Genomic DNA, 144179 nt, shown 5'->3' on the forward strand with positions numbered 1-144179 from the left:
CGTACTCCTTTTCCTATTTGGAACCAGTCTGTTGTTCCATGGCCAGTTCTAACTGTTGCTTCCTGACCTGCATACAGATTTCTCAGGAGGCAGGTAAGGTGGTCTGGTATTCCCATCTCTTTCAGAATGTTCCACAGTTTATTGTGATCGACACAGTCAAAGGCTTTGGCATAGTCAATGAAGCAGAAAGAGATGTTTTTCTGGAACTCTCTTGCTTTCTCCATGATCCAGTGGATGCTGGCAATTTGATCTCTGGTGCCTCTGCCTTTTCTAAAACCCGCTTGAACATCTGGGAGTTCACGGTTCACATATTGCTGAAGCCTGGCTTGGAGAATTTTGAGCATGACTTTACTAGCATGTGAGATGAGTGCAATTGTGCGGTAGTTTGAGCATTATTTGGCATTGCCTTTTTTGGGATTGGAATGAAGACTGACCTTTTCCAGTCCTGTGGCCACTGCTGAGGTTTTCAAATTTGCTGGCATATTGAGTGCAACACTTTCACAGCATCGTCTTTCAGGATTTGAAATAGCTCAACTGGAATTCCATCACCTCCATTAGCTTTGTTCGTAGTGATGCTTTCTAAGGCCCACTTGACTTCACATTCCAAGATGTCTGGCTCTAGGTCAGTGATCACGTTATTGTGACTATCTTGGTCATGACTATCTTGCTCGTGAAGATCTTTTTTGTACAGTTCTTCTGTGTATTCTTGCCACCTCTTCTTAATATCGTCTGCTTCTGTTAGGTCCATATCATTTCTGTCCTTTATCGAGCCCATCTTTGCATGAAATGTTCCCTTGGAATCTCTAATTTTCTTGAAGAGATCTTTTGTTTTTCCTATTCTGTTGTTTTCCTCTATTTCTTTGCATTGATCACTGAGGAAGGCTTTCTTATCTGTCCTAGCTATTCTTTGGAACTCTGCATTCAGATGGGTATATCTTTCCTTTTCTCCTTTGCTTTTCGCTTCTCTTCTTTTCACAGCTATTTGTAAGGCCTCCTCAGACAGTCATTTTGCTTTTTTGCATTTCTTTTCCATGGGGTGTTCTTGGTCCCTGTCTCCTGTACAATGTCATGAACCTCCGTCCAGAGTTCATCAGGAACTCTATCTATCAGATCTAGTCCCTTAAATCTATTTCTCACTTCCACTGTATAATCATAAGGGATTTGATTTAGGTCATATCTGAATGGTCTAGTGGTTTTCCCTACTTTCTTCAATTTAAGTCTAAATTTGCCAATAAGGAGTTCATGATCTGAGTCACAGTCAGCTCCTGGTCTTGTTTTTGCTCATCATGAGAAATCGCCGGGTACACCGTACACAGCTAAACTCAGGCTCATTGGAAATGTCCCAGGTGGCACTAGTGGTAAAGATTCTGCCTGTCAATGCAGGAGGCACAGGAAACTTGGATTTGATCCCGGGTTGGGAAGATTCCCTGGAGAAGGAATTGGCAACCCACTTCAGTATTCTTGCCTGGAGAATTCCATGGACGGAGGATCCTGGTAGGCTACAGTTCGTGCGGTTGCAAAGAGTCCTGAGCAACTGAGCCTAGGGAGCTTCAAATGCCTGGCCACCTCCTGGTCATGGCTTGGACCCCATTGTAGGATGAGCACCAGGATTGGGTGTTGAGATGAACATCACTGTGGGGCCAGGTCTGGGTTCAAGCACCCTTGGGTGGGTTCCAAACCTGTTTCCTCTTCTGTAAACTATGCCTGATAGTTACCGGATAAACAGGGTTGTGACAAGCTGTCCTAGAGCTTCAGTCATGGCAGGGATTATTACTTAGAGGTCCTCCAATAGCACCCTCATTAGAATCATCATTATGAGCACTAGCATCGCACCAGCACAGGTATGCAGGCCTATTGATCAGAGTCTTAGGAAAGTTTCTTGAACTCTTTAAAGCTGTGCTGGCCAGTAACCTCAGGTGACCACCGAGCCCTATAAATGTGATGTGCTGTGGCTGTACAATACACACTAGATTTTGAAGACTTAGTACGAAAATGAGGATTTAAAGCATCTCATGGATTAAATGTTTGCATCATTACAAGTTGAAATGATAATAATTTGAAAACATTTACTTAATAAAATATATAATTAGGGTTATTTTTACCTTTTTTTTTTTACTCATTTTTGAATGTAGTTGCTAGAAATTGAAAATTTTAGTGGTGGCTCCCATCTGTGCTAGTATTATGTTTCTATCAGACATAGCTTCTCTAGGGATCCAAGTTATTGGATTGGACAAAAAGTTTGTTCCAATGGTACAGGGATACCTGAATGAAATTTTTGGTCAACCCAATAAAAACCTAAAAGGAAATGTAACTCAGCTAAACCCTTTCCTTTTTTGTTCCAGTCCTCACATCCTTTATCTCTGTGTTCTGGCAGGTTTTGTCCTGCACGATATATTTCAAATATACATATATAAAGAGGGTGAAAGAGGAGAGTGTAAAAGCTGTCCTAAATCTCAACATTCAAAAAATGAAGATGATGCATCTGGTTCCATCACTTCATGGCAAATAGATGGGAAAATAATGGAAGCAGTGAAAGACTTTGTTTTTTGGGGCTCCAAAATCACTGCAGATAGTGACTACAGCCACAGAATTAAAAGATGCTTGCTCCTTGGAAGAAAAGCTATGACGAACCTAGACAGCATATTAAAAAGCAGAGACATCAATTTGCTAACTAAGGTTTGTATAATCAAAGCTATGATTTCTCCAGGAGTCATGCATGGATGTGAGAACTGGACCATAAAGAAGGTTGAGCACTAAGGAATTGATGCTTTCGAACTGTGGTGCTGGAGAAGACTCCTGAGAGTCCTTTGGACTGCAAAGAGATCAAGCCAGTCAATACTAAAAGAAATCAACTCTGAATAATCATTGGAAGGGCTGAGGCTGAGGCTGAATCTCCAATACTTTGGCCACCTGATACAAAGGGCTGACTCATTGGGAAAGACCTTGATGCTAGAAAAGATTGAGAGCAAGAGGAGAATGGGGCAGACAGAAGATGAGATGGTTGGATGGCATCACTAACTCAATGGACATGAGTTTGAGCAAGCCCCGGGAGATAGTGAAGGACAGGGAAGCCTGGCATGCTGCAGTTCATGGGGCTGCAAAGAGTCAGAAATGACTTAGTGACTGAATTCAAACAATACATATTTTAAAATACATACATATTTTCTCTACTAAATGGGATAAAACAGAGCTAACAAGGATGGAATATGTAAGACACTTGAAAAACAAATGTTGTGAACACAATTTCATCCATTAAGAGATGATTGATACTTTGAAATATTTTTAAAGCCTGTAACCAGGTTAAAGATTTACATCTGGATGTATTTTTTGCTTCTGACACATCAAGAAACCTTCAGTGTAAAAGACAAATTGCAAAGGGTACCAAGTAGGATGATACCACCTGGACATTTACTGAAAATGTTGCAGCGTTTTAGTATTGGTTTGTCTACTGAAAATTCATAGAGGAATAATCGAATAGCATATGGGTGATTGTATGACAGAATTTAAAAATTCAGTCTGTATTTGTGAGCCAGGATTCCACACTCTTTTCAAATTTTAAAGTGGAGAAAACGTAGAAATATCCACCCCTAACTCTACACTGTAAATAAACATTAACATTTGTCTTTACTTCCTAGGAATGTGAAATTCTGGTGAAGCATTTTTTGTGTGTGTGATAAACAGAAATGCTACAATTATTTTTCTGCTTCACCTCTTTGCTCTGTGCAACGCTGTTGAACTTGCCCTTTTAAAGATTAATCAAAATCTGCATTTACAATCAGTTGAAGGCTGTCTCTATAATTTTGAGCTCACGTAATATGATAGGAGTTAATTTGATTAAAACAAAATTAAAGCATGCATAGTCCACAAAAACAGAACACATTCGCAGGCTTCTTAGTGCCAGGGCTGGTGCTGAAAGACTTGCCAAGGGAATGGTTTTGAACTAGAAAGATCTTGCCTCTTAGTAGATGTGAATGATAAGTGGATGTGACTGGGTGTTTTACTGTAACATTTGATACTCCCAGAATGATCACCTTTTATTAGGAATTGTGAAGAAATAAAAGGGGTAACGTAGTTTAGAGAAACCCGTTGTTTTTTCACTCCCCAGCATTGCAGTTCTTGGAGTGGGTGCTGATCTGCTACCCATGCCCCTCTCCCTCACTTCTCTGGTTTGGTTGGACCATATGAGTTTGGGATGGAGTCAGGGAATGAGACGGCTTCCCGGGTGACTTAGTGGTAAAGAGTCTGTTTGCCAATGCAGGAGATGATTGGATGTTTGATTGGAGACGAATGCAATGTTCGATCCCTGGGTCAGGAAGATCCCCTAGAGCAGGAAATGACAACCCACTCCAGTATTCTTGCCTGGAGAATACCATAGACAGAGGAGCCTGGTGGGCTACAGTGCATGGGGTTGCAAAGAGTTGAACATGATTTAGTAACTAAGCAAGAATAGCAGGGAATGAGAGTGTTTTCTTATATACATGCTGTCCACTAGGGTTGAGGAGTTAGCTTGGTCTTTCTCACTTGGTCTTATTTCTGGTGTTAATGGTTTCTTCTGCCCATGTGCTGGCCCCTGAATAGATGGTGTGCGTGCGTGCTTTCTCAGTCAAATCTGACTCCTTTCTGACCCCACGGACTGTAATCGTCAGGCTCCTCTGTCCATGGGATTTCCCAGGAAAGAGTACTGGAGTGGCTTGCCCTTTCTTCCTCCAGGTTATCTTCTCAACTCAGGAACTGAACCCACATCTCTTGTGTCTTCTGCCGTGGCAGGCAGATCCTTTACTGCTGAGCCACCTGCACAGAGGATGTGAAGTCTGTATAGGGTGGCACTCAGCTGAGGACTCCTCCAAAAACAGGCAGTCCCTGGGGTCCCTCCAGTGGTCCATGGTCCCAGCTTTATCTCTGGGAAGGGAGTCCCCTCTTCAATGCTGAGCGCCTTCTGTGGATCTGTGTCCTCTTTTCCTGCCTCTGGGGGCCAGGGAACTAGGGAAGTATTTATGTCAGGTCTACTCTGCTGCCATAGGCTCCCCCAACAGTCCTCTCCCATCCCCTCCCACCCCAAAATTACCAGACCAGTTGTAGATATCAGTTCTGGCATTTTCTCTGCCAATTTCAGCCAGGTTATATAACCACCTATATATAAGCGCATATATACTTATATAAACATGCACGTGACAGTGTACGCCAAACATGTGAACTAACTTACGTGATCAGACATGTGAACACACATTCTCATCTCTGGAAGTTTGTGACTTGAAGGTTCGTATGTGGGGCCATCAGTAGAGCTCTGATCGCTTATGTGTGGAATTGCCTTGAGTCACAATCTCCTCCCCTTTAAAAAGTGATGAAAACCATTGCATGGCTATATTTTTCAAAGCCCACTGGAGAGAAGGAAGTTGTACTCTGTTCACCTGTGTTCTACATTCTCAGGTAGGGTCTACAGGGTTCGATGGGCACCAGGTCAGGTGGTTCACACCCAAGGTCTCAACTTACCTGCTAGTTGAGCCAAATGTCTGGTGGAAACCATCCACTCTTTCATTTTGCCAGACTCCTAAGGGGAAACTTTCAGTAAAACATTCTAGATTTTTAAACATGGGTGTTACACTCTAGATATAAAATCATGAATCACATACTTGTGAAATATTCTGAATACTGGCAGTTTAAACAGAAGGTGGCTCTGAGTAAAAACTACCTACAACTCAGTAATTAGGGTCTGATGAGTCCTGCCCCGTAGAACTAAATCTGGGAGAATCTCAGGTCTCAAACTGGTACTTAAGTGCCCATGGGCTAAAAGTTTCAAAATGGAATGGGCAAGTAAGGACAGTCATTAACGTTTAAGTAGATGAAAATTGGATAATTGCAAGCTGCTTTTTATCCTGACACACATTGTATTAAGAGTTACTGTGTAGAACCATCTTCTTGAGAAATAAAGAGAAGAGATGGTTAAACAAGTGACTATTTCTGAATCATATCAGGGAGAGGGACACATTTGAGACACAGTCTTACAGATCATTCCATGCTCAATTCAGGGTCCCACATGTAACCAGTGCTCCATAAATATTTGTGGAGTTTATTAATGTAGGAATGTAAACAAATATCTTATCTTTCCATTAAAACTGACAATTGAAGAAATTAAAAAATGTAACCCAGAATCAAACACAAATCATCACAATTTAGCCCTTAGCTAGCATGAAGAGTCCATTGTTGTCAGTTTCCAAGATTTGTGTAGCGATCATGAGATAGTTGGGTATCTTTGTAATGTGTTCTCCAGGTTTAGTTAATGAGAAAATAATATTCTTCCCCACTGCATTCATATACTTGCATATTTTCTGTGAAGTGCTAAAAATACCATTTTGGGGTACATTTTAGAGAGGCTAAGGAAAATATCTGAACTATAAAATTCAAATTGCGATCTCCTTTTCTGCTTTAAGCTGCAGAAAGTAGTTCCACATTGAATATATATGTCCTCTCAAATCTTCCAGGGCTTGGCTGTGTTGGAGATTGTTGATGTAATGTATGCAGTTTTGTGTTCAATGCAGGCTTTCTGACTGACAGATTGAAGAAGGGAAGGTTGCAAGGTGGTGTGCCTATTCATCTAATTGTCAAGATAATCTGTAGTAGTTAGAAAAACTTCCCATTGCTGATGGGGGTGAAACTGGGTAATCACAGCTTTCAAGAACTTGAATTTCCAGTTAAAAAAAAATTCCTCAGAAAGAGAAGATGACTAGCCAAGGGAGAACCTCTAGGGTGACCAAGGAATTCAACCAAAAAATTGGAGAGGACCTAGAGTTCATTCACTGTAGTTGCTGCTCTTCAAGGAGAAGCTCCTCTTTTTTTCATATATATATATCTCTCCACGTTTTCTTGAGTGTTCCCTCACTCAGTCATGTCTGACTGTTTGTGAACCCACGGACTGGAGCTCTCCAGGCTCCCCTGTCCATGGGATTTCTCTAGATTTAGAATTTTAGGGAGTATCAAATTCCAAAGCGGTAATTACTGAACATTCACTACCATTCTCTGTTTTCATTTTCTCATACAACGCACTTAGACGTTGAAATATACTTATGCACTTAAATAAGATTTTCCTCTGACTAAATTGCCAATCTCCTGAGAAAAATCTGATAAACTAAATTTTAATTAATCTCTGTTATACTCTTCTCATCTTCCCTCGAATGAATTAATTTTTGTCCCATAGCAACTTAATACCTAATTCACTCAAACACTGTTTTACTTTAGAATTCTTGCTTACGTTTTTCTCTGCTTGTATTTTTTTCCCCAAAGGTCACAGTTTTTAAACACAGGTGTTTTTTTCCCCTAAGATTCAGGGAATGTTTTATTTTATTGTCTAGTTTTTACATTTAATTTATTCACTGAAAAAATATGTACTAAGCATCCTTCATCACCTTCCCTCTTAGATGTGATGAGTGACCTAGCATCACTGACCTGTACGTAGCAAGGCTGGAATATGAACTCATGCCACATGGCTATAGGGTCTGCCATGTGTCTGTCTATATATGGGTCTGGACTAGAAAGAGACATAAGTAAGGTGTTTCTTTAGCACCATTTGCCATCTGGTAGTACAAGGAGAAAAGGCAAATGGATTGATGGTGTGAGCAAAGGTGATACACTTCTTGGGTGAGATCTCAGTGTTAAATGTCTGGTTCAAAAGATGCAGAGTGTAGAGGAAGACCATGAGTCAAAAGCCAAGAGTTAGCTGTCATTTAAACAATCAAGCTATAACACATCTAGATAGTGTATTAAAAAGCAGAGATATCACTTTGCCAACAAAGGTCCCTATAGTCAGAGCTATGGTTTTTCTAGTAGTCACGTACAGATGTGAGAGATGGACCATAAAGAAAGCTGAGCGCCGAAAAATAGATGCTTTCGAACTGTGGTGCCAGAGAAGACTCTTGAGAGTCGCTTGGATTGCAAGGAGATCAAACCAGTCAGTTCTAAAGGAAATCAGTCCTGAATATTCATTGGAAGGACTGATGCTGAAGCTGAAGCTCCCACACTTTGGTCACCTGGTGCAAAGAGCCGACTCATTGGAAAAGACCCTGATGCTGGCAAAGATTGAAGGCAGGAGGAGAAGGGGATGACAGAGGATGAGATGGTGGATGGCATCACTGACTCACTGGACATGAGTTTGAGCAAACTCTGGGAGATAGTGAAGGATAGTGAAGCCTGTTGTGCTGCAGTCCAAGGGGTCACAAAGAAGCAGACACAACTTAGAGACTAAACAACAACATTAATCAAACCCCCAATCAAATGAAAGTAAACAATTACTGATCCCCTGCCAAGTACCAGATACAGTTGTTAGCCCCAGGGCTACAAGCATTCAGAAAACATGGTCCCATCCTCAGAATGTGGAACGTTGAATCAGAGTCCTGAGTCACACAGGTGACAAATAGTGACATGTGTGACCTACCAAAGGCAGGAGGGCAGCCTACCCGAATCTGCCAGGTCAGAGAGGCTTCCTGTACAAAAAGCCGCCAAGATCGCTCCAGAAGAATGCATAGGACGTGTGACTTTGAACCTCTTGGAATTCAGATGTCTCAGTTTTGAAAGGAGGATCAAAAGAGCCTGACACTGATTGTTTGAGAATCAGCTGAGGCAATTCAGTGTGAGCATTCCCACTTGGGGATTTTTCATAGTTGTAAGAGACATTTCTTAAGATGTTAAACATTTTCTAGTCCCACCTATGTCAGTAAGCATTTCTCTAATTCTTCAACCTTCTTTCTAGAAGCCTATGGCTGTTGTTTAGATTTCATAAACAGCGATAATCTTATTTACTAACCAGTTCTGAAAAATCAACTTCATATTAGAAAATTGTAGAAGCTGAGTGTGACACCAGGGACTTCCCTGGTGGCTCAGATGGTAAAGAATCTGCTTGCAATGCAGGAGACCTGGGTTTGATCCCTGGGTTGGGAAGATCTGCTGGAGGAGGGCATGGCAACCCACTCCAGTATTCTTGTCTGGAGAATTCCATGGACAGAGGAGTTCGGCGGGCTACAGTTCATGGGGTCACAAAAAGTCAGACAAGATTGAATGACTAACACAAACACAGCATGACACTGAATTATTAATTGCAGTGAGCTCAGGAGCAAAAGAAACATTGGGTGCAAATATGACAATAAAATCCTATGTGATTTTTATTTAAATGTAATATTTTCCCCCAATCTGGTTATTTCATTGAGTAGCATCTTCAGACTCAAATATGTATTCGAATCTAAGACCGTGTCTTTCCTTGAGAAAGGAAAGTCATCTTCAGGAAGAAGCCCTGCCTTTGCAAGTAGAAATAATTGACTGAAAAGGCATAATGTGATTCCCTTTTAAAGAATGTTCTTCACCACGACACTTCAGTAGTAATAGTAACGATCTTTCTTATTTTATGCTCCACTAGGGCATATGTGGCCAATTGTATCGCCAGTGTAAGTCTGGATGACTTTCTATTACTTTCTATTGATAGTTTTTAATAACTGAAGACATTTGGAACTGGAAGGCAGTCAGCGGTGCTTGCAACAAAGCAGGGGCAATTAAGATGGGTAAGGGTTCTACACCCTGCGTTGGTCTGTGCACACTGGGAGAGGCAAAGTCAGCCATTAAAAAAATTAAACCATTTGGGGCTGGGGTTAAGGTCTGTGAACTGTTTAATGTCGTAATTGCCTGCTGCCTCAGTCATCAAACTGAATGAACTTCTAAGTTGAAATGTCATAAATGCTCAGCGTAAAGATTTATATAACCCAGGTATCCGACCTACCGCCACGCTGTGCCTGTGGCAGGAAGTGTTTGTTATGTCTTACTCAACCTTTGGGGGAAAAAAAAATAAATCCGGAAATATGCTTGCTCTGGCAATGATCAAAACATTAAGAACTGATTCTGTTATCTGTGATAAACATAGCCATTCCCTATAAAAAATAATTTAGATCCAGATTCCTTTCATAGATACATGTGTTTACTATAGCAAATGAAAATGGTCAGTGTCATGTTTTCCCACTGTGCATGTTGCTAAAATGTGAGAGGAACATTTCCAGTTAAAGCTGTTTTATGAAGCTGTTTAATGATTCTGTTTTATGAAGAAGTGAAATATTCTGTGCTTATCAATTCCATTTTGAGCCTTCCTAGAAAAGCCCCCAAATCTTGTCAGGTGTATATGATAAAATGCATGTTAAATGTAAAAGAGTAATTTGTAGTTAAATATTATTTGGAATTTCCCCCTTTTTGAAGATTTTTTGGATGTGGATCATTTTATAAGTCTTTATTGAATTTGTTACAATACTTTCTCCGTTTTCTATTTTGACATTTTGATTGCCAGGAATTGTGGACTCTTAGCTTAGCCAACAGGGATCAAACCTGCACCTGCTGCATTAGAAGGTGACGTCTTAACCACTGGACCGCCTGGGAAGCCCTTCCCCTTTCTATAAAATGTAGGATTATTTTCAAGTCGGAGATTTATGTAACTCAAAATGATGGCACATCTCACTCAAAAATTTAAAATCAATGAACTTCAGAGTCATTGTGACAAAAGTTCTCATGAAGTTCTATCAAATTTAATGCAATGCCAACCTATGAATTATATTTCTCAAATTATCAAAATTGTTACACTCTTACAAATCAATAATGAAAATTAAAAAATAAACTAAAATGGGCAAAAGACCTGACTGAATCCTTGATAAAAGAAGTTGAGTGTGTGCTCAGTTGCTCACTTGTGTCCAACTTTTTGCAACCCCATGGACTGTAGCCCACCAGGCTCCTCTGTACGTAGGATTATTCTGGCAAGAGTACTGGAGTGGTTTGCTGTTTCTTACTCTAGGGGATCTTCCCAACCCAGGGATTGAACATACATCTCCTGTGGCTCCTGAATTGGCAGGTGGATTCTTTACCACTGAGCTACCTGGGAAGCCCTGTCTAATATATACCAAGCCCTAAATTAGAGACAAACAAAAGTGAGGAAGTATTGATGTAACAGGGTGGCCCTGCCTGTGAGATGGCTGGTCTGGTGAGGGAGCTGGTCAGGTGGGCAAGTGATCACCACCCTGGATCAAATGTAGGGATGCAAGAGACACTCTAGGAGCCCATGGGGAGGCGTGTGCATGCCTGTGCGTGCTAAGCCGCTTCAGTAATATCTGACTCTGTGCAACTCCATGGACTGTAGCCCACCAGGGCACTCTGTCAATGGGGTTCTCCACGCAAGATTACTGGAGTGGGTTGCCTTGCCCTCCTCCAGGGCATCTTCCGGAACCAAGAACCTCAACCAAATAGGGCAGGGAGTAGAAGAGACAGGAGATTTTAGGTGGTTTATCAACTTAGCCAGAGAAGACCAGATGTGAGCCAGGGAAAGAAAGAAACAGAAGGATAAATATTAAGTCAGAAGAAGAGCAGACATGAAGTGTAGATCTATGAAAGATGACGGCTGACTTGGGATACTTCTGGTAACAGTAGAATCAGAGAAAGGAGAAATAGTAGGAATGTGACCACAGAGAAAGGTAAAATCCACCCATTTGAAGGACCAGTACAATTTCATGCTAAAATATTCGGTCTTCATCTTCAAAGCTATGCAAATCCCATAAAGGCTTTAAGTGCCGTGATCAAATTTGGTTTTTGCAGTAACTGCTCTTTCAGCAGCATTAAACATGGGCTGGGTGTAGGTAAGACTGAAGACAAGGTGATTAATGACTAAAACCCATTTATAACTCACCACCCATGAGCAGTGTAGACTTACCTCCATCAGTGATCCAGATCTTGGTATCTGAAGGTTTTGCCCAAACATGTGTGTGTGTTCTTTCAGGATTTTTTTTTCTCTTCCTAAAAGTGCTGAATGCTCCTCAGCAATGTTGCTAAAGAAAGCTTAGGCAGATGATGACAACAGTCTTTTTCCAAGAGATGATCACATTCCAAACAATGTTTCATCACAGAGAGACCCCCGGAAGCCAAGGCTCAGGCAGCCTGTTCTTGGCTCTGATGCCCTCCAGCTTAGCTCAGTGGGACCCTGAAACCCAGTGAGGCTGTAGAGTCAGACCAGTCCCAAGGCTTCCTCTGTCAAGATTAAATGTTGTCTCTAAACAGTTGGGGCTTCCCTTGTGGCTCAGATGGTAAAGAATCTACCTGCAATGTGGGAGATCCAGGTTCGGTCCCTGGGTCAGGAAGATCCCCTGGAGAAGGGCATGGCTACCCACTCCCGTATACTTTCCTTAAAAATTCCATGAACAGAGGAACCTAACAGGCTACAGTCCATGGAGTAGTGAAGAGTCAGACAAAACTGGGTGACTAACACTTTCACTTTTTTCTGAAGAGCTTGGAACAGGTAGCCTGTCCCAGAAGTACCCACTGAGAAGAGGTTCCTGGGCTGGTCACAGGGTTTGCGCAGGGGATTTTGGGAAAAGAGCCCCTGCCAAGGTGACTTGTTATGGGAGTCAAACACAAAAGCAGACTACAGAGATGCTGGAAGAGGCTAAAAGAGAGAGAAGTGGGACAATCTGGAAGTCAATAGCTGCAAAAAGTGGCTGCCCACCCAAGGACTGGAGGGGCCAGGGTAAGTGGGGTTGGAGACTTGGAGGGCAAGTCTTCTTTGTTGACAGACTTCTAGGAGAGAGGAAGCTGCTGCTGGAGAAGCCTTTGGAAATAGAAGTGGGGTGGAAATACTATGGGCTTCCCAGGTGGTACGAGTGCTAAAGAACCTACCTGCCAATGCAGGAGGGGCAAGAGATGCAGGTTTGATCCCTGGGTTGGGAAGATCACCGGGAGAAGGAAATGGCAACCCGCTCTAGGATTCTTGCCTGGGAAATCTCTTTGCTGGACAAAGAAGCCTGGTAGGCTACAGTTCATGGGGTCGAAAAGAGTTCGACACGACTTGGGGACCAAACAACAACATTCAGGAAAAGTAGTAATTTGGGGGTAAACACGAGTTTCTTGTACTGAGTTTGTGTGTGGATCCTGGGTTCTTCAGCACAGGAGCAGGACTTGAATGGGAGACAGGATTCTGGGCAGCATCAGCATGCAGGTAACCTTGGGGAGGGGTCAACTCAGATGAGGGTGAGTGAAGGTGACCGAGGGCCAAAGACAGAAATTTACGGACGATCATGCTTTTGATTCAGGCAGAGAAAGAGGAAGGAGCAGAAAATGACAGTGAAGAAGTTCAGAGAAACAGAAGCACTGAGAGAGCTCAGTGTGTATGAGCCAAGAGAGGATACATTTAAAAAGAGGAAATGGAGCAGTGGACTGGATTTAGCCACTGAGGGACTACTGGTGACTTCTGACAGCAACTTCAGGGGAAGATGGGAAATGGAGTCAATTGCAGGGGCTGGTGGTGGAATAAGGAAGTTTATGAAGTCTGTGTAAGTAGAAAAGTGTTGCCACTGGGAAAACTTGCTTGAGAAATCAAGCAGAGTAAGGTGTGGGGGCATTCCACTCTTCTTGAATGTAAGGGTACCATGATTGTTGGGGGCAGTGTAGACGTGTCCACTGGGCCATGGAATTTGTGCAAAGAACCTGGGGGCTGAGGCTGGGGAAACCACATCAAAGCTTAGATAGCAAAGCTGATTATAAATAATTCCATACACCACCCCACCAAGATCCCAAAGTATTTCAGTCTGTCCTAAGAGTTCCAATACCCAAACCACAAAATAGCCCAGGGACGTAATGGCAATCTGAGACCACATACAAATGAGATTAGCCCAAGTGCCACTCTATTCCTGCTCCTGCTGGCTGACCCCAGGTCTCTCCAGTAACATCAAATCCTTGTAATATCAGTGAAGTAAGTTCCATCTGGGAATGTTTAGATGCTTTAGTGATGGCCTTAGGCTGAGATAGATGGTAATATCCACCGAAATGAGATTCACCGTCGCAGGAAATTCCAAGGCCAAGTTTTCATGGGCCCCGCATTTTCAAGATGGAACAAGCATGTGATAACTCCGTTAACAAATTAGGCACGTCACCCCAGTGATATCGAGACAGTCAAGATCGTGTTGGTCCTTGTCCAACCTGAACCTCCACTTTCGGCATCCTGCTTGGTCAGACCCTTTGGTGAATCACAGTTCATGGTCTACTGATCTGCTATTAATACAATTTCTGTTGCCCTTTGAGCTTTTAGCCCCACATGTGTAATTCCTCCGAGAAATTCAGTATGTTATCTGAAAGGTCTCTCAATGGCACTGCATCAATGCAAACCAGACCACACTGAGATGAACAAAGGGAATTTAACTTTCATAAGTTGGTTTTAAAAATGCATTTACTTTGACTGCACTGAAAGAATCTAAAAAAAGATGAAAAGCATCTTTAGCATGCCAAAAACATCTGGTTTCATATTTTCAGACCAAAAGGAAATTGCATGAAGACTCAAATCTTATGTTTTGATTTATATTATTATTGGAGGGCTGAGAAGCTGCCAGTCACTGAGTAACATTTTATGATGATAAATAAATAAGGAAAACAATCTGACAAAACATGTTGGGGTACAAAGCTGCGTTTCAAGTTTAATTAACTGATAACAATGTTTATGATGGAAGAACTGTGCCACCAATTATACAGTTAGTAAATGTAGGCTCCCAGCAAGAAGACGAGCCCATAAAACCATACAATGGGCTTTTTCCTCAACATGTTCTTCCTCTCAGCATATCCAAGCAAAGTTTTCCACCGTTCAGAAAATTGGGCATCAACCAAGACCCTCTCTGAACATATACATGAGGTAGTCTTTTAGAGGTAGTGCCTCTTAGAGGTGAGCACATTTTTTAAAATTTATTTTTGTTGATTTATTTGGCTGCATCAGGTCTTAGTTGTGGCATGCAGGATCTTTTGTTGCAGCATGCGGGCTTCTTTCAGAGCGGCATGTGGGCTCCAGAGGGTCTGAGCTCCAGAGCACGGAGGCTCAATAGTTGCAGCTCCCGGATTAGTTTTTCCCCACAGCATGTGGGATCTTTGTTCCTCCACCAGGGATTGAACCCCCCATTGCCTGCATTGCAGGACAGATTCTCAGCCACTGGACTGCCAGGGAGGTCTCTAAGTAGCACATTTTAAATTGAACAGTAGTGAGAGTGATAATAAGCTGAGTAATGGTGTCTCCTGCAAGTGACAGGCACTGATAAAGCGGAAATGTAGCAGTCAGGGAAGAAAGGGAAAAAAAAAAAAAACACAGCAAAAAAGAAAGGAGACCGTTTTCATCTTTTTAACCCTATGCTCTTCCCTCCTCCCTCAAAACCTCAGACAAAATTCTAACAAAGTGCTCCTGTAAGAAGGCGTTCCTAGAGCCTGCTGACCAGCAGTAAGCTGGAGGTAGAAGTTTTCCTTAATCATATATGGTAGAACATGCTGTTTGCTGCTCTGAATCTTGCTTTTAAAAGCATTTCATACTCCATTGTTGCAAATCAAAGAATTAGGATCACAGCCATTGTTTGTTCCTAGAATAGGCTGTTTGCTTTCAGTTTACCATTGAGACAATCTCATGCCATGTTTCAGCATTTATTATATTTCTAGAGGGGAAACTTTTCTTAGCAGATCTTATAAGCTGATTTACTCATGACACTGAAAGACAGAAACCAAGGCAGATACCTCTAAGATTTTGTGTCTAATTTTCCTCAGATTTTGGAACTCTGGACTCTTACAAGATTTAGGAAATACTGAACTCCCCTGACTTTTGGCCCATTAACCATTCTGCTCACACCCCTCATAGCAACATTTCTACAGCAAAAACTCTCCCTGAGCTTTTGGTCTTTCTGATGCTGACTGCCCACCCCACCACCAAATAAGATCAGTTAGTATACCGAACAGTGCATTCTGAATATTAGGTACTTTCTTGATGGATGCCTGATGGAATTTAAAATACATATATATCTGATATCAAGGGGCATAGTATTCAGTCAAATGTTTTTGTTGATAAAACTCAGTCTTCTGTAGTCAGACAGAAGACCCACAGAACGCCGAACAGTTGCGTAATATTCTTCCTGGAACCTGAAACTCAGGTACCATGGCCATCAAAAACATTCTGAACATTTGTGGATTCGTAAGGATGTGCAAAGCATTTGGAATTTTTACTTTCCTAGAACTCATTAAAATTTGTGCATGGCCATTTCCTGTGTGAGTTTTATTTTCTTTCTTCCAGTTGTGTTCATTCATGAGTCCATTTCATGCATTTAGTCACTTCTTATTAAAATAATTAGCAATCCTAGGACTTCCCTGGTGACTCAGTGATAAAGAATCTGCCTGCCAATGTAGGAGACACAGGTTCGATCCCTGGTTCGGGAAGATCCGACATGCCTCAGGGCAAATAAACCCATGTGCCACAACTACTGAGCCTGTGCTCTTGAGCCTTAACTACTGAAGTCCACGTGCCCTAGAGCCGGTGCTTCACTACAAGTGAAGCCACCACAATGAGAAGACAGTATACACAGTGAGAGAGTAGCCCCCACTCAGCACTACTAAAAAAATTCCCATGCAACAATGAAGACGCATCACAGCCAAAATTAATAATGGAAGCAACCTAGATGTCCATCTGCAGATGAATGGGTAAGAAAGCTTTGGTACATATACACAATGGAGTATTACTCAGCCATTAAAAAGAATGCATTTGAGTCAGTTCTAATGAGATGGATGAAACTGGAGCCTATTATACAGGGTGAAGTAAGCCAGAAAGAAAAACACTAATACAGAATACTAACGCATATATATGGAATTTAGAAAGATGGTAATGATAACCCTGTATACGAGACAGCAAAAGAGACACAGGTGTATTGAACAGAGGGTGGGATGATTTGGGAGAATGGCATTGAAACATGTATATTATCATATGTGAAACAAATCACCAGTCAGGTTCGACGCATGATACAGGATGCTTGGGGCTGGTGCACGGGGATGACCCAGAGGGAGGATAAGGGGAGGAGGGAGGTGGGAGGGGGGTTCAGGAAGGGGAACTCATGTACACTCAGGGCGGATTCATGTCAATGTATGGCAAAACCAATCAATATAATAAAAATAAATAAATAAATAAAAAATAAAGAAATAAAATTTAAAATAATTATTAGCAATTATCCAACGGTTTGGTTGGCTCTTTTTAAAAGATGTTTCCCTTCTTCAGGTATGTATGTGATTGTCATCTTTCCTTGATGAAATGAACCTTTCTCCACTCTGGGAAGCACACTGGTTCATTTCGTGTCTGGCTGCAAGCTTCTCTGTGAGTTGAAAAGCTAACATCCTGTCTTTGTGGCTGTTGGGAATTACTCCTGGCATGTTTTGACTCATTATCTTGAATCCTAATCAGCTGATGAAAAAAATGTAGTTCCATCCGCCGATGAAGGCTCAGGGTAATGAGTGAAAACATCCGGATGGAGCTTCTCTGCAGCCAGAAATGGGACTGGAATATTCCACCTGACACAGCTCTCCCGAAGTGCTGCCCAACACATGCTGTCTCCAGTCTGGTTATCAGAATGTCACGGCCTCAGTATAGCATAGGAAGTGACTGGCAAATCATGAACTCTGTCTTCTTCTAGGAAGATGCCTTCTACTTTTGTATGCTTTTATGGTGGTGAGCATACAGAACCCAAGATGGCTTTCCAGGTGGCACTGGTGGTAAAGAACCCACCTACCAATGCAGGAGACAGATCCCAGGAATGGGGAGAATTCCTGGAGAAGGGCATAGCAAACCACTTCAGTATTCTTGCCTGGAGAATCCCATGGACAGAGGAGCCTGATGGGCTACAATCGACGGGGTCACAAAGAGTAGGATGTGGCCGAGCAACTTAGCACACACAGAACCCAAGAGGGCCATGTTGACTGTTCTTAAGTGTGTAATTCAGCAGCATTAAGCACACCACTGTGCAACCCTCACTCTGTCTCCAATATCTTTCAATCTCCCCAAGTTGAAATTCTGCCCCAGTGAACAATAACTCTCCATTTTTCCCAACCCTGGGAGACCACTTTTTGGCTTTCTGTGAACTTGACTGTTTCAAGTCTCTCCCATAAGTAGAGTCATAGAGTATTTGTCCTTTGGTGACTGGCCTGTTTCACATAGCAGAAGGCTCATCCACATTGTAACGTGTCAGAATGTCCTCCCTTTTCAAAGCTGCCTCGGATTCTGTGGTATGCACAGAACACATTTTGTTTATGTATTTGTCTGTTGGTGAGCACTGGGTTGCTTCTTACTTTTGGCTACTGTGAATAATGCTGCTGTGAACGTGGGAGTACACGTGTCTGTTTGACACCCTGCTTTCAATTCTTTGGGTTATGTACCCAGAAGTGGCTTTGCTGAATCACACTCTCTTTAAAAAAAAAAAAAATTAAGATTTTTTTGATGTGTACCATTTTAAAAGTCTTTATTGAAATTGTTACAGTGCTGCTTCTGTTTTGGTTTTTTTGGCCATGAAGTATGTGGGATGGAACATGTACCCCCTGCATTGGAAGGTGAAATCTTAGCCACTGGGTCATAGGGAAGTCCCTTTAAAATATTTTAGTGGAGCACAGTTCATGTACAATGTTGTGTGAGCTTCAGGTGTACAGCAAAATGAATTAGTTATACATATCCTTGTATCCACTCATTTTTTTAAGATTCTTTTCCCACATAGGTAATTACATAGTATTGAATAGAGTTAATCATGTTGTTGTTGCTCAGTTGTCGTTAAGTCATGTCCGACTCTTTGTGACTCCGTGGACACCAGTTTCCTCTGTCCATGGGATTCTCTAGGCAAGAAAACTGGAGTGGATTGCCATTTCCTCCCCAGGGGATCTTCCCAACCCAGGCATCGAATCAGCATCTCGTGTGTGTCCTGCTTTGGGAGGCGGGTTCCTTACAACCAGGACCACCTGGGAAGACGTATGCTGTACATTAAACCCCACAAACCTATTTCTTTTCTTGGCTAGAAGTTCGTACTCTTTGACCAACATCTGCTCATTTCTCTCCCCACTCTCAAGCCTCTGTTGGCCACCCTTTTACTCTCTACTTCTATAAGATTAGTATTTTCTGATTATACACAGAAGTAAGAACATACATATTTTTCCTTCCCTAACTTCGTTTAACATAGTGCCCCCAGGTCCATCCATGTATGAGCTTTAAAGTGAGACACTGGGGCATCTCACCACTAGGTGTTTTCCTTGAGGGCAGTTCAGTTAGAACAGACACTGAACAACAATTTTCCTCCAACACTGCGTTTGCTCACTATTATTTGTGAGTGTCACTATCGTTCCCTTTTCCTCATGTTTCTTTTCCAAACAGGCACTTTATTTAGGTCAGATTTCCTTGATGCAGTCATACAACCAGAAACCCACTCAAAAGAAAGATGAGATAAATGAGAACACAGGAGGACTTCACTGACACAGTGAGGCGAGTCGTAGGAACGAGCAGTGGATGAAAAATAAAAGCAGTCATCAGTCTGAAGCGGAGAGATGTCAGCCAGGTCTTAGGAAATTTGAAATCGTGAATGCCAAGCTGATGTTGGGGGTGGGGATGGCTGTCTATAACTTTAAGCTACAGATACCTCTTCTTGAAATGTCTTTGATAGAGTGTCATGGATGTTTCAGGCTGAAAAACTTCTGAACCTAAGGAGCAGTCGGGAACACCAGGGCCCCGCTCTGTGGAGCTGGGGTTAGGATTATGGCTAGGGTTAGGTTCCCCTAACCCTAACAGTTGGGGACCCGGACACCTTGTGGTTCACAGAGTTGTTAAGGGCAGAGCTGGAGCTTGGAGGTGGCGAGAGTGTCAGAACGTTCACCCAGAGAACAGACTGACTGCTTTTCGTTCATCTGTACATGACTAGAAATGAGATTTGCAGGCTTCTCATGGTTTATTCTGCTTCCTCTCACTTAAATAGGTCCCCAGGTAAGTCTCAATGTTTCCTCTGCTCCTACAGCTCCTTTCAAGTGAGATGCCCACTCCATACTTGAAACTTTCATCATCCTACCCATCACAGGGCACCTGCAAGGTACCATTTTGGTTCTTCCTGGTTGACTATTTTCTTTCTCTGGTGCATTTCTGTGGCTCTTGGCTTTATGTCATTGCACTAATATGTCACTCAAATTATTTGGACCCTTACCTCTCCCCAATACTTGTCCTTCTCCTGTGGGACCACAGTTTGAAACTCACTTATCTTTATAGCTCCTAACAGGTCTAATAGTTGCTTAGTGGGCAGTGGAGAAATGGAAAGTATTTTAAAAAGAAGCCAAGGACAACACCTATGAGAATCATAACTATCCCTTGATCTTCTAGTGTGATTGAAGTAAAAAACAAAACTCCTGCCAGATTATACTAATGTATCACTAAATTAGATTTTATGAAAGAAAAGTTTATTTTTATTTTTTAAAATTAATTAATTTTTATTTTTTTTTATTGGAGGCTAATTACTTTACAATATTATATCAGTTGGTTTTGCCATTCACTGACATGAATCCGCCCCGGGTGTACATGTGTGCCCCTTCTTGAACTCCCCTCCCACCTCCCTCCTCCCCATATCCTCCCTCTGGGTCATCCCCGTGCACCAGCCCCGAGCATCCTGTATCATGCATTGAACCTGGACTGGCGATTCGTTTCACATATGATAATATACATGTTTCAATGCCATTCTCCCAAATCATCCCACCCTCACCCTCTCCCACAGAGTCCAAAAGACTGTTCTATACATCTGTGTCTCTTTTGCTGTCTCGTATACAGGGTTATTGTTATCATCTTTCTAAATTCCATATATATGCGTTAGTATACTATATCAGTGTTCTTCTTTTTGGCTTACTTAACTCTGGAAAGAGACACATGTACTCCAATGTTCATCGCAGCACTGTTTATAATAGCCAGGACATGGAAGCAACCTAGATGTCCATCTGCAGACGAATGGATAAAAAAGCTTTGGTACATATACACAATGGAGTATTACTCAGCCATTAAAAAGAATACATTTGAATCAGTTCTAATGAGGTAGAAAAAAGAAAAGTTTAATTTTGACAATAAAGCGTACATTCCTGGACTGCATTCCTGATCACCTTTCCAGCTCCATACACACCTTTTAATTCACTATGTCATTAAGCAGACAGAGGACCCTAAGGATTGGGGTCCTCTTTTGCTGGTAGACCCCAAAGATCCATCTTTGGACAAGAAGGAACTCATTAAGCAAGTGAGCAGCTTTATAAACACACTGCAGGTACCACTTTTCTCTTGATGTTTCCCTTGGAATAACACACAGACATTTTCACAGCTCTCATGTCACTGCTTACGGCTCATCAGGATGTGCCAACAAGACTTGGTTCTCGTGCCAAGGCTGCATGGTCAACTTCAAACATTTTTAGGCCTGAAATTAAGGTTTGGAACTGAAACAGTGATAGCATTTTGAGCAATGTGCGAAGTTCTTAGAGGTAAGATTCAAGTCGTAAAGCATTGTCCTTGTCTCCAAAGGTGAGGCATGGTGCTGTTGGCAACGTTTTCATAAGACTGAAGTCATTCAAGCCTGATCAGTGTGTGTATGTATATGTGTGTGCTTGTGTGTGTGCGCGCGTGCCTGCCCGCATGTCCATACAAGCACAAACCCATTCCTCTCCACAACCATTAGCATCCAGCTATTGAGTCTCTCATCTTCTAGTACTATGTAACTGTTGCATTGTTCAGTCCCTCAGTCATGTCCGACTCTTTGTGACCCCATGGACTGCAACAAACCAGGTTCTCCTGTCTTTCACTGTCTCCCAGAGTTTGTTCAGATTTATGTTCATTGAGTTGGTGATGCCATCTGACCATCTCATCCTCTGCTACCCACTTCTTTGCCTTCAATTTTTCCCAGCATCAGGGTCTTTTCCAATGAGTTGGCTCTTTGCATCAGGTGACCAAAGCATCAGAGCTTCAACATCAGTCCTTCCAATGAATTTTCAGTTTGTAAGTATTGGGTTGGCCGAAAATTTCATTTAAGATTTTCCATAAGATCTTGCAGAAAAACCCAAATTAACTTTTTGGGCAACCCAATGTATTTTGGGAAGCACCAAACAAAGAATGCATCATCTTTATTGGTGAACCCAGTTCAGTATCTGGAAACCTGGGGGAATGGGGGCCTTGACCGTGAAAGGCACATCAAATAAATAAATAGTCATGACTGTCTGCATCAGCAATCAGAAGTAAAGCTGAGCTTTTCAAATTGAAAGGAGAATCAGAGTTCTAGGGTTTGCATAGAATTTGTTGGCTAGTTTGACCACTACTTTATTTAATGGTTCATTCTATGTTTTAAAAAAAGAGTTATAAAATTTGTTTCCTTTTGCTGAATTCATTCTCCCAGAATCATATATTTCAATTCAGTCACATAGCCTTCAATCTTTGGCAAAAGCCTTTACATTTTCTGTTCTTTTTCTAATGGTGTCAGGGGAAAAAGCACTACCTTAATTGCCATGATGTGTTTTTCTTTTCAAATCTTCCTCTGCTTTTTCAAGAAAACTCTCAACTTTGAAGCTCTCTGAGATTATTTTGGCATAATCGCTATTCTTGACTCCAATTTATTTTTCTGTGTTTATTATTCTTCTCAGGTAATGAAAAATGATACATTCTTTTTTATTTTGAAGAAAAAAATGAAAATCTGTCCATAGAGGCTAGAATACCTGGGATGTGACAATAATCCATGTTTGTTCAATTAAATGAATAAGGAGGATGATTCTAATACTATGCTGCCAATGTTGTGTGTTTGAAGAAGTACAAAACAACCTGTATGATATCTCTTCTTTTTCCTTAAAAACATTTGACAATCCCTTCTCCACAAACACAAAGTGAGGCCTAGTAATACTGTGCAAAGAGTTAGCAGTTTGAAAGTACTCTGTTGTTCTTTATCTTACTTGTAAGACATCATTACTACGGAGTCTGAGAGATAAAGATGAAAGTATGTGTAGACACTTTTGACTCTTCCTCTTCCCCAGGTGGCATTGGGCTTCCCTCGTGGCTCAGCTGGTAAAGAATTTGGCTGCTGAATTGAACCCAGGGGGACCTGGGTTCGATCCCTGGGCTGGGATGATCCCCTGGAGAAGGGAAAGGTGACCCATTCCAATATTCTTTTCTGGAGAATTCCATGTTGCAAAGAGTCAGACATGACTGAGCAACTTTCACTTCCCCAGGTGGCATTAGTGGTAAAGTATCTGCCTGCCAAAGCAGGAGATGCAAGAGACAAGGGCTCAATCCCTGGGTCAGGAAGATCTTCTGGGGTAGGAAATGGCAATCCACTCCAGCATTCATGCCAGGGAAGTCCCATGGACAGAGAAGCTTGACACACTACAGTCCATGGAGTCACAAAGCACCTGACACCACACACACACACACACACACACACACACTTCCTCTCTTAGTTCGTTACAAACCCATTAAAATTTCCACTCACACTTTAATATAGCCCAGCCACAGTGTTGATAATGTGAACTTTGATTTATGACAGAAAAATTTTGTATTGTGTAAGATGTTGTGGGCCCTATTCAACACTGTTGAAACTGGCCTTTCTTTTTAATTAAAATAGTTTATGATGGCTCTTCAAACATCTTAGTTTATTGAACACTTTGAATAAACACTGATCTCATAATCTCATTTTGAGATTTCTAAATCTTTATTGCTTAAATAATTTGCTTTTGACTTTGCACAACTTGGTAAGCTGATTTGGGAAATCACACATTGAAACTTTTCCAATTGTAAATCAAGTATAGTTTAATAATTAATAACTAAACAGACAGACATTTCTCCAAAGAAGACATACAGATGGCTAACAAACACATGAAAAAATGCTCAACATCCCTCATAATCAGAGAAATGCAAATCAAAACCACAATGAGATACCATTTCACACCAGTCAGAATGGCTGCTATCCAAAAGTCTACATGCAATAAAAGCTGGAGAGGGTGTGGAGAGAAAGGAACCCTCTTACACTGTTGGTGGGAATGCAAACTAGTACAGCCACTATGGAGAACAGTGTGGAGATTCCTTAAAAAACTGGAAATAGAACAGCCATATGATCCAGCAATCACACTCCTGGGCATACACACTGAGGAAACCAGAATTGAAAGAGACACATATACTCCAGTGTTCATTGCAGCACTGTTTATAATAGCCAGGACATGCGCAGACGAATGGATAAGAAAGCTTTGGTACATATACACAATGGAGTATTACTCAGCCATTAAAAAGAATACATTTGAACCAGTTCTAATGAGGTGGATGAAACTGGAGCCTATTATACAGAGTGAAGTAAGCCAGAAAGAAAAACACCAATACAGTATGCTAACGCATATGTATGGAATTTAGAAAGATGGAAATGATAACCCTGTATGTGAGACAGCAAAAGAGACACAGATGTATAAAGCAGTCTTTGGCACTCTATGGGAGAGGGTGAGGGTGGGATGATTTGGGAGAATGGCATTGAAACATGTATATTATCATATGTGAAAAGAATCGCCAGTTCAGGGTCAATGCATGATACAGGATGCTCGGTGCTGGTGTGCAGGGATGACCCAGAGGGAGGATAAGGAGAGGAAGGAGGTGGGAGGGGGTTTCAGAAAGGGGAACTCATGTATACCCGGGGCAGATTCATGTCAATGTATGGCAAAACCAACCAATATAATATTGTAAAATAATTAGCCTCCAATAAAAAAAAATAAAGAAAAAAAATAATAAAAAGACATATGTCATCTTTAACTTTCCTGGTGATTTCTAACAACATTAAAGACACTATAATATAGGCAAAATTTTACTTGTCATTGATTCTTCTTTTATGGGGGGGAGGTGAAAGAGTGGCTTTATTCCTTTGCCGGACAGAGGGGTCGTGGTAGGCTAGCACCTCAAAAACTGTGACCCCCTTATCCTGTCATCTAAACCAGAAATTCCTTTTCCTAAAAAGTAATTTTGAACAAACTCAAAGAGAAAACAAAGGACAGGGAAGCCTGGCATGCTTCAGTCTATGGGATTGCAAAGAGTCAGACATGACTTAGCGACTGAACAACTGAATAGCAATTTCAAGATAAATCTACTTTTCTCATCATGACTTAATTCAGCAGACAATAATTTGTCTGAAATATTTATATCATAAAAAATAACATTGTCTCCACAGTTACAATGTTTCAAATGAATTTTACTCGTTTCGTTTTCTGAAAAGTTCCAAAGCTGTTTTCTAATCAGAAATGCCTTATGCAATCTCATGCGACGAGTTGACTCACTAGAAAAGACTCTGATGCTGGGAAAGGTTGGGGGCGGGAGGAGAAGGGGACGACAGAGAATGAGATGGCTGGATGGCATCACCGACTCGATGGACATGAGTTTGAGTGAACTCCGGGAGTTGGTGATGGGCAGGGAGGCCTGGCGTGCTGTGATTCATGGGGTCGCAGAGAGTCAGACACGACTGAGCAACTGAACTGAACTGAACTGACTGAACCCTTTTCTACATATGTTTTTTGGGGTAAGAATCTGCCTGGTAACAGCACATAAAATCTTTTATGTAACGTTTTAAACCAATCACAAAGTCAGAAATAGCAGAATTCTTTGAAACTTCAAAAAGCAAAAAGAACATTTAAGAGATTTGCCTTAAACTTTCTTACTTCAAAATTACATTTTCCTGGACCTAAATTCTTATGAAATTCTATATGCATGTCCATAATCCAAATTATGCACAGGATATACTCCATTCTCTAATTATATTTCCATATCACATAGGTTAGTTATTATGATTATAAAATGCTGTTGTTTCTACACTACTTTCATTACCCACATATCTTGACTCTCCTGGTAAATTATTAGAAATATTTGTGGAAAAATGAGATGATATACACTTTTGTTCGAAAAAAGTTTTCAAATAATAGAAATAGGAAAATCATAAACCTCAGATAATCAAGTCTGAAGTATGGGTCAAATGGAGGTGATTACAAGATAAGGAGGTTTGCAAGTACCAACATCAATGGAAATGTATGTGGATGAGGTTGAACCAGAAATCGACTAAGAAGAAATGATAAAGTTGGAGAGTACTCATGAGCCCAGTTTTACTTAAGCTCTCACAGTTTTCCTTTGCTTTCCATCTCTGTTTGTATGAAACATGTGTATTTTGGTAGCTTCAGAAGAAAAAAAATAGAAACATGATACATTTCAATATTTATATGGAAAACTTCACATGGTTTTTACCACTTAAATATGTTTCTAGTCTCTGAGAAGTTGGCGATGTTCCTGCCTCTCCTACGCAGGGCCCACGTGGACCATACACTCCCGCCATGTATGAAATAATGCCTCTGGATCTTGGCTCTCTGCCTTTCTTCACCTAGATGTCAGCCATCACCCCCTCCAGAGAGATTTCCTGGGTCTCCATCTGCCCAACTCCGGGAAAACACACTCAGAACAGGGGAAGGGGGAAGGGCACTGATTGCCTCCCAACTCCATGACCTATCCTGGAACAAGTCCAGACTTTCAGGGACCCACAGTGAGTGGGGGTGCTTTGTGCAAGATGGTATATTCAGACTTTTAAACTGACTTGCTGTATGACCCAGCAATCCCACTCTGGGACATATACCTGGAGAAACTATAATTCAAAAAGACACATGTACCCCAGTGTTCATAACAGCACTATCTACAATAGCCAGTACATGGAAGCAACCTAGGTGTCCATCAACAGAAGAATGGATAAAGAGATGTGGTACATGGATACAATGGAATACTACTCAGCCAAAAAAAGGGAAAAATTGTGCCATTTGCAGAGATGTGGATGGACCTAGAGACTGTCATACAGAGTGAAATAGGTCAGAAAGAGAAAAACAAATATATATTAACACATATCTGTGGAATCTAGAAAAAAATGGTATAGAAGAACTTGCTTGCAAAGCAAAAACAGAGACACAGATGTAGAGAATAAATGTATGGATACCAATGAGGGAAGGTGAAGTGCGGTGGATTGGGAGGGTGAAATTTACATATGTATACTGTTGATACTATGTATATGATAGATGGGTCTTCCCAGGTGGTGCTACTGGTAAAGAACCCACCTGCCAAAGCAGGAGATTTGAGACTCAGGTTTGATCCTTGGGTTGGGAAGATTCCCTGCCAGAAGGCATGGCAACCCACTCCAATATTCTTGCCTGGAGAATCCCATGGACAGAGGAGTCTGGTGGGCTATGGTCCATAGGGTCACACAGAGTCGGACACGACTGAAGCAACTCAGCATGCATGCATAAAACAGATAACTAATGAGAACCTACTGTATAGCACAGCAAGCTCTACTCCACACTCTGTGGTGACCTAAATGGGAAGGAAATCCAAAAAAGAAGGGATATGTATCATACATAAATCAGTTCAGTTCAGTTCAGTTCAGTCGCTCAGTCGTGTCCGACTCTCTGCGACCCCATGAATCACAGCACGCCAGGCCTCCCTGTCCATCACCAACTCCCGGAGTTCACTCAAACTCATGTCCATCGAGTCGGTGATGCCATCCAGCCATCTCATTCTCTGTCGTCCCCTTCTCCTCCCGCCCCCAACCTTTCCCAGCATCAGAGTCTTTTCCAGTGAGTCAACTTGTCGCATGAGGTGGCCAAAGTATTGGAGTTTCAGCTTTAGCATCAGTCCTTCCAATGAACACCTAGGATTGATCTCCTTTAGAATGGACTGGTTGGATCTCCTTGTAGTACAAGGGACTCTCAAGAGTCTTCTCCAACTATATGTGTATGATATATTTATCATATGCATATGTATATATATAAATATATGCATATAGCTGATATATATATACATAGATATATATCTGTATATATATACATATAGCTGATTCACTTTGCTGTACAGCAGGAAACTAACATGACATTCTAAAGCAACTATACTCCAATTAAAACACAAAAGACTGTCCTGATTTGGACTCAAGTTCAATAGCATGACCAGAACATTACAGAATCCAAAAGGAGAATTTGGCAGAGTCTGGATGAAGCAGGATTGACAATCATGCAATAGTTTCTTATTTCTGTGTGGAGAATCCACAGGGAATAAGATGCTTATCATAAAGTTTATGCAAATTGTACTTGGTTCTAAGTTAGATATGTATGTGTTCTGTGGAGTGAGGTTAGGCTGGAGAGGTTGATATTGTGCTGTAACCCGAGGCCCTTGGCCCTTGAAGTTTGGGGTGCTTGAGTCCAGAGTCAATCAGTAGGACTTATGAGATCTACCTCTATCTATCTGGAAGGACTGATGCTGAAGCTGAAGGTCTAATATTTTGACCACTTGATATGAAGAGTTGACTCATTGGAAAAGACTGATGCTGGGAAAGATTGAGGGCAGGAGGAGAAGGAGGTCAGCAGAGGATGAGACGGATAGATAGTATCACCGACTCAACACCCTTGAGCAAACTCCAGGAGAATGTGGAGGGCAGAGGAGCTTGTGTGCTGTAGTCCATGGGGTCGCATGGGGTCACAAAGAGTCAGACATAACTTATTGGCTGAGCAGTAACATTTGTGTGTGTGTGTGGTTCTGTGCTATTCAAGGCTGAATTTTTGTTTTATTCATCAGGCCCCCAGGCCTCAGGATGACAGGAGTTTAAGATGTCTCAAAGATGTCAGATGGTCTGACCCTTGTCATAGATTTCTGTTCCTCGCTTTTGATGAACCGCCCTCCCCCTAAGCCATCTAGGCACACACAGAGACCTGTACCCAGGGAAGAGATGGCCCCACAAATTATAGTTTGTAATACTAAATTGTGCCATAGTAATTTTTCCAACCAGGGTCTCAGAGACTGACCTAGTTTTTGTGAATGTTTGTGTTTTCTGTAATCATTTTCCATTAAAAACGTTACTACCTCAGTTACCAGTTATGGTTGACTAACTCAGAGATAATATTTATCTCCTCCCACCCCACCCACAGGATAATTTCTTTATGAGAAAGCAAACATTGTATTTTTTGGTATGATAATTGATAATTATATGGTTTCTTTCTTCTGCTTTTTTCTCCAGCTTTCAACACAACACTTGAGGACTGAGCAGTGAGTTTAGAGGCAGGAGCTCAAAACTGTTGATTGACAGTTTTCCAGGAACAAACACGTTTGGCTGACAATGCCACTTTCCTTCTCCATCTAGGCACCAAGCCTCTGCTCCATGTTTCAAATTTCAGAGGCTCTGTACACGGCAACATGTTCCTGACCATAAGACTTTTTAAAAAATTCAAGTCTAGTTGATTTACAATGTCATGTTAGTTTCTGCTGTACAGCAAAGTGATTCCGTTATACATATAGATACATTCTTTCTCATAGTCTTTTCCATTATGGTTTATCACAGGAACAAACATTCATTTTATCAAATGAAACATTCATTTTATCATATGAAACTATGGAGCTTCCCTAGTGGCTCAGACAGTAAAGAATCTGCTGGCAATGCAGAAGACCCATGTTCGATCCCTGAATCAGGAAAATCCCCTGGAGAAGGGAGTGGCTATCCAACCCAGGATTCTTGCCTGGAGAATTCCAAGGATAGATAAACCTGGAGGGTTGCAATCCATGGGGTTATAGGACCTTGTTGTTTATCCAGCTATAGATAATAATTTGCACCTGCTAATCGCAAACTCCCAGCCCATCCCTCCTGCTCTTCCCTCCCCCTTGGCAACCACAAGTCTGTTCTCTATGTGAGTGTTTCTGTTTCATAGATAAGTTCATTTGCAACGTGTTTCAAATTCCACATCTGTGATATCACATGATATTATCTGTCTCTTTCTGACTCACTTCACTTAGTATGATCATCTCTAGGTCAGTCCATGCTGATGTAAATGGCATTATTTTGTTCTTTTTCAGGGCTGAATAATATTCCATTGCACATAGGCATCATATCTTCTTATGCATTCATTTGTTGATGGACATTTGGATTGTTTCCATGTCTTGGCTATTGTGAATAGTGCTGCTATGAACATAGGAATGCACGTATCTTTTTAAAGTATGGTTTTATGCTGATATATGCTCTGGAGTGGGATTGCTGGATCATATGGCAAATCTATTTTTAGTTTCTCAAGGAAGCTACTGTTCTCCATAGTGGCTGCATCAACTTAACATTCCCACCAACAGTGTAGGAAGGTTACCTCTCCTCCACGTTCTCTCCAGCATTTAATGTTTGTAGATTTTTTTGATGATGGCCATTATGACTAGTGTGAGGTGATACCTCTTATAGTTTTGATTTTCAGTTCTCTGATAATTAGTGATGTTGAGCACCTCTTTGTGTGCTCACTGGCCATCTGTATCTGACTGTAAAGTTTTCATCAGACTACCCTCTCCTTAGCTGTGGGGCTTGATTTTATTTTAAAATGAATACTATGGGTCAGTTGGTAACTAAATAAAGGTGAGAGCTGTAGGTTTAGGGAATGCTTGCCTGAGCTTCAGTGACCCAGAGAAGCTTAATCATAAGGTTCTGATGAATCCAGGGTCAGACTAGGATTTGGGGAGGGGCTCAGATAAGCCGAGGTGTGGTCAGTTAAAATGTTCTTTTCTCTCCACAAGAAAGTTTATCCCCAGGGCAGAGGGATGCTCCTACCTGCACACTGTCCCACCCTGTGCTGCCCTCTGGCCATAATTTCTGCTGGATTCCCTTCCCGGACTCCTTGTCTCCTTGCTTCAACAGAGTCTCACTTGGTCAAATCCAGCACCAACATAGAGTAGTTACTAGGTCACTAGGTCATAATGTCTTTCCATCCTACTGATGGACATGATCACCCCAAGTTATTCTGCTCGCTCAGGCTGTGCAGAATGACCCTTGCACATTATAGAGGTTGCAACTGCATGCTGGTCCAAAGGAAGAGTGGCTTTGATTCCAGGAGATGTGTGCCTGGGAAACTGGGAGGTTGGGGAGAAGGGGAGGCAGTCTTAGTGACTGTTGAACTCCTAGTGGATTCTCTTTGGACCAAGCTCGGCCCAACAATTCAGAAGGACGGAGTGTGGCCAGAATGAAGAAAATAACTTCTGGGAAGCAAAGGTCAGTTATCTGATCCCTGGGCCTGGACAGAGTAAGGCCGAGAAGGGGAGTTCAGATGTGCAGTGGCTCTCAGAGCAAGACCCAAGAGGAAGCTGTTCTGTGGCCAGTGCTGCCCAGTGGAGGGCTGGGGGGACAGGCAGCCTGAAGGCTCACCACTGTTGTTTAGCCGCTAAGTCACGTCAAACTCTTTGCAACCCCATGGACTGTTGCACACCAGGCTTCCCTGTCCTCTGCTGTCTCCCAGAGTTTGATCAAACTCATGTCCATGGAGTCGGTGATGCCATCCGGCCATCTCACCCTCTGTTGCCCCATTCTTCTCCTGCCCTCAATCTTTCCCAGCATCAGGGTCTTTTCCAGTGAGTCAGCTCAATTCCATCAGGTGGCCAAATTATTGAAAATTCAGTTTCACTCCTTTCAATGAATATTCAGGGTTGATTCCCCTTAGGAATGACTGACTTGATCTCTTTGCAGTCCAAGGGACTCTCAAGGGTCTTCTCCAACACCACAGTTTGAGAGCATCAATTGTTCAGTGTTCAGCCTTCTTTATGGTCCAACTCTCATGTTCATACACGACTACTGGAAAAATCACAGCTTTCACTATAGGAACCTTTGTCAGCAAAATGATTCTCTGCTTTTTAATATGCTTCTAGGTTTGTCATAGTTTTTCTTCCAAGGAGCAAGCGTCTTTTAATTTCATTTTGAAAATGAAAATTTGTTTCTTCCATGTTTTGTAACTCGGTGTTTCTGAAGGTGGCCTATACTAACAGGCCTCAACTAGACTACAAGTCCAGAAAGCTGGGTTTGGTTCTGTTGATTTTCTTTCGGTTAGGGTGATTTTTCTAGATTTCAAATGCCTAATCCCTAAAATGTCAATAATATTAATATCTGCCCAATTACACTTATGGGGGCTGCTGGAGAGCTAAGTAAGAGGAAAGACGCAACACATGTTAAAAAAGAAAGTTTCTATGAAGCTGCATGAGTTCAGTCGTACTTAAAAAAGTATGTTTCAGGTCGACATTTGCACAGGATAAAAAGGAATTTGAAAATTGGTGTAAGTGCACAATGAAGACAAATCATCTGAGAAGAAACAGAAGGAGGAGCTGGGATTGGACTATTTATATGTTACTGTAACTCTGTATTATATTTTGCTGACTATGAATTAAACTCAGCATTTAAGATGAGAAATGACAGGGAGGTCTCTTCTTTTTTTTTTTTTCTATTATTTTAGTCAGAGGAGCAAATTGGAAATTTTTGAAATGGTCAGTTAGATATTTTTGATGACAAAATCTCTATGATTTATAATAAGTTTTTTAGTCATCTGTGATGTTTTTACATTTCAGTTTTAATTTTAAGAAAAAGTTTTCAGTTGTCACAGGAAGCTGAAAAGTTTACCTACTAGAGTAGTTAAAATTGTAATTTAGGCTAAAAAGCAAACATGCTTCAGCTGTAGAAAAAAGCAATTTATTTGCAAAACTGTATTGATAAATCTCTTGTTTTACAAATGATCATTGACTTCAGAGATTTTTTTTTGTTGTTTTTTTGTTTTAGGGCCTAAAACAAAATGTTTCCTTAGAGAAATATTACAATCACTAGTTTCCAATACACATATAATTTATCTGAAGAAAATTCTACCCTACCTAAAATTACTGATAGTAAAACAGCTGGATGGATATTAAAGTATCTAAATTATGGTTTCATTGGAATCACTGTCAACAAAATTTAAATCCACATACCTCATAGGAATTAAATTGATAACAATTAAAAGATGTATCACATTTTGGTAAGCACAAGTTGATTTCTGCGTTTTCTTAAATTAGGATAATTATGACTACTTTTCTCAGAAGAATATGCTTCTGTGTATCTTCTCTCATTTGTTACTATAATGTCCCTGCAGGGGACAGATGTAACAGTCTTCAATTTACAGATGTGGAAAGAGAGATACAGATGGCCAACTTTGCCTAAAGTCAACTTGGGCCACCATGCTGTCTTCCTCAGAAACTTTTATGATTTTGGTTAAATTCTTTGCTGCAATGGGAGGGTAGGGTGTATAGAATACAAAAAACAATGGAAATTGTTGCTCAGCCCACAGCTTCTTTATTTCCTTCAGAAACCAAGAGCAGCAAGTCACCATTTACCAGTCTATCCACGACATGGAGGCAAATCTGATCTATCTTACAGTACAATTTTGGATGGGTGGGTTTGGAACAGAACACCCTTGACAGTAAAACATAATCCAAGTCAGACTAAATTGTCAAAGACTCTGACATAGGTTTGCCATCTTTTGCAAAAACTTGTCTCTCTCAATTTGCCCCATTAGATAGGAGATAGAGTCACAGATGTAGAAAATAAACTTCTGGTTATGAGCAGGGGGAAAGGGGGAGGAGAGGGATAAATTGGGAGATTGGTGTTGACATGTATGTATAATGTTGTTGCTGTTTAGTCGTTAAATCATGTCCGAGTCTTTGTGACCCCGTGGAATGTAACCCATCAGGCTCCTCGGTCCATGGGGATTCTCCAGGCAAGAGTACTGGAGAGGGTTGCCATGCCCTCCTTCAGGGGATCTTCCCAACTCAGGGATCAAAGCCAATTCTCATTCATCTCCTGCACTGGCAGGTGGATTCCTCACCACTGAGCCACCTGGGAAGCCCCACTCTCTATATAATATATGTATAACACCCATGTTAATAACTAGTAAGAACCTGCTGCATCGCACAGGGAATTCTATTCAGTACTCTGTAATGACGTTTACGGGAAAAAATCTTAAAGAGCGGATTCATGTATTAAAAAAAGAGAGAGAAAATGTCATCTAATTTAGGGATTAGAAAGAATTATAAATCTATATGTCTTTAGATCTATTATTCCTATGATTGGAAGGAGTGGACCAGAGCCCTGGTTGAGAAGGATTCTGAAATCTGGTGGAACTCAAATTGACAGGAGGGCTGTGACATCAGGACCCCGTGTGGGACCCAGGACCACAAAGGCAGCAAGGAGGGACAAGAGGTGGTAAGACGTATGTGTATCAGTTATAAGAACTGCTCTGGAACTCCGTGGCTTCAAACACAACCGTTGATTTGCTTCTGATCTGTACTTTGGTTTGGGTTGAGCTGGGCAGTTCTGGCCTTGGCCTGGGGCTACTTATCAACTGCCTTCAACTGGTGTCTCAGCCAGGGCTGGGCGATTCAAGACGGGCCTCGTTCGCACGCTGGCAGTTAGTGCAGGTCACCTCTAGAACAACTTGCTTGTCTTCTTGAGGCTTCTTCAGTTGGATGGCATGGATTATCATTTTTTTTTAAAACCGATACAGGCAGTGCTCCAAGAAAGCAAGCCTCATTTACAAAGGCTTATCAAGCTCTTGCTGGTATCTCCTTTTCTGAGGCCCCATTGATGATGGCAACTCACAAGGCCAAGCTCAGAGTCAATGTCAGTGGTGGAGGCTGTTCAAAAGCATGGTGACTGGGAGAGACGAGCCACCGGGTAGCACTTCTGTAATAACAACCCCGCCCCACCGCCCCCCAGCACACAGTGCAGCTGTGATTTCTGATACCTGGGGGAAAAACACGGTCCAGGTGTTTGTAAAGCTGGGTTCAGTCTCTCTCACACTATACACACACATACACACACACACACACACACACACACGTTTTCTTTTTTGGCACACAGGCTTCGTTGTTCTGTGGAATGTGGGATCTTCCCAGACTGGGGATCAAACCCATGTCTCCTGTACTGGCAGGCAGATTCCTCACCACTGAGCCACCAGGGAAGCCCTGGGTTCAGTCTTGGCACTGACCTAAATTACCTTAGGTTTCAATTTCCCTCCCAGGTGAAGGGACATGATCACATTGCTCCTCTTAAATTTGTAAGATTTGTTGTCCCGAAATTTCTCAGAAATCTTTATGAAAAGGTGAAACTTCATTAAAATGGTTCAGTTCCCTGAATACATATTAATCCTGAAGTATTTTATAGAAAATTCTAAAACACAAGTGTCAAATTCTGGCCTTTTGGGAAATGAACAGTAGCAACACACCAAAACCTACAGCACAAGGGGGACTTCTGTAAATATTTTATGAGTTTTATAGACAATGGATGCTTATAGGACTTCATAAGAAGGAACATCTACTTTGGGGATATCAGAAAACATTTTGTGACGCTCACATGTAAAGAAGGCCTGGAAAGATGTATCAGATAAAGCCATTTTTTTAAATTACAAAAGTAATTTATTTCAACTTTAGAAAACTTAGAGAAAAGGGAAGAATGTGCAAAAGATTTTCATTTTTACCATGCTTGTATACCTAGACATGCATATTTTTAAGATATATTTATGAGCACTGATTTGTTAATAACTAATATTATGAATGTATTCTACAGAATTAAATAGGTTTATTACTTTCCACTTAAATGGTTGCATTCAGTTCAGTTCAGTTCAGTTCAGTCGCTCAGTCGTGTCCGACTCTCTGTGACCCCATGAATCACAGCACGCCAGGCCTCCCTGTCCATCACCAACTCCCGGAGCTCACTCAAACGTATGTCCACAGAGTCGGTGATGCCATCCAGCCATCTCATTCTCTGCCGTCCACTTCTCCTCCTGCTGTCCATCTTTCCCAGCATCAGGGTCTTTTCCAATGAGTCAGCTCTTCACACCAGGTGGCCAAAATATTGAAGCTTTAGCTTCAGCATCAGTTCAGTTCAGTTCAATTGCTCAGGTCATGTCTGACCCTTTGTGACCCCATGGACTGAAGTATGCCAGGCTTCCCTGTCCATCACCAACTCCCGAAACTTGCTCAAACTCATGTCCGTTGAATTGGTGATGCCATCCAACCATCTCATCCTCTGTCGTCCCCTTCTCCTCCTGCCTTTAATCTTTCCCAGCATCAGGTTTTTTTTCCAATGAGTCAGTTCTTCCCATCAAGTGGCCAAAGTACTGGAGTTTCAGCTTCAGCATTAGTCCTTCCAATGAACACCCAGGACTGATCTCCTTTAGGATGGACTGGTTGGATCTCCTTGCAGTCCAAGGGACTCTCAAGAGTCTTCTCCAACACCACAGTTCGAAAGCATCAATTCTTCAGTGCTCAGGCTTCTTTATGGTTCAACTCTCACATGCATACATGACTACTGGAAAAACCTTAGCTTTGACTATGCAGACCTTTGCTGGCAAAGTGATATCTCTGCTTTTTAATATGCTATCTAGTTTTTTCCTTCCAAGGAGCAAGTGTCTTTTATAATTTTGTAACTGCAGTCGCCATCTGCAGTGGTTTTGGAGCCCAAGAATATAAAACCTGTCACTGCTTTCACTTTTCCCCCTTCTATTTGCCATGAAGTGATGGACTGCATGCCATAGTCTTTGTTTTTTTAATGTTAAGGTTTAGGCCAGATTTTTTCACCCTTTTCTTTCATCCTCATCAAAAGGCTCTTTAGTTCCTCTTCACTTTCTGCCATTAGAGCAATATCATCTGCATATCTGAGGTTGTTGATATTTCTGCTGGCATATTTAGAGTCAAAGCTTAATACTTTCTTTTGGCTCTCCTCAACCCTGGAGGATTCTCTCTCCCTGCATCTGCCTCTCCCTCCCATGAAGCTCCTGCTGATGCCCCATATTTAAGTTGTCCCAGTTAGGTAGCTTCTGCCCCATTGCAGTAGACTTCTTTCTGGTCTGTTCAGTAGCTTTCTGGCTATTCTGTTCTATTCTACACATATTCATCAGATTACCACTCTCCCACCTCTGATCCTCCCTTTCTCCTGACCAGAACCCTCTACTGTCTTCCTATGAAACTACTGCTAAAAGTCTTTAAGCAACTTGTGTTAAGATTTTACCCTTCTTTGGGCTTTCCTGATGGCTCAGTGGGTAAAGAACCCACCTTCAAAGCAGAAGACCAAGGAGACTCGAATTTGACACCTGGGTTGAGAAGATCTCTCTGGAGAAGGAAATGGCAACACACTCCAGTATTCTTGCCTGGAGAATCCAAAGACAGAGAAGCCTGGCGGGCTTCAGTGCAAATGGTGGCAAAGAATTGGACACATGTAGGCACGAACCATCTCACCCCCTTCTCCAGCCTCCTCTTTCACCATTACCCAAAGTGGGTCCAATACAGCACTCATCCCATCCCCCCTTTCCCCACCATTTCTTCTGAACTTGCCCTCTACCCATTCAAGTTACCCTGCCCCAATGGTACTGACCTCAGGAAGCCTTTTCCTGAAGCAAGGGCAGCTGTCTTTGACCACCCACATCCTTTGTTTGTATTCAAACCTTTTGTGTATTGTTTATGCTTCACACTCTGCAAGGGCAGACCTAGCGTTCGTTTGGTTTAAACACTTAGAGCAATGATCTAAGTTTGATCTTGCAATGATCAAACCAGCAAAACAATTGCTGGTGGAAGAAGAGCCCCTGACCCTTTTTTGTTTAATGTAACAGGTCTACAGACCTGGGATAAATCTAGATTCTTAAATCTTGATTTTTTTTGTGTGTGCTCTTTTGTTGTTTAGGACATGGTCTCTGATTTTGGAATCTGGTGGATTTGTGCAGCTTTCTTTTCTCCTGCAGTTAAGTTAGTTGTTACTGTTGTTGGCAGGGATGCTATGGTCCTTATCCTATAGAAGTGTGATCATCTCCGGTATTGGTAAAGGAGAATAGTTTGAGTGTGAACCTTGGAGTCTCAGTTATTACCTGAAGTGCTTTTGTCATACTTACTTTCTCTAAATGCCAACTATTTTTCCTTTAGTCTTTAAAACTGTAATCCTACAGGGTACATCTTTTTTTTACAGCAATACACATGCTAGGTTGACTTTTATTTCTGGCTTTTAATGTTTAAAAGGTAGGAGGAAGGATGGAGAGAAAGGATACTTTGGGAGTTTGGAATCACATGTACACACTGCTATATTTAAAATGAATGGCCAAAAAGGACCTACTGCTGCATGGCACAGAGAACTCTGCTCAGTGTTATGCGGCAGCCTGGATGGGAGGGGAGTTTGGGTGGGAGCGGATACATGTATAAGCATAGCCGAGTTCTTTTGCTGTGTACCTGAATCTATGGAAACATTGTTAATTGGTTATGCTGCTGCTGCTGCTGCTAAGTCACTTCAGTCGTGTTCGACTCTATGCGACCCCATAGACGGCAGCCAACCAGGCTCCCCCGTCCCTGGGATTCTCCAGGCAGGAACACTGGAGTGGGTTGCCATTTCTTTCTCCAATGTGTGAAAAGTGAAAGTGAAGTCGCTCAGTCGTGTCCGACCCTTAGCGACCCCACGGACTGCAGCCCACCAGGCTCCCCCGTCCCTGGGATTCTCCAGGCAAGAGTACTGAAGTGGGCTGCCATTGCCTTCTCCACTTATACATATAGTTGGTACAAAGTAGTACTTGTTAAATTCAGTCACTGGACAAATAATTCTTCAGTCACAGTTTCAGGAAGACTTGTTTCATTCTCCCATCCGTGAAGATTTCCTGTTTACTAGTTGGAGACAGATAAGTAAACAAGGGATCATTTATAACAGACTTGGCAATAAAGCCTCTACCAAGAGCACTTGATGGATTGGATTCCAAACCTCATGACCTACTTAATAGAGAAGAAGTTTAAAAAAAAAAAAAAAGAACTGACTTTTAAATAATCAGTAGGAGTTTAAACGTTGGAAAAGGTAGAAGAAAATGTGCTCCTAGAGGAAAACATACAGCAAAGCATAAAGATGTGGAAATACACATGTTTATTTACTAATTCATTTAACTAAATGTTGAATTGCACGCTGTGACTCAGAGCCCTGAGTATTCATTTAATTCCTTTCTAGAGGAACAGGAGGCTATGGAAGAAACAGAAAAGGAGTAGCCTGAGGGGCAGAGGAAGCAAGGAGGTTGAGGCTCTTTGGAATCCAGGGAAGACAAGACTTCAGTCTGGAGAAAATGCAGCTCATTTTGCAGGCTTCCCAGACGGTGCCAGTGGTAAGGAACCCACCTACAATGCAGGAGACATAAGAGATTCAAGTTTGATCCCTGGGTCAGGAAGATCCCCTGGAGAAAATAATGGCAACCCACTCCAGTATTCTTGCCTGGAGAATTCCATGGACAGTAGAGCCTGATGGGCTATAGCTTATAGGATTGCCAAGAACTGGATATGACATGCAGGCGCAGTTCCTTTCACCAGGTGGGAAACAGACTTGCATACCAGGCAGTGATTGAGGAGACTGAAGTTGGTTTCTTTCTGGAGATATATGTTGAAACAGTTTTTTAAAGAAAAAGTGTTTGTTATCTCGCTGCGCTGGGTCCTAATTGTGGCGCTGGGGATCTAAGATCTTCACTGTAGCGTGTGAGAACTTTAGTTGTGATGTGTGGGATCTATTGCCTTGACCAGGGATCAAACTTGTGCCCCCTGCAGTGGGAGCTTGGAGTCTTAGGCACTGGACCACCAGGAAATTCTCAAAATAGCTTAGATTTTAGGTTCTAACATCAGTGGTTCTCAGCCAGGATGAACACTTAGTCTGTGAAGCTTTTAGACGATGCCCTCTGATTTAAATTTGGTAGCTCTGGAGCAGAAAATTTGCAATTTTAGAAATCCCCAGAAATGAGTCTGTCACATATCCCAGTCTAGGGACCAGGGAGGTGGAGAGGAGTCATTACCTAGGTTTGTGCCAGTGACAAACAAGATCATACTGCATTTGGGAAGATTATTTTCCCCTAGAGATTACTTTTTCTCAAACGTGGCTGCACAGTGGAACCCTCTGGAGTTTTTTAAACACACAGATGCCCTGGACTCACTGAGGCTAACTTAGATGAGAACCTCCTTTGGTGGAGGCTGAGCTTCCGTATTCCTTGAAAGCTCCTCTAAAGATTTTTGTAACTGTCATTGATGTAGAATAGAATGGAATTGATACTTGGAGCAGAGAAACCACTGAGGGTGGGTTGTTGACAGAAGCTTCACGTCTCCTAATAAATTCAGATCCATGAACATACAGTTCAAGGGATTTCGTGATGGACAGTTCAAGGAGTACTCGCTCTGTATTTAAAAAACCTTTGAGGGATGGTTTCATTTGGAGAGTTCTACTAAGGATAAATCCTGTCACTTCCAGTAATTTCCTGGATCTAACACCTGTGTTCTGTTTCCCTTTTCCCCGATTTCTTGTGTAAATGTGTGATGGTCTTCCTCCTGGGCACAACCATTAGAGAAAGATCTAAAGAGTCTGACATAAATTCAAAGAAATCTGCCCAATTAACATGTGAAGCCCAGAATAAAATAATAGATTTCTCTGTGCTTCAAAGTTAGAAAAACGGGAAATTAATTTAGAAGAATTAACATTTGTAGCTTGCCCCCAGGGTTCCAGCCACTAATTGTTGGTCTCTCAGTCATGTCTAACTCTTTGCCATCCCATGGACTATAGCCCTCCAGACCCTCTGTCCATGGGATTCTCCAGGCAAGAATACTGGAGTGGGTTGCCCTTTCATCCTCCAGGGGATCTTCCTGACCCAGGGATCGAACCCGAGTTTCTTATGTCTCCTGCATTGGCAGTCAGGTTCTTTTCTACTAGCACCACCTGGGAAGCCCCTGTATAGTCAAAAGTAAACAATATCAAGTCTATAGCACTGTAAAATCAGTAGTTTGACTATGGTCTTGTTGTCCAGCCTTGTATGACATCAATCCGTATGAGGCTTGACTGAATTTATGGGACAAGAGAGAGAAAAAAATCAAAGGTCACACTAAGGTGTCTGCTCTAGTTGGTGGGGGGAACAATGACAAATTCATTTATGATCATTTAAAATTTTGCATTGTTTTTATATTTGTAAAAAGTTTGTACATTATACATGGTGTTCGAAATAATATTATAAGTAGCATGCATTCTAAATCATAAAGCATAGATTAAAATCCTTATCAAGAATATACTAGCAGTGTGAGAAAAAACAAAATGATGAATTTATGGAGACAGGAAACCAAGAATTATAACCCAACAGAGAGATCATTGCTCCAATCAACATAAAGGTGATCTTTGATTGAAGCAATAGTTCAGTTCAGTTCAGTTCAGTCAGTTCAGTCGCTCAGTCGTGTCCGACTCTCTGTGACCCCATGAATCACAGCACACCAGGCCTCCCTGTCCATCACCAACTCCCGGAGTTCACTCAAACACATGTCCAGAGTCGGTGATGCCATCCAGCCATCTCATTCTCTGTCGTCCCCTTCTCCTCCCGCCCCCAACCTTTCCCAGCATCAGAGTCTTTTCCAGTGAGTCAACTCGTCGCGTGAGGTGGCCAAAGTATTGCAGTTTCAGCTTTAGCATCAGTCCTTCCAATGAACACCCAGGACTGATCTCCTTTAGAAGGGACTGGTTGGATCTCCTTGCAGTCCAAGGGACTCTCAAGAGTCTTCTCCAGCACCACAGTTCAAAAACATCAATTCTTCGGCAATCAGCGTTCTTCACAGTCCAACTCTCACATCCATACATGACCACAGGAAAAACCATAGCCTTGACTACATGGACCTTGGTTGGCAAAGTAATGTCTCTGCTTTTTAAGATACTATCAAGGTTGGTCATAACTTTCCTTCCAAGGAGTAAGCGTCTTTTAACTTCATGGTTGCAATCAGCATCCGCAGTGATTTTGGAGCCCCAAAAAATAAAGTCTGACACTGTTTCCACTGTTATTCCATCTATTTCCCATGAAGTGATGGGGCTAGATGCCATAATCTTTGTTTTCTGAATGTTGAGCTTCAAGCCAACCGTTTCACTCTCCTCTTTCACTTTCATCAAGAGGCTTTTGAGTTCCTCTTCACTTTCTGCCATAAGGGTGGTGTCATCTGCATATCTGAGGTTATTGATATTTCTCCCGGCAATCTTGATTCCAGCCTGTGCTTCTTCCAGCCCAGCGTTCCTCATGATGTACTCTGCGTAGAAGTTAAATAAGCAAGGTGACAAGATACAGCCTTGATGTACTCCTTTTCCTATTTGGAACCAGTCTGTTGTTCCATGTCCAGTTCTCACTGTTGCTTCCTGACCTGCATACAGGTTTCTCAAGAGGCAGGTCAGGTGGTCTGGTATTCCCATCTCTTTCAGAATGTTCCACAGTTTATTGTGATCCACACAGTCAAAGACTTTGGCATAGTCAATGAAGCAGAAAGAGATGTTTTTCTGGAACTCTCTTGCTTTCTCCATGATCCAGCAGATGTTGGTAATTTGATCTCTGGTGCCTCTGCCTTTTCTTAAACCTGCTTGAACATCTGGGAGTTCACCGTTCACATATTGCTGAAGCCTGGCTTGGAGAATTTTGAGCATGACTTTATTAGCATGTGAGATGAGTGCAATTGTGCGGTAGTTTGAGCATTCTTTGGCATTGCCTTTCTTTGGGATTGGAATGAAGACTGACCTTTTCCAGTCCTGTGGCCACTGCTGAGTTTTCCAAATTTGCTGGCATATTGAGTGCAGCACTTTCACAGCATCATCTTTCAAAGTTACCTTAATGCAATTCTCAAATACCAACAATATTGTCTACTTGCACTTCAGTCATGACTCATGCCTAACCTAACAGTGTTTATAACTGTGCTACATTCTGGGAGAAAAAGTCACATTGATTACAACTCAATATAAATTAATAATTGCATTTCTTATTCATTATACCATTGCTCTAGGGATCATTTTAATCCAATGCTATGGCCAATATCAACTTTTGTGAATGCATCTGTAGTGTAGTGACAGTGATTTAAAATGGGAAGGGAGACATTGATGAATGCTTCTTGAAGGGAAACTCATGAATGAATGAATGCACAAATATCTATTTCTCCATTAGAACCTGACGTGAGAAGAAAAGTGAAGCTCACCTGCAGTCTGGACTGAAATCAGATCATCACATCACTTTTGCTTACTCTCTGAAATAATCTTCCATGTTAGTACATAGTTGACATAGAGACCATGAAATCAAAGGATAGAAAAATAAAACGATAAACATCACCTTCTGGCTATTATGTGTGTATCTCATTTAAACTCATTGGAGCACTATTAAATTTATTAGATGAAGACCAGCATGGGACTTAAAAGAAAAGACTCTAAGTAGCCAACTTTGCAATTCCTGTGAACAATAAAATCATGAGTGTGCATTTTTTAAAATAAATAGATAATGAGATGTGAAATCACTACAAAAATGTCTTCCTAAGTAAAAACAGCCAACTTGCTGACATCCAAGTTGTGCCATCCATAGATTAAAACAGAGCTGATGCTTTTCCGAAAGCCCATCCCTCTGCTGTCACATTCTTTTGCCTCTTTAAAAGGAAGGATTTATTCCACCTCTTAAAAATAATTATAGGCTGAGAAGTCACCTGTGGTCTCCTACCTACTTTGCCTCTAAAACTCTGGTTCCCCACAACTTCATTGGCAGAGACCAGCCCACTGATGTGGAGAAGAATGTGGCTCCAAGGACGAAAGCCCAGCTGAGGTGGTGGTGTTCTGGGTTGGGAAGGTCCCTGAGTGACCCAGCAGTTAAGGTAGCATCCTCTTGTGGTTACCTTTTGGGCAGAATTTTAGGTCCAGTTATGCTCAGTGCTCAAAGCATGTATGATCTTTGGTTTACCAATCCACAGCTTTTTTTTTTTTTCTTTCTTTCTGTAAAGCCTGAGGTTTAGGTACAAGAAAAGAAACAGAGAAGGTGAAGGAAGGTCCTAAGTGAAACCTCTTGCATCACTGTCATTCCCAAACCAACCACAAGTAGCCACTCATTGCAGAAAAATCACTGCTAACCAACTGGGCAAACCTCTCCTCTAGTCCCAGAGTGACTCCTGACCTAACTCAAACTTCATCATTCCCAGTCCTTGTTCACCAACCATCCACCGGGGACCACTGCTGCAGCTGGAAACAAAGAATGAACAATATAGAACGTACAGTGATAGAAATGTACAGGGCAGACGGGAGATGCCCGAGTTTCACTGCCCCGAAGACAGCCCTCAATCAGTCAGGAATGGAAATCAACGGATAAGTACCCCAGCTTCCTCAGCCCTCATTCTACACCGTGGCTCCTGCAAAGGTCCCCAGGAGGGACAAGGATGGTAGGATGGGCAGAAGAAGGACCCTTAAAGATATCCACATCTTCTCTTTCAGACAAATTTTGTTTGCTTGTTGTTTTTGACTTTCTGATGTGGGCCATTTTTAATGTCTGTCGAATTTGTTACGATATTGCTTCTGTTTTTTCATTTTGGTTTTTTGGCCCCAAGGCATGTTTGCTCTTAACTCCCCATCAGGGTTCAAACCCATACTCCCTGCACTGGGAGGTGAAGTCTTAGCCACTAGACCTCCAGGGAAGACCCCATATCCACATCTTAATTCTTCAGAGCCTGTGAATCAGAGCCTTATGAGGCAGAAGGGACTTAATCAGATATGAATAAGCTAAGGATCTTGAGATGGAGAGGTTTATCCTGTATTATCCAGGTGGACCAATGGAATCATAAGGGTCCTTGTAAGGGACAAAGGAAGCAGGAGGGTCAGAGTCAGTGATTTGAAGGTGTGGCACTGCTGGCTTTGAGGACAGAGGAAGGAGCCATGAGCTAAAGGATGCAACTGCCTTGAGAAGCTGCAAGGAATAAATTCCCCACTAGAGACTACAGAGAGGAACGCAGCCTGGCTGACAACTTGAGTTTCCAGGGCTTCATTGCTTCTCACCTGAATCACTAAAATCACCTCACTGGTCTCCTCATTCACCATGTCTCTCTGTTCTAATTCAGCCTGCACGGAGCTAATAGGCCACTCCGAAAGACACATGGATAAAACCCACAATGGCCCTTGTGATGCATATGTCACTTAAGGTGTAAGATATATAGCTAACAAGAATCTTGTGTAGAGCACAGGAAGCTCCACCCAATGTTCTGTGGTGACCTGAATGGGAAGGAAATCCAAGAAAAAGAGAGGAGATATATGTATACAAAGGCTTCTTTGGTGACTCAGATGGTAAAGAATCTGCCTGCAATATGGGAGACTTAGATTCGAACCCTGACTTGGGAAGATTGACTGAAGCAATTTAGCACACATGCACGCACGCCCGTACGCCCGTGTTGTTGCTGTTCAGTTGCTGAGATGTGTCACACATAGTAGTGTGTATGTTAACCCCAAACACCTCATTAATCCTTCCCCCATACATTTCCCTGTTGATAACCATAAGTTTGTTTTCTGTGCCTCTGAGTCTACTTCTGTTTTTGTAAATGAGTTGATTTGTATCTTTTTTTAGATATAAATGTTATGCTATTTATCTGTAGAAAGGTATCATAGCTCTTGAGCATGGGCTTACTGGGAAGGCAGATAAATGTGCTAGAAGTGGATGGCTCAGCTCTGTCTTTGCTTCTTTGCCTGTAATTGATTCAACATTTTATTGTAATCAGAACTTAAAATTTCAGTACTTTTAAGTTTACTGTGAGTATTGAACTTTAAAAAAACATGAAAGTACATTACATACTGTCATTTCAAAGAACCAATTTTTATGCAGGCAGTCAATCATTTTGAGAGAATGTTATATAAACATCCTTTGGGTTTGCAGCCTAGACAGAGGGATAAGACGTATCCTGCCTAAGACTGATCCCAGAGAAGAGTTGACCTCTTGCAGATCTCCATGCAATCTGGCTCCAGTCTGGTGCATATGGCAACCAACCCTAGTCTGCTGCAAGGTTTGGACTTGGGCTCTTCCCTCCATGCCTGATCACTGCACGCAATGCCAGAGAAGGAGTTCCCGCTGCTCCTCACTCCAGCCACGGAGCTGGCAGTGGGAGGCAGGTGACAAGGTTCTGTCATGTCCTATTACTTTTGGATCCTGGTCCCTGGTTGTATCATGACCGTGGTGCCACTTTCCTGATTCCACACCATAAAAGCTACACAGTCTGGGTTAAGTGCCTTTCTCAGTGATGACATTAGTTCTGCTGGATCTCTGGGCTGTCCTTGCACAAATGGGCGATGAAAAATCTCACCTGCTGCTGGTCCTGTCCACACGAATCTCCCCAGCATCTGCTGCCCCGGCAGGTCTTGGTTGCCTGTTTCTGGGCAATGTAATGCATTTGGTTTCCTAACAACTGCCACCACAGGCAGCTTTACAAAGACAAGCCCTTATTAATGTGGAAACTAAACCAGGCTCTGAAACCTACTGGAGCTTCTTGTCTCAGGGGACCAGGAGCTCAGTGGTGCTGGCCACACTCTGAGACAGGACAGAAACCCTGCTGGGGAACGTCTACAGCCACTGAAAAGGTAGCCCCCGCATCCAGCCTAATTGTTGGCCTACATCTTTGCTTGATCAACAGAAAGGGCTCTCTGAAGTATCCTAACTGTTCTTTGCATTGCACTCTTTTAAACAAAACTTGGCTGTTATTTCTTTTTGGCTGTGCTGGGCCTTTGTTGCTGCATGTGGTTTTTCCCTAGTGGCGGTGAGCGGGGCACTCTCTAGCTGTGGTGTGAGGCATGTCACTGCGGTGGTAGCAGAGCGCAGGCTCGGTATGCACAGGCTCAGTCGTTGTGGCTCATGGGTTTAGTTGCCCTGCAGCATGTGGGGATTTTCCCAGATCAGCGATTGAACCTGTGTCTCCTGCACTGTTACAAGGCAGATTCCTAACCCCTGGACCACATTCTTAATGTTTCAGAACCTGACCTATGAAACAGCAAAATGATTTCATTATCTTCCCATTTGAGGGCCAGGCCAACCTATACGTAATGAGCACAAAGGAACTAGTGTGCCTTGTCAGCTGGACTTTCAAATGTTATGGGATGACCTGTCTGCTCTGCATCACCTCAAACACCTCAGCTTTCTGACTCTGCAGAATGAGAAACATACTTAGTGTTAGATACTCATTTCTGTGGTCTTGGCATCTGATAGCACTGAATCCTTCTTGGGCCTGGAGGGCCTCCTGAAACGCGATGACTTACTTAGTAGTCCCTGGGGAACTGCGTGTTGGAAGACTCATCCGGCCACAGGAATGGTTTCATTTGTAATGATGAAGAGCTGGTTGTGCTTAGAGCAAAGAGCAAAATCACAGAAGCACTAACTTAGTCCTAGGTTTACAGGGCTTTACAAGTGGATTGATGAGGCACGTTGTGTTGCTGTTGTGTTGTTGTTTAGTCGCTAAGTTGTGTCTGACATTTTGTGACCCTATAAACTGTAGCCCGCCAGGCTCCTCTGTCCACGGGATTCTCCAGGCAAGAATACTGGAGTGGGTTGCCATTTCCTCATCTAGGGGATCCTCCTGACCCAAGGATCAAATCCACTTCTCCTGCATTGGCAGTTGGGTTCTTATACTGCTGAGCCACTAGGGAAGCCCTAAAGAAGCAAGACTTGTAAACAAGAGAATCAAAGAATGATGTGCATATTTCCAATCTAACATTAGATTGAGGACAAGTGAACCACAGCCATCAGAGGAGTTCTGTCTCGAAAGAAAAAAAATGATTCACTCTGCCTTCAATGCGAAGAGAGGCACTAGCCAGCGTGACATTGAAGCCTGTAATCAAACTATTACAGATTTCCATGTATACTATTAAACAGATATTGACTTTCATGAGGTTATATCAAGATTTATTGGCCCGAGAGGTAAATATTGACTGATAAGATGTTGAGGTCAATAATTACCTCCAGGGACAATAAATCTTTATATTCACGGACACACAAATTCAATAGTCAGTGTGGTTTGTTAGATTAAACACAAATTCCAAGTCGTTAGAAGTATCTGGAAATCCCTTTTTATAACCATGAATTCTGACAGTTTATAATTCATCTTAAAACAGCATATTTTAAATCAGATCTGATATAACTCTAGAAGAGAAAGTTAGTTTTATTTTTAATAATAGCCTTATGGAAAAAAAAATCATTGTATATGTGACTTCAGCTTGACCAATTCTATTCCAGCAGCTAAGCTGGCAATCTTTATATGGTAGGTACTCAATATACATTTTAAAAAATGAAATTCATTTCATGCAATTTGATATTTAAATTCTTAATCAACAACAAAAGCCAATTAAAAAGTATATGCTGTATAGTAATTATCAATGTTTTAAATTCACTCTTTTATTATAAAAATATTTGGATCTTAATTTAGAGTAAAGGGCTTATCAGGAAAAATATTTATGACATTGATGACATTAAAAGACTTTGCATTATTTTTATGAGTTCCCCTGGAGGAGGGCATGACAACCCACTGCAGCATTCTTGCCTGGAGAATTTCATGGACAGAGAAGCCAGGTGGGCTACAGTCTGTGGGGTCACAAACAGCTGGACTTGACTAAAAGACAGAGCAAGCATGCACATATGAGTTCTTCACTGGAAATCTATTCAGAATTTTATTTTAATCGGAAATTAAAATTTGAGTACTTTTGAGTTTGTTGTAATTGAGTATTTAAGTTTGAAATGAAGTAAAGTGAACGTTGCTCAGTCGTGTCCGACTCTTTGACCCCATGGACTGTAGCCTGCCAGGATCCTCTGTTCATGGAATTCTCCAGGCAAGAATACTGCAGTGGGGTGCAGGCCCTCCTCCAGGGGATCTTCCCAACACAAGGATCAAACCCAGGTCTCCCTCTTTGCAGGCAGATTCTTTACTGTCTGAGCAACCAAGGAAGCTGGTGAAAATACACTACACAGTGTCATTTCAACTTTTTATGCAGGCAGCCTATTTTGAGAGAATGTATCTAAACTTGGATTACAATTGGGTGAGCCAGGATTGCCTTGTACCAGAGAGATGGTAAAGGGGACCATCAGACGGTTTAGGGCTGGTTTCTGGGACTGCAAGCAGCACAGAGCTGGTGATGCAAATGCCTTGCTGCAAAAGTGCAAAGCAAGAGCCCTTTCTTAAGTGTGTAACATGGGCTGGCCTTTGTCTACATCCAGTGGTAAAGAATCAGCCTGCCAATGCAGGAGATGCAAGAGAAGCAGGTTCAATCCCTGGTCAGGAAGATCCCCTGGAGAAGGAAAAGGCAACCACTCCAGTATTCTTGCCTGGGAAATTGCACAGGCAGAGGAGCCTGGCTGGCTATACAGTCCGCGGGGTTGAAAGAGTTGGACATAACTTCATGAATGACCAGCAGCCGCAGCTCTACTGCCCTCATTATGCTCTACTCATCATTGTATTCTGGCCCAAATGACCACGTCACAGCCCCATGTTCTCAGTTTGCCCACATTCTCCTGTAGCAGGAGCTGAAGATCCATCCTAAGGTTGCCCGTAGGCTGCTGTGCTGCCCTGGACTTTGGGGGCTGTGTGGGAGATTTCTGATCAAACTATACCCTTGGGAGCTGCTTCTCCTCCTGCAGAGGTTGCTAGAGCCTGTCCAAGGTCAAGGCGGTTCAGGATGCATCAGAAAAAGTGCAAAGATAATGCAGATTTCCCATATATTTTACATCCAGATCCCCCTGTTATTAACATCTTGGATGACTATGGCTCATTCCTTACACTCAGTGAGCCTATACTGATGCATTCCTATTAAGAACAGTCAATTGTTGAATTCCATTCCTTTAATTTTTACCTGGGCTTCCCACAGTGGTAAAGAATCTGCCTTCAGTGCAGAAGATGCAGGTTTGATCCCTGGGTCGGAAATTTCCCCTGAAACAGGAAATGTCTACCCACTCCAGTATTCTTTCCTGGGAAATCCGAAGGACAGAGGAGCCTGGTGGGCTACAGGTCATGGGTTTGGTGGAGGAAGATCGCAGAGGCGGAGCACCACTCTTGTCACATCTTATCGGGGCACCTTGATCGCCTGGCAGATGTGTTGGATTCCTCCTGTGTAAGTTACCCTTCCCCCCTCCCTTTCTGCATTATCCTGTCTGGAAGGAAGTTCCCATGGGTTGTCCACACTTAAGGAGTGGGGCAAGTCACCCTCTATCATTTTTTTAAAATAATTTTTAAATGGATAGATTGCATTTATTTGTTTTTAATATGTATTTATTTATTTTAACTGCACCACACAGCATGTGGAATCTTAGTCCCTCAACCAGGGGTAGAACCCAAGCACCCTGCATTGGAAGCTCAGAGTCTTAACCCCTGGACCACCAGGGAAGTCCATCATTTATCTTTTTGAAGGTGGGGAATCTACAAATGATTTGAAATTCTTCTACAGATGATATTTGTCTCGTCTCCATTTTTAAATTTATGTATTATTTATTCAGTCATTTTTATATCAGTATGGACTTGATATTTATTTGGCACTTTGGGTTATAATCCAGTAATACTTTATTTTGTTGCTCCAGCTGTTCCAGCTTTGGTCCTAGGTTGTTTTTACAGTTGGCTCTCATGTGCCTTGGACATAATCCCCATTGGAGGTTTTTGTCATAGTTGCTATTGTGGGCATTTCCTGACTTTCTGAAAATAGAGATTGCTGCAGACTCATTTTGTACACTGTTCACACTACTCACTGGATGTGAGAATTGAACCAAAAAGAAGACTGAGTGCCGAAGAGCTGATGCTTTCAAATTGTGGTGCTGGAGAAGACTCCCGAGAGTCCCTTGGACGGCAAGCAGATCAAATCAGTTTACCCTAAAGGAAATCAACCTGGAATATTCACTGGGAGGACTGATGCTGAAGTTGGAGCTCCAATACTTCAGCCACCTGATGAGAAGAGCCAACTCATTGAAAAAGACCCTGATGATGTGAAAGACTGAGAGCAGGAGGAAAAGAGGGATGGCAGAGGATGAAATGATTAAATAGCTTCACAGACTCAATGGACATGAGTTTGAGCAAACTCTGGGAGACAGTGAAGGACAGGGAAGGCTGGTGTGCTGCAGTTCACAGCCTCACAAAGAGTTGGACACAACTGAGTGACTGAACAACAACATCTTGTATATTTCCTGTCCCGGGCCTAGAATACTGACTCTCCTTTAATAATTATTTTAAGTGTATTTGGAGTGTGATACAGTGTGTGTGTCACCAAGTCAATGGTCATGAGTTTGGGTAAACTCTAGGAGTTGGTGATGGACAGGGAGGCCCAGCGTGCTGCAGTCCGTGGGATTGCAAAGAGTCGGACATGACTGAGCGACTGAACTGAACTGAGATTAAAACCACTGTCTGGATGACTTCCACTTCTCCTTCAGGTTCAGCCTCCACCCTTGTTCACCTGCTCTGTGTCCAGGGAGGCCCGCCTATATGGAATGATCAATGGGCCCTTGCCCTCTGGTGTACATCTGAGCCTTGGCGATGGGGTGTCTCCAGCAGGAGACAAGGAGGGCACTGGTACTGAGTCTGACTATTTGTTCTTTGTTCTTCCTCTCTAGTGGGGATTCCTTGGTCCTCAAGCCCCACTGAGAGTCTCGGCTCAGTTAGCTGGTTCTCTCCCCACGGTCTCCTCTGTTTCCAGTATACCCCGTCTGCCCTCCTTCACTCCCTTTCCAATACCCCCCGTTGGCCCCTTCACTAGCCCAGGGTGCTGCCCTAAATTTGCAGTTTCCTTCCATCTTGCCCATGCTTTCATGAAGAGACCTTTAACATTAAACTCTTCAAATGTCATAATTTGGTTGTACCATTTCTTTCTTGTTGGGACACTCTTCAGCATCTTTTTGGGATAAGGAAAGAGAATGTTTGAGGAAGAACTGGCAGAGGAAAGGTGTGAGGAGTCAGAGAAATAGAAGTGAGACCAAAAGAGAGAAGAGTTTAAGAAAGTTTGGGATGGACATGTTTTCTCAGTCGCGTCTGACTCTGTGCGACCCCATGGACTATAGCCTGCCAGACTCCTCTGTCCGTGGGGTTTTCCAGGCAAGAATATTGGGTGGGTTGCATTTCTTTCTCCAGAGGGTCTTCCTAACCCGGGAAGGGAATCTGGGTCTCCTGCACTGCAGGCAGACTCTTTACTGTCTGAGCTACCAGGGAAGTCCATGTACACACTGCTATATTTAAAATAGAGAACAAACAAGGACCTACTGTATAGCACAGGGAATGTTGCTCAAGATTCTGTAACAACCTAGATGGGAAAAGAACTTTAATAAAGGATACATGTAAATATATAATTGAATTACTTTGCTGTACACCTGAAGCTAACACAGCATTGTTAACCTACTATGTTCCAATATAAAATAAAAATTAAAAATATAAAAGAAAAATGATCAGAACATACAAGAATGTCTTGCACCAACTTGAAGGAACATGCTTGTACCAATGGACAGGTTTTAACTTAAAGTCAGTCTTTACAGTATTATTCCTTTCACACTAAAGAATAATTTTAGATCTATCTGGAGATAGGCACTTTTGTTTTAGAATTTTACTTTAGAGCTAATAATCTTAATAGGTGGAGTTATTATTAAGTCGTCTTACAGTATCTTGACAATGTGTTAGACACCGAATTCTCAAGGAGATTAAGAGTAAACATTTCTTATTTGTAGAAAACAACTATGCAAGTTCCATATTTATGCATTTATGAGGTTTCATAATTCCATTTGATTACACTGGATATCTTCTTAATGAAGAAAAAAAACCTTATCATAGCTTTTTAGATTTTGCAATAAATACAATGAACTCGGGTAAAAGAATTTTGAATCTCCAGGTTGTTGAGCATGCTTGCTGCATTATAAAATTTCCAACAAACACTGAAATACATAGCTAACCACTTAGAACAATCTAAAGGTACATCTTTTATTGCATACTAACTATGTAGCTAGGCACTTAATATATATTACTTAACTCTCAAAGCAATCCATTCGGTTAGAATTGTGAGTTTTATAGATGAGAAAATTAGATTGAGAGACTAAGGCACTTGCCAAAAAACACAGAAAGACCGCAAAAACAGAAATCACACCACTGGGATTAGAACACTAGTCTTCCTAACTATAAACCCTGTGCTTTTACAATTACACTATTAGTTAATGTTACCATTTACTCTTCAGGGGCAATTAATTTATAAGTATACAGTACACTAAAATATGAAAATGCATTCCTTGGACGGTTTCATTTTATGCTGTGCACTAAATTTTTGGTTAATGTTGAAAATGCTTTTACTGTGTGTCTTGTGTTTTAAATAAAATCCAACTTTTTCTTTTCTCAAAAGCGCTTAAAACAGTCTATTACCGATGTTCACGTACAACTGAATCACACAGAACAACAGGCTCAGACATGTTTTCATGGTTTGGATTACAACTTGGTATCTGGGTATTTAATTGTGGTTTTATTTCAGACAAATAGTCAGAATTATATTTGTGGGAGTAAGAAGTAAAAGTGACATCTTTTTCTGAAGTTTTGAACTGTGGTCATTCACTTAGTCTGATCGAACTTTTGCTTGGTGAAAGAGCTTGGAGACACATTGTTTTAATCCAAGGAAAAGTAGCGAATTTGCATACTTTCAGTGTGAGTTCACACGGGGCTGTTAACATCAGTGTTTAAGAAGACTGTGTCTTGGACAACTCTTCTGACTGTAATTTAAACAAAGTTTCATTCATGGAGCTGTGATGCAGTTCCTTCATTTTTCATTCATTCCAGAAATACTTTTTTGACTGAAATATAGTTGATTGGGGCTTCCCTGGTGACTTAGACGGTAAAGAATCTGCCTGCAGTGCATGAGACATGGGTTTGATTCCTGGGTCAGAAAGATGTTCTTGAGAAGGGAATGGCTGCCCACTCCAGTATTCTTGCCTGGAGAACTCCATGACCAGAGGAGCCTTGAGGGCTATAGTCCATGGGGTCACAAAGAGTCAGACTGACTGAGCGGCTAACACTTTCACTTTCATAGTTGTTTAACAATGTTGCGTTAGTTTCAGTATACAGCAAAGTGATTCACTTTTTCATATATATATGAATATATATAAGAATCCTCTTTATATTCTTTTATTTTACAGGTTTTCACCGAACTGAGTATATTTCCTGTGCTATAGAGTAGGTCCTTGTTGTTTTTATATATATAGTGGTGTGCATCTGTTAATTCCAAACTCCTAATTTATCCCTAACCCTCCTTACCCTACCAGGCTCCTCAGTCCATAGAATTCCAGGCAAGAATACTGGAGTGGATTGCCATTCCTTTCTCCAGGGGATCTTCCCAACCCAGGGATCAAACCCAGGTATCTGGCGTTGCAGGCAGATTCTTTACCATCTGAGCTACCAGGGAAGCCCTATAGATATAGATGTAGATACAGATATAGATGGTATAGATACACGACATATCATATATATATATAATAGTATGTATCTACTAATCCCAAACTCTTAATTTATTCCTTTTCCACTCTTTCCCCTTTGGCAAGCATGTTTGTTTTCTATTGAAAAATAAATGGATAAGGAAGATATGATGTGTGCATATGTACATACATATACAATGGAATATTACTCAGCCATAAAAAAGAATGAAATGATGCCATTTGCTGCACCATGGGTGGACCTAAAGACTATCATACTATGTACAGTAAGCCAAAGACAAATATGATATCACTAGCCTGTGGAATCTAAAAAATGACACAAATGAATTTCTTTTCTACAAATATTTTTTGAATACTATATTTCAACAGATATTTTCATGTATTAGGTGTCCTATCAGGTGTCTCAATGACCATGCTATATGTAAACTCAACCTTTTCTTAGTATAGGTTTTTATTGACTCTATACACACCTTTTAACTATGTTACAAACTTAAAATGTTTGGGACTGGAAGTTGAGGATAGCTCTCAGAACATTAGACGATCAGGCTGAGAAGATGCTCAGAGACTGGAGACCTTCTGGAACAATGCCTTCTCTATGTGTTCCAGGAGCCTGGACATCGGGGAGATGGGGTTTTCTCAAAGTCACAGAGTGGGACTTCCCTAGTGGTCCAGTGGTTAAGACTTCACTGTCCAATGCATGGAGGGTGGGTTCCATCCCTGGATGGGAGGCTAAGGTCCTACATGCCTTGAGGCCAAAAACATTAAAACATAAAACAGAAGCGATATTGCAACAAATTCAATAAAGACTTTAAAAATGATCTCATCTACATCAAAGTCATGGAGCAACAGCAGGGAAGCTTGTAATCCATTCACCAGTAGGAAGCTGGCTGCAAGGGGATACCCAGCCACTCATTCATTCTTCATCTGTTGGCTCACTCAGCTAATACATATTCACTGAGCATCTTCTCCAAGCAGGCAGAGCACTGGGCTAAGGGGTGAGTGTTAGTGTGGACGGAACAGGTGGGGATCTCACATGATGACACTTCTATCTGGTTAAGGTAAGGTCCTCCCTTCTCTCACTCAATGAGAAGATAATAAGTAACTCTCATATGATTTAATTCCAATACTTGGCTGCTCAGATGGTAAAGAATTTGCCTGCAAGTAGGAGACCCAGGTTTAATCCCTGGGCTGGGAAGATCCCCTGGAGAAGGGAATGGCAACCCACTCCAGTATTCTTGCCTGGAGAATTCAATGAACAGAGAAGTCTAGTGAGCTACAGTCCATGGGGTTGCAAAGAGTCACACATGACTGAGCAACTAACACATTCATTTCACTTTCAATATGATTTATTAAATGAGTGGATTCCACTATGAGTACAGGAGACACTGTAGAAAGCTGATAATTAGAGACTAGAATGGAAAGGCAGGATAGAGAACAAGGAAGATTGTCTGAGGTTTTGGGAAGGAGTCACCCTGCTTATTTAACTTATATGCAGAGTACATCATGAGGAACGCTGGGCTGGAAGAAGCACAAGCTGGAATCAAGACTGCCGGGAGAAGTATCAATAACCTCAGATATGCAGATGACACCACCCTTATGGCAGAAAGTGAAGAGGAACTCAAAAGCCTCTCGATGAAAGTGAAAGAGGAGAGTGAAAAAGTTGACTTGAAGCTCGACATTCATAAAACAAAGATCATGGCATCTGGTCCCATCACTTCATGGGAAATAGATGGAAAAACAGAGTCAGACTTTATTTTTTGGGCTCCAAAATCGCTGAGGATGCTGATTGCAGCCATGAAATTAAAAGACGCTTACTCCTTGGAAGGAAAGTTATGACCAACCTAGATAGCATATTAAAAAGCAGAGACATTACTTTGCCAACCAAGGTCCGTCTAGTCAAGGCTATGGTTTTTCCCGTGGTCATGTATGGATGTGAGAGTTGGACTGTGAAGAAAGCTGATCGCCGAAGAATTGATGCTTTTGAACTGTGGTGTTGGAGAAGACTCTTGAGAGTCCCTTAGACTGCAAGGAGATCCAACCAGTCCATCCTAAAGGAGATCAGTCCTGGGTGTTCATTGGAAGGACTGATGCTAAAGCTGAAACTCCAATACTTTGGCCACCTCATGCGACGAGTTGACTCACTAGAAAAGACTCTGATGCTGGGAAGGATTGGGGGCAGGAGGAGAAGGGGACGACAGAGGATGAGATGGCTGGATGGCATCACTGACTCGATGGACATGAGTTTGAGTGAACTCTGGGAGTTGGTGATGGACAGGGAAGCCTGTTGTGCTGTGATTCATGGGGTCGCAAAGAGTCAGTCACGACTGAGCGACTTAATTGAAATGAACTGAACTGAAGCTGGGTTAGGATTCCTTGTGGACGTGAAGCTCAGTTGTAAACTGAAGGTGGAAGGTGGGCTGCCAAGGAAACAGCGAGGTGGAGGTGGATGAGTCTGTTCCCTGCACCAGCCACAGAATCTGCAGAGAAAGAATTTGCTAACGGAAATTCATAAATTTATGAAGAAATAATGATCGTATTCATACTGTGCTGTTCTAAACGCTTAGACTTAGTCTGCTGATTTATTAATCTTCACACTAGTACTCGGAGACAGAGGAGTATTATTCCCATATGATGACAGAGGAAGACACTGAAAATTACGAAGGTTAAAAATCTCAAGCAAAATCATACAGGAGGGATGGATCAAACGAAATTCCACTGAGGATGTGCGGGTCAGTGTCCCTGCCCTGGGTCAAGATCCTTCTTTCTGGGTGTAAAAGCAGGTAGCATTTTATGCCTTCTTAATCCTCTACAATTGGAGTTCAGTTTCTACAGTTGGGAAAAATTACCGAAACCCCCAAACAATTTGAATTTATGCCTTGTCATACTGCATTTGCTTAATGAATGCAAGCTTCTATATTTCCTTTCATTTGTGGGTTTATGAACATCAGCCTCATACTTTATAGGTGGTTTGATTTTTTTTTTTTTTTTAAGATGTCTAACTTGCCATAATTGAAGGGACCAGCTTGGGACAAAAACACTTCTCTCCTACTTGTAACAATCCAGCACCAAACATACCATACCAAAAAAAAAAAAAAAAAAAATACACAACCCATGAGCTCAGACAAGCAGTACTTTATACTTTGAAATGCTCCTGCTATTTAATATATGTACCTTGCCCAGTTTCTGGTCTGGTTCTCTTCCCCTAGGTTTTCCTCTGTATCATTTTTGTGGCTGCTTCATTTCTGTTTAATATTTGCTTATTTTCGTTGAAATCCCCAGTGCAGAAACCCACAAACCAAACGAATACTAACGGAAAACACTGAGCGGCTCAAATGTCCTTGGAGACACTCAATTTTTTTTTTTTTGTTTTGTTATTTGTTTGCCACCATTTGTCATCCTCTGCTCAGAGAGATCAACAGTTTTTAGCACACAGATCAATATTCTCTTAACCCAGACCTAATCTGAGGAGAGTCTCCCAGTGTTTCACCTTGGACTACACTTCTCTTCCAGAGTGGCCTTCCAGCCCTCCCCTCCCGCCCCCCCAACCCCCCAGCAATAATTTTGTCTGAGTAAGACAGCAATTTTTCATCCTTTGGTCAAAACTGGTGACAAAAGAGGGAATAATGGTTGCTGACATACGAAATGATAGATTTGACACATGGCGTGCTGAGCTGGGAGCTTTCATGTGCCAACGTAGAAAGACAGATAAGCCGGCTGATGGTTCTCCTGACACTGCCGGCGCTCCCCACCCCCGCCTCTAGCACCAAAACAACCGCCTGGATCTTCACTTTCTTTCGGTCTTGCTCGTGCCCAAGTTTTGTCTCGGACTCTGGACAGGAAGTAAGCCGCTGCACGGCACTCCCCGGCTGCGTCTGCATTTCCTTGTCCCGCAAAAATGATCAGTCGGTGCCCTTTCCTGTAGCACTGCGAGGGCAATCCAGCATGATGCTTGAGGAAATACGAACGAACATAGCCAGTGAGAGAGAAACAGATGGGGCGAAAAATGGAACCAGCAGATTTCTGGACCGTAGTCAATGAGCGGAGTTCTCTAATACTGCAACAGAACTGCTCTTTAATGTTTGTGAGCATCCAGAGTGGAGAAACACCTCGACCTCCACCGAGGGGCACAAAAGGGGTCCCTTTCTTAATCCTTCTGGCAGAAGTGAATTAAGGCTCACAGAAGCCCATGCCAGGAGGGAGGGCAGAGACGTGCACCCGGCCGGAGATCTAGTTCCCTGGGACAGACACTGTGACCCAGATGCCACGGGGCAGGGCTCCAGCCCGAGATCCCGTTACATCTTGACACACAAAAGCTTCTTTCAGAATCGAAACGAACCAAACAGAAACAATTTTTACTCCTGCCTGGGCTCCACCGGAGCATATGTTCACGTTTAAAACCCAAACCCTGCCCCATGCACCGTTTGTCTACATCCAGACGTGTATTCTTTGATTTCCGCAGACCAACAGCCACCACGACTGCTCTGGGTCACCAGGAGCCCATAAACAACACCACATACAATTTACTTGTAAAATAAACCCACCTCCTGAGTCCTGCCCCCATCCTTCCCCTGGCTGACTGCAGTATTTGCTTGGAGAGCTATGGCTTTCTCCCCATTGCACATTTGCCAGGAACATTTCAATATGACCCCTCCATCCTCAAGGAGAAAATGTATAAATATTCTAAGGTGATGCTGTTTACAAAGCCACAAAACACCGACTTTGAACTCTCTTTTCAAAGACAGTTTTAGAAATAATTTTTCAACCTACCTCAGAAAAAGAGATCCTGTTTTTTTTTTTTCTTTTAAACTGCCAAGCGTCCCAAGTCCATACATGCTAAATGCATACGGAAAAAATTATAGATATATGATCGCATGCATGTTTCAATGCTCAGAGCCAGTTTTCTTTCTTTTTCCTTTTTTTTTTTTCTCCAATTTTGGGCTGTGTGTGTATATGTCTGTGTGTATGTGTTGATGAAAAACATTTTTCTTGTGATACATTATTCGGCACATCCTATGGTATTTTTCACAGTTTCTACATGTTTGACATTTTAGCCAAACCTGTTAGGAGGGGGAGTCAAATTGGAGAACTACAATATTTAGCTTTCAATAACCACTGCCAATATAATAGTTGAAGGAACGTGAATTTCCCAGGGGGATGATTTTTAATAAAATATTTTAAGAACACAAAGGTTTACTACAAATAGTTCATGAGATATAATACAACGACTATTAAAAGACAATATAAATATTTTGAGATGTGTGTGTTGTGAGGAGGAAAAGAGGAGGGGAATTTAAATAGGGGAAAGATCTGGCAGATAGCAAAACTTTCCCATAATGAGAAATACTCTGTAGAAAACAGGTCTAGAGTGAGCTGCTATTTTTAAAATTCTCTTCGTTATGAACTAGGTCTCTCACAGAACCTTGAATTACCTGAAACTTTTGTTTGTGTGTGTTTGAAATTAATCTTAAGGTCATGAGTTAGGGTGCATGCCCTAAGCCTAGCAGTCCCTAAGTGAGGGGTGTGGGTAGTCTTCTGGCATTTTCTTTTTAATAGCAATTTCAAGTACAGGATTGCTGAAATGTAGAGCCATTTCTGAACACACACCCTGAGGCCACAGGACAATGAAGAACATTTTGAGGGAGTAGATAAAATAAAAGTGAAAGCAGCAGCCACATTCTTTGGACAGCAATGCTACTGGTCTGGATGGCCTCGCCTTTCACCTTGTCTGTTTTCTCAACCAGCCAGCAATTCCTGTTGAAGTTGAGGGACTCAGAACCATCCCAGAGCCCTGAATCTCACTTGGTGTCTTTCCTGCAGAAAAAAAAAGGTCCTTCCATGTCAGATAACTTGTGGACATTTCCTTCCAAGGGAGTGTTTACATCGTCATTTTGCCCTGAAAGTATCCTCTGATGGACAAGATGCTGTCAAACAACCCAACTGTTTCCCAAAGCCCTCCTCCTTGCAGACCACAAGGAGTTAAAAGGATGTTTCTTGTTGTAGAATTAATCAGATTCATATTAGCAGTAGTAAATGTCATGCTGGCACCTTCTCCTTCTCACACATTACAGTTTTGAGTCTTTGCTATGAGGGAATAATGAAGTCAAGATATGCAGTGCCATATACTGAGCATCTTTTTTGTCAGTCTGCATAAGAAATGAATTGTATCTGCTACTAAGGGGGTCAAAGGAGCAGTGAGTTAAGAAGACTGCTTTTAGAAATGACATGTCAAAGGAAACCAAAACTTCTTTTATTTTATTTTTGTAGCATTTCCTAGGTGGATTGCTTTATTGGAAAGAAAATGTCCACAAATGCCTTTGTGTGATCAAGTCAGGTTATTTTTTAAAAATGTAGTTATTTATTCATTTTTGACTGTGCTGAGTCTGCAGCATAGGCTTTTCTCTATTTGCAGCGAGCAGGAGCTACTCTTGAGCTGCGATGTGCAGGCTTTTCATTTTGCTGGCTTTTCTTGTTGTGGAGCATGGGCTCTAGGGCTCACGGGTGTCAGTAGTTGTGGTTCCCAGGCTCAAAAGCACAGGCTCAGTATTTGTGGTGCAGGGCTTAGTTGCTCTGTGGCATATCCCTGCGACCGGGGATCAAAACCCTGTCCCCTGACCCAGGTGGAATCTTAACTACTGGACCACCAGGGAAGTCGAAGTCTGGTTACTTTTAATGGCTATTGACCAAGGAGAGTTCAAGTTCTTTGAACTTACTGAGATCAATAAAACAAAAAGTAACCTCCTCCAAGGCAGACCTGAACACCACCAGGATTGGGACAGCCTGCCCTCTGTTCTATACAGGGACAGCATGGCAGGGTAGCTACAAGTTCAGCATAGCTATCACATTGCTTGAAGGTGAATCCCTCAGTTATGCCTGAGACCAAGAGTTACCTGGACCAAGTGATTCAACTTTGTCCAGCTCTTTTCACTGTAAATGAGGACAATAATTGTACTTATCTAGAGAATTCTTGCAAAGACCACGGTTGTTAAATCACATGAAGATACCTCATAGAGAGATTGGTGGGTGCTCGGTGGCTCAGTCATGTCCGACTCTTTGCCATCCCCTGGAGTATAGCCCTCTAGGCTCTTCTGTCCTTGGAATTCTCCAGGCAAGACATGGAGTGGGTAACCACGCCCTTCCCCAGGGGATCTTCCTGACCCAGGGATCACTGAACCCTCATCTCCTGCATTGCAGGCAGATTCTTTACCACTGAGTCACCTGGGAAGCCTCCTCATAGAGGGAATATCTCCATAATTGTTAGCGCTTAATACAGATTCATTAATTCTCTAATTTACTCACTGACTATTCATTCATTACTTCTGTGGCTGAGTATCTAGGAGATTCAAGAGAAGAACTGACTTGGGTCAGATGGATTGAGATGGGTAATGTTCTAAGAGGTCATACTATGTAAAATTGCTCAAGGTAGTAGAGAGGAGTGCAGTAGCTCATAACTGTAAAACAGGCAAAATAATATTCACATATAAACTCCTGCAGAGTTGGGTGGTAGTATCAGAAGGGACCCAGGAGCAAACTGAGTAACTCCACAAAGAAGAAAGCAGTTAGACCCCTCTCTTACATTCTTGCATAAATTAAGGCGAAATGGATTTAGAATGTAAATGTGAGATTCAAAAGTGTAAAAGCTACTGGAAGAAAACATTGGAAAAGAGTTCCTTGACCCTGGTCTTGGTGAAGCTTCTTTGGATGGTATGCCAAAAGCACAAGCAACAGAAATGAGCGCCAGCAAATGGGACCGCATTGAACTAAAGAGCTTTGCATGGCAGAAGAAATCTTCAACAAACGAACAGACAACCTACAGAATGAGAGGAGACATTTGTAAATCCAGCATCTGATAAGGGGTTAAGATCCAAAACATAAGGGCTTTCCTTGTAGCTCAGAATATGCCTACAATGCAGGAGACCCAGGTTTGATCCCTGGGTTGGGAAGATCCCCTGGAGAAGGAAATGGCTACTGACTCCAGTATTCTTCCCTGGGAAATCCCATGGACAGAGGAACCTGATGGGCTACAGTCCATGGGGTTGCAAAAGAGTTGAACACAACTTAGCAACTAAACAACATTATATACTTGAAAGTTCTCAAATGTTATCATTCCTCCAAAATGATAATTATGTGAGGGGATGGAGGTGTTCACTAACCTTACTATGTTGTCATTTTGCACTATATATATGTATATGCATATATACATATACATATGTGTGTATCAAATCATCACTTTGCAGAACTTTACTAATGTGTGCTGTGTGTCAATAATATCTCAATAAAGCTGGAAGAAAAGAAGTGGTCCAGGAGTCATTTTCAGTATTTCTTTAGCATTTTTCACTTTATGTAGGTGGTTTCTTTCCTCCTGCTGCTGCTAAGTCACTTCAGTTGTGTCCAACTCTGTGTGACCCCGTAGACGGAAGCCCACCAGGCTCCCCTGTCCCTGGGATTCTCCAGGCAAGAACACTGGAGTGGGTTGCCATTTTCTTCTCCAATGTGTGAAAGTGAAGTCGCTCAGTCGTGTCCGACCCTTAGCGACCCCACGGACTGCAGCCTACCAGGCTCCTCCATCCATGGGATTTTCTAGGCAAGAGTACTGGAGTGGCTTGCCATTGCCTTCTCCGTTCTTTCCTCCTAGGTAATAATTTAAGCTGAAACAGTTGCTTCTTCTGAGATGAAAACATCATTTTGTGACTTCTGCCAGTATCACATTGTTTGGGAGCATATGGGAAAGCAAGTACAACTTAGGGTAATAAAGGCTTCTATCAAAAAGGTGTAAAACTATATTATCATATATAACATACCAGTAAACACTTCCTAATGCCAAAGTCTGGGCTTTCCAGGTGGCTCAGTGATAAAGAGTCTACCTACCAAGCAGGGGCTGAGGGTTCAATCCCTGTGTGGGGAAGGTCTCCTGGAGGAGGAAATGGCTACCTACTTCAGTATTCTTGCCTGGGGAATTCCATGGACAGAGGAGCCTGGTGGGTTGCAGTCAATGGGGTTGCAAAGAGTTAGACATGACTTAGCAACTAAACAGCAACAATAACAATAGCAATACCAAAGTCTGTTGCCATAATTTTTAAATCAGATTTATTGATTTATAATTTACATATAGTAAACTTTACCCATTTAAAGTGCACAGTTTTATGAGTTTTGTCTGTAATATATGCCATGAAACCATCACTGCAACTAAGATACAGAACATGCTGGTCACCCTGAAAAGTTGGTGCCCCTTTGCAGCTAGTCTCCTCCCCTACTTCTGACCCCCAACAGTCCCTGATCTGCTTCTTGTTAGCATAGTATGATGCAGGGAGCTCAAACCTGGTGCTCTGTGACAACCTAAAGGATTGGGATGGAGTGGGAGGTGCGAGGGAGGTTCAACAGGGAGGGGACATGTGCATACCAATGGCTGATTCATGTAGTTGTATGGCAGAAGCCAACACAATATTGTAAAACAATAATCCTCCAAGTAAAAATAAATAAATTTGAAAACCAAGCAATCATTTCTATATCCAGCCTTGTTTAATTTACTTTACTTTTGCCAGCCAATTAAACAGCCTTTAAAGCTGTTTCCTCATGGAATTGTTATGAGGTTCAAGTGAGAAAATACAGGTGAAAATTCTGTGGAAAAAAATCAGCAAAAGCTACCAAAACACAGAATTAACTAACTTGTACTTTTCTATCATACTTATAGTTATCCCTTTGAAATACCCTGTTTACTAGTAGATTCTGAATCAGTACGTCTGGAATGTGGCCTGAGATGATGTGTTTATTTCAACACTCAGGTGAAGACGATGCCACTGGAGCAAGGCTAGGGGCTGTCATTTGGGTAGGGCTTATATTTTATTCAGGTTTTGCCGACAGCCTTGGCTTTCTCCATCAGTTTTGACCACCAGGACTAGAGATTCTTCCCAATAAACCACTGTAACCTTGAGCGACCCAACCTCCCATGTTGTTTGGTCCAGCAACCAAGTATGCTGGTTTATGGATTCTCGGAATGGAATAGATTTTTAATGTCCCCTCAACCACTAGAATTAACTCATTAGACTCTTGGACACCTCGTCTCTCATGCAACAGTCTCCTTTTGATTGAATCTCACCAACAGTGCATCCTCTATTCGTTCACTGTGTCTGACTCATCATTGTGGTAAAATGCTCAATATGCTTCAGGGCCTTATGTTTGCCAAATACACTTCTTTTCCCCAAACCAAGAAGCTCAAGACATTATCATTGGACATGAAATGTATTCAACTGTTCAAAAGGTGAAAGAATAAAACAATATGCTTTCAATGTATACATGACAAATCAAAGACTAGTTTTCAAAATAAACGAATAATTATAAATTATTAGCAAAAATAAAACTTCCAATAGGGCAGAATTAAGAAGAAGAAAATATAGATCAGGAACTTGCAAGTAAAGAGGAAGCAGCCACAACCTTATTGATACCAGATAAAGAAGAGTGTGGGGATTTCTTGTAGCTCAGATCATAAAGAACCCACTTGCAATGCAGGAGACCCGAGTTCAATCCTTTTTATGGCTTATAATCTGCCCAGTGTAACATTGTTTGGAGGCTCCAGCAAATATCTGGATGCGTACATGTGTGTTAAGTTACTTCAGTCATGTCTGACTCTTTAGCGACCCCATGTACTGCAGCCCACCAGGCTCCTCTGTCCATGGGATTCTCCAGACAAGAATGCGCAAGTGGGTTGCCGTGCCCTCCTCCAGGGGAATTTCCCCACCCAGGGATCCAACCTGGGTCTGTTAAGTCTCCTGCATTGGCAATCGAAGCCAAAATATCTGGATCAGTTCAGTTCAGTTCATTTCAGTCGCTCAGTCATGTCCGACTCTTTGCGACCCCATGAATCGCAGCACGCCAGGCTTCCCTGTCCATCACCAACTCCTGGAGTTCACTCAAACTCATGTCCATCGAGTTGGTGATGCCATCCAGCCATCTCATTCTCTGTCATCCCTGTCTCCTCCCACCCCCAATCCCTCCTAGCATCAGAGTCTTTTCTAGTGAGTCAACTCGTCGCATGAGGTGGCCAAAGTATTGGAGTTTCAGCTTTAGCATCAGTCCTTTCAATGAATACCCAGGATTGATCTCCTTTAGAATGGACTGGTTGGATCTCCTTGCAGTCCAAGGGACTCTCAAGAGTCTTCTCCAGTACCATAGTTCAAAAGCATCAATTCTTCAGCAATCAGCCTTCTTCACAGTCCAACTCTCACATCCATACATGACCAGTGGAAAAACCATAGCCTTGACTAGACGGACCTTGGTTGGCAAAGTAATGTCTCTGCTTTTGAATATGCTATCTAGGTTGGTCATAACTTTCCTTCCAAGGAGTAAGCGTCTTTTAATTTCATGGCTGCAATCAGCATCTGCAGTGATTTTAGAGCCCAAAAAAATAAAGTCTGACACTGTTTCCACTGTTTCCCCATCTACTTGCCATGAAGTAATGGGACCAGATGCCATGATCTTCATTTTCTGAATGTTGAGCTTCAAGCCAAACTTTTCACTCTCCTCTTTCACTTTCATCAAGAGGCTTTTGAGTTCCTCTTCACTTTCTGCCATAAGGATGGTGTCATCTGCATATCTGTTCAGTTCAGTTCAGTTCAGTTCAGTCGCTCAGTCGAGTCCGACTCTCTGCGACCCCATGAATCATAGCACGCCAGGCCTCCCTGTCCATAACCAACTCCCGGAGTACACTCAAACTCATGTCCACAGAGTCGGTGATGCCATCCAGCCATCTCATTCTCGGTCGTCCCCTTCTCCTCCCGCCCCCAACCTTTCCCAGCATCAGAGTCTTTTCCAGTGAGTCAACTCGTCGCATGAGGTTATTGATATTTCTCCCGGCAATCTTGATTCCAGCTTGTGCTTCTTCCAGCCTCCTTCTCAAATCTCAAACACTCTCTGTCCGATCTCAGAGAGAGAAATATGTACTCAAGACAGCTTTCCCAGGTTATATGCATAATTCAGGAACTCGACAGTTTTCCTTAAACTATTTTTCACTAAATAGGTATTACAACAGGAAATCTCAGCATTCAAGGTAATTTTTTTATTAGACTCCTTGAAAATAAATGTTATTCCAAGTCTTGTTGGAATACCCCACATTTACACATGATGTGTGTGTGTGGGAATGTGTGTGCGTGGGGGAAATGTGTGTGTGTGGGGGTATATCCTGATTTATCCAGAATCTCCATGCCAGGGACATCTGGATTATTTTCTTTAGGAAGAAACCTGAACTTAAATTCATTTTCTTTATAACTGAGATTTCAATGAGTTTAAATCTCCTGAGCCTTTCAGTTCAGTTCAGTTCAGTCGCTCAGTTGTGTCTGACTCTTTGCAACCCCATGAATCACCGCACGCCAGGCCTCCCTGTCCATCACCAACTCCCTCCAGTTATATTCCAGAAAATACTTATGAAACCGAAATCAGATATTTTCAAATGTCTTCTTACTTTGTAAGAAGTAAGAAATGTACTTCTTATTTCTTTATTTAGGGTATACTGCCTGCCTGCTTGGTGTCTGTCACTTAGGTAATAGTTACCTGTCATGAGCCAGGTGTCACATTGAGGGTGGGATACACAGGAGAAAAGCATTTGAAAAAACAGATTTTCTGATCTTTCCTTTTACTAGAGTTGCATCTATTTCTGTTTTACTTCAGTTTCCTCTTTTGCAAAATAACAACATTTGGACCTTACTGTGCTATTGCATCTTTGCTGACGTCCTAAGAGGCAGTTCTCTATGTCTTTGCAGTTGTCAGCCTATAGTCCACCCAGGTCTCTGCATAAGGAATGTAGAGTGTTGTGGTTAAAGCATGAATTATAGCTTCGGTTGCTTCCATGTCCTGGCTATTAATAAATAGTGCTGCAACTAACATTTGGATGCATGCATATTTTGGAACTATGGTTTCTCAGGGTGCGTGTCTAGCAGTGGGACTGCTGTGTCATGTGGTATTTTTAGTTTTTTAAGGAACCTCCACACTGTTCTCCATTTGGCTGTAAGCTGCTATGAGCACAGGGAGCTCAGCCCAGTGCTCTGGAGGGGTGGGATGAGGGATATGGCAGGGAGAGAGGTCCAAGGGGGAGGAGATGTATGGATACATATGGCTGATTCACACTGTTGCACAGCAGAGACCAACATAACATTGTAAAGCAACTCTGTGTGTGCGTGCTAAGTCACTACAGCCCTGTCTGACTCTATGTGATTCCATGGAGTGCAGCATGCCAGGCTTCCCTGTCCTTCACTATTTCCGAGTTTGCTCAAACTCATGTTCATTGAGTTGGTGATGTTATTCTGCCATCTCATCCTCTGCTGCCCCCTTCTCCTCCTGCCCTCAACCTTTCCCAGAATCAGGGTCTTTTCCAATGATTCGGCTCTTTGCCTCAGGTTGCCAAAGTATTGGAGCTTCAGTCCCAATAAAAAATAGTGGCTGCTATTCAATCATCAATGGTAGACACTGATAAATACTATTGGAAGAAATTCCTCAACATCCCTTTGAGACATGAACTTCAAGATCTGGGATAAATTAGTGTGCTTATTTGTGTTGGCACGTTCTCCTGATTACTGTTGTTTTAGATTGTCTTGAAGTCATGTAGTGGCAGGATGCCAACTTGATTCTTCTCCTTCAATATGGTGTTGGCTATTTTGGGTCTTTTGACTCTTCATCCAAACTTTAGAATCAGCTTGTCAATATCTACAAAGTATCTTTCTGGGATTTTGATTGGCTTTGCATTGAAGCTATAGATCAAGTTGGAAAGTCCTGCCATCTGGGCAATATTGAGTGCTCCTATTATGTACTTTAATATTAATATATTAGTTTTTCTTTGCTTTCTTTCATTAGGGTTTTGTATTTTTCCTCATATCAGTCTTGTATATATTTTGTTAGAGTTATACCTAAGTATGTTATTTTAGGAGGGTATGCATGTAAATGGCATTGTGGTTTTAGTTTCAAATTTCACTGTTTGATTATATGGGAAAGTTATTGACTTTTGTATATTAACCTTGTCTCCTGCAACATTCCTATCACTGCAGGAATTTTTTTTGGTTTTCTACACATGAGATTATACCATCTGTGAACAGATGCTGTTTTATCTTTTCCTTCCCAATCTGTATGCCTTTTATTCTTTTTTTGTCTTAAGATATTAATCAAACTCAGCAGGATGTGAAAAAGAGTGGTGAGAGGGGGCACCTTTGCCTTTTTCTTCATCTATGTGCAGACATTGTGTGGCGCTCTGGGTTACACAGAAATACTAAAAGGAAATGGCAGCCCACTCGAGTATTCTTGCCTGGAAAATCCCATGGATAGAGAGGAGCCTTGTGGGCTACAACTCATGGGGTTGCAAAGAATTGGACATGACTGAGCTACTGAGCACACTAGATTTAAGGATCTCTGAGCTTTAGGGAAGCAACATACAAGGACATGGAAGAACTCTAACTCAGAAAAGTCATGTATGCTCTGGTGTTCAGAGAGGGAGCAGGGGAAGTGGCATGTGAACTGTAGTTTGAAAAGTGAAATGGAAACTGTTTAAAATAAATGGAACTTTTGGGGATACCTTGGTGGTCCACTGGTTTAAGACTCCATTTTCAATGCAGGAGATGTGGGTTCAATCACCTGTTGGGGAACTAAGATCCCATATGCTGCACAGCCAAAAAAAGAAAAGAAAAAAGAAGTGGAAATTTCCATGAGGACTTTTCATTAATTCAGACTCACTCCTGGAAAATTACAAAGGAAACTAAGCTGGCTTGTGGTTTCTTCTTTCTTTCCCCCTTACTTGGCCCCCTTCCCACACCTCCATTTCCGACTACTGACTGGCTCAGGGCCCCCAGTATCTTTGTCACATAAGGGCCCTGGGACTCAGGAAAATGTTCCCCAGGACAACTTTGCTGAGGTTGTCTTTCCAGACTTGTGCTTTATACTTATAGTCATCATCCTTGTGAAGTTCACCTGTCCCGGTGTTCATTTCCTCAGAGGCAAGTTGACTGGATCTTAGGAAGGGTCTGCTTCATGTCTGCTTGTCTGTATATATCCATGAACTGAAGAGAGATGGGAAAATGGGAAGTCTTCTCCTCTCCCAACTTTTAGGAGGAAATATGCTTGCCTGTAATCAGGGGTAACATTAAAAACATTTAACAACCATTAAGAAGGAAATGCAACCCACTCCAGTGTTCTTGCCTGGAGAATCCCAGGGACGGGGGAGCCTGGTGGACTGCCGTCTATGGGGTCGCACAGAGTCGGACATGACTGAAGTGACTTAGCAGCACTTAGCAGCAAGACAGGATCACTGAATGTTAAGGAGAGAAGCCAGCCATTAGGTTGAAGCAGAGTCCCAAATTGTTAGTCACTCAGTCGTGTCCGACTCTGTGACTCCAGGAACTGTAACCTGCCAGGCTCCTCTGTCCATGGAATTCTCCAGGCAAGAACACTGGAGTGGGTTGCCATTTCCTTGTCCACAAATTCATACTATGAACCATTAAAAAAATATTTTGGCTGTACCTCGCAACATGCAGGATCTTAATGTCATGACCAGGGATCAAACTCACACCCTCCAGTAGAAGCACAGAATCTTAACCACTGGACCATCAGGAAAGTCTCTGGGATAGGTATGCCACTAGCTACATGTGTCCAGCTGAGTATCAACCACATCTTTATGGTAAATAACTAATTTTATGTATTAATAAGAGAATAGAGGACTTGCTATTTGGTTCCAATGATGGGGATTTTAGGGGAGTTGGAAAGGGAAAATCATGTCATAAAAGGCTGGTCGAGGCAACACGCTGGAGCCTGTTCTCTGCTTCTCCTTCTCCTGCCCCCTCTTCTTCCCATCCTCAGACTCAGACAACAACACATTGGCAGATGGTATGACCCACATCCCTGCAGGAGTAACCTTGTTTTTAGGTATTAAGTCAGTGAGGCTGCTCAGTTATGAAAACATTGTTTATGTTACAAAGAGGCCTTGAATTTGCCCCTTGGTACTTTGCTCAGGCTTTATTTACTTCGATTAAAAACCTTAAGTTTATTTGACATTTTATTGTACATAAGCTGGGAACATTAAAGGTAAAACTAAGTATTTCTTTTGGAAAGGTGGCTCTGTGTGAACTTCTGCAGATTTCTGATTCACAATCTATATTGCCATTGCATGGAGCTTGTATAAACAGTTTTCAATATTAGTATGAAACACAGAAAGATGAGTGTTTAATAAAGGAACATTTAAGAGATTAGCCTCTGTAAGCAATACAAAAAAGCAGAAAGATGTACTTCAAGTTGCAAATAGAGAGTTTACATTGAACTGTGTTTGGTTGGAATGCAAGTCAAGTAAATGACTCTTTAATGCCCTTTCCGAAAGACAAGTTGGGCATGAACCACTGCGATATTTCTCCAGTGACTAATCTAAAATAAATGATCTTAAATTACAAGGCAGCTTTAGCAACTAGTAAAACTTCTTCTGACTTAACAATTACTAGAGAGTTTCTGGATGTATTTATTTTTTATAGCACTGGATGCTGCATTCTCTATGTGTGTTTATAAATAAGCAGGAAATTAGCTCCAGAAGAGAAGTGATAGGAAAGCTTTTCCAACCAGTCAGAGTTTTTGCTCCATGTCCATCTGGAGGATATGGTTGTTTTGGTTGGTTTCATCTGTCATTTTCCTGAAACCACTGCTATAGTCACTTAGCATGGTCAGCCGGTCGGCTGTGAGAGGTATTTCTGTAAGCTCCTAGTGCATCCTTGTACTTGAGACATTTGTACAGATTGAGGCTTTAACAACGGGTGAAGAGTGATATCTTACCACGCTTGTGATGGTGTGCTTTCCCTTCAAAGTTCGAAATAGGTCTTTCAGGCTCAGGGGAAAAAAAAAGATAAAAAATAGCTTTCTCTTTTGATTTGAAGAACCTATGATTTTTTTCTATTGTCTTGGCATAGACTTTTAATCTGTAACGTGAGCTTGCCTCCAGCAAATCATGTGTATAGGATGTTTTCCAAACTGAACCGCTCTGGAGGGATTTTGAAATGTCTTTATCCCAATCGCACGTAAAATTGTGTTACTAGAGAAAATTCAGACGGACATAAAAGCAATAAAAAGTCTCAACACATTTTAAGTAAGAAAGCCCTCTGGAGGAAAAAAAAAAGTGGAAATTAAAGAAAAACTGCTCAACTAAATAATTTCTGACTAACAAAAAATATGAACACTGGGGAAAAAAAGCAGACTGTTAACAATGCCAAATTAACAGACACCATCAGCAAACCTGAGCCATATGTGTATGCTCCAAAAGTTCTCCATACCTTTCCAATTAGAACAATGAAATGATTCCTTTAATCAAATAAAAATCAGAACCACAATTTCCATTATTTTATGATAAGGAAAAAAAAATCACAAAAACCTGTAAATCCCAGTATTCCTTTTTCCAGATGTACCAATTTAATTTGTAATCGTAAGACACTGCCTGGTTTTAATGAATCTGTAACATATGGATCTGCTCATTTCACTGCCTTTGCATGTAAGGTCCCCAAGAGCAGACATGAATCTTGTTAACGGCAAACAACATCCTGGAGATTAAATATTTTTAGGGATAATCATTTCTATTACTCTGTCTCGTTGCATTGTATATGTGCCCACATGAAGGTGCATGGTCTATAAGCTGGACATTTCTTACAGCTGGCTACCCTTGTAGTTGGCCTTGCCCATGTAATTAAGTATTTTAAGTCATTCATCCCACTGCATGTTTAGGTCAAACCAAATATCACCAACTCTCTCCAAGGCAATGAGATCAGAATAATTGCCACTTCAGGCCAGTGCAAGTCAGGCTGATTAGTTTTACCAAAATTTAGAGTTTTATTATGATTCTGCCACCAAAAAATAGGTATGGGCTTAGAGCAAATTAATGTGTAATTTGATTACTTCCTTTAATGAGAGCATCAAGCAATCTTCAGCATTAAGTTAAAACCAAGCATTGGCAGAGGCTGGGAGGATTTGTGCCATGTGTTGCCCAGTGGCTCACCTTTTCCAGGATGAAGGATAGGACTTCACCCACAGGTATGGTCCAGATGAGGCTCTGCCCTACAGGAGTTCCCAGGGGAAGGAGAACTTTGAAGACAAGGTGTGGGGAGGGAGTAAAAGCGGGCAGATGGAGAAGCTGACCACACAAGGACTGTTCAAGAAGGGACAGATTTCCTACTGCTGAGGTCACTTGTTGCTTCTACTTAAGAAATGCACTCTGTCCAGCCATACATTTTCTACTTAGGATGATGCTAGTAAGTTGATTTTTTTTTTTTAATAAATGGAAAGAATATTCTTTTTTTAAAAAATGCTTAAATGTTTTTTTGTATCTGTTGATTTTGGCTCGCTGAGTTTGATAGGTGCATGGGCTTTCTCTAGTTAGGGCGAGCGGGGGGCCACTCTTTGCTGAGGTGCGCGGGCTGCTCATCGCGGTGGCGTCGCTTGCTGCAGAGCATGGGCTCCAGGTGCGCGGGCTTCAGTAGTTGTGGCACACGGGCTTGGTTGCTGCACGGCACATGGAATCTTCCCAGACCAGGGACCAAACCCGTGTGTCCTGCATAGGCAGGTGAATTCTTATCCATGGCAGCATCAGCTAAGTGCTCACAGCTATAGTTTTATCTGAGTGTGTTTTTCCTTTTATTTTAAAGACAGGAAGTTGAATCTTGTTGGTGTCCTGTCAGATCTATTCATAAACAGTATCTCCCTGGGGACTACTTAGCTATCACTACTTAGATATCATGGGGGACCATAACTCAATCTTGTCCTATGAGGGATTCTCCTGAAAAATTCCCCACTCACTACATTTTAATGTCAAAATTTATTCAGTTAACATTTACATGACCCTGAGGAATTAGTAACTCTACTACAGATACACATTCCTACACTATAAGGTAGACAGGCTTTAAGGTGAAGCTTTGATGAGCATTTGCAGGTGGAGCATGAATACAGTACAGCTGTGCCTATCTGAGCTGGAAGAGGAGGAAGACCTTAGGGATGTCAGGGGCTTGGAAACAAACTGCTCCTATTCCTGAGTTTGGATGGAAGCCTTCTGGAATCTCCAGTGTGTCAAAGATTTGGTTTCCCTCCTCTACCCTAACTAATATTCTGATTCCTGGGTTGGTGGCCCCCATTTTTAAAAAATTATTATTATTATTTTGGAGGGGGTTTCACTGGGTCCTTGTTGCTAGACGTGGGCTTTTCTCTAGTTGTGGCAAGCTGGGGCTACTCTTCCTTGCAGTGTGAGGGCTTCTCAATGAGGTGGTTTCTCTTGTGGCATGCACTGGCTCTGGAGCACAGGCTCAGTAGTTGGGGCGCACAGGCTTCATTTTTCCAAGGCATGTGGAATCTTCCTGGATCGGAGATTGAACCCATCTTCCCTGCATTGGCAGGCAGATTCCTAACCACTGGGCCACCAGGGAAGTCCAGATGGTCCTTTGTTATGCTGGCAGCATAAGTCACTTCTCTGAATGGAATTTAAATGTATAAGCCAACCCTATGCTTATTGATCTGCCTTTGCCACTGGGCTAGAAGCTCAGTGAGGCTAGAGAACTTGCCTGTCCTGTTCACAGGAATTCTGAGCACCCATTGCAGTGCCAGGCACATAATATGTACTCAGTAAATATTCTGTTTAATTCTGGGTGAAAGTGTAATTTACCAAGTACGTTGCACGAATCTCCTTTGTTGTTTTCCTTTGCTTATGACAAAATGTCTATTGTCCTAATTTCAGTCAATTTGCTAACTTGCCTTTACATCAGTGAGTGAGTATAAATATCTTGTGATTTCTTTAGCCTGTGGATGTAAATGTCAAGTTTTACAGTGTAATAAAAATTTCTGTGAAAAGTCATTTGATCAAGGTGTCTTCGACTGTTTAAAAAATGCCTCCCCAGTCTTCTGGGTGTGAAAATCAACATCTCGCTTTTTTTTTTTTTCTGCGTAAGGATAATCCCTGAGTAATTAAGTTACCTCTGCACTCTCAAGTCCATAGGCCCACTAGTCAATGCTCACCCAGAGCTGCTCTCTTGTTTTCCTCATGGAAAACTCAGTGAAAAATTCGTCTTTTTACTTTAATAACCAATTTTATCCCTACAGTTGCTTCAACTACAGAAATTATTCTTAAAATTAGGCAAAATGACAGGAAAGTTAATAGTTTATCTTATATCCCATTGACTGTATTGTATATGTGCTCGGTCTCTGTCATGTCCCTTTGTGACCCCGTGGACTGTAGCCCACCAAGCTCGTCTGTCCACAGGCTATTCCAGGCAAGAATACTGGAGTGGATTTCCATTTTCCTCCTCCAGGGGATCTCTCTGACCCAGGGATCAAACCCAAGTCTTCTGCATTGGTCGGCCTGTTCTTTACTGACTGAGCCATCAGGGAAGTTCTCGTATATTGTAATATTTGCACACAACTCACTGATTAAGACCTACTGCTCTCTAGCACATGATATTTTAAAATTGTGTTCCCAACACATATTCCCAAATTAGTTGTTTACAACTCACACTGTGTCTTCCGATGGAAGCAAAATTATTAAAGGTCATTTGTTTTCCAGGCTAGATCACTGCAGCTTATTTCAGCTCTGTGCTGCTTACCATGGGCTTCCCTGGTGCCTCAGTGGTAAAGAACTCACTTGTGGTATTTCTAGGAGAAGAATATTATTTTCAGGAGTAAAAAATAGATTATTAATATGTGATGTTCTAGACTGTTAGGAAGGTGAGTGGCTAAGTGATAACTCCCCAGATGTGATCTACTTTTAAGGGAAGATTTTGTACTGGGTTGGCCAAATAGTTTGTTTAGGTTTTCCCATAACGTCTTATGGACTTTTTGGCCAACCCAGTATATAAGAATTCTGAAGTAAATGTAGGTGTAGTGTTTGCCCATAACTTTACTGTCAATACAAGGAAGATAAACCATGCCTTTGGTAAAGTAAAAATTCAAATACAGTAAAATGAAAATAAAAGAGTGTTACAACAGAACCTCTAAGAAAAAAATATTATAACTAGTATCTCTCTTTTATTAGATTCCTTCTCTGTACCAAACATAGAAGTCTTATGTAATCTTGACATTAGTCTTTCATGGCAGAGGATATTACCTTATTTCACACGTGAAGAATCAAACAGGGAGAAGTTATGTAACGCTCAAGTTCAGCAAGCTGCCAGTGATAAAGACAGGATCCAAAGTACATTTTCAAACTTCTTTCCTGCACTGTTTCACTCTGCTATTCTATAAAGCAAAAAGACGCTGGCTTTGTGGTCGATGACAAAAAGGAAAGGGAAATTTGAGATAGTCTAACAAAATTTTTCTAAATAATAAATGAGGACCCTTGACTAAGTAAAATTGAGTTGCATTATTTGACTCTGTGTGTGTGTAACTGATTCACTTTGCTGTATACCTGAAACACACAATACTGTAAATCAAGTATATGCCAATAAAATTTTTAAAAAAAGAAAAGAAAAAGACAGTAAGCATTCTACCTTTTTGTGGTTTTGTAAAAATTAAATGATATCATGGAAATGAGTTATGCACTTATTAGTATAGAGCTTGATATATAATGAACCCTCAACAAAATTTATTTATTAAAATTACAGTTGACTCTTGAACTCTTGAGAGTTAGGGACACTAACTTCTTACACAGTCAAAAATCCACATAAAACTTTAAACTCCCCTAAACTTAACTACTAATGACTACTGTGGACTGGAAGCCTCACCAAAATCATAAACAATCAACACACATTTTTGTATGTATATCTATATATCTTTTAGGCTTCCATGACACACATAACATTTTCTTATTTTTTCAATATTTCTAGGCTACATGGTTCATCTGCAAAGTTTTCAAATAGTCGCAAATGTCCAAAATAGTTATTTAAAAGATCTGCATACAAGTGGGAACATGGCAGTTGAAACTTTTGTTGTTCAAAGTTCAACTGTATAACTGAATGATTACTGCAAACATCATCCTAACGAATGAAATCATTGAGAGAGAGAAAAAAACGAAGAATTCTGTGGAACAGGGAATATGTAAAGGAATAGGAGGGTTATTAAAGAAATTATTTTTTATTATAGAAATAAGAATGGGGGTCATTCAAATGAGAGAGAAGTTGATTTTTGAGTGGCAGAGAGATGGAGAAGAGGTTTAAAAAGAAGCATCAGCCGAGTCTGTTAAATGTCCTGCTGTAATGACAAATGAGGGGAAATGAGAAAATGTCACCAAACCTGAAAAGCAGATTGCCCTTGGGGAGCAAAGAGGATCGTGGTTTGTGTGGTTTGCCAAAGGTGGGAAGATTGAAAGAGGTTAGGGTTTGTGTTTGATCACATGAACCTGCTGTAAAGATTGTTTGTATAAGATTTGGTCAAGACAGGACAGAATTAGAATAACCATTAGAAATGGCATCCTTGGAGCACTTCCTGTGAATCAGCAGAGAGCAAATGTTTGAGGGAAAAGCAATTGATGCAGCACATTGTCGTGGCCACTGTATCCGGGTGATCAGGCCTAGTTTAGGTGCTCAACCAACTCCCCTCAAAAGAAACACAGTGAACTTACAGCAAGAGGAACGGACAGGGAAGCTATGAGCTTCTGAAAGTAGGAAAAAAAATGGATTTAATTTAAAAATCACCTAATAAATTTTCAAGCTGACAGACTTGTCAATGGGGAAACTTAAAAAATATATTATTTTGAAAACAATAACAGAATATTACATAAAACTTAAATGGTATGTGTGTGGGAAAACTCCTGTAATTTCCATCATGTTATATAATTAAAGTAATTTCTGTATATCCCCTTCTAGTCCTTTATTCATATGCAGTCATATTTTTACATAATTGCAACCACAATATACAGACAATTTGCATCTTGCTTTTTAATTTAGTTCAAGGGAAGTTTAGCTATAATTATTTGAAAGGAAAAAATTAAGAAAAAATATTGGGTATAAATATTCAGTTACAATTGTAGGAAAGTTTCATTCATCAATTCTTACATATGGAAAGGAAAAGCAATAGAAATGGGATAACGTGATTCAGCTCCACTTTCCAGTTCTTATTGGAAAAAAAAAATCTTTCAAATTTATGGAATGGAATAAAATATTATAGCTAAAGGCACTGGTAACTTTTATAATATTTTGCTAAGCATTGCTTTATGCTAAGTCTTGATGCTTTCTGTTAAATTGCTGTTAATGCCTTACTGTAAATATACACTTAGTAATAGAACATTATTATTATTTATATTAACAAAGTGACACAGTATAAACATTGTTTACCAACCTTGGAAAAACCTCATTTGATCTTTGCCTGAGGGACACAAGATAAATTAGAGGAATATGATGGAGGAAAAATGACAGTCACATAGCATGGTTTCAGCATTGGTATGAATTTCAGGCTAAAATGGTCCTGCAAAGGAAGCACAGTGGATGTGATGTCTAGAAATCATGGATGTTTCTACTCTGAATACATTTTGCCTGTGATTCATGAGTCTTGTGAAGTTTATAACTTTTTTTCTCTGGAGGCACCCCTTCACAAGTTCTATAATTTCCATAATATTTCTAAATTTTAAAAGCACTGGATCCACAGCTACAGCAGCTGCAGAAGATGAAAAAGACAGACCAGCTTTCTCCTCTCCATCAGGATTTTCTATTAACGTGTTTGCAGCCCCTGCCCACCCCTTCCCTGCAGATCAGCATTTGAAGGTGGTCCAAATAAAGAGAAAGAGGGGATTCATTAGCTGATTGACTCTAAAGTCATTTTTTGAATTGAAAAAGCAAACTTAAAACTATTAAACTGTTTTAAAGTAATTTTGAATAGTTCACCAGTAGCCGTAACATTGACTCTTGAAGTAAAAAGATGGTAGAAAGTCATGTGGCCAAATTTAAGAAAGCAACCTTGCTCTTTTGATTAAATAACACATGGTTCCTTCCTTTAACTAAACAAGGTTCCAATCCATGTCCACAAAGTACAGTTTAGTCAGCCAACCACAAAAAATAACGGGCCAGAGGGGAAAACTTCATGAAATTTTAATAATTCATGTCTCAGTTCAGTTCAGTTTAGTTCAGTCGCTCAGTTGTGTCCGACTCTTTGCGACCCCATGAATCACAGCACGCCAGGCTTCCCTGTCCATCACTAACTCCCGGAGTTCACTCAAACTCATGTCCACAGAGACGGTGATGCCATCCAGCCATCTCATTCTCTGTCGTCCCCATCTCCACCCACCCCCAATCCTTCCTAGCATCAGAGTCTTTTCCAGTGAGTCAACTCATCAAACGAGGTGGCCAAAGTATTGGAGTTTCAGCTTTAGCATCAGTCCTTCCAATGAACACCCAGGATTGATCTCCTTTAGAATGGACTGGTTGGATCTCCTTGCAGTCCAAGGGACTCTCAAGAGTCTTCTCCAGCACCACAGTTCAAAAGCATCAATTCTTCGGTGATCAGCTTTCTTCACAGTCCAACACTCACATCCATTCATGACCACTGGAAAAACCATAGCCTTACTAGATGGACCTTGGTTGGCAAAGTAATGTCTCTGCTTTCGAATATGCTATCTAGGTTGGTCATAACTTTCTTTCCAAGGAGTAAGCGTCTTTTAATTTCCTGGCTGCAATCAGCATCTGCAGTGATTTTGGAGCCCAAAATAATAAAGTCTGACACTGTTTCCACCGTTTCCCCACCTATTTCCCATGAAGTGATGGGACCAGATGCCATGATCTTTGTTTTCTGAATGTTGAGCTTCAAGCCAAACTTTTCACTCTCCTCTTTCACTTTCATCAAGAGGCCTTTGAGTTCCTCTTCACTTTCTGCCATAAGGGTGGTGTCATCTGCATATCTCAGGTTAATGATATTTCTCCCAGCAATCTTGATTCCAGCTTGTGCTTCTTCCAGCCCAGCATTCCTCATGATGTACTCTGCATATAAGTTAAATAAACAGGGTGACAATATACAACCTTGACGTACTCTTTTTCCTATTTGGAACCAGTCTGTTGTTCCATGTCCAGTTCTAACTGTTGCTTCCTGACCTGCATACAGGTTTCTCAAGAGGCAGGTCAGGTGGTCTGGGATTCCCATCTTTTTAAGAATTTTCCACCATTCATTGTGATCCACAGAGTCAAAGGCTTTGACATAGTCAATGAAGTAGAAATAGATGTTTTTCTGGAACTCTCTGCTTTCTCCATGATCCAATGGATGTTGGCAATTTGATCTCTGGTTCCTCTGCCTTTTCTAAAACCTGCTTGAACATCTGGGAGTTCACGGTTCACCTATTGCTGAAGCCTGGCTTGGAGAATTTTGAGCATGACTTTACTAGCATGTGAAATGAGTGCAATTGTGTGGTAGTTTGAGCATTCTTTGGCATTGCCTTTCTTTGGGATTGGAATGAAGACTGACCTTTTCCAGTCCTGTGGCCACTGCTGAGTTTTCCAAGTTTGCTGGCATATTGAGTGCAGTACTTTCACAGCATCATCTTTCAGGATTTGAAATAGCTCAGTTGGAATTCTATCACCTCCACTAGCTTTGTTCGTTGTGATGCTCTCTAAGGCCCACTTGACTTCACATTCTAAGATGTCTGGCTCCAGGTGAGTGATCACGCCATTGTGATTATCTTGGTCATGAAGATCTTTTTTGTACAGTTCTTCTGTGTATTCTTGCCACCTCTTTTTAATATCTTCTGCTTCTGTTAGGTCCATACCATTTCTGTCCTTTATCAAGCCCATCTTTGCATGAAATGTTCCCTTGATATCTCTAATTTTCTTAAAAAGATCTCTTGCTTTTCCTATTCTGTTGTTTTCCTCTGTTTCTTTGCATTGATCGCTGAGGAAGGCTTTCTTATCTCTCCTAGCTATTCTTTGGAACTCTGCATTCAGATGCTTATATCTTTCCTTTTCTCCTTTGCTTTTTGCTTCGCTTCTTTTCACAGCTATTTGTAAGGCCTCCTCAGACAGCCATTTTGCTTTTTTGCATTTCTTCTCCATGGGGATGGTCTTGGTCCCTGTCTCCTGTACAATGTCACGAACCTCCATCTAGAGCTCATCAGGCACTCTATCAGATCTAATCCCTTAAATCTATTTCTTACTTCCACTGTATAATCATAAGGGATTTGATTTAGGTCATATCTGAATGGTCTAGTGGTTTGTCCTACTTTCTTCAATTTAAGTCTAAATTTGGCAATAAGGAGTTCATGATCTGAGCCACAGTCAGCTCCTGGTCTTTTTTTTGCTAACTGTAGAGCTTCTCCATCTTTGGCTGCAAAGAATAAAATCAATCTGATTTCAGTGTTGACCATCTAGTGATGTCCATGTGTAGAGTCTTCTCTTGTGTTGTTGGAAGAGGGTGTTTGCTATGACCAGTGCGTTCTCTTGACAAAATTCTATTAGCCTTTGCCCTGCTTCATTCCATGCTCCAAGGCCAAATTTGCCTGTTACTCCAGGTATTTCTTGACTTCCTACTTTTGCATTCCATTCCCCTATAATGAAAAGGACATCTTTTTTGGGTGTTAGTTCTAAAAGGTCTTGTAGGTCTTCATAGAACCGTTCAACTTTGGCTTCTTCAGCATTACTTACTGGTTGGGGCATAGACTTGGATTACTGTAATATTGAATGGTTTGCCTTGGAAACTAACAGAAATCATTCTGTCGTTTTTAAGATTGCATCCAAGTACTGCATTTCGGACTTTTTATTGACCATGATGGCCACTCCATTTCTTCTAAGGTATTCCTGCCCACAGAAGTAGATATAATGGTCATCTGAGTTAAATTTACCCATTCCAGTCCATTTTAGTTCACTGTATCCTCGAATGTCAGCGTTCATTCTTGTCATCTCCTGTTTGACCACTTCCAATTTGCCTTGATTCATGGACCTAACATTACAGGTTCCTATGCAATATTGCTCTTTACGGAATCAGACCTTGCTTCTATCACCAGTCACATCCACAACTGGGTATTTGTTGGTTCTATTATAACTATTTTCATTTTGTAAATGAGAAACAAAGAGATCACACAGTTAGTCAAGGATTTAATATCTGAACACAAGTAGTCTGATTCTGTTCACAGCCACTAAGCAACATACCTCGACCATAGCAAGGATTAAAATATAAACTAAACAGAAGACGAAAGTTAATTTTAAAATGGTTCTACTTGATGTCATAATCACATAGTTCTTATAAACAAACCTTTCCTTAGGAAACAACTATAAATTTGGGAAATGACCAAAACTGGACTGAAATCGAAGGACACTCTACATTTGGAAGAGGAAGTGCCATGGAGAAACCAATTTCACAGCATTTGACCTCAGACAAGCCCCAGGCTTCCAAGTTCTGTTGGCCTAAACTGAAACGAACACTTTCAATCTTATGATCTTGAAGAGCTCAAGAACAAAGCTTAAGGACTCACTATACCTGGAAAAGAGAGTGGGAAGAACGTTGAAACGAGAAAATCACAGAGGTGATGTTCAAAATTCCTCATATAAACTTTTAAACCTTGGGAGAAGGAAATGGTAACCCACTCTTGACTGGAAAATCCCACAGACGGAGTAGCCTGGTAGGCTACAGTCCATGGGGTTGTGAAGAGTCGGACATGACTGAGTGACTTCACTTTCACTTTTCACTTTCATGCATTGGAGAAGGAAATGGCAACACACTCCAGAGTTCTTGCCTGGAGAATCTCAGGGACAGGGGAGCCTGGTGGGCTGCCGTCTATGGGGTTGAGCAGAGTCAGACACGACTGAAGCAACTTAGCAGCAGCAGCAGCAGCATCAGCCATCAATGTGGCAGATTTAAAATAGTACAACCAACGCAAACAGTGTATTTTAGCTTCTAGCTAACCACACTGATTTGGACTTTCTATTTAGCTGAGTTAATTGCCTGCTAATTTCCAAATAGGAAAAGGAGTGCATCAAGGCTGTATATTGTCACCTTGCTTATTTAACTTATATGCAGAGTACATCATGAGGAACGCTGGGCTGGAAGAAGCACAAGCTGGAATCAAGATTGCTGGGAGAAATATCAATAACCTCAGATATGCAGATGACACTACCCTTATGGCAGAAAGTGAAGAGGAACTCAAAAGCCTCTTGATGAAAGTGAAAGAGGAGAGTGAAAAGGTTGGCTTGAAGCTCAACATTCAGAAAACAAAGATCATGACATCTGGTCCCATCACTTCATGGGAAATAGAAGGAAAAACAGTGGAAACAGTGTCAGACTGTATTTTTTTGGGCTCCAAAATCACTGCAGATGCTGATTACAGCCATGAAATTAAAAGACGCTTGCTCCTTGGAAGGAAAGTTATGACCAACCTTGATAATATATTAAAAAGCAGAGACATTACTTTGCCAACCAAGGTTCGTCTAGTCAAGGCTATGGTTTTTCCTGTGGTCATGTATGGATGTGAGAGTTGGACTGTGAAGAAAGCTGATCGCCGAAGAATTGATGCTTTTGAACTGTGGTGCTGGAGAAGACTCTTGAGAGTTCCTTGTACTGCAAGGAGATCCAACCTGTCCATTCTAAGGGAGATCAATCCTGGGTGTTCATTGGAAGGACTGATGCTAAAGCTGAAACTGCAATACTTTGGCCACCTCATGCGATGAGTTGACTCACTGGAAAAGACTCTGATGCTGGGAAAGGTTGGGGGCGGGAGGAGAAGGGGACGACCGAGAATGAGATGGCTGGATGGCATCACCGACTCTGTGGACATGAGTTTGAGTGAACTCCGGGAGTTGGTGATGGACAGTGAGGCCTGTTGTGCTGTGATTCATGGGGTCGCCGAGAGTCGGACACGACTGAGCGATTGAACTGAACTGAAGTGAAACGATCAACCTTCTCTGGAGGAATATGGCAGAACCCAGAATGCTACCATATAGCATTCAAAATCTTTAGCTGATAATCCAGAATTATTCAGTCTACAAAGAAGCAGCAACACATGATCGAAACTCTAAAGAAGACATTATTAATAAAGACCAACTCAGAGAGGAGACACATACTGAATTTCTATTCAATTATTGTAATTACTGAAAATATGCTTACAACCAACATAATGAATAGGAACTCTCAGAAAAGAAGGTAAATGGTTTAAAAAAAAAAAATTTAATGGCAATTCCAGCACTGCAAAACATAAAGTATAAAATTAAAAAAAAATTACTGAATGTGATTAAGAGGAGAATTAAGAAGACAGAAAGGAGTCTGTTGAAATTGAATGTGGATGCATAGAAATGACTAATTGAAAGAATAGGTAGAAAACAAACAGAAAATAATACCAAAATGTCTAACATCAGTATGATTAAGGTTTCACAATGAAAAGATAGAGAAAATAGGACACAAAGAAAAATTAGAAGAAGAATTTCCAAAATTTCCAAATTTTTTTCCAAACTTGTTGAAAGGCATAACCTTATAGATTGAAAAGGCTCAGCAAAAGAAAAACACTGAAAGCAGCCAGAAAAAGCCAGCATGTGACATGCAGAAAACCAATCACGTGAATGGCAAAAAGTGAAAGCGAAAGTGTTAGTTGCTCAGTCCTGTCGGACTCTTTGTGACCCTATGGACTGTAGTCCACCAGGCTCCTCTGCCCATGGGATTCTCCAGGCAAGAGTACTGGAGTGGGTAGTCATTGCCTTCTCCAGGGGATCTGTGAATGGTAACTAATGGTAAATGTAAAAAAAACAGTAAGTTAAATTTCATTCTGGAATCTATACTCCACCTTAATGACCTTGAGCAGGACATTTAGTCTCTCATAAGAATCAGTTTTGTTTCCCTTAAAATGAGGCAGTTTTAAAAATAAGTTTATTTCACTCTGTATAATAGGCTCCAGTTTCGTCCACCTTATTAGAACTGATTCAAATGTATTCTTTTTAATTGCTGAGTAATACTCTATTGTGTATATGTACCAAAGCTTTCTTATCCATTCGTCTGCAAATGGACATCTAGGTTGCTTCCATGTCCTGGCTATTATAAAGAGTGCTGCAATGAACACTGGGGTACACGTGTCTCTTTCAATTCTGGTTTCCTCGGTGTGTATGCCCAGCAGTGGGATCGCAGGGTTGTATGGCAGTTCTATTTCCAGTTTTTTAAGGAAACTCCACACTGTTCTCCATAGTAGCTGTACTAGTTTGCATTCCCACCAACAGTGTAAGAGGGTTCCCTTTTCTCCACACCCTCTCCAGCAATACAGTATATTAACACATATATATGGAATTTAGAAAGACGGTAATGATAACCCTGTATATGAGACAACTAATCTTCGAATGTATAGGCACAAAGTTGTTTCTATTATTTATATTCTTAATGCTTCTATGAATAATTAACATTTTGAATATTGTTTGGTTTGCAAAATTTTTCTTGTTGATTATTGTTACCTGATGTTTCCTTTTTAGAGAAGCTTTTTAAGCCAGCTTTGACTCTGTTAAGCCTCTCAATTTTATCTTTATTTTAATTGCATTAATGCCTGGTATGTATTAGGTGCTTTCTTTTCTTTATGATTATTCTGTTTATCTTGCTAACTTTTTAAACTGGCTGTATACTTGTATACTCATTGCTTTTCCTTTTTATGTAAAGTCTACTACATTTAGGCCTCAGTGGATAATGTTTTCCATATCCCGTAGGTTTTAAGACTTTGTATTTTTGTTATCTTTCTGTAATGATGTTGTTTTTAAATGCCATGTACTCAGTGAGTGATATAAACACATTGTAAATTTCAGTTTTCTAATAAAATTAACAAAAAATAAATAAATAAAAATAAGTTTAAGTGCTGTGTGATAATGGATAAGTCTTGATAACTTGCTTTGACTGTATCATGATATGCCACCTTTTTTGAGTTTGAAGGGAAAAAAGAGAAAGAGAATGTCATTGTAATATCCCTATCCTTTTAATCTTTTAAAATGTAAATATATGTTAAAGTTATTTGAAGAAACCTTCACTACTGTTGCCTTTTCATTTATTCTTCATAACTGAACAGATTGAATTTTGGTATAAATTATCTTTTCATTATATAATTTCTTTACATGTTTAATAATTCTATTTTTATTATTTTATTTTTTTAATTTATACTTTGGCCTTGCCATGTGGCTTGTGGGATATTAGTTTCCCAACCAAGGATCAAACCTGGGCCCACAGTAGTAAAAGCAGGGATTCTTAACCACAGGACCACCAGGGAATTACATATTTTTATTAATTTTAAGTTCAAATTTATGGACAATATAATAGCATCATTCTGTGATCTAAATGTATAGGAAAAATAAATTTATTAAATTTTCCAACCTCTGTTTCTGGCAGTTGAGTGAAAATGCAAATCTTCAAAATAAAAGTGAAATTAAATGCCATCTCTGTTCTTAACTTCCTCATCAGCAAGATAATTCTTCTTTCATGGTGCTGAGGAGTAACATATGTGAAATATGGCCAAATTCTAAGATAGAAAGCATATACTTTAATATTTGTTTATCATTATTATAAAAGTAATGTATTTATTGAATATTAAGAAAATACAAAAGAGAAAAAATAAAAATAACTTTTATTTTCACAAGTTATGGTGATATTTTGGTGCATTAAAAATTTCTTTTTAGTTCATCAGTACATAATCTTTTCTTTTTTTAGATAGAAGAAGCAGGATATGTAAAGAATTTATGAATATTGATGACCTTTGGATTATGAAAAAGTGCTAATTTAATTTTAGATTCTGCTTTCCTTTTTTTAACTTTCATGTGTTCAGTCACTAAGTCATGTCTGATTCTTTGTGACCCCATGGACTGCTGCATTCCAGGCTTCCCTGTCCTTCACTATCTCCCAGAGTTTGTTCAGACTTATGTCCATTGAGTCCATGATGCCATCTAACCATCTCATCCTCTGTCACCCCCTTCTCCTCCTGCTCTCAATTTTTCCTAGAATCAGAGTCTTTTCCAATGAGTCAGCTCTTCACATCAGGTGGCCAAAGTACTGGAGCTTCAACCTCAGCATCAGTCCTTCCAAAGAACAGTCAGGATTGATTTCCTTTAGGATTGACTGGTTTGGCCTCCTTTCTGTCCAAGGGACTCTCAAGAGTCTTCTCCAGCACCACAGTTCGATAGCATCAATTCTTCGGCACTCAGTCTTCTTTACGGTCCAACTCTCACATCTGTACATGACTGCTGGATAAGCCATAGCTTTGACTATATGGACCTTTGTTGGTAAAGTGTTGTCTCTGCTTTTTAATATGCCATCTAGCTTTGTGTTGGTTTTCCTTCCAAGGAGCAAGTGTCTTTTAATTTCACGGCTGCAGTCATATCCAAAGTCAAATTTGTCCCGTACAATAAATCACTTCCTCTAATTTCCAAGTATATTTATTACAATAGGTGGCCAGCCTTCTCTCTTGCTTCTTAGGACAGACTTGAAGAATTCATCATGTAAGGAATCCATAAAGACATATATTGGATTTGGACCATAAACAAATCTCTGTCTTCTAATGAAAGTAATACCTTGCCTATAGTCATTAAACAAATCATTTTTTTTTTAAAGATTTTTTTGATGTGGACCATTTTTAAAGGTTTACTGGATTTATTACATTGTTGTTTCCATTTTATATTTTGGATTTTTGGCTGTGAGGCATGTGGAATCTTACCTGCAGGGATCAAACCTACACCCCCTGTATTGGAAGGTGAAGTCTTAACCATTGGACCTCCAAGGAAGTTCCTAAGGAAATCATTTTAAACACAGAGTTTTCCAGAAGAGTTGGAGAAACATGGTGTTAGAGTCCCGGGACAAAGTGCATTTTACACTCTACACTTTACATTTCACCTCCAGCAGGTGAGTTTTGATATTTGTTCAAATTTTGACCATGTAAAGACAGAAACTAGTGGCTTTCCATTTGTGGGCAGGCTGTAAGAGACCTCCATGTTATCTGCTTTTTTGTTTCCGTTAGCGGACCTCCAAGGGAAAAAAAAATCATGGACTTGGGGAAAAAAAAAGATGGAAAAGGCTCTTAAAATATAGCAAGATGAATAAGTGGACCATGGGGACGTCCTTTAACTGGGCAATGAAACACTTAGGCTGTTTCTACGTGAGCCCTGAGCTCAGTAGGAATTAATGTTACCTGCCAGAAAAAATACACTTTAAAATTTTACACCTTCTTATGCTATGAAAACCCTGGATTGTTTGATATTGAGATTCCTACCTGCAGTGGTGCCTGTGGTTCTGTGTACCATGCACCTGATGTGTACTGCAGGGAGATTCTACAAGCTCCAAGGAGGGCAGCAGGGCCATGGGGTTACACTGAAGCCCGTTCCTTTCACAGGAAGCAGGGTTCTTCCTAGAGGGCTCCACCCAGCTGCTGTTGCTACAAGCCCATATGTTGTATGGAGCGTATCCTGGTCAAAGGGAAGCACCCTCAAGGCAAGATACGTAGAAATTTACAAGCCACTGTACCTCCTAGGTTACTTATTGGAGCAGAGTCCTGCAGGGGTCATTTTTTGTTTGTTTGTTTTTTCTCATATGACTTTACTACCTATCAGTTTCACTGTTTTCATGGAACTCAGTCTAAACGTTATGGCCTAGTTTTTAATCACCAAAACTTCAGTAAGAAGTGGTTTGTGAGCTCAGAAGAAAATAATACAGAATAGATTTTAGAAAAGAAAAACATTTACATATGCATAGATGCTTTGTTTCATTTTACCTATTTGTCTACCTATCTATTTATCCACCCATTTATTTTTGCTTTTTTTGTGCTGCGTGCTGATTCTCTTTAGTCTTGTCCAACTCTTTGCAAGCCCATGGGTTGTAGCCCACCAAGCTCCTCTGTCCATGAGATTCTCCTGGCAAGAATATTGGAGTGGGTTGCCATTTCCTCCTCCAGGGGATCTTCCTGACCCAGAGATCGAATTCACATCCTCTGCATTGCAGGCAGATTCTTTACCACTGAGCCACCATCTATTTATCTATCCATCCATTTATTTTTGCTTTTTTCACGTGGTCCTACCTAAACTTTCTTCCTTTTGATACAGAGTTAGCATTACGTTATGTTGGACAAAATCTGGTGGTCCATGTCATGTCTTGCTTTTTTATTAATGAAAATCATTAGGAACTGGTAGTTTCTTCTAATTGAAATACCCAAAATATAGAAGATAAAACTGTAATACTATTTAAAAAGTCCTCACAAAGCATAACCAATAATAATCACAAGTGAACAGTGCTTTTTTGTCATTTGAAATATAGAAGAGATGATATACCAACACATATCATATATATACATATATATATGCATACACAGATACACACACATGCACATACGTATGTAGGTACATACGTATGGGCTTCCCAGTTGGCTCAGTGGTAAAGAATTTGCTTGCCAAAGCAGGAGACACAGGAGATACAGGTTCGGTTCCTGGGTTGGGAAGATCCCCTGGAGGAGGAAATGGCAACCCATTCCAGTATTCTTGCCTGGCAAATCCCATGGACAGAGGAGCCTGGAAGGCTACAGTCCATGAGGTCATAAAGAATCAGACATGGCTGAATGACTGAGCATATTAACTCAATATATACATTGAGTTAAACATGATGTGACCATTTAAATTAGAATTACTTGAGTGAAGAAGAAACAAAATACCCAAACCAATACCAGTTTTCAAAGACTCTTGGGTCATCTGGTCCCCTGGGGCTCAGCCATCAGAATTTCCAAAGCCCCCAGGTGACGATCAGGTACAGACGGGACTGTGAGACACAGGACCTTTATAGCTCATTTTCTCCTTGAATGACCTTGTTACTTCCCCTTTCTTGTCTCCCTCCTCCTCCCAACCTCCTCACCTGGCCCTGTTTTAATTTACTTATTTATCTATTTGTATGGAGCTTCCCTGGTGGCTGAGATGGTAAAAACCCTACTTGCAATGCAGGAAACCTTCGTTTGATCCCTGGATTGGGAAGACTCCCTGGAGAAGGTAATGGCTACCTACTCCAGTACTCTTGCCTGGAGAATTCCATGGAGACATGAGCCTGTCAGGCTACAGTCCATGGGATCACAAAGAGGTGGACACTGAGCATGCATGCATATATTAAAAAGAATAAGAAGAAAGAATTGGTACTTAGAGGTCAAATGTTACCATGATAGCAACAACCACCACAAAACATTAAAATATGTGGCATTAGATGTTGATGGAGTGTTGAGCGAAGAGGAAATGTGATCAGATCTTCAAAGGTATCGTCTGACGTTAGAAATGGCAACCCACTCCAGTATTCTTGCCTGGAAAGCTCCATGGACAGAGAAGCCTGGCTAGCTACAGTCCACAGGGTTGCAGAGTCGGACATGACTCAGTGACTGAACCCACACAGAGACATGGCAATGCTCAGGTAAACTTCTCTCCTTTACCTCCAGACACAGTGCCCTTTGGAGGTCTCCTCACCCCTGACTGAAATTATCCAGTTGGAAACTAATCATGAAAAAACCTCAGCAACATTCCTAGTGAGGAACATTCTATTAAAAGAAGTGTGGAATGGAGGAGAGGTTGTGATCTTCAAAATGATCTGTGTCAAAGAAGACAAAGAGAAGCTGTGGAAATGTTTCAGATGAAAGGAAATGAAAGATGAGAAAGCAAATGTAGTACCTGCCCTTCACCTGGTTGCCATGCTGGAGGAAAAGATGTTCCAAAGGGCACTAATGGGTCAGCTGACAAACTTGGAATAAGGGCAGTTAATGTTTCTATCAGTGAGGAGATGATTGGAGAGTCAGGGACTGGATTAATGTTGTTTCTGTGCCTCTAACCACACTGAGGTGTTCGAAAGATCACTGTTGAGTTTTCTGGTTGATCAAACACTTGACTTTGTTTTATGGGGACAGGAAGTGAGCATTGGAGTGGGAAGAGATGAAAGAAGAATCAGAAACTTCTAATTAGTTTTTGGCATGAGTAAGGATGAAGGCTTCTTCTTCCAGCAATAGAGCCTGTATTGAACAAAACATTTAACTTACAGCAGTTGTATCAGCAGTTAAGAAAACTGATCCAAGACTGTTTTCAGAGAGTAACTAGCTGTCCTAGGATACGTGGTAAGTATTGTCTTCTTTTCTTTCATTGTTGCTTAACTGCATCTTTAAAGAAGCTATTTCAGGAGACTTCTATCTGTCTGATTTTGTTGTTCTTGTTCATTCTCTAAGTTGCGTCCATCTTTTTGCAACCTTATGGCCTTCAGCACGCTTCCCTGTCCTTCTGTCTCCCAGAGTCTGCTTCAGACTCACGCCCATTGAGTCAGTTACACTATCTAAGTGTTTCATCCTCTGCTGCCTCCTTCTCCTTCTTCCTTCTAATAGGACCTAGAACCACACAATTGTGGTTGTTATATTAAAATAGTTAATTCTTCTCTTTACCTTCTTGTCCAAATACTGCTTATATTTTGCTGAAATAAGCTTGCATGCTATCTGGTTAGGAAATGGCATTAGTGTCTACCACAGCTTATGCTAATCCTTTTCCTTCCCCTCTGCTCTCATTTTTTATTTATTTTTGAGAATTTAGTAGTTATCTACAACATTAATTAGGCTCATATTTACTCAGTGAATATACTAATTCATATTTATGTCACAGTTTTTGAGGGGCCACTATATGAAAGAAGCTTAGATGTCATTTAACAAATATACATACCTTATCATCAAGGAACTTATGGATTCATGAATAGACACTTGAAACTTCAGATTATTAAATACAAATAATTCCAGGTACTGAGAAGATGCATAAGAAAATAGAAATAATGATAGACCAGATAATTAATATGGAAGACAAACAAAGAAGATCAAACCTAAGATTATTTTCAGGTGTAAAACTATTTTATTATGTAAAATTTAAATAATGAATTGGCAGTGCTAAATATTTCTCAAAGAAAATATATTATTTTTGATACAATTATGCTTAAAATAACTTGTTATAAAAAGAGTCAAAATAATGCAAACAGCACATCCACTAGGTTAAAATGGTAGGATTAAAAAAAGCCAAAAGTGCTATAGTGATAATTATCTTTAAAACACGCATTTTTAAAGTGACTGTAGAATAAGGAAACAATTTTATAAATTAGAAAGTAACAAAGAAATGTAAACAAAAGATGCTGCAACTTAAAAAAAATGCTTACAGATGGTTTTAGGATAATTTCTTTCAACCCATCAAGGAAATATATATACTATATTCAGAACTCTTCCAGAAAATGGAAATGAAGGGAAATGTTTCAGTGCATTTAGCAAACTAGCATAGCCACAACACAATGTTGTTTTGAAAAGTTAATGTAAATCTAAGTCTATATATTGGTATAGATGAAAAGTACTTTAAAATAACAGAAATTAATCCTTTAAGAAGAATATTCTTAATTAAAAAGCATTATTTCTGCCAGTAATATAAGATTGATGTTATATTAAAGTTGAACATGAATAAAGTGGTAAACATAATTTTCATTTCTGATCAGAAAATTGACAGAGGCAGTAACTGTATTGCTTTTATTCACCATTGCAGGCTCAGTGTTGTAACATATTAAATGTCAATAAATAGCTAATCAATAAATTAAGTAATTAATATCAGATGTATTAGGGAATTTGCTAGTATTAAAATCCATTCCTGACATATTTAGGTCACAGTATCGTGTTATGAATACTACTTATATAAATCCAACAGTCAAACTCATATTTAAAGATGAAATCTTGGAGGTATAAAAATCAAGAATAAAATATGGATAAAAATCAAGAATAAAATATGCAACCAGTATCTTTTAACATTGGCATAGACATATTAGTCACTATATTGAGAGTGAAAATACATTTTTTTTTGTAAATTAAATTATTATCTAGAAAATCTATAAGTAAAAATTGAACCTATTAGACATAATAGAAGATTAGCCTAATAGACATTCGAATATGGATATAAAAAACTTTTCCATATGTTAGAGTTTGAAAATCCTACAGAACGAAATTGACCATATGCTAAGGATGTATGAGAAAACCCTATGAAGTCTTACAGATGGGTATAATTTAGAGAATATAAAAAAGAGCCATAAAATAACATGTAAATTGGTGCTAAACATGGAGTTGTACAAAACCCTAAAATATCTGGCATTGGCTTACTACAGTGTGGAGGGTGGTAAGGAATATGACGGCATGTAGGAGAAGATGGTGTAAAATATTTGGGAGGTAATCTTTAGGTTACCTAAGATATTTGTGATCAAGAGGAAAAGAGCAGAAAATAAGGGCTAATCATGGATTTCAGTAGCTATTAGCAGTCTTTGGCAAGGTATCACAAGAAAGAGATTCGCTCTAGAAAGAATAGCCAGTTTGCAAGCGGGATGAAAAAGAAACAGAAAAATGCCAGAAAGTTGGGGGCTTGCAAATGTTGGGGAAATGGACTACTTATAAGCTCCAGATTGTAAGAGATACTGTTGCTGAAAGTGGGGTCCAGTTGCTTGCTGCTCAAAAGCTAGTAAAGAAGCAAGGATGGTGGAAAGGAAATTTTGCTTTATTCTGGATGCCTGCAACCCAGGGGGCAGGGGAGAGCAGACATCTGTCCAAAGGCTGACTACTCCACTCCCACACAGGCAGGGGGCAAGAGCTTCTATAGACGGAGTGAGGGGGCTTCATGCAGGACAGCACAGTCAGATGTGACAGTCATCTTGAAATCAGTGATCTGTGGTCTGACCAGCATCATCTTGGTTATGTTAGGTGGTTAGTCTTCAGTACCAGGGTCAGTTTGCTTCCATTTCTTTGAGCCCAGTTCTCGGAACTGTGGAGGCTTATATCTTGGCCACAGTCTTTTCATCATGTAGTTAACTTCTTCCACCTGATGGAGGTTTGAGTATCTGTAAGACAGCTCATGGGATATGGCTCAGAAAACTGTCTCTAGCCCTTGAGAAGGAACTAAAGGTCCTTGAGTATACTTTTGTTGTTCAATCACTAAGTCATGTCCTACTCTTTGTGACCCCATGGACTGCAGCATGCAGGCTTCCCTGTCCTTCACTATCTCCTGGAGTTTGCTCAAACTCATGTCCATTGAGCCGATGATGCCATCCAACTATCTCATCCTTCGTTGCCTCCTTTTCTTTCTGCCCTCACTCTTTCCCAGCATTAGGATCTTTTCCAATAAGTATGCTTAATGACTACATTATTATTATTTGGTATCCTTTGGCTGTTTTACTTTGTTTCTGTATTTTCTCATTTCTCTGATTAAACGTATTCTTTGGAAAGAGTTTCTCCACAGTCAAAAGGGAGGCTGAGGACATGGTGGGGGCTGGGAGGACCATGAGATCCTGCTGTTTCAATACCATTGTTAAGTTAAATGTGTCTTTGAAATACAAAACCTCCTTATAATTCAGCATTATGTTAAAGTTGTGTGTCTAAACGTGAGTAAGGGTTTATATAGATTCAACACAGTTTCTGTTAAGTTCAGAAAAAAAATATGTAGTCACCTGATAAAAAGATAAATAAATCACAGTATATCCACATTTTGGAATCAGTTCAGTTCAGTTCAGTCGCTCAGTTGTGTCCGACTCTTTGTGACCCCATGAATCGCAGCACTCCAGGCCTCCCTGTCCATCACCAACTCCCGGAGTTCACTCAAACTCATGTCCACCGAGTCGGTGATGCCATCCAGCCATCTCATCCTCTGTCATCCCCTTCTCTTCCTGCCCCCAATCCCTCCCAGCATCAGAGTCTTTTCCAAAGAGTCAACTCTTCGCATGAGGTGGCCAAAGTTTCAGCTTTAGCATCAGTCCTTCCAATGAACACTCAGGACTGATCTCCTTAATACCATTGGAAAATTAATAGGAATAAACTAAATTCTGTAGAAAACAGCATGATACATCAAAAAATAGAAAATATGAAGTTTAAACGTCAATAACAGTAAATCATACCTACCATACGATTTCACTCAGAAGAAATTCTAGAAAGAACAAAACTACAGAGACAGATAGTAGATCACTGGTCCCTTGGGGTCGTGATTGGAAAGAGTGGAAACTGAATGCTGGGGCCATGGGAAACCTTCAAAAGGGAGGATATTCTCTCTGAATGTGGTCAACCACTGTTGTTATTTAGTTGCTCAGTTCTGTCTGACTCTCGTAGACCCATGGACTGTAGCCCACATGGCTTTCCCAGGCAAGAATACTGGAGTGGGAAGCCAGTTCCTTCGCCAGGGGAATCTTCGTGACCTAGGGATTGAACCCAGGTCTCCTGCATTGACAAGTGGATTGTTTACTGCTGAGTCACCTGGGAAGCCTCTTTCGTCCATTGCTCAGTTACGAACAACCACTCAATATGCCTTGAACACAAACCCCTGTGCCTTTTTGGATATTTCTTCCTCAATATATTTTCTCTTCTTCATGTGATGAACTCCCTCTCATCATCCATGCTCAGCTCAGATGTGACTTCTACTGTAACCATGCAAGATCAATCAGAAGCTCCTTCATTACTACTCCTTTCCATAACTCTTTGTACCAAGTTCTATATTTTAAATATCTAAGTGTTTTTTCTCTTTTAATAAATTCTTTTCCGTTGGAATTATGTCTTATTTTTGAAACTTTGTAAGCATCCAGTTAAAATCCCCAACAAGTAAAACATAATCAATATGTGTATTTTAAGTTGCAATTTCTAATTTCCTTAGAACAATTTTTACTAAAGAGACTTCTGTTTTTTAATTTCCTTTTCTTTTTAAGAAGATCCCATCAAATCATTCTTTGTAGCCTTCACTTGTACTATATTTTTTGCTAGCAGACTCTCAAAAACCTTCTTTTGAAATGGGAATAAATAATTCTTATCCTTGAGAATAAGCATTCTTAAATACCCTAAGAGATTCTTTTTGTTAAATAACCTCATATATTTTGCAGAGAGCGTTGTAATTGAGAAACAATTTGTTTCTACTATTTGACTTCATCTTAGTCTGTGTCCTATAGGAGAGTCCACATGCTTGAAATTACTGTAGGTAATTTTGTACAGTATCATCACATTTCATAACAAGAAATGCCTAGTTTCCACTTCTCTAAAACTTTTTCATCACATTTACATTTCCTTAATGTTAATTCTTTCTCGCCCTTCTCCAGCCTCCTCATACAGACAGGCATACTTGCCCAAATGGCTAAAATTCACTTTAGCCACTGTTGATATGGTGAAATAATTGCACACCACAATTTTGTTAATACATCACGGTAATCATGCTAGCTGCCCTAATAAAGGCACTATTTCTAAGAAATCCTCAGTGGGAGAGTTTCTTGTTAATGATAATTAGACTAGCAATGCATAGGGTTGGTATATTTTATAAAACCTTCAGAGGTTAAGGAAGACTCAGCAGCTCCTTTGAGATTAAAAGGTGATTTAGATGTGGTGAGAGCAGTCAGAAACCTCCTAACTAATCCTCGTTAGTGACCTATTATCAAGAGGCGAATCTTTGCCCCATTTTCCAGTTATCCTCTTAGAAAATCTATAGCTTTTTTTTTTTTTTAGTAGATGAAGCAATGGAGGTTAGTAGAAATTGCGCAAAGGAAATAACTTTCCCCAGACAAGTAAATGAGCTAGATTTGAATTCACAACTGTCTATAATAATCAAACCTGATGCTTTCTTCTGAGATATCAGTCTGCCTCTCTGTGACATCCTTTAAAAAATACGTATATTACAAACCTTTCCAAGCACACACAAAAGCACAAACAACATTATGAAAAGCAACCTGAATATCAATCAGATGACACATTTTTATCAAAGTTCTGCCTCATTTTCCTCATTGATTTCTATGTCTATCTTCTCTTTTCTTTTGGGATAGTATTCTGAAGCATTTATTAAGTGTCATGTCTCTTCATGTATATATTTCTCCACTTTTTTTAAAATTTTTATTTTTATTGGATGCTAATTATTTTACAATATTATGTTGGTTGGTTTTGCCATACATTGACATGAATCCACCCCGGGTGTACATGAGTTCCCCCTCCCAACCCCCCCCGCCACCTCCCTCCTCCCCTTATCCTCCTTCTGGGTCATCCCGGCATACCAGCCCCGAGCATCCTGTAACATGCATCAAACCTGAACTGGCAATTCGTTTCACATATGATAATATACATGTTTCAATGCCATTCTCCCAAATCATCCCACCCTCACCCTCTCCCACAGAGTCCCAAAGACTGTTTTATACATCTGTGTCTCTTATGCTGTCTCGTATACAGGGTTATCATTTCCATCTTTCTAAATTCCATATATATGCATTAGTATATTGTATTGGTGTTTTTCTTTCTGGCTTACTTCACTCTGTATAATAGGCTCTAGTTTCATCCACCTCATTAGAACTGGTTCAAATGCATTCTTTTTAATTGCTGAGTAATACTCCATTGTGTATATGTATGAGCACTTTCTTATCCATTCATCTGCAGATGGATATCTAGGTTGCTTCCATGTCCTTGCTATTATAAACTGTGCTGCGATGAACACTGGAGTACATGAGTCTCTTTCAATTCTGGTTTTCTCGGTGTGTATGCCCAGGAGTGTGATTGCTGGATCATATGGCAGTTCTATTTCCAATTTTTTGAGGAATCTCCACACTGTTCTCCATAGTGGCTGTACTAGTTTGCATTCCCACCAACAGTGTAAGAGGGTTACCTTCTCTCCACACCCTCTCCAGCATTTATTGCATGTAGACTTTTGGATAGCAGCCATTCTGACTGGCGTGAAATGGTATCTCATTGTGATTTTGATTTGCATTTCTCTGATTATGAGGGATGTTGAGCATTTTTTCATGTGTTTGTTAGCCGTATTTATGTTTTTTGGAGAAATGTCTGTTTAATTCTTTGGCCCATTTTTTGATTGGGTCGTTTATTTTTCTGGAATTGAGCTGCAGGAGCTGCTTGTATATTTTCGAGATTAATCCTTTATCAGTTGCTTCATTTGCTATTATTTTCTCCCATTCTGAAGGTTGTCTTTTCACCTTGCTTATAGTTTCCTTTGCTGTGCAGAAGCTTTTGATTTTAATTAGGTCCCATTTGTTTATTTTTGCTTTTATTTCCAATATTCTGGGAGGTGGGTCTTGGAGGATCCTGCTGTGATTTATGTCGGAGAGTGTTTTGCCTACGTTTTCCTCTAGGAGTTTTATAGTTTCTGGTCTTACATTTAGCTTTCTAATCCATTTTGAGTTTATTTTGGTGTATAGTGTTAGGAAGTGTTCTAGTTTCATTCTTTTACAAGTGGCTGACCACTTTTCCCAGCACCACTTGTTAAAGAGACTGTCTTTTCTCCATTTTATATTCTTGCTTCCTTTGTCAAAGATAAGGTGTCCATAGGTGTGCGGATTTATCTCTGGGCTTTCTACTTTGTTCCATTGATCTATATTTCTGTCTTTATGCCAGCACCATACTGTTTTGATGACTGTGGCTTTGTAGTAGAGCCTGAAGTCCGGCAGGTTAATTCCCCCAGTTCCATTTTTCTTCCTCAAGGTTTCTTTGGCTATTCGAGGTTTTTTGTATTTCCATACAAATTGTGAGATTATTTGTTCTAGTTCTGTGAAAAATATCATTGGTAGCTTGATAGGGATTTCATTGAAAGTATAAATTACATTGGGTAGTATACTCATTTTTACAATATTTATTCTTCCAATCCACGAACATGGTATATTTCTCCATCTATTGGTGTCCTCTTTTATCACTTTCACTAGTGTTTTATAGTTTTCTATGTACAAATCTTTTGTTTCCTAAGGTAGATATATTCCTAAATATTTAATTCTTTTCGTTGCAACAGTGAATGGAACAGTTTCCTTAATTTCTCTTTCTATTTTCTCATTATTAGTGTTTAGGAATTCAAGGGATTTCTGTGTGTTGATTTTATATCCTGCAACTTTATTGTATTCATTGATTAGCTCTAGTAGTTTTCTGGTAGAGTCTTTAGGGTTTTCTGTGTAGAGGATCATATCATCAGCAAACAGTGAAAGTTTTACTTCTTCTTTTCCAATTTGTATTCCTTTTATGTCTTTTTCTGCTCTGATTGCTGTGGCCAAAACTTCCAGAACTATGTTGCATAGTAGTGGTGAGAGTGGGCACCCTTGTCTTATTCCTGACTTTAGGGGAAATGCTTTCAGTTTTTCACCATTGAGGATAATGTTTGCTGTGGGTTTGTTATATATAGCTTTTTATTATGTTGAGATATGTCCCTTCTATTCCCACTTTCTGGAGGGTTTTTATCATAAATGGATGTTGAATTTTGTCGAAGGCTTTCTCTGCATCTATTGAGATTATCATATGATTTTTATTTTTCAGTTTGTTAATGTGGTATATTACGTTGATTGATTTGCGGATATTGAAGAATCCTTGCATTCCTGGGATAAAGCCCACTTGGTCATGATGTATGATCTTCTTAATGTGTTGTTGGATTCTGATTGCTAGAATTTTGTTAAGGATTTTTACATCTATGTTCATTAGTGATATTGGCCTGTAGTTTTCTTTTTTTGTGGGATCTTTACCAGGTTTTGGGATTAGGGTGATGGTGGCCTCATAGAATGAATTTGGAAGTTTCCCTTCCTCAGCAATTTTCTGGAAGAGTTTGAGTAGAATAGGTGTTAGCTGTTCTCTAAATTTTTGGTAGAATTCAGCTGTGAAGCCATCTGGACCTGGGCTTTTGTTTGCTTGAAGATTCCTGATTACAGCCTCTAGTTCCGTGCTTGTGATGTGTCTGTTCAGATTTTCTGTTTCTTCCTGGTTCAGTTTTGGAAAGTTGTACTTTTCTAGGAATTTGTCCATTTCTTCCAGGTTATTCATTTTATTGCCATATAATTGCTGATAGTATTCTCTAATAATCCTTTGTATTTCTGTGTTGTTGGTTGTGATCTCTCCATTTTCATTTCTAATTTTATTGATTTGGTTCTTCTCCCTTTGTTTCTTGATAAGTCTGGCTAGTGGTTTGTCAATTTTATTTACCTTCTCAAAGAACCAGCTTTTGGCTTTGTTGATTTTTGCTATGGTCTCTTTTGTTTCTTTTGCATTTATCTCTGCCCTAATTTTTACGATTTCTTTCCTTCTACTAACCCTGGGGTTCTTCATTTCTTCCTTTTCTAGTTGTTTTAGATGCAGATTTAGGTTATTTAGTTGACTTTTTTCTTGTTTCTTGAGGTGTGCCTGTATTGCTATGAACTTCCCCCTTAGCACTGCTTTTACAGTGTCCCAGAGGTTTTGGGTTGTTGTGTTTTCATTTTCATTCATTTCTATGCATATTTTGATTTCTCTTTTGATTTCTTCTATGATTTGTTCGTTATTCAGCAGCGTGTTGTTAAGCCTCCATATGTTGGCATTTTTAATAGTTTTTCTCCTGTAATTGAGATCTAATCTTACTGCATTGTGGTCAGAAAAGATGCTTGGAATGATTTCAACTTTTTTGAATTTACCAAGGCTAGATTTATGGCCCAGGATGTGATCTATCCTGGAAAAGGTTCCATGTGCACTTGAGAAAAAGGTGAAATTCATTGTTTTGGGGTGAAATGTCCTATAGATATCTATTAGGTCTAACTGGTCTATTGTATCATTTAAAGTTTGTGTTTCCTTGTTAATTTTCTGTTTAGTTGATCTCTCCATAGATGTAAGTGGGGTATTAAAATCTATTTATTAGATTGCACTAATTATTGCATTGTCGCAATATTATTGCATTGTTGTTAATTTCCCCTTTCATACTTGTTAGTAATTGTCTTACATATTGCGGTGCTCCTATGTTGGGTGCATAAATATTTATAATTTTTATATCTTCTTCTTGGATTGATCCTTTGATCATTATGTAGTTTCCTTCTTTGTCTCTTTTCACAGCCTTTGTTTTAAAGTCTATTTTATCTGATATGAGTATTGCTACTCCTGCTTTCTTTTGTTCTCTATTTGCGTGGAATATCTTTTTCCAGCCCTTCACTTTCAGTCTGTATGTGTCCCTCATTTTGAGGTGGGTCTCTTGTAGACAACATATATGGGGGTCTTGTTTTTGTATCCATTCCGCCGGCCTGTGTCTTTTGGTTGGGGCATTCAACCCATTTACGTTTAAGGTAATTATTGATAAGTATGATCCCGTAGCCATTTTCCCCTGATACTAGGGAGTGGGTGGACACTTTTTAAGGCTCACTTGTTCAGTCCTGTTCTGGGAAGGGAGGAATGCTGCAGACAAATATCTCTGGCGTCTGTGGGGAGTGCTCGCGGCATCTTGGCCACACTGGGTTTGCCCCCACTCACAGCGCATGTGTTGTCCCAGTCTACACTGCACAGTCTCTAGGTTGCTCTGCTGGGAACTGTCCGAGGCTGGCCCTGGGTTGTATGCACTTCCCAGGTCTGAGCGGCTCAAGTGCAGTTTCTCAGGTACTTCACAAAGGCGCAGACTTTGTTGGGCCTGCGTTTTGTGCCTTCCCCGGTCCGAGCAGCTCAGGTGACCAGGTGTTTGGCGAGCATGGTTGCTGCGACTTATCACCTCCCCAGTCCCTGCCACTTGGTTTTCTGGGTGTACAACCAGCGCACCTTCTCAGGTGGATATTGACCAGCCCAAGCCCAAGAAGTCTTGATTAGCAACAAGCCTGCCTGCAGTTTGTATCGGATGCCTTTCTGGGGCCGCAGTTGCCCCCTCCAGCTCTGGCTGATCTCCCTGCCTGTCTCGGCGGGGGATGGGGGATGGGCCGCCTGTAGCCGGCTCACTCTGCTCAGCCCTTTGTTCTGTGAGCGGGGCTGGTGGATTCTTAGGTTAGAGCTTTCTGCCTTTTCGTGGGGAAGATATCCAAGTCTGCTTTGCTATCCCCAGTTAGTTCTCTCAGATTGTTCTCGTGGCATTCAAGCCCAGTCCTCTCTTTAAGCAGTTCAGCCGGCTCCTCCCTGCCCAGCCCCCGCCTGCCAATGGTGGATGCAGGCGTCTGCGCTGCTTCTCGGCAGGAAGTTGCCGTTTGGTGGGTAATCTGTAGGTTTTAATTATTTCTTTCTTTTTCCTCCCGGTTATGTGGCCCTCTGAGGTTCCAAGGCTTGCCACAGACTAGCTAGTGAGAGTGTTTCCTGGTGTTTGGAAACTTCTCTCTTTTTAAAGCCTCCCTTCCCGGGACGGAGCTCTGTCCCTACCTCTTTTGTCTCTCTTTTTATCTTTTATATTTTTTCCTACCTCCTTTCAAAGACAATGGGCTGCTTTTCTGGGTGCCTGATGTCCTCTGCCAGCATTCAGAAGTTGTTTTGTGGACTTTACTCAGCGTTCAAATGTTCTTTTGCTGAATTTGTGAGGGAGAGAGTGGTCTCGCCATCCTATTCCTCCATCATCGTGTTCCTTCCTCTCCACATATTTTTTAAAAATAAAGTTTTTCTTTATAATGATGCCTTTATTATACCGAATAAAGTTAGCAATGGTTCATTGGTATAACCTGCCACTGCAGGAGACCTGGTTTAGATCCCTAGGTCAGGAAGATCCCCTGGAGGAAGAAATAGCAAGCCACTCCAGTATTCTTGCCTGGGGAATCCCAAGACTCCAGAGGAGTCTTGTGGGCTACAGTCCATAGGGTCCTCAAAGAGTCAGACACAACTTAGTGACTAAACAACAACATCAACCTGAAAAATAACCTGGGGCTTCCCTTGTTGTCCAGTGGTTAAGAATCCACCTTACAGTGCAAGGGATACCAGTTCAATCCTTGGTCTGGAAAGATCCCACCCTTCTTGGAGCTACTAAGTCTGTGATCACAGCTACTGAACTGCGTGTCTAGAACCTAAGCTCCACAACAAGAGAAACCATGGTAATGAGAAGCCTGGGCACTTGGAGTGAGGAAGAGTGGCTCCTGATTGCCATAACTAGAGAAAGCCAGAGTGCAACAACGAAGACCCAGCCCAGCAAAATAATAATAAACAATTAAATCTTTTAAAAAATCTACAAAAATTGCTTCTTCAAGTCAGTATCCATAGAGTCCATACATCATATTTACTTGTCTTGGCACCTAAGACTTTTAAAAGCTAGAGCAACTTCCCCCTCCTCCACTCCCTTCATTCTGTTCATACATGCAAACATTGCTGTTGGTTCTAGAGGCTCGATTAAATTCAGGTCCAGGTTCAAAATGCTGTTTTCTTCTACAAATCCATCACAAGCAGTTGTGTGCTTCATACAGTTGCCCCATTTTTTAGAGATACTGAGGTTTATAATTTTCAAGTGCTGAATTCCTGACCTTTTCATTGACAAATCTCTCATCCATCTTTCATCCCACTGTGAGTCTCATCAAACAGACTTCATTCATTCAGTTCAGTTCATTTCAGTTGGTCAGTCGTGTCCGACTCTCTGTGACCCCATGAATCACAGCACGCCAGGCCTCCCTGTCCATCACCAACTCCCAGAGTTCACTCAAACTCATGTCCACAGAGTCGGTGATGCCATCCAGCCATCTCATTCTCTGTCATCCCCTTCTCCTCCTGCCCCCAATCCCTCCCAGCATCAGTCTTTTCCTGTGAGTCAACTCGTCACATGAGGTGGCCATTAGGTGTTGCAGAATGGTAACTTTCTAATTTTGTCATTCCTTACACATCTATTGGCTATCCTTCTGTAAAGGATAAATGCGTCTTATCAAATACTAGCCTTACGTGAATGAGAGTGTGTATGGAAAGTCAGAATAAATGTTTAACTTTCCCTTTTGGTTGATAATGTTCTATTTTCAGTGCACAGAGTCGGTGCCCTAGATATCTTCTCTGCCCCCTCTCTCTCATATCATTGTGAACTTATAGGTCTTTACATATTCAATATATTTAAATAAAGTATTCTTTTTGATGCTAAAGTTGTTCTGTCTTTGGCTCTCGGCTGATGAGAGATCTTCATGCTGCCTTCTCTGTCTTTCACGTTCAACCCATCCGTCTTTGATCACATTCGTGTTTTCTGGCACAAGATGCTTCTATGCTCAGCATGTTTATTTCTCACTTTACAACTGGAATTAACCATGACTCTAAGGAACCCTCGTTCATTTCAGTGGAGAATGGCATTTGGAAAACACAATCTGGGTGCTAGGGCTCTTCACTGCTGTTGAGTTATCCTTGGTTCTGGACATTTCAGGGGACAGAGCTGTTTAAGATAAAAGCAATTTATACAGATATTTCCAACATCCAAAATCCAGATTTTTGCTTGATTTCTTTGATTTTATACTTGCATGCTTTTATCATCCACTAAAGTATTTGCTCTTAACATTATTATGTGTTTTTTTGTGTGTCACCTGGAAATACACATATGATTCTAAAAATAACATAAATATTACTGCTAACAGACTTCTGAATCCTTCAAGATATGTTTACAGTTTTTATGTTTTCTTAGGACATGTTCTTCTGTGTACATCTGCAGATGTTCATGTCACATACTATGTTCTATGTGTGTGTGTCTGTGTTAGTCGCTCAGTCATGTCCGACTATTTGCTACCTCCTGGACTACAGCCCGCCAGGCTCTTCTGTCCATGGAATTCTCCAGGCAAGAATACTGGTGTGAGGTGCCATTTCCTTCTCCAGAGGACCTTCCCGGGGGGTTCAAACCCAAGTCTCTTGCGTCTCCTATATTACAAGCAGATTCTTTAACATCTGAACAACCAGGGAAACCCCCAACTATGTTCTGAAATGTGTTCACAGGCAAACTGTATAATATGATATATTCAGAGAAGTCTGCTATTCTTTGCTAGTTCCTGTAACATACCCTTTCCTTCACAGTAGGTTAGTATTTTTATTAGGTAATCATTTTATGGCTCTAAACACGTATTCATTGACCAATGGCTCAGAGGTTAAAGCGTCTGCCTCCAATGCGGGAGACCTGGGTTCGATCCCTGGGTCGGGAAGATTCCCTGGAGAAGGAAACGGTAACCCACTCCAGTATTCTTGCCTGGAGAATCCCATGGACGGAGAAGCCTGGTAGGCTACAGTTCACGGGGTCGCATAGAATCGGACATGACTGAGCTACGGAGTGGAATGCCGAATTACTATTCTCTTTTTTTTTTATAGGATTTTTGTCTATTCTTGCTATTTTATTTTCCCATATAAATGTTATAATCTGCTTCTGCAACTAAAGAAGAAAAATGCTACTATTTTTATTGGAAATTACAACACATTTATATTAGCCCGGCAAAACTGAGATCTTTAGGATGTGTTTTTGTATGTCATATATTTGTACATTTTCAAGTCCATGTTTCTGCCTTTCAGAAATATTTTAGGATTTTCTTCAGTAGAATCCTCCATGTGTTTTAAAGTATAAGCTTAGATATTTTCCTTTCTTGTGTTATTAAGTGAATCTCCTCCTGTTATATCTTCTAATTAATATTTCATAGATATGGTATATATTTCAGTATCTGCATTTTACATGCCACTGTGATTATTCTCTTATTTTTTTTCTAATGGGTTTCCATTGCATTCTTTTGATTTTTATAATAGGCAATTATATCATCTGTGAATAGAGATAACTACCTTTCCTTTATAGCTGTTTTTGCCTTTAATTTCTACTTTTAAATAACTCTTTCACAGTTTTGTTAAAGAGTACTGGTAATAGTGGATAATCTTGTCTTGTTCAAGACTTCATACACGCATGCAAGCTTAGACGTTCAGTTGTGTCCCACTCTTTGTGACCCCATGGACTGTAGCCTGCCAGGCTTCTCTGTGCATGGGATTTTCCAGGCAAGAATCCTGGAGTGGGTAGCCATGCTCTTCTCCAGGGGATCTCCCCAAAACAGGGATCGAACCCTGGTATCTTTCATTGAAGGTGGATTCTTTACCATCTGAGCCACCAGGGGAAGCCCCCAAGACTTCATAGCAATGCCTTTAAATACCAATGAGATATCACCTCACACTTGTCAGAACAGCTATCACCAAAAAGTCTACGAATAAATATTGGCAAGGATGTGGTGAAAGAGAACACTTGTGCACTGTTAGTAGGAAGGTAAATTTGTGCAGTTACTATGGAAAACAGTTGGGGGGATCCTCAAAAAATTAAAAATAGTACTACCATACAATCCAGCATTTTGAGTCCTGAGTAAACACCCAGATAAAACAAAGTGCTAATTTGGAAAGAAAGATCCATGTACTCCAATGTTTATAGCAGCACTCTTTACAGCAGCCAGTACATGGCATGTGTGCATGCGTGCTCAGTCACTCAGTCATGTCTGACTCTTTCCGATCCAACCCCACCGACTGTGGCATTCCAGGCTCCTCCGTTCATGGAGTTTTCCAAGCAAGCATACTGAAGTGGGTTGCCATTTCCTACTCCAGGGGATCTTTTCAACCCAGGAAGTGAAATTGCATCTTCTACATCTCTTGCATTGCAGGTGAATTCTTTATGTTGACCAACCAGGGAAGGCGCTGTAACCCAAGTGTGTCCCTTAGCAGAGGAACAGATAAAGAAGATGGGATATATACACAGTGGAATATATATATATGTATGCATACTACATGCATATTATTGTATACATATATTGGAATGTTATTCAGCCATAAAATGAATGAAATTCTACCATTTGTAGCAACATGAGTAGGCGTAGAGAATATTATGCTTAGTGAAATAAGTCAAATGGGGAAAAACAAATACTGTCTGCTATCACTTATATGTGGAATCTAAAATTAAGAAATGGAGTAGCCACCATAGTCAACAAAAGAGTCCAAAATTCAGTACTTGGATGCAATCTCAAAAAAGACAGATTGATCTCTGTTCGTATCCAAGGCAAACTATTCAATATCACAGTAATCCAAGTCTATGCCCCAACCAGAAATGCTGAAGAAGCTGAAGTTCAGCGGTTCTATGAAGACATACAAGACCTTCTAGAACTAACACCCAAAGAAGATGTCCTTTTCATTATAGGGGATGGGAATGCAAAAGTAGGAAGTCAAGAAACACCTGGAGTAATAGGGAAATTTGGCCTTGGAGTACAAAACGAAGCAGATCAAAGGCTAACAGAGTTTTGCCAAGAGAACACACTGGTCATAGCAAATACCCTCTTCCAACAACACAAAAGAAGACTCTACACATGGGCATCACCAGATGGTCAATACCGAAATCAGATTGATTATATTCTTTTCAGCCAAAGATGGAAAAGCTCTATACAGTCAGCAAAAACAAGACCAGGAGCTGACTGGGACACAGATCAAAAACTTCTTGTGCCAAATTCAGACTATGTTGAAGAAAGTATGGAAAACCACTAGACCATACAGGTATGACCTAAATCAAATCCCTATTATACAGTGGAAGTAAAAAAATAGATTCAAGGGATTAGATCTGATGGACTGAGTGCCTGAAGAACTATGGACAGAGGTTCGTGACATTGTATAGGAGGCAGTGATCAAGACCATCCCCAAGAAAAAGAAATGCAAAAGTGCAAAATGGTTGTCTGATGAGGCCTTACAAATAGCTGAGAAAAGAAGAGAAGTGAAAGGTAAAGGAGAAAAGGAAAAATATCCCAATTTGAATGCAGAGTTCCAAAGAATAGCAAGAAGAGATAAGAAAGACTTCCTCAGCGATCAATGCAAAGAAGTAGAGAATAGAATGGGAACAATAGAATGGGAAACACTAGAGATCTCTTTAAGAAAATTAAAAATACCAAGGGAACATTTCGTGTAAACATGGGCACAATAAAGGGCAGAAATAGTATGGACCTAACGGAAGCAGAAGATATTAAGAAGAGGTGGCAAAAATACACAAAAGAGCTGTACAAAAAAGATCTTCACGACCCAGATGATTACGATGGTGTGATCACTCACCTAGATACAGACATCCTGGAATGTGAAGTCAAGTGGGGCTTAGGAAGCATCACGATGAATAAAGCTAGAGGTGATGGAATACCAGTTGAGCTATTTCAAATCCTAAGAAATGATGCTGTGAAAGTGCTGCACTCAATATGCCAGCAAATCTGGAAAACTCAACAGTGGCCACAGGACTAGAAAAGGTCAGTTTTCATTCCAATTCCAAGAAAGGCAATGCCAAAGAATGTTCAAATGACCACACAATTGCACTCATCTAACACGCTAGTAAAGTAAGGCTCAAAATTCTCCAAGCCAGGTTTCAGCAATATGTGAACTGTGAACTTCCAGATGTTCAAGTTGGTTTTAGAAAAGGCAGAGGAACAAGAGATCTAATTGCCAACATCTGTTGGGTCATCAAAAAAGCAAGAGAGTTCCCGAAAAACATCTACTTTTGTTTTATTGACTATGCCAAAGCCTCTGACTGTGTTGGATCACAACAAATTGTGGACAATTCTTAAAGAGATGGGAATACCAGACCACCTGACCTGCCTCCTGAGAAATCTGTATGCAGGTCAAGAAGCAACTGTTAGAATTGGATATGGAACAACAGACTGGTTTCAAATAGGAAAAGGAGTATGTCAAGGTTGTATATTGTATGGTTATTTAACTTACATGCAGAGTACATCATGTAAAATGTAGGGATGGATGAAGCACAGGCTGGAATCAAGATTGCCAGGAGAAATATCAATAATTTCAGATGTGCAAAAGACCCCACACTTACAGCAAAAAGAGAAGAAGAACTAAGGAGCCTCTTGATGAAAGTGAAAGAGGAGAGTGAAAAAGTTGGCTTAAAACTCAACATTCAGAAAACTAAGATCATGGCATCCAGTCCCATCACTTCATGTCATATAGATGGTGAAACAATGGAAACAGTTAGAGATTTTATTTTGGGGGGTTCCAAAATCACTCTAGATGGTGACTGCAGCCATGAAATTAAAATTTGGAAGAAAAGCTATGATCAGCCTCAGTTCAGTTCAGTTCAGTCACTCAGTCATGCCTGACTCTTCACGACCCCATGGACTGCAGCACACCAGGCCTCCCTGTCCATCACCAACTCCCGGAGTCCACCCAAACTCATGTTCATTGAGTTGGTGATGCCATACAACTTTCTCGTCCTCTGTCGTCCACTTCTCCTGCTCTCAATCCTCCTCAGCATCAGGATCTTTTCAAATGAGTCAGCTCTTCCCATCAGGTGGCCAAAGTATTGGAGTTTCAGCTTCAACATCAGTCCTTCCAATGAACACTCAGGACTGATCTCCTTTAGGATGGACTGGTTGGATCTCCTTGCAGTCCAAGGGACTCTCCAGAGTCTTCTCCAACACCGTGGTTCAAATACATCAATTCTTCAGTGCTCAGCTTTCTTTATGGTCCAACTCTCACATGCATACATGACTACTGGCAAAACCATAGCTTTGACTAGAAGGACCTTTGCTGGCAAAGTAATGTCTCTGCTTTTTAATATGCTGTCTAGGTTGATCATAACTTTCCTTCCAAGGAGTAAGCATCTTTTAATTCCGTGGCTGCAGTCACCATCTGCAGTGATTTTGGAGCCCCCCCAATATAAACTCTGTCACTGTTTCCACATCTACCTGCCATGAAGTGATGGGACCGGATGCCATGATCTTAGCTTTCTGAATGTTCAGCTTTAAGCCGACTTTTTCACTCTCCTCTTTCACTTTCATCAAGAGGCTTTTTAGTTCCTCTTCACTTTCTGCCATATGGGTGGTGTCATCTGCATATCTGAGGTTAATGACATTTCTCCTAGTAATCTTGATTCCAGCTTATGCTTCACCCAGCCTATCGTTTCTCATGATGTACTCTGCATAGAAATTAAATAAGCAGGGTGACAATATACAGCCTTGACGTACTCCTTTCCTTGTTTGGAACCAGTCTGCTGTTCCATGTCCAGTTCTAACTGTTGCTTCCTGACCTGCATACAGGTTTCTCAAGAGGCAGGTCAGGTGGTCTGGTATTCCCATCTCTTTAAGAATTTTCCACCATTCATTGTGATCCACAGAGTCAAAGGCTTTGGCATAGTCAATAAAGCAGAAATAGATGTTTTTCTGGAACTCTCTTGCTTTTTCAATGACACAACAGGTGTTGGCAATTGGATCTCTGGTTCCTCTGCCTTTTCTAAAACCTGCTTGAACACCTGGGAGTTCATGGTTCACATATTGCTGAAGCCTGGCTTGGAGAATTTTGAGCATGACTTTACTAGCATGTGAGATGAGTGCAATTGTGCGGTAGTTTGAGCATTCTTTGGCATTGCCTTTCTTGGAATTGGAATGAAAACTGACTTTTTCCAGTCCTGTGGCCACTGTTGAGTTTTCCAGATTTGCTGGCATATTGAGTGCAGCACTTTCACAGCATCATTTCTTAGGCTTTGAAATAGCTCAACTGGAATTCCATCACCTCCACTAGCTTTGTTCATCGTGATGCTTCCTAAGCCCCACTTGACTTTGCATTCTAGGATGTCTGACTCCAGGTGAGTGATCACACCATTGTAATCATCTGGGTCGTGAAGATCTTTTTTGTACAGTTCTTCTGTGTTTCTTGGCACCTCTTCTTAACATCTTCTGCTTCTCTGTGATTCATGGGGTCGCAAAGAGTCAGACATGACTGAGCGACTGAACTGAACTGAACTGTTAGGTCCATACCATTTCTGTCCTTTATTGAGCCTATCTTTGCATGAAATCTTCCCTTGGTATCTCTAATTTTCTTGAAGAGATCTCTAGTCTTTCCCATTCTATTGTTTTTTCCTCTATTTCTTTGCTTTGATCAGTGAGGAAGCCTTTCTTATCTTTCCCTGCTATTCTTTGGACTCTGCATTCAAATGGATATATCTTTCTCTTTCTCTTTCTACTTTGCTTTTCGCAGTGCTGGAGTGGTGAGCGGTGGCTGCACGTTGCTGGAGCAGCTGGGAAGAGATACCCCACGTCTAAGGTAAGGGAAACCCCAGTAAGACTGAAGGTGCTGAGAGAGGGCATTAGAGGGCAGACAGACTGAAAACACAATCACAGAAAATTAACCAATTTAATCACATGGACCACGGCCTTGTCTAACTCAATGAAACTAAGCCATGCCTGTAGTGCCACCCAAGACGGACAGGTCATGGAGAGTTGTGACAAAATGTGGTCCACTGGAAAAGGGAATGGCAAATCACTTCAGTATTCTTGCCTTGAGATCCCCATGATCATCCTAGACAGCATATTAAAAAGCAGAGACATTACTTTGCCAGCAAAAGTCCATCTAGTAAAAGCTATGGTTTTTCCTTAGTCATGTATGAATGTCAGATTTGGACTATAAGGAAAGCTGAGCACTGAAGAATTGATGCTTTTGAACTGTGGTGTTAGAGAGACTCTTGCGAATCCCTTGGACTTCAAGGAGATCCAACCAGTCCATCCCAAAGAAAATCAGTTCTGAATAGTCATTAGAAGGACTGATGTTGAAGCTGAAACTCCAGTACTTTGGCCACTTGATTCGAAGAACTGACTCACTGGGAAAGACCCTGATGCTGGGAAATATTGAAGGTTGGAGGAGAAAGGGGTGACAGAGGATGAGATGGTTGGATGTCATCACCAACTTGATGGACATGAGTTTGAATATGCTCAGGGAGTTGGTGATGGACGGGGTAGCCTGGTGTGCTTCCGTCTATGGGCCGCAAAGAGTCAAACATGACTGAGTGAACTGAACTGAACTGAAAAATAGATAAATGAATGTGTATAGCAAAACAGAAATGGACTTCTACATATATAGAAAGCAAACTAGTGGTTACCCATGGTGAGGGAGCAGGAGGGAGGGGCAAGACAGTGGTTAGTACATTATGAGATACAAATTATGTTTAAACTGCATTAGCACCAAGGATGTACTATTCAGCACTGGGGATTTCAGCCATTATTTCATAATAATTTTTAAAGTGGTATAATCTATCAAAATTCTGAATCTATGCTGTACACTTGAAACAATATAATATCACAAATCAAGTATACTTCAATAAATCAGCTATGCTTTAAGTATACTTATTTATACTTCAAAATAAAAACACAGAAGGCAGAACATTTTTGAAATAACAATGCCTTTAATTAAAAACTCCTAATTGAGATGTTATTTTAGCAACTGTTCAAGAAATATTCACTTATAGCTATTTTAGTTAACTTTCTTGAAATAAGTATTTTCTTTTTAGCAAACTGGCCCTTATTTTTGAATTTTCACTGTGTGTGTGGAGGAGGCTCCTCCAGTCTGGGCAGTAAACCAGAATCTTGTTGAAGGTCTGTGTGCTTCACTTTTCTTCTTGGAGGTGACTTTGGGAAAGAGTATTTTTGGGTTGATTTGCAAAATACAATCACTCTTAAGTTCTTAATGTTAATTTTAGAGCGAGTCTTGGTTCTCAGAAGTTGTCCCTCTTGAATATGGAAACAGTTTTTAATGAAAATAGTAAGTAGTCCCTTACAGACTTTGTGTGTGTGTGTATTTATGTTTATATACTATACAATACTCTTTCTAAACAGTTAGTGGTTTGTTAGGGAGGTAATTTTTGAAAGCACCCTCCAAAATGTAATTGTTCTAAAAACTTTATGATTATTTAGAAAATTCAATTTACGTGGGTGGTTCTTAAACATAGATTCTCCATCAAGTTTCACTCTGAGGTGCTTGATTTTATTAAACAGCTACGTTTACTCTCACAGTATTACCTAGTTTTTCTGTAGAATAACTGGACAGTACAAATGACAAAGAAAAAGAAATGAAAACCATTAGATACACGACAATTTTTTTTTAAGTTTTCAAATTGTGTAGTCTCCGAAATCTGCCAAGAACTTATTAGAAATCTCAGTGTCATGAAGCTTAATTCGAACGAGGTAATATTTTCGTTTCTTTAAAAAAAAAAATAGCTTTTGTTTTTGATAGCAGAAAATCCTGGTTTGTTGGGAAGGTTTTGAAGGAGCTTTTAGAAGAGGATGACAAAATAAAAGGCTTTTCAGTGGCCTGTGGGAAGGCAGGGCCTGTCCTGAGACGGAATTTGAAACACAATAGTTCCCAGGGCAAACTGTCACTCAGTTTTCAAGGTGGAATTTAAATAACCCCATTGTTTTCAAGAACTCCTACTCTGACCAGCTATTCTGCAGAATTACAGCTGCATTGATTCCCTTCCGAAGCATTTACTCTCAGGATTCCTTCTTGAGTATTATGTTGTCCGATATGTGACCTGTCCTTATCAAAATAATAGATCCTATAACTAAGAATTCTGTGTCAAGGAATTTAATGTGACTTTCCATAGGCCAAGCTCCTAGACCGAAGTCCTGCCATATGAGAATATCACCTATAACGTCAAAAAATAAGACTTCTCAACAGAGAAAAAGAGAAATCCTCCTCATTTAAGTAAAGGATTAAATTTTAGAAATTAGTTACTGGACCCCCAAGAAAAAAAGGTTCTTTTTTTTTTACCCCTAGCATTTCATTTAATAGTTAAGAATGAAATGTACATCAAAAGGCAATACTTAGTTAATATCTTTAGGACAAAATATTTGAATCCAAATAGTTGATAATTTTGAACATTTACATATGAGTATAGAGATTCTGTAGAGGTGGGGAGGAGAGGAAGAGACAGAAGGAAGAAAATAACTCTCATTACGAAGTGCTTGCTATAGACCCTTCTGTGCCTATATTTTCATTTCATTTCATTTCATTTTCAAGACAACACTGAAATGTGTACTATTGTTATACCTGTCTTAGGGATGGAAGGTGTGTGTCTAAAGACTAGATAATTTGTCCAATTCACACCATTAGTAAGTATGGGAGACAGAATAATCAATATTATGATGATAATTGATAGGGGCTTCCCAACGTGGCTCAGCAGTAAAGAATCCACCTGCAATACAGGAGGCACAGGAGACACAAGTTCAATCCTTGGGTTGGGAAGATCGCCTGGAGAAGGAAATGGCAACCCACTTCAGTATTCTTGCCTGAGAAATTCCACGGAGAGAGGAGCCTGGAGGGCTACAGTCCACAGGTGTCGCAGAGTCAGACACGACTTAGCAACTGAACAAGAACAATGACAATACGGTTATAAGAGAGGATTTTATTCCTGCCAGCCATAATCCTCTCTAGAAGCTCACATCATGGAAAGGTTAGAGGGATCCTAAACATTTCAGTTCAGTTCAGTTCAGTTCAGTCACTCAGTCGTGTCCGACTCTTTGCAACCCCATGAATCACAGCACGCCAGGCCTCCCTGTCCATCACCAACTCCCGGAGTTCACTCAAACTCATGTCCACAGAGTCGCTGATGCCATCCAGCCATCTCATTCTCTGTCATCCCCATCTCCTCCCACCCCCAATCCCTCCCAGCATCAGAGTCTTTTCTAGTGAGTCAACTCATCGCATGAGGTGGCCAAAGTATTGGAGTTTCAGCTTTAGCATCAGTCCTTCCAACGAACAACCAGGATTGATCTCCTTTAGAATGGACTGGTTGGATCTCCTTGCAGTCCAAGGGACTCTCAAGAGTCTTCTCCAACACCACAGTTCAAAAGCATCAATTCTTCGGCGATCAGCTTTCTTCACAGTCCAACTCTCACATCCATACATGACCACGGGAAAAGCCATAGCCTTGACTAGACGGACCTTGGTTGGCAAAATAATGTCTCTGCTTTTGAATATGCTATCTAGGTTGGTCATAACTTTCCTTCCAAGGAGCAAGCGTCTTTTAATTTCATGGCTGCAATCAGCATCTGCAGTGATTTTGGAGCCCAAAAAAATAAAGTCTGACACTGTTTTCACTGTTTCCCCATCTCTTTCCCATGAAGTGATGGGGCCAGATGCCATGATCTTTGTTTTCTGAATGTTGAGCTTCAAGCCAACCTCTTCACTCTCCTCTTTCACTTTCATCAAGAGGCTTTTGAGTTCCTCTTCACTTTCTGCCATATGGGTGGTGTCATCTGCATATCTGAGGTTATTGATATTTCTCCTGGCAATCTTGATTCCAGCTTGTGCTTCTTCCAGCCCAACGTTCCTCATGATGTACTCTGCATGTAAGTTAAATAAGCAGGGTGACAATATACAGCCTTGACGTACTCTTTTCCTTATTTGGAACCAGTCCTGTTGTTCCATGTCCAGTTCTAACTGTTGCTTCCTGACCTGCATACAGGTTTCTCAAGAGGCAGGTCAGGTGGTCTGGGATTCCCATCTCTTTCAGAATGTTCCACAGTTTATTGTGATCCACAGAGTCAAAGGCTTTGGCATAGTCAATAAAGCAGAAATAGATGTTTTTCTGGAACTCTCTTGCTTTCTCCATGATTCACTGGATGTTGGCAATTTGATCTCTGGTTTCTCTGCCTTTTCTAAAACCAGCTTGAACATCTGGAAGTTCATGGTTCACATATTGCTGAAGCCTGGCTTGGAGAATTTTGAGCATGACTTTACTAGCGTGTGAGATGAGTACAATTGTACGGTAGTTGAGCATTCTTTGGCATTGCCTTTCTTTAGGATTGGAATGAAGACTGACCTTTTCCAGTCCTGTGGCCACTGCTGAGTTTTCCAAATTTGCTGGCATATTGAGTGCAGCACTTTCACAGCATCATCTTTCAGGATTTGAAATAGCTCAATTGGAATTCCATCACCTCCACTAGCTTTGTTCGTGGTGATGCTCTCTAAGGCCCACTTGACTTCACATTCCAAGATGTCTGGTTCCAGGTGAGTGATTGCGCCACGCTTTTAAACCAATATTTGAAGTAGTCATCTTACAGGAAAATGTGTTTCCCAATATACTATCCCACATGACATTTATTTATCATGTGTGCATGACATCGCTATAAACAGGTAACAGGTCACTTTCATCTTCATGGCCACAGTTTACTGACTTTGGTATACAATTGTTAAATGTGCTTTGGGGTCACACAACTCATCTTTTGTGTGGTTTTTATTTTTCATTATTTTTTTATTTGGTTGTACTGAGTCTTAGTTGTGGCACATAGGATCTAGTTCCCTGACCAGGGATCAAACCTAGGCCCCCTGCATTGGGAGCTCAGAGTCTTATCTGCTGCACTACTAGAGCGTCCGTTGCATGGTTTGTAAAACATAAATTTTCAGATGTCTCAAAAGATAGCTCACTACTTACATTTTGTTTTAGATTAAAAATAACTTGATGTGAAAATTGATTTGGTAAACCAGCCAACCTGTACTCACACGAATGACTAGAAATGATTTGGGTGAGGTAGGCTGGAGGGCTTCAGATGAGCCTGCATTGAGTAATACCAGAAAGCAGTGGCATTGCTGAAATGAGGTGCATAGGAATAAAAGTTTGACTTTTGAGATGTATTTACAGACTATGAAACACACAGATCTTAAATGTATTGTTTCAAAATCTCCATCACCCTGAAAAGTTCCCTCAGGCCTCCTCCCAGTCAATTCACTCTCCGAGCAGAGGCATCCAATGTTCTTAACCTTCCCCCATAATCCATGTTGCCTGATCCAGAACTGTATATAAATAACACTTTTCAGTAATCTTTAGGTCTGACTTTCTATTAGTTTTTTCTCACAGTACAGTAAGTTTCCACAAATGCAGTGGCTTCAAAAACACTCATTTATTATCTCACAATTTCCAGGTGTCAAGAATCCAGGTGTGGTTTAGCTTGATCTTCATTTGGGTAAATATCAAGGAGTGTTACTGTTGGACTGTATGATAAAAGTACATCTTATTTTGTAAGAAGCTGTCATTTTGCTGTTCAGTCACTAAGTTGGGTCCAACTCTTTGAGACCCCATGAACTTCAGCAAGTCAGGCACTTCTGTTCTTCACTATCTCCTGGAGTTTGTTCAAATTTATGTCCATTAAGTTGGTGATGCCATCTAACCATCTCATCCTCTGCTGTCCCCTTCTACTCGTGCCTTCAATCTTTCCCAGCACCAGGGTCTTTTCCAATAAGTCTGATCTTCATATCAGGTGCCCAAAGCACTGGAGCTTCAGTTTCAGCATCAGTCCTTCTAATGAATATTCAGGGTTGATTTCCTTTAGGATTGAATTGTTTGATCTCATGTCCAAGGGACTCTGAAGAGTCTTCTCCAGCACCACGGTTTAAAAGCATCACTTCTGAAAATGGTTGTTTTAAAAACTTTGTCCAGTGTTAGTGTTGCTTATAAGGAGAGGTTATTTCAATATTTGCTACTCTGTCATGGCCAGAATCAGGAATCCTAGGCTATATTTGTAGTATTTTCTTGGCACTTAGTCTTGAGTCTTTGAACTACATTTTTGAAGGCGAAATTAAAAATATAAAAATTTTTTAAAAAGTCAGAACACTGCATGCTCATTTACTCAAATGTTTTATAATGCCTGGGTCTTCAGCCCTTTCCTTTCTTTAATCTACATGTGCTAATTTAATTTGAGCTCTTTCTTCATCTCTAAAGAAAGTTTTTGAAAGTCAATCTCATGTCCAATACTAGTAAAACTGAATAAAACTACGCATGTATTTTTGCCTAAGGAGGAATAGCTATAAAACCTGGGAGTTCTTTTTGAAGATCTAGAAATCTCTGGTTATAGAAAAACAAAGCAAAACAATCTTTACAAGGATATGATGCTTGATCATTGGCACTTTGGTACTTAGATGTGATTTTCTACGCTTATAGTTGAGTTTATAATATGTTCATACACATATCATTTTAGGGAAGGACACAAATGTCATTTAAACCTTTTATCAGTGTTGGTAAAGAAGTTTCCAGACTGATATGAAAACCAGTCCAGGTGACAAGGGCTAGCCTCTCTTGTACGACATCATGATATGGCTGTGCTCATAATCTATTTCCTTGAGCACTGTTTCTGATATGTGACAAAAGGAGCAGCTCCATTACACTGAAAATTATAGGCTTGGGTGAAAGCTGCGTTTTATATCATTCTTCAAGGAGAGCTAGGTGAAGAAAGTGCAGTTTCATTACTAATAACCTCCCCCTCCCCCAAATCACATGACTTGCTTGCACTCTATTTCAAATTTGTTTTTAAAACTGTACACTCCTCCTCAATCCTTGTGGCAATAATTCAAAATAACGTGGTGGTATACAAGAAAGCCATTGTATGTGTCTGTATCAATATATTTATTGTTTTTTTAGGGGGAAAGTCTCGCTTGTACAAAGATAGCAAAAGGCCACTACAAAGCAGGCTATGAATAGAGTGGAAATCCTGTGTTTACTGGCTCCTGTGGTTCAGGCCAGCGAGGGTCACTGAACTCACTTCATTTCCTATTCTGCTCTCTGCTCCAACTCTTTGAAGGGCACCATAGGGACAGAATCAGTTTCCTTATGCTAGCAAAAACCACCCAGAATGATCAGCCCCTTTCTCAAGCTTAATCTCCCATTTTTCTTTATGTGCAAGTATATGTGTCCAAACGACTGTCGTGTGCACATTGTACCTTTTTTGGAACTAAAATTTCAATTGTTACATATCAATAAAGTGACAATTCTGCTACTGTCACCCAAACAGCAAGCAGATACCTTGATAAGATGGCTTGTTCTGACAACCAACATTTCTTTGCTATCAATCTAGAATTGTGAGCCTCTTGTGAGCAAATTGGTTATCGCCAAGGAAAAAGTCCCAGGTGGCACTAGTGGTAAAGAACCTGCCTGCCAATGCAGAGGGCTTCCTGGGTGGCTTAGTGGTAAAGAATCCACCTGTAATGCAGAAGACTCAGGAGATGCCGAGGGTTCAACCCTGGGTTGGGAAGATCCCCAGGAGGAGGCCATGGCAACCCACTTCAGTATTCTTGCCTTCAAGAATCCCATGGACAGAGGGACCTGGCAGGCTACAATCCATAGGGTCACACAGTTGGACATGATTGAAGTGACTGAAAATGCACGCCAGTGTAGGAGACGTAAGAGACCTTGGTTCTATCCCTGGGTCAGAAAGATTCCCTGGAGAAGGAAACGGCAACCCATTCCAATATTCTTGCCTGGAAAATCCAATTGACAGAGGAGCCTGGTGGACTACAGTCCATAAAGCTTCAAAGAGTTGGACACGACTGAAGCGATTTAGCAATAGCAAGGTAAATGCCAAATCCATGGGAGAAAGGTCAGCAGAAATGTTCACTACTTTCCGGGTAATAGGAAAATAAAAAAGGAAATCTTATGTAGAAGACAGCTTATGTACGCATGTTCATGCTACATAGCTATTAAATATTTTCATTTTCAAGATGTATCCTGAATACAGGCTTTACTTTTTGCATCCATTCCTCTCATTCACTTTAGCACTCCAATTGCACTTTTTTTCTTTTTTGGCCACATCATGTAGACTGTGGGATCTTAGTTCCCCAACCTGGGATTGAACCCAGGCCCCTGGCAGTGAGAGTTCGGAGTCCTAACCATCGAGCATCCAGGGGATTCCCTCCAGTTACACTTCTGATGGAATATATGTTACTTTATGTCAGGGTTCCTTTGAATTAAAACATGTCACACAACTTCTTGTTGTGGAGCCTGGGCTCTAAGCTGGGGCTTGGTAGTTGTGGTGCACGGGCTTAGTTAGTTGTACATGCAGCCTTGTTGCATGTGGAATCTTCCCAGACCAGGGATTGAACCCATGTCCCCTGCACTGGCAGCAGGACTCCTCACCGCTGGACCCAGGGAAGGCCAACAAGAAAAGCCACTGCAATAAGAAGCTGCTGCTGCTGCTAAGTCACTTCAGTCGTGTCCGACTCTGTGTGACCCCATAGACGGAAGCCCACCAGGATCCCCCGTCCCTGGGATTCTCCAGGCAAGAACACTGGAGTGGGTTGCCATTTCCTTCTCCAATGTGTGAAAGTGAAAAGTGAAAGTGAAGTCACTCAGTCGTGTCTGACCCTTAGCGACCCCACGGACCGCAGCCTACCAGGCTCCTCCATCCATGGGATTTTCTAGGCAAGAGTACTGGAGTGGCTTGCCATTGCAATAAGAAGCTAGTGCCCCACAACTAGAGAGTAGCCCCTGCTTGCAGCAATGAAGACCCAGTACAACCAAAAGTATGTAAACAGAAAGCCTTTTTAAAAATGTGTTAACTTCTCTTCCTCTGAGAAAGTGAGTTTTAGTTGCTCAGTCGTTTCCAACTCTTTGTAAGCCCCTGGACTATAGCCTGCCAGGCTCCTCATGGAGCATGGGATTCTCCAGGCAAGAATGCTGGAGTGGGTTGTCATTCCCTTCTCCAGGAGATCTTCCTGACCCAGAGAGCCAGCCCAGGTCTCCTGCATTGAGTCCAAATGTCATTTCTGCAGCAAAGTCTTTCCTGAGCAGTTCCCTTGACATCTTTAATAACATGCTTTGCAGTTCCTAATGATAGATTGGTGTTTTCATGTGATGAGCTCCTGTTTCCATTGTAGACTGCAAGCTCCTTGGGGGTTGAGACTATAGATCTTTTGCTCACTATTTTATTCTTGAGACCTAGTACACAGCCTAACACTGAGTAGGTCCTCCATAGATGAACACATTTCCAGTGTTACAAATATTTAAAAATAAAGTTTCTCGCATATTCACAATTCCTCAAGTTAACTGAATCCTGATTTAGTCTTTCTCTTTTTAAAAATTTTTACTTCCTTGTTTCTTCCTTTTGTTCTTAGACTTTCGCAGAAGACCCTATGTTGGATTTTCTCAAAAGGCAGGATATCTTAAAAATTAGATCTTGTTTATTGAGTCTAAATATATATATATATATATATATATATATATTTGTTGTTCAGTTACTCAGTTGTGTCCTACTCTTTGCGACCCCATGGACTGCAGCTTGCCAGGCTCCCTTAACCACCATTATCCCCAGGAGTTTACTCAAACTCATATCCATTGAATCAGTGATGATTTCTAACTATCTCATCCTCTACTGCCCCCTTCTCCTTTTGCTTTCAATCTTTCCAAGCATCCAGGTCTTTTCCAATGAGTTGGGTCTTTGCATCAGGTGGCTAAAGTATATATACTGGGTTTAATCCCAACTTAAACTACTCTAGCACAAAACTTCAGGAATTAGAGTCAAGATAAAAAATGCAGATTCATATTTCTTCACAAATGTGTAGCAATTTTGTAGAACAGTACCTGACACCTACCACTAGGCTTCCCTGGCAGCTCAGATGGCAAAGAATCTGCCTTCAATTAGGAGACACAGGTTCAACGCCTGGGTCAGGAAGATCCCCTGGGAAGGGAGTGGCTTAACCACTCCAGTATTCCTGACTGGGAAATCCCATAGACAGAGGAGCCTGGTGGGCTACAGTCCACAGGGTCTCAAAGAGTTGGACAGGACTGAGAGAGGAACACTTTCACCACATATTTGTGAAATGAATAAAACAATGAAATAGGCAAAAGAATGCTCACAGTGAACCACTGTACTCTCACTGGTTTCTAAAATTTACTTTTTGGTTGACTTCTTTAATAAGAATTAGTTGCAATCTTTTGCCAGAAATCTTTGAATTTTTCTGGTGAGTGTAGAAAATCAGATGACTTCCTGCCACTTCAGCAACTGCCATGCCCAGAAAATTATTGCTCTGAAATGTTTTCAATAGGTATGTGAAAACATTTGACACAAAATGCTTCTAACACGGCTCAAAGTTTCTAATGGTTTGTTTTTGTCCCTCATTAGAAGGTCAGACCTCAATGGATCAAATTTGTATCAATGTTCCCCAATGCATATAATCTGTGGATAGTCTGTGCAGTTATCATGGTGGAAGGAACCCACATTTCTCAAGTTTTATATAATTTTCCATCTTCCTTTATTTGTATAAAGAACTTTTAATGGGTAGAACTTATATTTTAAAAATGAGTAATGAACCTATGCATCCTAACACTATTACTTATTTAGTAATTTCTTCACCACCTTAGATTGGAATGTTCACTACTGAAATGCTAAGCTTTAGTAATGTAGAATTAATTATTTTTGTTGGCCAGGAAATATGCAGTTCATGGGGAAGACTGAATCTCTTGAGAAGCTGGGTTGGCCAATCTTTCCAGAAATCTATCGTTAAGGAGACGCCGAGTCATTCTTTTCAGCTGACATATATTTGTGAAGGATGCTGTGCTGTGTTGTACTTAGTTGCTCAGTCATGTTCAACTCTTTACAACCCTGTAGCCTATAGCCCACGAGATTTCTCTGTCCATGGGATTCTCCAGGCAAGAATACTGGAGTGGGTAGCCATTTCCTACTCCAGGGATTGAAACTGCATCTCTTGTTTCTCTTGCATTGGTGGGTATATTCTTTACCACTGTGCCCCCTGAGTGCCTGTTCAGAAAATCCTTCAACTCCAGTAAGAATAACGTGGACACATTATTAAAAAGCATTAGACAATTTTTGTCTTGTAAATAACTGGTTCAAAGATGAGATTTTTGCGATAATTTTTTCATTCTCTTCAATATGTACCTTACCAGTTTTAATGAATAAGCATCGTTATTTCAGAGCAGTTTTGTGATTACAGAAAAAATGAGCAAAAGGCACAGCATTCCCATAACCTTCTCTCTTCCCTCAGCATCCGTTGTTATCATTTTGCATTGGTGTGACACAGTTGTTACAACTGATGAGCCAGTATTAATACACTATTTATTGCTAGTTAAAATCTGTAGACTGCATTAGGGCTTATTTTTTGTGCTATATTGATCTACAGGTTTTGATAAATGTGTAATGACGTGTAACCACCATTATAGTATCATACAAAACAACTTCATTGCCCTAGAATAGTTTCACTGTACCCCTCTCATTCATCCCTCCCTCCCCTCACCCCTTGGCTGCCACTGATCTAGTTACTCTTTCCATACTTTCACCTTTTCTAGAATGCCATACAGTTGGAATCATATAGGATGTAGGTTTTTTAGATTGGCTTTTGTGGTTCTTCTATTTCTTTTTGTGGCTTCATAGTTCATTTCTTTTTAGCACTAATTAATACTCCATGGTACAGGTGTACGTTTATCCATTCACCTACTGAAGGACATCTTGGTTGCTTCATTTATGAATAGAGCTGCTATAGATCTGTGTGCAGGTTTTCATGTGAACAGAGTTTTCAGTTCCTTTGGGTAGATTGCAATGAACACATTCCTGGATCACATGGTAAACACATGTTTATTTTCGTAGAAACAGCTAAACTGTCTTCCAAAGGGGCTTCTGTACCATTTTGAATTCCCATCCATGATGAATGAGAGTTCCCGTTGCTTCAGTTCTGTCAGTATTTGAAGTTGTCGGTAGATTTTAGTCTCTGTGATGAATATAATGGTATCTCATTAGTGTTTTAATTTGTAACTCTCTAATAACATATGATATTGAGTAACTTTTCATCCTCTTGATGACAGTGAAAGAGGGGAGTGAAAAGTTGGCTTAGAGCTCAACTTTCAGAAAACTAAGATCATGGCATCCGGTCCAATCACTTCATGGCAAATAGAAGGGGAAACAGTGGAAACAGTGGCTGACTTTATTTTCGGGGGGCTTCAAAATCACTGCAGATGGTGACTGCAGCCATGAAATTAAAAGATGCTTACTCCTTGGCAGGAAAGTTATGACCAACCTAGAGAGCATATTAAAAAGCAGAGACATTACTTTGCCAACCAAGGTCTGTCTAGTCAAGGCTATGGTTTTTCCACTGGTCATGTATGGATGTGAGAGCTCGACTCTAAAGAAAGTTGAGCACTGAAGAATTGATGCTTTTGAACTGTGGTTTTGAAGAAGACTTTTGAGAGTCCCTTGGACTGCAAGGAGATCCAACCAGTCCATCCTAAAGGAGATCAGTCCTGAGTGTTCATTGGAAGGACTGATGTTGAAGCTGAAACTCCAATACTTTGGCCACCTGATGTGAAGAGCTGACTCATTTGAAAAGACCCTGATGCTGGGAAAGATTGAAGGCGGGAGGAGAAGGGGACAACAGAGGATGAGAAAGTTGTATGGCATCACCGACTCAATGGACATGAGTTTGGGTGGACTCTGGGAGTTGGTGATGGACAGGGAGGCCCGGCCTGCTGTAGTTCATGGGGTCGCGAAGAGTAGGACACGACTGAGTGACTGAACTGAACTGAACTTTTCATATGGTTATTTGCTGTATAGCTTTAATTATTACTAAAGTACTTTTCCTGGAGAAGGAAATGGCAACCCACTCCAGTATTTTTGCCTGGAAAATCCCTTGGACAGAAGAGCCTGGCCAGCTACAGTCCATGGGGTCAAATACAACTAAGTGCACATGCAATGTGCAAGACACAAAGTACTTCTAATATTTTTGAGAGGGGACAGTACAGACCTTGAATGATTCTAAAGAATCAGTATGGATTTTTGGTATCAGAATTCTTAGTCACTTCCTATAGGAAATTGTATTCAGTGACCATGTCAACTAATTTGACAGGTACAATACAGGTAAAATACCAGACTCAGTGGTACGTCACAACTTTCATATTCCTCAGCTTTCAGTCTTTGCTTTTTCTTTTTTAAATTTTTATATTTTATTTCTTTGAAGTGGGCCATTTTTTAAAAGTTTATTGAATTTGTTACAATAATGCTTCTGTGTTTTTTTAGTTTTGGTTTTCTGGCCACGAGACACGTAGGATCTTAGTTCCCTGACCAGGCATTGAATCTGCACTCTCTGCATTGGAAGGAGAAGTCTTAACCACTGGACCACCAGGGAGGTCCCAGTCTGTGATTTTTCCTGTGAAAAATTCAAGAGCCTCATCACTGCCCATGATAATATGATGATTGTATCTCAAAGTAAAAAATGGATTTTCAAATGAATGGCACCCTTTATGGGTTGGTAATTCATGTGGATAACTTGTCAGTGATCTGTCTGCCTATTTCCCTAACACTGTCCATCGTTCATAAGTCTATCAGGCCTGGAAGGGATTCCCAGGTGGCTCAGTGGGTAAACAAACTACCTGCAGTGCAGGAGACATAGGGGATGTGGGTTCAATCTCTGGGTCGGGAAGATCCCCTGGAGGAGGAAATGGTAACCCATTCCAGTATTCTTGCCTGGGAAATCCCATGGACAGAGGAGCTTGGTGGGCTCCAGTCCATGGTCTAGCAACGAATCAGACACAACTGAGAATAACACATCAGACCTGGAAATGCTGCATGACTTTGACCTTAGTGATGAAAGGGGTATTTACTCAGAGAACTGAACCCCAGCAAGCCAGGTGTGTAACTGCCATATCCAGCTGTCTACACAGACCTCAGAATGTTATAAATGAGATTGTCACTGAGGAACATTCAACTTATGAATTAAAGTTTCATTTGGACATCTTGTCTCTTTGAGGAAAGGTATGGCACATTTGAGTAGGTTTTTTTTTTTTTAAACTGAATAATTTTATTTACAAGCAATATTTTGATGTTATTGTTCAGTTGCTAAGTCATGTCTGACTCTTTGTGACCTCATGAACTGCAGCACGCCAGGCTTCCCTGTGAGTCCTCATTTCCAGAGTTTACTCAAACTCATGTCCATTGAGCGAATGATGCCATCCAACCATCTCATCCTCTGCTGTCCCCTTCTCCTCTTGTCCTCAAACTTTCCCAGCCTTAGAGTCTTCAGGAATGAGGTTAAACTATTCTGGCAGAGTTTAAATGGTCTGTGACTTGGATTGAAAGCAAACCAAGGTCACTTTTTGCTTTGTGATTCTTTAAAGCCAGCTTTTCAATTTGAATGTGACTCTTGTGTACTGTATTTAAATAGTAATGTTAATAACTTCTCAATTATCTTAAGGATTATTCAAAAACATCAGGATAAATAAGAAGAAAAGGGATTGAAGGTCATCTTTCAGTCCCAAGAAACACCTGACACGGCTTATTCTACTAGTAGCACTAAAGACTCTTAAAACATTCCTGGCAGACTGTTGTTCTTAAAAAAAACTTTTACCATCCCTTGTCAAAATAAATCAAATCATGCTAATCTCTCCATGCACTTAAAAGAGACCCAAATCATGAGATGGTTTTATATGCCGGACTATTCCAAATATTGCCTCTCTCTTGAAAGAGAGGATACAAATGAATCAAATATCAAAAAAGCGAATTGTTTGCTTTTATTACAATCATTTTTCTCTTCTATAGATTTAATTAAATACAGCTTAAGAGATAAGAGTGTAAAAGTCAGTGACAGAAAAAGTGATTTCAAAGGCCAGAATTTAATGTTTGTTTGCAAGACAGACCTATTAAGGGCAAACTGTCAATAAAACATCAACTTTATATTATGACTGCTGAGGTGACCAAAAAAAGATACTAAATGTGGAAACAGATAGTTCCTTGTTCTCGTTGTTCAGCTGCTCAGTCCTGTCCGACTCTGTGACCCTGTGGACTGCAGCATGCCAAGCTTCCCTGTCCTTCACCAGCTCCTGGAGCTTGCTCAAACTCATGTCCATTGAGTCGGTGAGGCCATCCAACCATCTCATCCTCTGTCACCCGCTTCTCCTCCTGCCCTCAGTCTTTCCCAGCATCAAGGTCTTTTCCAGTGAGTCGGCTCTTCACATCAGGTGGCCAAAGTATTGGAGCTTCAGCTTCAGCATTAGTCCTTCCAATGAATATTCAGGATTGATTTCCTTTAGGATTGACTGGTTTGATCTCCTTGCTGTCCAAGGGACTCTCAAGAATCTTTCCCAACACCTCAGTTCTCTCTTAGGACTGACTATAATCTAGTGTTTCTTAGGAAATGAAACTTCATTGTTAGTGATGATTAGATTTCCTTTTCCCCACCTTCCATTTTTGTCTTTGAAAAAGGGCTTAGGCTAAAAATAGCAATATTAATACAAATTTGATGCAGTAAAAACAGTTAATCAAAGAGTTTAAAATATAGCTGTTAAATTTAAAGTAAAACAATGTGAGAGAAATGACTACAGAAGAATCATAAACATAAGCTAGGTAACTGACATGTTTTCAAATTTCTCAAGAATAAATAAGGTGGCTTTTGCACCCAAGATCTTGAAGAAAAACACACACATGTACAAGCACAAACACACACACACAGAGGTAAAAAATAAGCAAGGAAATTCCTTCCAATAGTTGGCTTCATGAATACAACTGCTCTCCTGTTCCTGAAGTAGTTACTAGCCAAATAAAACATCATGACTCCACGAGGAAATGGCCATCTAAACAGAAAGTGCCATGAATCTGCCGCTGATGAATATATGGGCTTCTCCATGAAGTCCCCTGTGTCAAAAATTGTTATAGAGGCTTTTTTGTTGTTTTGGACATTCCCAGTACTGGTTGCTCAGTGTTATGTAAATGACAAATGACTCAAAAAAATATTGGCATGGGTAAATAAGGAAATCAGTTTTCTCATGAAAGGATCCAGACAGGTTCAACTGCCCTCTGAATGCAGCTTCTTAATATCTAAGAGATGTTTGTATTATTTGGTGAATTTGGATATTGTTTTATTCAAGCAGCATTAATTTACATAGATGGATCTTCAAGGGGGAAAAGAATCCAGAAATATGGCTTAAAACCTTTCTGTTTATTCTTCACATGGACCAGATTTAGTTTTATTTGTATCAGAAAAAATAGTTGAGAATTTTGTGACCAGGTGAATCAACATAACAGATATGTTGTATATTTATCTTTTTCTGTGGATAGGTGTTATAATTGACTTCCTAAAGTATTAGTCACGATGAAAAGATTCATTAGTACCTTTTTCTCTTTTTTGAAACAGTTGTCCATGCTCCTTTCGTAAGAGTTTTAAATGTATTTTAATGCATTATATCTAATAATTTTATTTATAATTGTCAAATACTCAAAATTCACAGAAAAATGGAAAAATAACAGACTCATATGCAACTGCCAGTCTCAAACAGACATTAACAAAAAATATTGTATTTTCTAAATGGCTGAAAAATAAATTTAAAAAATACTTGAACAAAGTAGTCATTGTTTTTTAATACCCTAGTCCCACGTCCAGGAAAGAAGGTGAAATTAAAAACATAGACACCTTCCAATGAGAATGACATTTAACCACACAAGAATGAATTACCACGGACCTTAAAATAGTACGAACTGTAAGGGAAGGATGGAAAACTTTATATTGGAAGTTCTTCCAGCTGAAAATATCTAATATGTAGGTGAAGAACCCAACTATTTAACTTGCAGATTTATTTTGCACATCTAAAAGTAGGTATTTGAAAGAGTCCCTCCATTTTATCTTCTAAGTAGAATTCAATTGGAACATATTTTTCTGGTCCAGATTTTGTGTTTGCTGTTTTGATTAAGTGAGTTTTAAATGCAGAGCAGTCGAAACAAGGGAGGTCTCCATAATTAAGAGATTGTCAGATGGGAGGGGTCATCATTATGGTCAAGATTTTATAACTGAGGCCAGACAGCTCCTCCTCATCTTTCTTGGCCCCTCTCCCTGAGGAGCGTCTTTAACGTCACACATTTCTGTCATGTTCAAACCACATGAGGACCCCTGTCTCATTTTATTAGTGTTGCCTTTTAATGATTTAAATATAGATTAACCAGCTTATCTGCCCTTTATTACATTTGATTATGAATGACTTGAATATTTTACAAATTTCCAATCTATCCTCAAAAGCTGAAAGACATGACTTATGGCTTAGACTATCTGAAGGGCTATGGCTATAGAAAAAAGATTTTAGAATGCATAATGCAACAGTTGTATGTTTGGAACATATATCTATTTTGACATGTATGCATGTATCAAATATATATGTATACTATTATTAAATTGATGTATATTTGATATATATTTGATATATATTATATACAAATATTTTATATTTATATCAAACGTATACAGATTACCTTACAACTAAATTGATACATTGTGCTTAGTCACTCAGTTGTGTTGGATTCTTCGTGACCTCATGGACTGTAGCCCACCAGGCTTCTCTGCCTGTGGGGATTCTCCAGAAGAATGCTGGAGTGGATTGCCATGCCTTCCCACAGGGGATCTTCCCAACCCAGGGACTGAACCCATGTCTCCCACATTGTAGGCAGAGTCTTTACCATCTGAGCCACCAGGGAAGCCCAAATTGATACATATTGGATATATATTTTATATTTGATATGTAGCGTATATAAATTTACATATATCTTATCTATAACAAATAAAAATTTATATATTTATATTATAAATGATAAAAATATTATAACAATATAAATATAATATTTAATAAAATATTTATATACAAATATTTATTTACATATGATATATATTGTGTATCAAATATATACAGGCTGCTGCTGCTGCTGCTTCTAAGTTGCTTCAGTCGTGTCCGACTCTGTGTGACCCCACAGATGGCGGCTTACCAGGCTCCTCCGTCCCTGGGATTCTCCAGGCAAGAACACTGGAGTGGGTTGCCATTTCCTTCTCCAATGCATGAAAGTGAAAAGTGAAAGTGAGGTGGCTCAGTCGTGTCTAACTCTTTGCGATCCCATGGACTACAGCCTACCAAGCTCCTCTGTCCATGGGATTTTCCAGGCAAGAGTACTGGAGTGGGCTGCCATTGCTTTCTCCATATACAGGCTACCTTACAATAACTAATTTGAAGTGGGCAATGACCATTTATGTATTTGTTCATTTATTCAACAGACATGAAGGGAAATGCAGATGAAGATGCATTACCTAGCAGAATTCTGGAGTCATGTGACAAATTGTGTCATGAGTTCACAAGGAAAATTACCCAATTGTACAGTCACGTATGGGACTCCCTGGCCCCAGCCTCAGCCTTCACTCCCTCCCACAAGCTTCTTTGTAGACCTCCTCTTGCTGCATAGTCTTTCCAAAATGCTTTCTAATTATCCCTACCTAATCCCCCTACCAATTTCAGGTCACATTTGCTCCCCAAAACCTCTCTGGTTTCTCTGACTCCTATTTTCTTCTTTGTTATTTAAGTACCTTCAGGACATCCTGTTCAGTTCTGGAGGATTCAGTGTCTGGAATCCTTGTCTGTGAAGGTGTGATGTAGCCTTCTCCCCTAAAAAATAAAAGGAAGCCAAACAAGCAACTAAAAAGACCAACAGAACATTCAAACAAAACTACTTAATTACTCAGGACTTAGAATTTAATATTAACTTTTACTTAAATAAAATTCCAACCTAATCAAGTCATTCTTGTGGTTTTATTTCCTATTGTCAGGATCTACTATATGGTATGGGGAACTATATTTAATATCTTATATTAACCTGTAACAATAAAGAATACAAAAAGTATACATATATACATACATGTGTGTGTGAGTGTGTGTGTGTATAACTGAATCACTTTGCTGTATACCTGAAATGAACACAACATTTGCAAATCAACTGTACTTTAGTTTTTTAAAAAAAAAAGTCTATACGCTCAGTTCTTTTGCCAGTTAATGCTTTCCCTCTAAGGAATTAATTTGGTAATGAAGTGATATTTGACTTCCACAGGTGTCGTAGTGAAGAGAAGCAGAGAAGACTTCATAGAGAAGTTCTTTGTTAAAAGACTACTGTGTGTCAAGCATTGTGCTAGATTCTAGAAGAGATTAAATTGGAGATACGATAAGATGACACTCATGGAAAAATGAGGGTCAGGGACTAGCAGAGTTTTCTATTAATAGCTCATTTACTAGCTGTAAGGCTATGAGGGCATCCAGAATCAATACCTTCACTCTTTCAATCCAAGTCTTACTTTCTCCATAAAACCTGACCTGGCACCACAAACCCCACTGAGTTGCTCCCTCCTCTGATTGCCATTCAGATGGATGAGTTTTACCTTTCCTTGTCCCTTCTTGAAGATCAGCCCCTTTTGGTTGTTATTTGTTACGTTTGAGTTTGCAAGGTTAGGACTTCAAAGCGTATACCTGCAATTGTGTGTGCGTGCTCAATCGAGTCCAACTCTTAGGGACTTCACGGCTTGTAGCCCACAGAGGACAGGCTCCTCTGTCCATGGGATTCCCCAGGCAAGAATACTGGAGTGGGTTGCCATTTCCTTCTCCAGGAGATTTTCCCAAACCCGGGATTGAACCTGCATCTCCTGCATTTCAGGCAGACTCTTTACCATGGAGCCACCAGGGAAGCCCCATAGATTTGTGTCTACTAATCCCCATTCTGTCTCACTCTCTCCCCATGTGGGGAAATATTGACAAAATTTCCACAATGGCTTGAAGGTTTAACTTGGAATCACAAAGCAGAACAGAACTAAGAGCTCCGTGGCAGGTAGGGAGTTGGTACCGGTATTGTCCTCTTCTTGGCTTACTGGGAACAATGGGATCAAAGAAGTAATCCTATTACATAGGGGGTCTCCTGGGACAAAGGGTGAATGCAGAAATCTCCACTGTCTAAGTTGCTCTTAGGGAGTTTGACTCCTTCTGTAAACAATGCAAATGATTCCAGGACAAGTAACTTCGACTTTCAACATATTTCTCCAAAAGCTTATTACCCTTTTTGCTAGGAGATGGCCATGAGGCTGTGCAGTCCCTCTCCTTTTTCCTACCCTGCTTTTCACCTTGGGGAAGTAACGCTTATGGGCTTGTACTCATGGCTCCCTAGCCCTTTGTTTCTACCTGCTTCCTCCAGAGGAAAGCGCTGGGAAGAGATCAGAGGGAGGGAAGATGGTGCCTTGGGTCATTGGTCCTCTTCTGCCTTCTGCTGGACTGAATTTGACAGCGGAGGTCATCTCTCTGGAGGTCGTAAATTCTCTTGTGTGATTCAGATGGCTCTGCCCCGCACCTTGCCCCGTGGCCTGGTTGTGGGACTGTCTCCCTGCTGTGACCAGGCCCAGCCGCTTCACTTTGCCTGGTTTCTTGCCTTTGTCCTCCCGTGGGTTTGGAAATGTCTTCGTTCAGCTTGCATTGTGTGTTTGTGCCCTATCACCTTCCTGCCAGGACCCTGACTGACAACCCCGTGTTGCTGGAATAGATCACATTCTCTGGGTCATAGTGAGACTATTGGAAACTATCAACCATCCACTTTTGACTTCTTACAATTAATTGAAGTCATCCTAGCTGCATCATCGGAAGAGCTACAAAAAAATAGGTGTATTTTACAAGTCACTCCCTTGATTTCATTTTTTTAAAAAATTTCTAGAATTTGTTTCGATGTGGACCATTTTAAAAGTCTTTATTGAATTTGTTAAAAGTTTGCTTCGGTTTTATGTTTTGTTTCTTTGGTTGCGAGGCATGTGGGATCTTAGCTCTCCGACCAGGGATAAAACCCGGACCACCTGCATTGGAAGGTGAAGTAATAACCACTGGACCACCAGGGAAGTCCTTCAATTTCATCTAATTAAGGGGAAAAAAAGAACAGTTATGAAGGTGTTTTTTAAGCTAATGGGTCTACAAAGCTTCAGTTCTCTTCTTTAAATCTCTTGAATCTTCTTGTCTTGTAATTCTGTGGAATTTATGATTTAATTTATGTGCAGGTACATATAGACTGCTTCCCTTTTATAAAAAACCTTTTAAAATGTAAACTCTTACTTTTTCTATCGTCTCCCTTCTATCCTCCAGCCTAGGGTATTTCCTTAGTATCTTTTCCTTTTTCTTCCCGAGCACTGCATTTCCTATCTCTTTTTGCTTCTTTCCCATCGTGACTTCTCTCCTATCTATACCTTTCCTGACCTCTCTCTTCTGCTCTGCTTCGGTCACAGATATTCTGAGTCCTATTTAGCTTATCTCTCTCATTCAGTTTTCGCTCTTTGAAGGACTCATAGAAAGAAATCTCTACCAACCGGCCCTACCGTGGCAGGAGATCTGACTGCTTGTGTCCTGGACTGAGTGATGGCTAAAAATTCTAAACTAAATTCACTCATTTTGATTTTGCTTTTTCTCAGTGGTTGTTTACATTAGATACCTGTGTTTTTTTTCCCCACGTGTAAGTGCTCTCATTTTAGATTTGTCTCAATTTTGACATGCTGTTTGTTCTATGAAGTTATATGCACGTTGATCACTTGCCCAGCATTGACTCTGACAAGGTGAGCTTTCAGAAAGGAAAGTGTTGAATGCATAACTGCCTTCTCTGCAGCCCAGCCTTGAGTCATGAGTTCTCAAATAAACCATTGTCATGATTCTGTTATTAGGATCTGATGTAAAATTTCACTTGGAGGCTCCTGTGAATTGCTCTATATGTCAGAAACCATCTCATGTGAGATTATCTTGGTGTCTGTGGCTGCCAGAATAACAGCATGGGATGTGCTGACCACCCATATAATAGTGATACATCACTTTTGGGGGACCCTAGTCATTCTTATTTTTAACAGGCAATTTGGGTTTTATTAATGCATTTTGTGTATTGGAAAGCACAGAGGAAATAGATGATTAAATATTTTAGCAAATGAGAATCTGCTTTCCTTACTCAGGAACCAGTGCAAACAGAGGGTTATAAAAATACACAACTAATGCCAACTGAATACTATTTAAACACAACTGATGTATGGAAAGTATTTATATTAGCTGCCCAGGAAAAGGATAGCCAGAGAAACTGTTGTTATGGAGTATTATTTTAAGTGAGAATCTATATTTCTGAAATTTGATTTGCTCTTTTGGTAAATTAAAATGCCACTTATCATTCTTATCAACATCAAATAACTTTTCTCAAGCACCACACACAAGCTGCCTCTCTGTTGAAAGTCTTCTCAAACAAGGTCAAGGGAAACGACACCCACCACCCATCATGAGTTCACAGGAGATGCTATGGTGTGGTCAGATATCCAGAGTACAGTTGCAGGGCTTGGTTAGGATTTAGTGTTAGAGGGGATGGTAAAATAGAAACATAAGAAATGCTATCTGTTTCATTGGTATAAATAATTGTACTGTACTGAAAGGCAATCTGGGACATTTATCTACTATTTACTATAAACACAAATGTACATATTTTTTAACTCTGCAAATTTTCTTTTAGGAAAATTTTACCCTAAAGTTTTCCTCACATAGAATTATCTATTCATTGCAGCATTATTTATAGTAAAAGTTAGGCATAACCTAGTATTCATCACTAGGGTCTTACTGAATGCATTGTTCTGTGTCTATAGAATGGAATATTATACAGTTTTACAAAAGAAACAGTGTCAGACTTTATTTTTCTGGGCTCCACAATCACTGCAGATGCTGATTGCAGCCAGGAAATTAAAAGACGCTTACTCCTTGGAAGGAAAGTTATGACCAACCTAGATAGCATATTAAAAAGCAGAGACATTACTTTGCCAACCAAGGTCCATCTAGTCAAGGCTATGGTTTTTTCCGTGGTCGTGTATGGATGTGAGAGTTGGACTGTGAAGAAAACTGATCGCTGAAGAATGGATGCTTTTGAACTGTGGTGCTGGAGAAGACTCTTGAGAGTCCCTTGGACAGCAAGGAGATCCAACCAGTCCATTCTAAAGGAAATCATCCTATAACATGCATCGACCCTGAACTAGTGATTCATTTCACATATGACAACATACGTGTTTCAATGCCATTCTCCCAAATCATCCCACCCTCACCCTCTCCCACAGAGTGCCAAAGACTGTTCTATACATCTCGGGGCTGGCATGCGGGGATGACCCAGAGGGAGGATAAAGGGAGGAGGGAGGTGGGAGGGGGGTTCAGGAGGGGGAACTTATGTAAACCCGGGGCAAATTCATGTCAATGTATGGCAAAACCAACCAATATAATATTGTAAAATAATTTGCCTCCAATAAAAAAAACAAATAAATTAAAAAAAAAATAAAGGAAATCAATCCTGGGTGTTCATTGGAAGGACTGATGCTAAAGCTGACACTGCAATACTTTGGCCACCTCATGCGACAAGTTGACTCACTGGAAAAGACTCTGATGCTGGGAAAGGTTGGGGGCGGGAGGAGAAGGGGACGACAGAGAATGAGATGGCTGGATGGCATCACCGACTCTGTGGACATGAGTTTGAGTGAACTCTGGGAGTTGGTGACGGACAGGGAGGCCTGGCGTGCTGTGATTCATGGGGTCGCAAAGAGTCGGACACAACTGAGCTACTGAACTGAACTGAACTGACAAAAGAGCAAGGGAATTCTTCATGTACATGTGTAGAACAATTTTCAAGGGAAAATAAGCAAGATGCAAGGCCTGCAGACCATGTTGTGGTTTTGTGGGGAGGATACAAGTGTGTATACATGCATATCTGTACACGTTGCAACTGGGGACAGATACAGAAGAGAGATGTTCCCTCTACATCTTTAGCCTTAAAAAATTACTAACTCATATGCAAATGTTATCTATTAAGACAAATTGTCAAGTTTGAAATATTTGTAGGGAAAAGTAGAGATTCTATGTAAGTCAGAATGTGCATCTCTTTAACTGTTTCTTTGAGTGAAATTCACAATGTCGATTAATAAGTGTTGTTATGATTACAACAACATCTCTTTCCTGCCCCTTTCCCAGCAAACTTCATTTTTCCCACCCAAGCAAACTTCTGCCTGCAATAATTTATGCAAATTACTTTCTGGAGCTCAGTTTTGAGTCTTTTTCTGTGGTTGCGCTTGCCTGGTGGCTTAGACAATAAAGAATTTGCCTGCCATGCAGGAGACCCGGGTTCGATCCCTGAGTCGGGAAGATCCCCTCGAGAAGGGAATGGTGCCCCACTCCACTATTCTTGCCTGGAGAATTCCATGGATAGAGGAACCTGGTGGGCTACAGTCCATGGAGTTTCAAGGAGTCAGACACAACTGAGTGACTAACACTGTCATTTTCTGTGGTCAGACTATATTACCCCTGTGCCAGCAAGTTCCTTAAAGGTACTATCAGCTTGATGAAGCAGCTTCTCTTCTACTTGCCCTGTGTGTTTCTCAATTAACCATCAACCTATATGCACACATTGAACATCTTCTATGTATATATGTATACACAGAACACACATGTAAACTGTAAAGGGAGCATTTTAATTCTAAGATTTCATAGGAATATCAGTAATGATCATCCACATCCTTTAAATGTGTATAGCCTTCACTAACCCAGATGATGTGTTTTATATTTAAATAGAATATTCTCTATTTACTCTGTCCTCATAGGGCAAACCTCCATGTCCTTGCACAGTTTAGTCAATGAACATTTCCTGGCCATGACGAGGCAGAGTTAATCCATTTGTGCTAGCAAGAGCACAAGAGTTCTTTAATGGTTTGTTCTGTTTTCTGTTTTTGTTTCCCATTACTTCCCTAAGCACGTCCTAAACTCTGGAATTATTTCCGAGAGGTGAGGAGTGGGCTGGATGGGAGTGAACTTCAGACTACAGACTTAGAATCACGTCCGGATGGTCTGAAGGAACGAAAACTGATAGAAAGTCATGGGAGCAAACTTTGGCTGATTCCTTGTCAGTCTGGAATGTCTCCCTTGTTCTTGTTTCGATCAAAGTTCATTGGCCACTTTTCGACTCCTTTCTGGGTTTCACGGTTAGCAATTTAGCATGACGCTAACTGGAGTAGCTGAGCAACAGCAGCAACTTTCCAAATTGTTTCAAAAAATAATCTGGGTTGCAGAACTATTCTTTGAGTAGTTCTAGTTCACAGCTATTCTTTGATTCCCTTTTCTGAGCTGGTCGTTTATCCATAAGCACGCTTTACTCTGACACCAAACCACTTCCATTTTGAACATTTGTCTTGCCTGGCATTTCTGCAGACTACTTTTCAATCTGCCTGCATCAGGATCACCAGCTGTCTCTTGTTTATTAGCTTATTTGTAAACACCTCCTGCCCTCATCAAAGAGCTCTACTAAGATTAGAACGTAAGATCCCCGAGGGACAGGATTCATCTCCAGAACTTATGACAGGGCCTGGCACGAAGAACACATTCAATAAATATTTGTTGAACAGCTAAATGTTTGTTGAATGAATTAGTCGGACATGATTTCTCTGTATTGAAAACATGTTCCAAATCGTACCATAGACTGCACTAGATATTCTCTTGTTTGGTATGAAATTAATGAAGCAGGTTGATCTTCATAAAGCAGTTGGAAGAATGGATCCTTGCAGGATATGTAGTTTCCTGGGTTTGCTGCAAGCGATTGTGTTGAACTGTTGTTGTTGTCAAGATGCTCAGTTGTGTCCGGCTCTTTGCGACCCCATGGACTGCAGCCCACCAGTCTCCTCTGTCCATGGTGTTTCCAGGGCAAGAATACTTGAGTGGGTTGCCATTTCCTCCTCCAAGGGGTCTTCCTGACTCAGGGTTCAAACCCGTGTCTCCTGCATTGACAGGCACATTATTTACCACAGAGCCACCAGGGAAGCCCATAATATGCCTTTTGATAATGTCAAAACAAACTTTGTGTTTTCCCTCCAGGAGGCTGGGAGAACAGTCTGCTTTGGAGAAGGTTCTTGGAAGGTCCACTGTTCCTGAGTCACAAATGGGGTGACAGGCATCTCTGGGAATTTTCTGCAATGTTCAGCTCTCCCAGGCTCTGGTTCAGTTAACAGGTGCTTCCCATTCTTCCTGAGGCTTCATAAGGTAGGGCCGAGCAGTGACTTTTGCCTATGTCCACACCCCCAAGCTCAGCATAAAACACCCAACCCTTCACCCTGGATGCACCTCCATCTGTGAGAGGGTGCCAGTAAGGATTGCAGGATCCAGAGCATCATGAGGGGGCCATGTCCACGAGCTGGCTCCAGGTCCTCAGCTTTCTGACAGACCTTTCTCAGTGAGTTCCCACTGTGAATGCTCGCTAATAGTTTCTCTGGTTAATAGTTTCTGCTGTTTAGCAGTTTCTTTTTTTTCTTTTCTTTTTCATTTTTAATTAATTTTTATTAGAGTACCATTGCTTTAGGATGCTGTGTTAGTTTCCACGGTCTAAAGATGGTCATCTCCAAGTGCTAAGTGGTCCAGAAACTGCTGACCAGTATATGTATAGTTGATTCACTTTGCTGGTTAGCAGTTTCTAGGCCACTTTGTACTTGGAGATGACCCTCTACAGAGTGTCCAGTAACAGATAATAGGAATTTCAGACCGGTGACCATTAGAACTGACACTAATCCTTGCGTCTCGGGCCAGAGGTCATGAACCAGATCACCCTGAGACCAGAGGATTTCTCTGTGGTGAAGAACAGTTCTTTCCCTTCATTGTTCAAACCCACGGGAAAGGCAGAGTACTGGAGGAGGCCAGCGCTGCTGGTCCCAATCTCCATTTGTAGGCAGGTGAATACATAAAGCGTTTTAGTCTCTGGGGCTGTTAAACTTGGCATTTTACCCAGGTTCTAAATTCCCTAAACTAACAAATAAATATTTTTCAGCCTATTTATATTTTGTACCCAAATATGAAACACATCGCTGGCAAAGAATATGTAAATACTTTTGAAGACCCTCCTCGGCTGCAGCCTCATAAATGGAAATCTTTGTCCTTGTTGGGCTTGATCAGGATCTCCAGGCTGGGCAGGCCTCTGTGTATACCTTGGAGGCACTTTCACGACGTGGACCTACCTGCAAGGAATCCAAGCCCAGAGCCAAGCTCTACCTTAACTCTGAAGTGAGAAGTAAGTTGAGCCATATGAAATCGTCCATATTTGACCATTTTTGACTCAGAATAAAGTCAGTTTCATAGGGTTCAATCTATTACCTTTCAAAACAAGACTTTCATTGTATTTGTCATTACATAAGGTATTTGTGTACTTTGCATTCGATGTATATGTTTTGTAAGTGAATATGATTTAATAAACATATTTTCTTACTGTAAAAATTGTACATAATCAGGGAACCTGATATGAGAAGTGGTTAAGACTTGGTGAGTGTGTGTGCGCTCAGTTGTGTCCAAGTCTTTGCAATCTCATGGACTGTAGCCTGCCAGGCTCCTCTCTCCCTGGGATTTTCCAGGCAAGAATACTGGAGTGGGTTGTCATGCCCTTCTCCAGCGAATCTTCCCGACCCAGGGATCCAACCCAGGTCTCCTGCACTACAGACAGATTCTTTACCATCTGAGCCACCAGGGAAGCCCGGTTGAGATCTGGTTCTGAAGATCTCGGATGAGCTGTTAGACTTCGAGAGATCTGTTGAACACAGGCTCGGTTTTCTCCTCTGTAGAATGATGGGAACCAGCATCCAACTACTGTGAGAATTTAGTGCAAGAGTGATGAGAAAGTTTTTAGCAGAGTGAGCGGTGTATGGTAGATGCACAAGAAATGTTTGCTTTCACTCCCAGTATCTCTTCCCATTCCTCCTCCTCCTCTTGCCCTCTCCATCTTTTTTCCTGTTACCAGCGGAGCAGCCTTAATAATAAACATAAGAAACAAAAGGACACATCAGCAGACCAGATTCCTGTGTTCATATTTACGTTTTATGTACACATATACGTTTGTACTGTCTTTGGTTTTAGTATGAGGTATATTAAAAAGCAGAGACATTACTTTGCCAACCAAGGTCCGTCTTATCAAGGCTGTGGCTTTTCCCGTGGTCATGTATGGATGTGAGAGTTGGACTGTGAAGAAAGCTGATCGCCGAAGAATTGATGCTTTTGAACTGTGGTGTTGGAGAAGACTCTTGAGAGTCCCTTGCACTGCAAGGAGATCCAACCAGTCCATTCTAAAGGAGATCAATCCTGGGTGTTCATTGGAAGGACTGATGCTAAAGCTGAAACTCCAATACTTTGGCCACCTCATGCGACGAGTTGACTCACTGGAAAAGACTCTGATGCTGGGAAGGATTGGGGGTGGGAGGAGAAGGGGACAACAGAGAATGAGATGGTTGGATGGCATCACCAACTCTGTGGACATGAGTTTGAGTGAACTCCGGGAGTTGGTGATGGACAGGGAGGCCTGGCGTGCTGTGATTCATGGTGTCACAAAGAGTCAGACACGACTGAGAGACTGAACTGAACTGAACTGACTGAATGGTAGCTTCACAGGATGAGTTTGAGAGTGTTCCATTCCCATAATTTTATTGGAATAGTTTGAGAAGGATAGGTATTAACCCTTTTTAATATGTTTGGCAGAATTCCCCTGTGAAGACATCTGGTCCAGGACTTTTGTTTGCTGGAAGTTTTTTTTTTTTTTAATACAAATTTTGTTTGACTACTAGCTATCAGTCTTTTCAGTTTGCCTGTTTCTTCCTGATACAATCTTGGAAGTTTGTATGCTTCTAGAAGTGTAGAAATGTGCCCATTTCTTCTAGGTTGTTCAGTTTGTTGTCATATAACTGTTTCTAGTTCTCATGATTTTTATTTACTTTTTGAACCACTGAGTCCACAAGTAGCTAGAGACACCAATATAGATGATTCTCATCAGGAAGTTTGCTTCAAAGAGTTAGAAGTCAAGGGACAGAATGATCAGACCAGGTCAGCTGTTAGAACACATGGACTCGACTGTGACGGAAACTGAGCTGTATCCTCTGAACTCCGTGTCCTTGTCCTGCTCAGAACACATCTAGAGATTAGTTTTGCATGCTCACTAGGCATGACCAGATTCCAGTTTTGAAACGTGGTTGGCAATGCTCTATTTTCTTACTGGACTTCAACTTTGAAAATATGTCCTATCCCTCCTCCAGCTTTTTCTCTTTCCTTCAATTATGACTGGTTGCTTGGATCTGGCAAGGATTCAGAGAGTCTGTGGATGGTGGGGTCTTAAGTGTCTAGGTGGAGAAAAGCCTTGCCAGCAACCCACTTAGGAATTTTTACATTGACAGATGATACTAGGACTGTGGGGGCTCTCTTTTATAATTACTAGTTTACCATGACTAATTAACCTTGAATTTAACCTTCTCAATGAAAGGACCTTACAGTCTCTGGTTAAGATTGATATTTCCAAGACTGTTTAGTGGGCTTTCTTGATGGCTCAGTGATAAAGAATCCTCCTGCCAATGCAGGAGATGCAGGTTTGATCCCTCAGTTGAGAAGAATCCCTGGAGTAGGAAACGGCAACCCATTCCAGTATTCTTGCCTGGGAAACTCCATGGACAGAGGAGCCTGGCAAGCTACAGTCCATGGGGTTGGAAGAGTCAGACACAACTGAACGACTAAACAACAATAACAATCTGTTTCATATTTTGATAAGATTTCAGTATTGAAATATAATGCTTACAATTTATCTATAATACCTATGAGTTATGCAAAGAGATGTAAAGGTGTATCAATGGATGGATTTTGAGGTGTTCTTAAAATTTGAAATCACTTGGCCTATATAGATGAGCAGGTAAGTTTCCTCATGGAAAACACATGAAGACTCTCACTGACCACTGACCATGGGCAGTATCTTCCAGAATGGCATTCAAGGCCTTCTACAATTTGCATTCAGAAAACTAAGATCATGGCAACCGGTGCCATCACCTCATGGAAAATAGGTGGGGAAATAGTGGAAACAGTGGCTGACTTTATTTTTTGGGGCTCCAAAATCACTGCAGATGGTGACTGCAGTCATGAAATTAAAAGATGCTTACTCCTTGGAAGGAAAGTTATGACCAACCTAGACAGCATATTAAAAAGCAGAGACATTACTTTGCTAACAAAGGTCCATGTAGTCAAGGCTATGGTTTTTCCAGTAGTCATGTATGGATGTGAGAGTTGGACTATAAAGAAAGCTAAGTGCCAAAGAATTGATGCTTTTGAACTGTGGTGTTGGAGAAGACTCTTGAGAGTCCCTTGGACTGCAAGGAGATCCAACCAGTCCATCCTAAAGGAGATCAGTCCCGAGTGTTCATTGGAAGGACAGATGTTGAAGCTGAAACTCCAGTACTTTGGCCACCTGATAGGAAGAGGTGACTCATTTGAAAAGACCCTGATGCTGGGAAAGATTGAAGGCAGGAGAAGGGGACGACGGAGGATGAGATGGTTGGATGGCATCACTGACTCAATGGACATGAGTTTGGGTAAACTCCAGGAGTTGGTGATGGATTAGGGAGGCCCAGTGTGCTGCAGTTCATGGGGTAACAAAGAGTTGTACACGACTGAGTGACTGAACTGAACTGAGCAATTTGCATAGAGAGGCCATTTACTATTTTGAGTTTCAAAGTGTGGTCCTCTTCTTTCATCCCACCACCCAACACTGAAAGTCCTTAGTAAAATCACATATCTTCTTTGATCAAGTTATAAACTATGGATCCAGCAGTCAGTCAAAAGAAATAATTTTTATTCCTCTTATAACTCTCCATGAACCTTTGTTAAGATTTTCATCGATTTAAATTACTATAATAACCCAATATTTCAGGTAGTCTGGTTTTGAAAGAAGTCATTTTACATAATATACATCAATTGCTTGAAAAGACGTTTCTGTATGAAGATCAGATACAATCTGTAACTTTCAAATGCAGATTTGATAATGTCCATCTCAACCCTGGAGAAGCAATGGCACAGGATTTCAGCAGGAAGAAGATCACGGAATAATAGGTATCATTTTTTAAGGATGCACTTTTAATATCAGGCTTTGTGCTTTTCACTTTATAAATACTAAATTTCTTTAATTCAAAGATGCCGTGAATTAAAATATGCAACTTTTTTCTTTTTTTTTTCCCAGGATTGGACAAAGGAAATGCTATTACTACCTTAAATGAAAACCTCAATGGCAAGAAGCATCCATGTTTTTAAAAATGATTACAAGTGCATGGAAAACATGTATTTTTCTGACAAGGAAACTGATTATTATCTCAGGTCTATATAGTACAGGAGCTACAGGTACTGAGGTTCAGGTGTAACCTGTCCTAGAGGGGCTGAGATGTGGCTCACCCACAAGACTGGGGACACTCTGGACTATCCTTTTTTCACCTCAAGCTGGCTTTCCCCCACCTTTGCTCTTCAAATCCTAGACCCTGACTGACTAATTAGAATGTGGCAGTAGTCTCCAATATAGTTAATTCTACGAGTGAATCTGTTTTAAAAAGTGGAAAAAAAAATGCATTTCACACCATTGATAATTTTCTAAATCTTCTTTCCCAATTCATACATTTCATGATTTTGAGCCAACCATTTAAGGCTTGGTTGAATCTGAAGATAATGTTAACACTTTGTCAGGCATTTGAATTGCTTCCAGCATATTGTAGTATAATCCTCTGTCCACAAACATCCCTTCATTATTGCCTAATTACATGCAAATTTCATAAAATGAATGAGTTTTAAGGACTTGTCAATCTGTCATCCTAGGAACCACTGAAACATTTTGACTGCTAGATAAATAATCAGCAATAATCACACTATGCAAATTTGGTATTTTCTGTACAATTATCTGAAACCATGAATAACTGGACACAAAGACATTTGGCATTCTCTCTATGAGACTTGACCTATGGTGCTTTTTCCCTTTTTCCTCTCTGACAAATATGCTAGTGGAAATTTGATATTTTTCCCCCTAATTCCAACTGTGCAAATGTACCCAGTGGAAAAATTAGGAGTACATAAATGCAAAGAGAATTTTGTTTATTTTTATCTGGAGTGTGTTTCCCCTTGGCAAACATTTTTTGTTTCCATTTTAATTTTTTTGCTTTTGGTAATGAATATAGGTGAAGAACATTCTTTGTAAGCTGATCTGTTTTCTTTAAAAGTTATTTTCTCCATACTCCGAATCTTATTTAACTTTTCCTCTATAATTCATTTCTAGACTGTCTACTACATGCCAGGCACTTGGGAGCATCCAACATTGAAAGGCTAATAATCTTTGTATAGCCAAGCCTGGCAACACATAAACAATATATTCCCGTGAATTTTCCAGGTCTGCATCTGACATGTTTTTCTTTTCTGTGGTCAATGCCTACTATATATACTTATACAAATGTGAGGACCATCTTGTCGTCTGTACTTTTTCATAAAAGCAAGCTGATGAGTTTTGCTGCTGCGTCACTTCAGTCGTGTCCGACTCTGTGTGACCCCATAGACAGAAGCCCACCAGGGTCCCCCGTCCCTGGGATTCTCCAGGCAAGAACAATGGAATGGGTTGCCATTTCCTTCTCCAATGTGTGAAAGTGAAAAGTGAAAGTGAAGTAGCTCAGTCGTGTCCGACCCTTAGCAACCCCACGGACTGCAGCCTACCAGGCTCCTCCATCCATGGGATTTTCTAGGCAAGAGTACTGGAGTGGCTTGCCATTGATGAGTTTTAGTTACTACCAATAAAGCTCTTTGATAATGTATTTGCTTTACAGGCTTCCAAATTGAAATATCATTGAAGCATTCAGGATCCATTTTTACGTCTGCTTTGTGAGTATCTTCAAATTTGTACAGCTCAGATATCCCATGAGGTTTTTCAGAATTTCGAGTTCAATTAAGGCCATTGCAATGGTTTCATAAAAGCTTCGATTGACTGATTGATTGATTATAAGAAGAGAGACTTCTTGGTTATCATTGGCAGTAAGCCGCCAGCTATGAGCAGAAATGAGACCTTGCTTCTATGGTTTGTTAATGGCTGGACTCATTAATGGAAATAAATCCAGCATGCCACTCACTTTTAAACCACTGAAGAATCATCTGATACGAATGTAGGGCATTAATTTTTTTCCTCAATTTTAAGATATATAGGCAAAGTACGTTATTTGATTTCACTTAGAAGGATAATGAAAGAGTCCCATTCAGAAACTTGGAGTTTAAAAATGATTAATAAAGTGCTTTGCACTACATCTACTCATTTTCTTGCGTAAGCGAGGCCATCAATCAATAGAGAACCAAGCCTGACTCATTGATACTATTATTTCTAAGTCTCTGCTAAACGTGAAAGCATTTATTGTGCTTTGCTGCCTCTAAAAAGGAGGAGGTTAACTAAATAGTTTTTCATGCTCGAGACAGAAAACCAGGAAGGAGGAGGTAGATGAGTTCCTGTTTATGCTCTGTCCAGATCAGACACACGCTGGCAACTTGGGCAGGAAAAAAATGAAGTTTCCATCCAGTGTAATGACAAGTTCAAAACTAGCTCACAGAAGCCCTCCTCCTTCAAGGATTCTACTGGAAGTATTGCCTTTCACTCCACTTTTCAGAATTCCAATAGAAGCATCCAAAGCAGGCATGTTGTCATGTGCTATTGCAAATTGCTTCAAGACCCGAGACGGCAACATTCTCTACTGATAAAGGAAGATGAAATATGTTTCATCAAAGCCGTCTTAACAAAATATATGAAACTCTCCATATGGGAGAGGCACAGAAATGATTGCTCATGGGTTACGGCTGACTAAGTTTATTTCATCCTAGAAGAATGGTTTTGAGGACACCCACAGATGCATCTATTTAGGATCCTGCATGTACTGTGAAGTCTAACTGTGATTTGCACCTTGTAATATTTTAGAATGTAGTGATATGCTTAAAAGATTTAAGATATTAGTACAATTGTCATAGTGTTTCTTTACACAATGCATATTTTTTTTTAGCAAATTACAATGTCTATTTCACACACACCATTAAGTAATACTGTTAAATAGCATTCATGTGTTGTGCTTTGGGTTAACATTGGAATTTAGAATATGTACTTTTCTAAGTCTGTTTAGATTTTCCATCAGGGAGTATAAATTGTCCACAGATCATACAGAATTCTTCCTGGAGGTTCACTTTCATTAGTGACTGATGCTCTGTAATGTCAGTGTGTGAATATCTGGTCTAAGTTTCAGCTATAACAGTGTGTGTGTGTGTGTGTGTGTGTGTGTGTGCACCCGTGTGTGTGCGCGCACACATGTGCAGTTCCTTGAATTCTAGATATGAATAAAAACCTAAGCAATTTGGAATCAGATGATTTAAACTGGCCAATCATCTATGCAAATTGGCACACACCTAGATATTATATGAATGAAAAATTCATGCCCCTGCCATGGTATTTCAATTCATAGCCTAAACTTTTTATGTACATGGCTATAATTGTAAACAGAATTCTAGAAAATGTCAGAATTTTGAGAAAATATCAACATGGAGATAAAGTATATTTCCCTTGCAAGGGACTTGGAAAAATGAGGGTTTACTTTTGCTTAT

This window comes from Moschus berezovskii, chromosome 11 (genome assembly GCF_049115385.1).
Source record: "Moschus berezovskii isolate FMDL1 chromosome 11, NW_MosBer_1.0, whole genome shotgun sequence".
Lineage (NCBI taxonomy): Eukaryota > Metazoa > Chordata > Mammalia > Artiodactyla > Moschidae > Moschus > Moschus berezovskii.